The 144,179-nt window shown below is 46.3% G+C and overlaps 1 protein-coding gene across 1 annotated transcript; it reads left to right on the top strand.

Annotated features, from left to right (window-relative positions):
- Positions 1-34,669: 34,669 nt before the first annotated feature.
- On the top strand, positions 34,670-86,671 carry cand1 (cullin-associated and neddylation-dissociated 1). The gene is made up of 23 exons (XM_084199900.1): positions 34,670-34,972; positions 38,343-38,486; positions 44,220-44,374; positions 45,123-45,246; positions 46,851-47,107; positions 49,335-49,440; positions 49,863-50,008; positions 65,401-65,552; positions 65,819-65,959; positions 67,829-67,970; positions 72,590-72,708; positions 72,868-72,965; positions 73,180-73,442; positions 73,630-74,003; positions 74,644-74,799; positions 76,427-76,522; positions 76,997-77,217; positions 77,657-77,832; positions 78,013-78,108; positions 80,459-80,628; positions 82,291-82,455; positions 83,171-83,278; positions 85,566-86,671. The coding sequence occupies exons 1-23, from the start codon at positions 34,905-34,907 to the stop codon at positions 85,788-85,790; spliced, it is 3,702 nt and encodes a 1,233-aa protein (XP_084056026.1). The 5' UTR covers positions 34,670-34,904; the 3' UTR covers positions 85,791-86,671.
- The last annotated feature ends 57,508 nt before the right edge of the window (positions 86,672-144,179 follow it).

Below are 144,179 nucleotides of genomic sequence, written 5' to 3'. Positions count from 1 at the left end.
ATAATGTCAATCATTATCAAACTCTTTCTTGTTTAGAATGACTTTCCCTGAGATGTAATTTGGGGATGGATGGATGGTTGTGTGTTTGGGATGGAACATCAAGAAGCTGGGCCTGAGGGGGATATGTTTACACTATGGAGGGACACTGGGGGGATATGTTTACACTATGAAGGGGCACTGGGGGGATATGTTTACACTATGAAGGGGCACTGGGGGTATATGTTTACACTATGAAGGGACACTGGGGGATATGTTTACACTATGAAGGGGCACTGGGGGGATATGTTTACACTATGAAGGGGCACTGGGGGGATATGTTTACACTATGGAGGGACACTGGGGGGATATGTTTACACTATGAAGGGACACTGGGGGGATATGTTTACACTATGAAGGGGCACTGGGGGGATATGTTTACACTATGAAGGGGCACTGGGGGGATATGTTTACACTATGAAGGGACACTGGGGGATATGTTTACACTATGGAGGGACACTGGGGGGATATGTTTACACTATGAAGGGGCACTGGGGGGATATGTTTACACTATGAAGGGGCACTGGGGGGATATGTTTACACTATGAAGGGGCACTGGGGGGATATGTTTACACTATGAAGGGACACTGGGGGGATATGTTTACAGTATGAAGGGGCACTGGGGGATATGTTTACACTATGAAGGGGCACTGGGGGAATATGTTTACACTATGAAGGGGCACTGGGGGATATGTTTACACTATGAAGGGGCACTGGGGGTATATGTTTACACTATGAAGGGACACTGGGGGATATGTTTACACTATGGAGGGACACTGGGGGTATATGTTTACACTATGAAGGGACACTGGGGGATATGTTTACACTATGAAGGGGCACTGGGGGGATATGTTTACACTATGGAGGGACACTGGGGGGATATGTTTACACTATGAAGGGGCACTGGGGGGATATGTTTACACTATGAAGGGGCACTGGGGGGATATGTTTACACTATGAAGGGGCACTGGGGGGATATGTTTACACTATGAAGGGGCACTGGGGGATATGTTTACACTATGAAGGGGCACTGGGGGATATGTTTACACTATGAAGGGGCACTGGGGGATATGTTTACACTATGATGGGGCACTGGGGGGATATGTTTACACTATGAAGGGGCACTTCAACTGTTATCTGTTGCTCTGAATGACCGATACACTAGGCCTACAATACAAAGAGATATAGTGTGTGTGTGTGTGTGTGTGTGTGTGTGTGTGTGTGTGTGTGTGTGTGTGTGTGTGTGTGTGTGTGTGTGTGTGTGTGTGTGTGTGTGTGTGTGTGTGTCCCAAAATAGACTCCGCCCCCTCTGCTCCAGGTGATTTTTCCTCATGTAGGATTGCGTCCCAAATGGCACCCTATTCACTATATGTACAGTATAGTGCCCATGGGTCCTGGTCTAAAGTAGTGCACTATATAGGGAATAGGGTGCCATTTGGGATGCAGGCTAGATTAACTGAAGGACAAGCAGTCCTGTTTGATTGTGATGACAAGAGAAAAGTTGCTATTGTGAAAAGCTCTTGTATAGCAACATTACCTTTGGCTGATAACCAACACAGTATAGCAACATTATCTTTGGCTGATAACCAACACAGTATAGCAACATTACCTTTGGCTGATAACCAACACAGTATAGCAACATTATCTTTGGCTGATAACCAATACAGCATAATAACATTATCTTTGGCTGATAACCAATACAGTATAGCAACATTAGCTTTGGCTGATAACCAATACAGTATAGCAACATTATCTTTGGCTGATAACCAATACAGTATAGCAACATTACCTTTGGCTGATAACCAATACAGTATAGCAACATTAGCTTTGGCTGATAACCAATACAGTATAGCAACATTATCTTTGGCTGATAACCAATACAGTATAGCAACATTATCTTTGGCTGATAACCAATACAGTATAGCAACATTAGCTTTGGCTGATAACCAATACAGTATAGCAACATTATCTTTGGCTGATAACCAATACAGTATAGCAACATTATCTTTGGCTGATAACCAATACAGTATAGCAACATTATCTTTAGCTGATAACCAATACAGTATAGCAACATTATCTTTGGCTGACAAACAATTAAAATCATTCAAAAAATCTGCCCACCCAAGAAACTAGACCTTATTCTGCCTCCACTCGAAACTAGACCTTATTCTGCCTCCACTAGAAACTAGACCTTATTCTGCCTCCACTAGAAACTAGACCTTATTCTGCCTCCACAAGCATCTGTTTCTGTATGATCTACTTATCATTTAGGATTCACACACATACAAACACGCGCGCACACACACACACACACACACACACACCTCAAATTCCTCTAATGATGTGCGAGAGAAAAAAAACTTGACAAAGAATTTGCCAGCAGGTTAAACGACAGTCAGGCAATAATTGTATTGTGTGATGTAAATAGATTGGAGGGTTGGATCCAGGCCTGTAGGGGTCTTCTCTAGAATGACTTCGGCAGTAACACACTATTCTCCGGGGCAGAACCGGCAACCCTGGGATGCGTCCCAAATGGCCCCCTATCCCCTATGTAGTGCACTACTTTTGACCCACAGACCATTAAAGTTAGTGCACTATATAGGGGATAGGGGGCCATTTGAGATGCGGAACACTGAGGCTGCTGTGTTCTCTCTGATTATAATAAAAATGCGAATTAATTCATGTTGGATAATTAGTGAAATGTGTTTTGCGAATGGGAGTGGGCTGGCCAACAGAGAGTCTCTGGATGCATCCCAAATGGCAGCCTTAGCACACTACCTATACAGACCCTGGTAAAAGAAAAGTAGTGCACTACATAGGGCATAGGGTGCCAATTGGGACATAGTGTGATGAGGTGTGAATGACGGAGTCAGAAGCAGGAGGTAAAACCCAGAAATCCAGAGTTTATTCAGTGTCCAATAACGTAGCTCATATAGCGGCAGAACGAAACTAGCACAAGGGAAAATCAACCTCGGCTGCACACAAGTAAAGAGTAGCTCAACCGAGCTACACTACTCTCACAACGAAACAATCACTCACAAAGGACAAGGGGGCAGAGGGAACACTTATACACAGACTAATGAGGGAATGACTACCAGGTGTGTGTGATTGACAAGACAAGACAAATGGAGTGATGATAAATGGAGCGGTAGTGGCTAGTAAGCCGGTGACGACGAACGCCCGAAACCTGCCCGAGCAAGGAGGAGGGGCAGCTTCGGCTGAATTCGTGACACATAGACACTGATTAGATAGTATTTGTATTCATTAGGGATCCCCATTAGCTGTTGCCAAGGCAGCAGCTACTCTTCCTGGGGTCCAAACACATTAAGGCGCTTACATTACATGTAAAACAAAATATAAAACAGTTTCATCATATAACAATATTACACCACTACCTATCTACAATACAAAATGTATGATACCACCATACAACAATATTACAATGTATGTGTGTGTAGAGTGCGTGTGCTAGCGTGTGTGTGCGTATGCGTGTGTCTGTACATTGTGAGTGTTGTGTCTCTTCACAGTCCCCGCTGTTTTTATCCGCCCTGGGGAATTCCTGATTACGCTGGAGTGGCTTCCATTAAAGAACACACTCTGTGTTCTGTTAGACCGGTAACTCTTTATCCACAATATAGCAAGGGGGTGTAAAGCCATGACACGTATGTTTTTCCAGCAGCAGCAGACTATGATCGATAATGTCAAAAGCAGCACTGAAGTCTAACAAGACAGCTCCCACAATATTGCAAATAGGAGTGGCAATATCGTCCGCTGTTATCCTCATTAATTCGTTTTGGGTAGCCACAATAAGTTGAGTGTATTTTGGCCCCTTCCTCCTGACAGAGCAGGTGTAACTGAGTCAGGTTTGTAGGCCTCCTTGCTCGCACGCGCTTTTTCAGTTCTGCCCACAAATGTTCTATAGGATCGAGGTCAGGGCTTTGTGATGGCCACTCCAACACCTTGACTTTGTTGTCCTTAAGCCATTTTGCCACAACTTTGAAAGTATGCTTGGGGTCATTGGAAGACCCATTTGGAAGACCCATTTGCGACCAAGCTTTAACTTCCTGACTGATGTCTTGAGATGTTGCTTGAATATATCCACATCATTTTCCTTCCTCATGATGCCATCTATTTTGTGAAGTGCACCAGTCCCTCCTGCAGCAAAGCACCCCCACAGCATGATGCTGCCACCCCCGTGCTTCACGGTTCTGATGGTGTTCTTCGGCTTGCAAGCGTCCTCCTTTTTCCTCCAAACATAACGATGGTCATTATGGCCAAACAGTTATATTTTTGTTTCATCAGACCAGAGGACATTTCTCCAAAATGTACGATCTTTGTCCCCATGGCAGTTGCAAACCGTAGTCTGGCTTTTTTATGGCGGTTTTGGAGCAGTGGCTTCTTCCTTGCTGAGCGGCCTTTCAGATTATGTCGATATAGGACTCGTTTTACTGTGGATATAGATACTTTTGTACCCGTTTCCTCCAGCATCTTCACAAGGTCCTTTGCTGTTGTTCTGGGATTGATTTGCACTTTTCGCACCAAAGTATGTTCATCTCTAGGAGACAGAACGCGTCTCCTTCCTGAGCGGTATAACGGCTGCGTGGTCCCATGGTGTTTATACTTGCGTACTATTGTTTGTACAGATGAACGTGGTACCTTCAGACGTTTGGAAATTGCTCCCAAGGATGAACCAGACTTGTGGAGGTCTACACTTTTTTTTCTGAGGTCTTGGCTGATTTCTTTTGATTTTCCCATGATGTCAAGCAAAGAGGCACTGAGTTTGAAGGTAGGCCTTGAAATACATCCACAGGTACACCTCCAATTGACTCAAATGATGTCAATTAGCCTATTACAAGCTTCTAAAGCCATGACATCATTTTCTGGAATTTTCCAAGCTGTTCAAAGGCACAGTCAACTTAGTGTATGTAAACTTCTGACCCACTGGAATTGTGATACAGTGAATTATAAGTGAAATAATCTGTCTGTAAACAATTGTTGGAAAAAATACTTGTGTCATGCACAAAGTAGATTTCTTAAACGACTTGCCAAAACTATAGTTTGTTAACAAGACATTTGTGGAGTGGTTGAAAAACAAGTTTTAATGACTCCAACCTAAGTGTATGTAAACTTCCGACTTCAACTGTATATATATATATACAGTGGGGAGAACAAGTATTTGATACACTGCCGATTTTGCAGGTTTTCCTACTTACAAAGCATGTAGAGGTCTGTAATTTTTATCATAAGGTACACTTCAACTGTGAGAGACGGAATCTAAAACAAAAATCCAGAAAATCACATTGTATGATTTTTAAATAATTAATTTGCATTTTATTGCATGACATAAGTATTTGATCACCTACCAACCAGTAAGAATTCCGGCTCTCACAGACCTGTTAGTTTTTCTTTAAGAAGCCCTCCTGTTCTCCACTCATTACCTGTATTAACTGCACCTGTTTGAACTCGTTACCTGTATAAAAGACACCTGTCCACACACTCAATCAAACAGACTCCAACCTCTCCACAATGGCCAAGACCAGAGAGCTGTGTAAGGACATCAGGGATAAAACTGTAGACCTGCACAAGGCTGGGATGGGCTACAGGACAATAGGCAAGCAGCTTGGTGAGAAGGCAACAACTGTTGGCACAATTATTAGAAAATGGAAGAAGTTAAAGATTCTGGGGTCTGGGGCTCAATGCAATATCTCACCTCGTGGGGCATCAATGATCAAAAGGAAGGTGAGGGATCAGCCCAGAACTACACGGCAGGACCTGGTCAATGACCTGAAGAGAGCTGGGACCACAGTCTCAAAGAAAACCATTAGTAACACACTACGCCATCATGGATTAAAATCCTGCAGCGCACGCAAGGTCCCCCTGCTCAAGCCAGCGCATGTCCTGGCCCGTCTGAAGTTTGCCAATGACCATCTGGATGATCCAGAGGAGGAATGGGAGAAGGTCATGTGGTCTGATGAGACAAAAATAGAGCTTTTTGGTCTAAACTCCACTCGCCATGTTTGGAGGAAGAAGAAGGATGAGTACAACCCCAAGAACACCATCCCAACCGTGAAGCATGGAGGTGGAAACATCATTCTTTTGGGATGCTTTTCTGCAAAGGGGACATGACGACTGCACCATATTGAGGGGAGGATGGATGGGGCCATGTATCGCGAGATCTTGGCCAACAACCTCCTTCCCTCAGTAAGAGCATTGAAGATGGGTCGTGGCTGGGTCTTCCAGCATGACAACGACCTGAAACACACAGCCAGGGCAACTAAGCAGTGGCTCTGTAAGAAGCATCTCAAGGTCCTGGAGTGGCCTAGCCAGTCTCCAGACCTGAACCCAATAGAGGGAGCTGAAAGTCCGTATTGCCCAGCGACAGCCCCGAAACCTGAAGGATCTGGAGAAGGTCTGTATGGAGGAGTGGGCCAAAATCCCTGCTGCAGTGTGTGCAAACCTGGTCAAGACCTACAGGAAACGTATGATCTCTGTAATTGCAAACAAAGGTTTCTGTACCAAATATTAAGTTCTGCTTTTCTGATGTATCAAATACTTATGTCATGCAATAAAATGCAAATTAATTACTTAAAAATCATACAATGTGATTTTCTGGATTTTTGTTTTAGATTCCGTCTCTCACAGTTGAAGTGTACCTATGATAAAAATTACAGACCTCTACATGCTTTTTAAGTAGGAAAACCTGCAAAATCGGCAGTGTATCAAATACTTGTTCTCCCCACTGTATATATATATATATATATATATATATATATATATATATATAGATACACACTCTACTCCTGTTCAATGCTGGAGGTCTTACTGCACTGTACAGTATCTTGTGTGATCTGGGGTAGTAACTCATGGTTAGATGGTTAGACCCAGCTGGCCAATAAATAGATAGTGTGAATACAGTAGATGTGTGAAGGTATAGAAAGAATGTAGAGATATAGGCTACTAGGGGTCAAAGGTCTCTGAGGCTAGAGATATAGGCTACTAGGGGTCAAAGGTCTCTGAGGCTAGAGATATAGGCTACTAGGGGTCAAAGGTCTCTGAGGCTAGAGATATAGGCTACTAGGGGTCAAAGGTCTCTGAGGCTAGAGATATAGGCTACTAGGGGTCAAAGGTCTCTGAGGCTAGAGATATAGTTTACTAGGGGTCAAAGGTCTCTGAGGCTAGAGATATAGGCTACTAGGGGTCAAAGGTCTCTGAGGCTAGAGATATAGGCTACTAGGGGTCAAAGGTCTCTGAGGCTAGAGATATAGGCTACTAGGGGTCAAAGATCTCTGAGGCTAGAGATATAGGCTACTAGGGGTCAAAGGTCTCTGAGGATAGAGATATAGGCTACTAGGGGTCAAATATCTCTGAGGCTAGAGATATAGGCTACTAGGGGTCAAAGGTCTCTGAGGATAGAGATATAGGCTACTAGGGGTCAAAGGTCTCTGAAGCTAGAGATATAGGCCACTAGGGGTCAAAGGTCTCTGAGGCTGGAGGAAAAGGCAGCAGGTGGAACAGTGTTCCAACAGAATGGTTCTGTAAAGCTCTCTGCAGTCAATAACAGGTGCTTGTATGAATGTGAACATTGTTTTGGTTTCATACAGTAACATGTTTGTGACTCATACATAATTCAGTGTTTATATATATAAGGACAGGTCTTGACCTACAACTGCTCTGGCGTCTGCTGCAGTTGTGAAATTACTCACAGACGTAATATGGCATGATAGATTTGTATTAGACAGTACACTACAGAAAAACCTATCTATCCCAGCGCGCACACACACACACACATACATACACAACACACACACACACACACACACACACACACACACACACACACATACATACACAACACACACACACACACACACACACACACACACACACACACACACACACACACACACACACACACACACACACACACACACACACACGTGATGTCCACAGAGCATCTAAAGTGCAGGCTCCGTTTTCAACATAGACAAATTACCTGTGATGATCCATTTAGACAACTACCATGAGGCCAGAGAGATAGATGTGTGTCACAGCCCTTTTTTGGATCTGTAGAGAATGAGGTCACGTCCCAAATGGCACCCTGTTCCCTATATAGTGCACTACATTTGACCAGAGCCTGAGAGTGAGTGATCCTCATAGTCAGTCAACTCTATGGTGCTCTTGCCTCCAAAGCCAACAACATAAAAACATTCAACATACATTAGAAGGGCAGGATATATGGTACAAAATCTCTATATCTCTCTCTCTCTCTCTCTCCCTCTCCACCTCTCCCTCTCAGTCATACAAACAGTACCTTACATAACGACTTCCTGCCCCAATCAGAACCATATTATTTCCAACAAAAAATCAGGCATTACTATGACAATGTCACGGCAATGACAAAACAAGCCCTAATCTGAAATGAGGCCAGGTCTCTCATCAGTCTTTCTCTCTCTCTCCCTCTCTCTCTCTCTCGCTCTCTCTCTCTCTGCCTCTCTCTCTCTCTCTCTCTCTCTCTCTGCCTCTCTCTGCCTCTCTCTCTCTCTCTCTCTCTCTCTCTCTCTCTCCCTGTCCCTGTTTGCTGAGACTGACCATTTGGCCAACAGAAGGAGGCGTGCCACTGGTTCAGTGCTACGGGCACGCTTCTCTATCTCTCCCATCACACACCACTGCCCCTGCAAGGTAACGTAATTGGTCCCTGTGTCCGTCCCAAATGGCACCCTGTTCCCTACATAGTGCACTATTTTTGACCAGAATTCCAGGGGAATAGGGTGCCATTTGGGATGCCATGTGCGTGATTGGCTGAAAATGGCTGAGATGATCCTGGGCGATACTATGGGGTCAAAAATAAAGATCTATCTAGAGCTGGGGATGGGCATCCGGTCCTCTGCTCTCTCTCTCTCTCTCTCTCTCTGTGTAGCTCCCTCTCTGCCTCTCTCTCTCTCTCTCTCTCTCTCTCTCTCTCTCTCTCTCTCTCTCTCTCTCTCTCTCTCTCTCTCTCTCTCTCTCTCTCTCTCTCTCGATCTCTCTCTCTCTCTCTCTCTCTCTGCCTCTCCCTCTCTCTCTCTCTCTCTCTCTCTCTCTCTCTCTCTCTCTCTCTCTCTCTGTCTCTCTCAGTCTCTCACTCTCTGTCTCTCTCTCTCTCTCTCTCTCTCTCTCTCTCTCTGAGTAGCTCACTCTCTGTCTCTCTCTCTCTCTCTCTCTCTCTCTCGCTCTTTCTCTCTCTCTCTCTCTCTCTCTCTCTCTCTCTCTCTCTCTCTCTCTCTCTCACTCTCTCTCTCTCTCTCTCTCTCTCAATTCAATTCAATTTAAGGGCTTTATTGGCATGGGAAATGTGTGTTAACATTGCCAAAGCAAGGGAAGTAGATAGTAAACAAAAGTGAAATAAACAATAAATATTAACAGTAAACATTACACTCAGAAGTTTCAAAAGAATAAAGACATTTCAAATGTCATATTATGTATATATACAGTGTTGTAACAATGTGCAAATAGTTAAAGTACAAATGGGAAAATAAATAAACATAAATATGGGTTGTATTTACAATGGTGTTTGTTCTTCACTGGTTGCCCTTTTCTTGTGGCAACAGGTCACAAATCTTGCAGCTGTGATGGCACACTGTGGTTTTTCACCCAGTAGATAAGGGAGTTTATCAAAATTGGGTTTGTTTTCGAATTCTTTGTGGATCGCTGTAATCTGAGGGAAATATGTGTCTCTAATATGGTCATACATTTGGCAGGAGGTTAGGAAGTGCAGCTCAGTTTCCACCTCATTTTGTGGGCAGTGTGCACATAACCTGTCTTCTCTTGAGAGCCAGGTCTGCCTACGGCGGCCTTTCTCAATAGCAAGGCTATGCTCACTGAGTCTGTACATAGTCAAAGCTTTCCTTAAGTTTGGGTCAGTCACAGTGGTCAGGTATTCTGCCACTGTGTACTCTCTGTTTAGGGCCAAATAGCATTCTAGTTTGCTCTGTTTTTTTGTTTGTTCTTTCCAATGTGTCAAGTAATTCTCTTTTTGTTTTCTCATGATTTGGTTGGGTCTAATTGTGTTGTTGTTGTTGTTGTTGTCCTGGGGCTGTGTGGGGTCTGTTTGTGTTTGTGAACAGAGGCCCAGGACAAGCTTACTTAGGGGACTCTTCTCCAAGTTCATCTCTCTGTAGGTGATGGCTTTGTTATGGAAGGTTTGGGAATCGCTTCCTTTTAAGTGGTTATAGAATTTAACGGCTCTTTTCTGGATTTTGATAATTAGCGGGTATTGGCCTAATTCTGCTCTGCATGCATTATTTGGTGTTTTACGTTGTACACGGAGGATGTTTTTGCAGAATTCTGCATGCAGAGTCTCAATTTGGTGTTTGTCCCATTTTGTGAATTCTTGGTTGGTGAGCGGACCCCAGACCTCAGAACCATAAAGGGCAATGGGTTCTATAACTGATTCAAGTATTTTTAGCCAGATCCTAATTGGTATGTCAAATTTTATGTTCCTTTTGATGGCATAGAAGGCCCTTCTTGCCTTGTCTCTCAGATCGTTCACAGCTTTGTGGAAGTTACCTGTGGCGCTGATGTTTAGGCCGAGGTATGTATAGTTTTTTGTGTGCTCTAGGGCAACGGTGTCTAGATGGAATTTGTATTTGTGGTCCTGGCAACTGGACCTTTTTTGGAACACCATTATTTCTCTGTCTCTCTCTCTCTCTCTCTCTCTCTCTCTCTCTCTCTCTCTCTGCCTCTCCCTCTCTCTCTCTCTCTCTCTCTCTCTCTCTCTCTCTCTCTCTCTCTCTCTCTCTCTCTCTCTCTCTCTCTCTCTCTCTCTCTCTCTCTCTCTCTCTCTCTCTGCCTCTCCCTCTCTCTCTCTCTCTCTCTCTCTCTCTCTCTCTCTCTCTCTCTCTGTCTCTGTCTCTCTCTCTCTCTTGCTCTTTATATGTCTTTGTTTCTCTCTCCCTCTCTCTTTTTCTCAAATATTACACCTTCCCTCCTTACTGACAACTACTGGAGACTTGCTGTGTTGCAGTGATGATTCTGCATTTCCTGTGTTGCAGTGATGATTCTGCATTTCCTGTGTTGCAGTGATGATTCTGCATTTCCTGTGTTGCAGTGATGATTCTGCATTTCCTGTGTTGCAGTGATGATTCTGCATTTCCTGTGTTGCAGTGATGATTCTGCATTTCCTGTGTTGCAGTGATGATTCTGCATTTCCTGTGTTGCAGTGATGATTCTGCATTTCCTGTGTTGCAGTGATGATTCTGCATTTCCTGTGCTGCAGTGATGATTCTGCATTTCCTGTGTTGCAGTGATGATTCTGCATTTCCTGTGCTGCAGTGATGATTCTGCATTTCCTGTGTTGCAGTGATGATTCTGCATTTCCTGTGTTGCAGTGATGATTCTGCATTTCCTGTGTTGCAGTGATGATTCTGCATTTCCTGTGTTGCAGTGATGATTCTGCATTTCCTGTGTTGCAGTGATGATTCTGCATTTCCTGTGTTGCAGTGATGATTCTGCATTTCCTGTGTTGCAGTGATGATTCTGCATTTCCTGTGTTGCAGTGATGATTCTGCATTTCCTGTGTTGCAGTGATGATTCTGCATTTCCTGTGTTGCAGTGATGATTCTGCATTTCCTGTGTTGCAGTGATGATTCTGCATTTCCTGTGTTGCAGTGATGATTCTGCATTTCCTGTGTTGCAGTGATGATTCTGCATTTCCTGTGTTGCAGTGATGATTCTGCATTTCCTGTGTTGCAGTGATGATTCTGCATTTCCTGTGTTGCAGTGATGATTCTGCATTTCCTGTGTTGCAGTGATGATTCTGCATTTCCTGTGTTGCAGTGATGATTCTGCATTTCCTGTGTTGCAGTGATGATTCTGCATTTCCTGTGTTGCAGTGATGATTCTGCATTTCCTGTGTTGCAGTGATGATTCTGCATTTCCTGTGTTGCAGTGATGATTCTGCATTTCCTGTGTTGCAGTGATGATTCTGCATTTACTGTGTTGCAGTGATGATTCTGCATTTCCTGTGTTGCAGTGATGATTCTGCATTTCCTGTGTTGCAGTGATGATTCTGCATTTCCTGTGCTGCAGGTACCCTCAAACTCTTCTGGCTCAACAGTGGATGCTACTGAATTGCTCACATGGTGTTTATCTACTGACCTAATGATTTAATTGGCATTACATATGAGATCATTGGATGATATTGACCTATTAGAAAAAGGTGCCGTGAGGCTGCGTCATGCAACTGTAATGAAAACATTTAAAACAAATGAAGTGCCTTGTGGTCTGTAGTCACAGTCCAAAAAGCTGTGATTGGTCAGGAGTAACCTCAATCTGTTCTAGAGGTTATTCTCCTACATAGGCCTACACTCATTTGAATGTCATCCTCCATTATCAAACGTGATTAGGTTTCATCTATTGGCATTCCCCTTCCTAAAACGTATTAAACTCTATAACGTTACCATCTGGTGCATCCACCTGTCACCCAGACGTATTAACCTCTATAACGTTACCATCTGGTGTATCCACCTGTCACCCAGACGTATTAACCTCTATAACGTTACCATCTGGTGTATACACCTATCACCCAGACGTATTAACCTCTATAACGTTACCATCTGGTGTATCCACCTGTCACCCAGACGTATTAACCTCTATAACGTTACCATCTGGTCTATCCACCTGTCACCCAGACGTATTAACCTCTATAACGTTACCATCTGGTGTATCCACCTGTCACCCAGACGTATTAACCTCTATAACGTTACCATCTGGTGTATCCACCTGTCACCCAGACGTATTAACCTCTATAACGTTACCATCTGGTGTATCCACCTGTCACCAAGACGTATTAACCTCTGTAACGTTACCATCTGGTGTATCCACCTGTCACCCAGACGTATTAACCTCTATAACGTTACCATCGAGTCTATCCACCTGTCACCCAGACGTATTAACCTCTATAACGTTACCATCTGGTGTACCCACCTGTCACCCAGACGTATTAACCTCTATAACGTTACCATCTGGTGTATCCACCTGTCACCCAGACGTATTAACCTCTATAACGTTACCATCTGGTGTATCCACCTGTCACCCAGACGTATTAACCTCTATAACGTTACCATCTGGTGTATCCACCTGTCACCCAGACGTATTAACCTCTATAACGTTACCATCTGGTGTATCCACCTGTCACCCAGACGTATTAACCTCTATAACGTTACCATCTGGTGTATCCACCTGTCACCCAGACGTATTAACCTCTATAACGTTACCATCTGGTGTATCCACCTGTCACCCAGACGTATTAACCTCTATAACGTTACCATCTGGTGTATCCACCTGTCACCCAGACGTATTAACCTCTATAACGTTACCATCTGGTGTATCCACCTGTCACCCAGACGTATTAACCTCTATAACGTTACCATCTGGTGTATCCACCTGTCACCCAGACGTATTAACCTCTATAACGTTACCATCTGGTGTATCCACCTGTCACCCAGACGTATTAACCTCTATAACGTTACCATCTGGTGTATCCACCTGTCACCCAGACGTATTAACCTCTATAACGTTACCATCTGGTGTATCCACCTGTCACCCAGACGTATTAACCTCTATAACGTTACCATCTGGTGTATCCACCTGTCACCCAGACGTATTAACCTCTGTAACGTTACCATCTGGTGTATCCACCTGTCACCCAGACGTATTAACCTCTATAACGTTACCATCTGGTGTATCCACCTGTCACCCAGACGTATTAACCTCTATAACGTTACCATCTGGTGTATCCACCTGTCACCCAGACGTATTAACCTCTATAACGTTACCATCTGGTGTATCCACCTGTCACCCAGACGTATTAACCTCTATAACGTTACCATCTGGTGTATCCACCTGTCACCCAGACGTATTAACCTCTGTAACGTTACCATCTGGTGTATCCACCTGTCACCCAGACGTATTAACCTCTATAACGTTACCATCTGGTGTACCTCCAACTGATCCATTTTATCATTTATCTCACAGCCGTCTGATTCAGAACAGTGATTGTTTTCTTATCACAGGCCTAAAGGGATTGACAGTTTTATGATGAGCATGTAAAACAATTGGCCCTATGAAAACACCACAACAGAGGTTCAGTTATTTAGCATATTAATTTAATGTGATAAATGTCTGCTAGTAGTACATAGAAATACGTGTGACCCCCAACCGCCAATCCTTGTTGCTTTGTTCTGTGCAATCTGCAGCCTCCTAATTTCACTTGGTGACGCATTTCCCCAGACCACAGAACAGCAGTTCACCTGACTACCAATTAATGCTTGTGTTGTTTGCTTAAGATTCTTTCCCAGTAAATATTTAGCTATCCTTCTGATCATGCATGCAGTTTTCTTTTTTTACATAGATTAGTTATTTGAGACGACCATGATAAGCAGTTGTTTAGCTAAATCCCTAGTAGTTTGGTTTCTGCCACTTCCTCAATTTGTACTCCCCTTATACTTAATTGCATCCCATGTTGTGTTGGCCTTTTCATGGTGGAGCAGACCAACATAACCTTGGTTATCTTGGTGTTCAAAACAAGTTTGTTCCAGAAAACCCACTCTCTGATATTTCCCAGATCTACATATAGAGCTTGCTGTATCTGTTGAACCGATTGTCTTGCTGTATAAATTGTAGTATCATCTGCAAATATAGTAGCTTGAGTTTCAGATAAAGCATAAGGAAGCTCGTTGGTATATATTCAGGAAAGAAGTGGCCCAAGGCAGCTGCCCTGCGGTATTCCACAGTTTAAAGCATGAGAGGAAGAAAATGACCCATTGATATACAGTAGGTGGACTGTTTCCTGTCGGTTAGATATGACTGTACCCAATTCAATGCTGCCTCCTTAAACTGATAATGTAATAATTTTGTCAAAATGATTTCATGATCCACTAAATTAAATGCTGCACTGAAATCTAAACAAAGCACACCCACAAACTATAATATCATTATCCATAGCATTGAGCCACTGGTCAGTCATGTCAACCAATGCAGTGGTAGTGGAATGGTTTTTTGCGATAAGCATGCTGATTGGCTGTGATCAGATCATTATTTTCTATATACTCCCATATTTGTCTACTCACAATACCGTCCAATATCTTACTGAGTGAAGGGAGTAGACTGATTGGTCGACTATTGGCAGGAGTGATGGGTTCTTTGCTGTCTTTCAGGATTGGACACAGTTTAGCATGCTTCCACACATTTGGAAATGTCCCCTTTTCCAGTGACCAATTAAATATGTATTTCAATGGAGCTGCAATCTGGGGAGCAGATCCATAAGATCATAACCTGTTGATTTACCATTGGGTAATGACTTCAATAGGTAAAACATTTCCTCTACTGACACCAATGGTAGTCTAAAATAGCATTTTTTTTGCTGAAAAGATTCGGCATGGGTCCTCAGATCCTCAAAAAATTATACAGCTGCACCATCGAGAGCATCCTGACTGGTTGCATCACCGCCTGGTATGGCAACTGCTTGGCCTCCGACCGCAAGGCACTACAGAGGGTAGTGCGTACGGCCCAGTACATCACTGGGGCCAAGCTTCCTGCCATCCTGGACCTCTATACCAGGCGGTGTCAGAGGAAGGTCCTAAAAATTGTCCGAGACTCCAGCCACCCCAGTCATAGACTGTTCTCTCTGCTACCGGAGCGCCAAGTCTAGGTCCAAAAGGCTTCTTAACAGCTTCTACCCCAAGCCATAAGACTCCTGAACAGCTGATCATGGCTACCGGGACTATTTGCATTGTCCCCCCCAATCGCACCCCACACCAACCCCTCTTTTACGCTGCTGCTACTCTCTGTTTATTATCTATGCATAGTCACTTTAACTCTACCCACATGTACATATTACCTCAATTACCTCGACTAATCGATGCCCCCGCACATTGACTCTGTACCGGTACCCCCTGTATATAGCCTCCCTACTGTTATTACCTCCACTAACACATTGACTCTGTACCGGTACCCCCTGTATATAGCCTCCCTACTGTTATTTCCTCCACTAACACATTGACTCTGTACCGGTACCCCCTGTATATAGCCTCCCTACTGTTATTACCTCCACTAACACATTGACTCTGTACCGGTACCCCCTGTATATAGCCTCCCTACTGTTATTTCCTCCACTAACACATTGACTCTGTACCGGTACCCCCTGTATATAGCCTCCCTACTGTTATTACCTCCACTAACACATTGACTCTGTACCGGTACCCCCTGTATATAGCCTCCCTACTGTTATTACCTCCACTAACACATTGACTCTGCACCGGTACCTCCTGTATATAGCCTCCCTACTGTTATTACCTCCACTAACACATTGACTCTGCACCGGTACCCCCTGTATATAGCCTCCCTACTGTTATTACCTCCACTAACACATTGACTCTGTACCGGTACCCCCTGTATATAGCCTCCCTACTGTTATTACCTCCACTAACACATTGGCTCTGTACCAGTACCCCCTGTATATAGCCTCCCTACTGTTATTACATAGACTAACACATTGACTCTGTACCGGTACCCCCTGTATATAGCCTCCCTACTGTTATTACCTCCACTAACACATTGGCTCTGTACCGGTACCCCCTGTATATAGCCTCCCTACTGTTATTACCTCCACTAACACATTGACTCAGTACCGGTACCCCCTGTATATAACCTCCCTATTGCTATTTTATTTTACTGCTGCTCTTTAATTATTTGTTATTTTTTACTTATCTATATTTTACTTAACACTTTCTTTCTTAAAACTGCATTGTTGGTTAAGGGCATGTAAGTAAGCATTTCACTGTAAGGTCTACACCTGTTGTATTCGGCGCATGTGGCAAATAAAATGATTTGATTTGAACCTGAGCGAACATCTCTGGAGAAACCTGAAAATAGCTGTGCAGCAACGCTCCCCATCAAACCTGACAGCGCTTGAGAGTATCTGCAGAGAAGAATGGGAGAATCTCCCCAAATATAGGTGTGTCAAGCTTGTAGCGTCATACCCAAGAAGACTCGACGCTGTAATCGCTGCCAAAGGTGCTTCAACAAAGTACTGAATAAAGGGTCTGAATACTTATGTAAATGTGATATTTCAGCTATTTGATTTTTTATAAATGAGCACCAAAAAAAATCAAACTGTTTTTGTTTTGTCATTATGGGGTATTGTGTGTAGATTGATGAGGGAAATAACAATGTAATCAATTATAGAATAAGGCTGTTACGTAACAAAATGTGGATAAAGTCAAGGGGTCTGAATACTTTCCGAAGGCACTGTATAATGTAGATAGATATAAAGCCCCTTTGAATGAGAGAGAGAGAGAGAGAGAGAGAGAGAGAGAGAGAGAGAGAGAGAGAGAGAGAGAGAGAGAGAGAGAGAGAGAGAGAGAGAGAGAGAGAGAGAGAGAGAGAGAGAGAGAGAGAGAGAGAGAGAGAGAGAGAGTGTTTTATTAAGGCTTGTGAGCTTTTTGTGCAAATCATTCTTAGAAAACTGTGCTTGACCAATGTTATGTACAAATTGATATCAATATCAAATATGGTCGAGATTATCCTACTACATTTCTGTACTCTGTTCATTCATTCTAAATAATCCATATGGTATTCCATATCTGTACTGTGTTCTTTCATTCTAAATAATCCATATGGTATTCCATATCTGTACTGTGTTCATTCATTCTAAATAATCCATATGTTATTCCATATCTGTACTCTGTTCTTTCATTCTAAATAATCCATATGGTATTCCATATCTGTACTGTGTTCTTTCATTCTAAATAATCCATATGGTATTCCATATCTGTACTGTGTTCTTTCATTCTAAATAATCCATATGGTATTCCATATCTGTACTGTGTTCATTCATTCTAAATAATCCATATGTTATTCCATATCTGTACTCTGTTCTTTCATTCTAAATAATCCATATGGTATTCCATATCTGTACTGTGTTCTTTCATTCTAAATAATCCATATGGTATTCCATATCTGTACTGTGTTCTTTCATTCTAAATAATCCATATGGTATTCCATATCTGTACTGTGTTCATTCATTCTAAATAATCCATATGTTATTCCATATCTGTACTCTGTTCTTTCATTCTAAATAATCCATATGGTATTCCATATCTGTACTCTGTTCTTTCATTCTAAATAATCCATATGGTATTCCATATCTGTACTGTGTTGATTCATTCTAAATAATCCATTTGGTATTCCATATCTGTCCTTAATGAAACTGAAATGATAGAGTATCCTCATTGTTTTGCATCTCTTATTGATTTCATTACCTCAGGGAGACCTACCACAGATTCTCATATTCATGTTCTGAAGAGCCATGAACCATTTTTATAGCATTAAGCTACAAACTGCACCGCCAACTGAGTCTAACTGAGTTTTTTTTTTTAAAGTCATTTTAATCATGTTTGACCTCCCGTCTGCCACAGTGTCATTAAACAGAATGCGGTGCATCAAACCGTGCCATATTTGATTTCAGACTCAAATTAGTTAAGATGTTGGAAACCTGTGAGCTAAATTTCAATTGGAGCACAGCTTGGGGAAATGCCGACGAGCAGCGGAGGAGAACCAGGCTACTGTATCAATACAGAAGAGGCAAATGTTGAATATGCATTTTAGAATTGGTAATTGTTTTAACATGCTTTCTGGAGCAGCAAGAGGAACTTCCCATCCCTACCTTCAGGCTATGCTCAAACCCTACACCCCCAGCCCGAGCACTCCGTTCTGCCAACCCGAGTCCTCCGTTCTGCCACCTCTGGTCTCTTGGCCCTCCCACCCCTACGGGAGGGCAGTTCCCGCTCAGCCCAGTCCAAGCTCTTCTCTGTCCTGGCACCCCAATGGTGGAACCAACTTCCCCCTGAAGCTAGGACAGCAGAGTCCCTGCCCATCTTCCGAAAACATCTGAAACCCTACCTCTTCAAAGAGTATCTTAAATAATCCCACAGCACCCCCTCCTCGTGAACTTTCGTGAATTAACACTCGCACTTGACTTCCCCCCCCCCCCCCCCCCCGTTAACAGCTCTGATTTTGCTGATAGCTACTTTATTGAGGAAAATGTACATACTATCACTTTGATATGTGGTTGTCCCACCTAGCTACCTTAAAATGAATGCACTAACTGTAAGTCGCTCTGGATAATAGGATCTGCTAAATGACGAAAATGTAAAACGTAATGATTGATTGGTGATTTACCAGTTTCATTACACTGCTATCAGAAGGGAATTCGAGGACCTTGCCTCAGTTGGTGCTAGCTTGTCCGGCCCGGCTGTTGTGTGAGAGTCCACGTTCCCATGGCAGGATTTTGTCGTAGGCTTTCTTGGAGCTGTTGACAGCATGCAGGGCTCAGGCCGGTGACTCAATGATCCACCTCTACGCAGACGACACCATTTTGTATACACCTGGCCCTTCATTGGACACTGTGTTAACAAACCTCCAAACGAGCTTCAATGCCATACAACACTCCTTCCGTGGCCTCCAACTGCTCTTAAACACAAGTAAAACTAAATGCATGCTCTTCAATCGAACGCTGCTTGCACCCGCCTGCCCGACTAGAATCACTACTCTCGGCGGGTCTGACTTAGAATATGTGGACAACTACAAATACCTAGGTGTCTGGTTAGACCGTAAACTCTCCTTCCAGACTCACATTAAGCATCTCCAATCCAAAGTTAAATCTAGAATCGGCTTCCTGTTTCGCAACAAAGCCTCCTTCACTCATGCTGCTAAACATGCCCTCGTAAAACTGACTATCCTACCGATCCTTGATTTCGGCGATGTCATTTACAAAATAGCCTCCAACACTCTACTCAGCAAATTGGATGTAGTCTATCACAGTGCCATCCGTTTTGTCACCAAAGCCCCATATACTACCCACCATTGTGACCTGTACGCTCTCATTGGCTGGTCCTCACTACATATTCGTCGCCAAACCCACTGGCTCCAGGTCATCTATAAATCACTGCTAGGCAAATCCCTGTCTTATCTTAGCTCATTGGTCACCATAGCAACACCCACCCGTAGTCTGTGCTCCAGCAGGTATATCTCACTGGTCATCCCCAAAGCCAACACCTCCTTTGGCCGCCATTCCTTCCAGTTCTCTGCTGCAAATGACTGGAACGAACTGCAAAAATCTTTGAAGCTGGAGACACTTATCTCCCTCACTAACTTTAAGCATCAGTTGTCAGAGCAGCTTACCGATCACTGCACCTGTACACAGCCCATCTGTAATTAGCCCACCCAACTACCTCATCCCCATACTGTTATTTACATTGTTATTTATTTTGCTCATTTGCACCCCAGTATCTCTATTTGCACATCATCTTCTGCACATCTATCACTCCAGTGTTAATACTAAATTGTAATTATTTTGCACTATGGCCTATTTATTGCCTTACCTCCATAACTTACTACATTTGCACACACTGTATATAGATTTTCTATTGTGTTTTGACTGTACGTTTTGTTTTTGTTTATTCCATATGTAACTCTGTGTTGTTGTTGTTTTTATCACACTGCTTTGCTTTATCTTGGCCAGGTCGCAGTTGTAAATGAGAACTTGTTCTCAACTGGCTTACCTGGTTAAATAAAGGTGAAATAAAAAATAAAACAAAAAGGCCCGGCTCCAGGAGGACAGGAGGGGGGGGCACAACTAATATTTCTTTAGAGCCCTAATAACGCAAGATAGATTGGTCCTACTGCTGTTCAAATGTACAAAAATGTATATGACATTTAGCCGTACACATCAACAACCGTTGTTTTATATAATAACACAAGAAAGAGATGCGCCCCACTACAACATACAAGTGTATCCGAAATGTAGTGGTACCTGCGGTAGGGCTACACATAATTTGCGCCTATCACGCACAGATCATCTGACAGGATGAGCACCACCTACCAACACGCACAGATCATCTGACAGGATGAGCACCACCTACCAACACGCACAGATCAGCTGACAGGATGAGCACCACCTACCAACACGCACAGATCAGCTGACAGGATGAGCACCACCTACCAACAAGCACAGATCAGCTGACAGGATGAGCACCACCTACCAACACGCACAGATCAGCTGACAGGATGAGCACCACCTACCAACACGCACAGATCAGCTGACAGGATGAGCACCACCTACCAACAAGCACAGATCAGCTGACAGGATTTGCACCACCTACCAACACGCACAGATCATCTGACAGGATGAGCACCACCTACCAACACGCACAGATCAGCTGACAGGATGAGCACCACCTACCAACACGCACAGATCAGCTGACAGGATGAGCACCACCTACCAACAAGCACAGATCAGCTGACAGGATGAGCACCACCTACCAACACGCACAGATCATCTGACAGGATGAGCACCACCTACCAACACGCACAGATCATCTGACAGGATGAGCACCACCTACCAACACGCACAGATCAGCTGACAGGATGAGCACCACCTACCAACACGCACAGATCAGCTGACAGGATGAGCACCACCTACCAACACGCACAAATCATCTGACAGGATGAGCACCACCTACCAACACGCACAGATCAGCTGACAGGATGAGCACCACCTACCAACACGCACAGATCATCTGACAGGATGAGCACCACCTACCAACACGCACAGATCAGCTGACAGGATGAGCACCACCTACCAACACGCACAGATCATCTGACAGGATGAGCACCACCTACCAACACGCACAGATCATCTGACAGGATGAGCACCACCTACCAACACGCACAGATCAGCTGACAGGATGAGCACCACCTACCAACACGCACAGATCAGCTGACAGGATGAGCACCACCTACCAACACGCACAGATCAGCTGACAGGATGAGCACCACCTACCAACACGCACAGATCAGCTGACAGGATGAGCACCACTAGGCTATCAGAGATTCTTGCAGGTCTTCATAATTTACACTTCAATAATTACAACTATAGGCTATATTTCTGTCGAATTTGTGACACTTCGCGATGCGCATAACATACAGTAAGCCAAGCCGCCACTTCTCCAGGTGCGCAATAACTCTCCTCTGTGGGAGAGTTTCAGAAAAGCAAACTAAATCAAAACTAAGTGCATTTTCTATATAGCTGATGTGAAATGTCCTACATGACAGTTGACAATTTGAATCTGCCGCAAATAAGATTAGAGCGACACACACACGCGCTATAGCAAGAGAGCAGGGAGGTGGCGAAAAAGTAGGCTGTCATTTTCATAGTATTGACATCACTTTGACAGTAGCCTATCGCACAACGACTGTGTGTAACGCAAATGAACGATACGATAACAGAGTGAACGTTTGCATACTTCTTTTAGTAGGCTACACACGGTATTGGTCCTAAACTACTGCGACATACAACGTGTAGGCCTATCTGAACTGCACACAACAACTGTCATTTTGCCGCAAGAAAACATGCCATGTTGAAGAGAAGCCCCACGAATACTGGTAACCCAAGACGGGCTCATTAAAACAGCACACACCGAAACTATCAGCCTGGTCTCATAGACTAGACGTAACATAGTGTCAAAGTCGCGTCAATTCAAATCTGGTATTAGGAACAAAAGAGGTCAACACGACTTCTAAGATATACTAGTTATTTTAATTAATGCAAAAACCTTCAATGGTAAATATGATGTTTCGTATATACGGGCTCTCTGAAACACCTCGCAGGGCACCCCAGAGAACTAACCCATTGTTCTGGGTTCTTGCTCAAATACTCTGACAGAGGGAGTTTCCCACCTCTCTGCTGACCAATTAGAGTAGACTTGAGCGTGGTTTAGACTTACTCAGTCAATCCGTTGATGCATCTCTGTTACCAGGCATATGTCCATATCATAACAACCTGTCATAGTGAGAAGAGCCAGCTCCCTTAGACACCATTCCTATGTCCAAGGAAGGTTCACAGATCACAAAGAACCAGTATATTCCAGCATCTGGAGACACAAATCCCTATCTCACTTTACCCCCTAAAACAGCTCTTCACATCAATCACAGCTTGCCAGGTGTCACAACCTACATTAGCCCAGTCAAGAATGCATTCTTTCTAAGTTAGCCATCCCATCAATCCAATTATTAGAAAATAGAACCCAACATTCCCCCTTTTGACACCCTCTAGGGTGTCACTCATTAAAATACAATACAAACAAAAATAATCACACTTTTATTAATAGGCAATAATGATACAAAAAAATTTAAACCCTCAGTCCATCTACACCCCACTTGCAAATTGTTACCAGTCATCAAAAAACTTCAAACCATCACATAAGGAAAGACAAACATTCACATGGTTAACTTGATTAATAAAGCATAAAACACAGGATTAATAGAACACAAAACATAAGACTATTAAAACATAAAACACAAACAGAGATATTTTGGCCCCCTTTAGACACCCTCTAGTGTCACTACACCAAGCCTGGTAGGTCATATCCTTAATTCCTTGGTTGGAGTCCAGGATTGGGCCGTATCTCACCATCTGTTGGGAAACCACCTTCTCCATCTCCTTTCTCACCAAACCTCAGACACAGGAAATAAGACAACATCCACAAAGAACAAGTATACCCATAGAAGCTATAACTTCACCCAGAATAGTTACAACAATAGTTTTCCATTTACCAAATATGCTATCAAACCAACCGTTTATGGAGCTATCAATACCAGAGTTCTCAGCTAGTTCGTTCGTCAGCGTAGTTACTCCCCTGAAGCTCTTTTGTCACTGACCCGTCCGGTGCTATATTGTTTGAGGATGAAAATACAGCACATATATCCAAACAGAACACAAACTCCGCCCCGCTCAGCCAAAAGCATATCTAAAGCTATTCTATTCTGCCATGTCATTAAGATAGTTGCCGCTGTCTGCTCAGCTAATCCCTTTATGGCATCACGAGTGTGGTTTATAAATCTTTGCTGGTTATAGTAAATATAATTTATCCAATCTACGTTTTTATTAATTGTTGACCACCAAAAAATACTTGATTCAAACCCAGCTGAGATCTGATTCCTAGCTTTGAAATGTTCTGGAACCCCTCGAGGTACTCCTATCCCATCAAAGGATCCTTTCATCAAAGGATCCCGGGAGGAGGTCCTACTTTATATGTGACAACTCACCAGTCTCTGACACGTTTGATTGTTTACATATGTAGTTGAGTTCACAATCAGTTATCACCACACAACCATCAGATGTCAGCACGGGCCTGGTTTTGGTTCCTAAAATCCTCTGGCTGCAACAAAGAGGAGAGATTAGTCATGGTCTCTTTTAGTTGTGATATTCTCTGTGTAGGAGCAGGAGCTAAGATGCCCTACTCTGTATCCTACCTTACTAGTTCTAGAAAAACAATTAGAATCCCCTGAGACTTCAAACGTAGGCAACCTAGGTCGGAATGACTTTGTTATCGGGGGATACAGATAGTTCAAGTTACTACAAGACTCTTTCACCACATTCCCAGGTGGCTTGCATGGAGGATAAACCTGTTTTTGCGTACTTCAGACTTTCAGACAGTACCTACCCTTCTATGGGTCGCACTGCCATTTCTGGTAATTCCCTACTTTCACAATACTACACCTGTCCCTAAACTGTGTATGGAGATTTACATATCCCCCCCCGCTCGGTATGAGCATGTCACGATCGTCTAATGAAAAGGACCAAGGCGCAGCGTTGCGACTGAACATATTCTATTTATTTAAACGTACACACGAACAAAACAATAAACAACGAATGCGTGACGTCTATGTTACAACACGAACACACACGAACAAAAACCCACAACACTAAGGTGAACACTGACAGTTTAAATATGGCTCCCAATCAGAGATAACGAGCCGACAGCTGACACTCGTTACCACTGATTGGGAGTCACACGACCAAACAAGGAAACACAACCAAATACAACACAACCAATACCAAACACCACCAAATGAACACACCCTGGCTCAAAATACACGGTCCCGGAGCCAGAGCGTGACAGAGCAACCACATAGTCCCAGGATGTACATGGTGACATACATATGGTGATGTCCTCCCCTAAAGTCCCTAGTACTTCCCCTTTCCCTACGTCTAGCTGTCTCCTATGCCTTCGTAGACTGTGCTCAGGTATTATTTTATCAACTTGTGTTAGGTTAACTACTACTTTTGGCTGATCAGAAGGGTTTGAGTGTGTTAGGAATATGGCCCCCACAATCAGACAGCTACCTACCGTCAGGAGACCTGTGAATCCCCACCCTTGCCCTGAGAACATGTCAGACGCCAACCCATTGCTTCACCTTCTACCAAACTCACACAGGGATGATCAGACAGGGTAAGGGAATCTTCGTTAAGGAGCCAACCCCCGAGCCCTAGTGGTGATCGGTTCTTTCTCTTAACTCTGTGTTTGTTCATCAGGTGTAACTGGGTTTACCTTTTTGCAGTGTGTGACATGCACCCAGGTGGATCTAATAGGACTTGATAGGGCCCTTCCCAACAGGCCTGCTTCCAGTTTTTCTTCTTTTAGGGACTGGATCCACACCCAGTCTCCTGGTGAGATAGAGTGGGTCACCTTCTCCTTTAGTTCACCTGTGGGGCACAAAACCTCTGACATACAGGTGTGGTTAATAAACTATCTTCACACATACATGTTGAGCTCTCAATTTCTATTGTTGTTGTTTTTTTTGTGTGTTTTTTTTATTTAATCCTATCATTATTATTTAATCCTATCACTCCCCCTTTTTGACACATGATTTGCCCATGTGTCAATATTACCACCTTTCTAAACCATCCCTTAGGTAATTTATCATCCAATTGCCATGCCTTTCATTTTTGAGATTGTCTTTTGCTTCTTTATTGCTCCTCCCACTTCCTTTGTCTTTTATGGCAGCAAAATTCACCTTTCATCCAGTTCAGAATCAATTAGTACTCCAATCTTCAATCTCTTATCTTGTAAAAACACTCACGTTTAGTTCAAACTCTGTTCTACCCAGGCTCTCCCGGGCTTGACCTGAAGACTAATTGTTGGACATGACAAGTCTATTTTTAGGTCACCTAAGTCTTCTGTCTAGCAACAAAGAATAAAAATCTCTATGTTCATGATTAACCCAGTTATATCTAGTAGCCCACCAAAAAAACCTCATCATCTTTAAATCACGACCAATGTCATATCCCTCTTTACTCTCTACCATTTGGGTAACATCCCTGATGTATGTATGCCTCCTTAGAGTTCCAAATTATTTTACCATGGGCTGCCATTGCCTTCCCATAGATAAGATCACTTAATTTACCCGTATGCAGTACATAATGGAGTACCCAAACTTTACAGCAGTTTATCATTACCAAAAAGCTCATCATTTGTTTTTTTGTTTTAACGGTTTTGGCGCTTCAAGTATAGCAGTTTTCCTGGATGAGTTTAACATTCGCCCCCTCCTGTGTTATAGTGTGTCCTAGGTAAATGACCTCGCTCTGCCAAAGTTGAAGTTTCTTTTTGCTCACTTTGTGTCCCTGTTCTGCCAGGAAGGTTAACAATTGGATTGTATCCCTCTTACATCCCTCCTGAGTGGGATTAGCCAATAGAATATAATCTACATAAACTAACATTTGGCTTCCTTCCCTAGGTTCAAACTTTCCCAAATTCCTAGTTATAGCCTGGACAAAGATTGTAAGACTTTCCGAGGAGCCTTGAGGCATCCTAGCGTAAGTCCATTTCCTTCCCTGAAAAGTAAAGCCAAACCACCCCTGACTATCCGGATGAACTGGGATACTAAAGAAAGCATTAGCTAAATCTATCACTGTAAAATAGGAGTTCTCTGGTTTCAATTGGTTCAGCAATGTATGTGGATCTGGTACACATGGAACTCTGGGAATGATATTTCTATTAACCCCCTGCAAGTCCATGACCATCCTCCAGTCGGCGCTAGGTGCCTCCTTTCTAACAGGAAATACTGGAGAGTTGCATTGTGCCTCATCTCCAGGAATTATCACCCCTCCCTTAAGTAAATGCTGAAATGTAGGTGTTATCCCTTTTATTGCTTCTGGTTTCATAGGATATTGCTTTTGGTATGGTCTATTATCGGATCGAGGAATCACTTGTACTGGAGCTACCCCCTTAATTAGTCCTACATCGGCTGTCCTTGTGACCATAATTTGAACGGAATTGCTGCTAACTCAGCCTCCTGTTCCTGAGTTAAGAAAATCTCTTCCTGTCATCCGTTAAAACTTATCTCCAGGTGGACCCCGGGCAGGGTTTTTGCTCTCCAATTTAACTTTCTTCTATATCTCCCAGTGGAGTGGCCATACTGATCCCCATTTGGTGTATTCTGCCAATCAGTAATGTTTTTCCCCTGTTTTATCCATTTACCTAGTGATAACCATTCCTCTGATTACTGCAGCTTATTCCATTAATTTAGGTTCAAATATCCCCCAACAAACCGTTCCATCCTACAGCATAGTAAACACCACCCATGATCTGTTGAAAATCCCCTAAATTCAACATAACAACCCTTTATAAGCATCATGCTGGGTGTGTTTTTTATTTATTTATTTGAAAAACCCAATTGAAAAATAACAATCAGATATAGTTAGGCTCAACTTAATTTGGTAGCTCCCTCTTATGACCTAAATACTGCCTAACTGAGATGAGCTAATCTCTTTCTCCAAGTTATAATCTAAAGATGGTAGTACACACAAAACATGATACAGATATCCCCAGTCTTAACCCATCAATAATTGTTTGTATCATTCTAATTCCTCATATCTAATTCATTAAACCACTCAAAATTCCTCGAGTATACAATGATTATTTAATTGATTACCCTATCTCTGTTACATGTGATCTCATCTCAAATGATCCATTATCAATTATTTGTTCAACCCTCTAGGAAAATCTGTCTCCCCTTCTATTGTTCCTGTCCCCCCTGTTTTACCAATCCAGGACCCACCACAGGCTGGCGCTATTTCCCCAGCACAACAGCCAATGCATACTTGCATCCTAACCAAAATAAATTATCGTTCTAAAATTGTCCAACTATTTTGTATTTTCCCGCTAACCCATTTCAGTTCGCTATTCAGTTTCTTTAACTGTTCTCTCTGATTAGGCCCTAATTAATAAAACAAATACTTGCTATCGTTTATCAGCATACGCTTAATGACATTCCTACCATCTGAACTATGTCCTGTCTCTTACACCTCCTCCCCCTCTCCTGCTCCTTCCTACATTATGGGGGAGGCGCGGGAAATGTCCCTACAATCTACCTTCTTAGGAAATAATGTCATTCGTACTTGTAACATATTTTCATAGACTTATCTAGAATATTACTAAAGCTATCTTATGCAACTTTTAATACACGTAAAAACTCTCTCTCTCTCTCTACCCATTCCCTATTGAATAAGTGAGTTTTTTCTATTTAACCCCAAAACACGCTACAAATAGTCCATTCAACATTACCAAACCAAATACTCCATCCTACCCATTCAATCAACACATCAGCAGTGGAATTTACACTCATAAATGCAGATTATTACTCCATGCCTTGAAATGATAAATAGATTTCCACTAATAGTATATTACAATGATTTCTCATTTTACCCTCTGACACAAAATGAAGTTCCCTCACTGTACTACGTTAGCTCTACCATGATAATTAGTTCAATTTAACCCTCTATTTGCTTTGTACTATATTATACATTACGTCTAAAACAACATTACTTAGTTTATTCCACCATCATATTATCCAACAACGCCACAATCTTAAACTCATATGGGGCGGCAGGCAGTTTAGTGACCAATAGCGCCGCGCCAACAACCGAGAGGTCGCCGGTTCCAATCCCCGAGCCGACCAGGCGAAAAATCTGCCGATGTGCCCTCGAGCAAGGCACTCAACCCCAATTGCTCCCATAAATCGCTCTGGACAAGAGCGTCTGCCAAATTACCAAAAATGCAAATGTAAACATTCTCTACTTTCTCACCCATGACGCACGTCTGCGTTCGGGTGAGCAAGTTTAGAACATCTCTCGTCAGAAACCCACTTGCACCTCTCAAATAATCACCCCGTGGTGTTCCCAGCCAACTTCCAGTCTTTCATGGCTCCAAAAGCCACACTTTCGCTCTCTCCAGCCCCTCCCCTCGCAACTCTACCTTTTTCTTTTCCAGGGGGAACAGACTTTGTGAGGAGCTATTTCTCGTTTTAATGTTTTCAATATTCTGCCGTTATTCAAAGTACTCCAGTCCATTCATCCAAATCAAATTATTCCCACCTAATTAGTTAAAGTTGGTGCACGTTTATTTCAGCCTTAATTATTTGAAAGCAGTATTCTTACAGTGCCACACATCAAATGGTAAATTATATTATTATTATAAATGGTATATTGAACGAATAAACCCAAGTGTTTTAATTAATTAACCAATGGTTGTTATATCAAATCAAGCGCCACACCATATCACTTCAATTTACTTATTTAAAACCAGTACTATGCTATGTCAAACATCAAATGTTATATTTCAAATATATCAGTTCAAACGTTTTAGTTCAGTCACACTCATTCATCACTTTTGCTTTATGTTCCCAATTGTTTTTAACGGGTTATATGGTTTAAGCAACCACAAACCCAACAGTTATCCCCAAATTATACAGTTTGGACAGCCACAGACGTCTTAATATACAGGTTTATTATTTTTAATAACCCCTATTCACTATTTTATTTCGTCTGTGATCATTCGCGCACTCATGCATACAACAACACCCAGTGTCCCCCTGATCCTCGCCGTATCTAGCCTTCTGATACGTGTCAGTAGCGTAACACTATCTAAAATGTAAGTGCCCGTTATGATCCTAGCCATATCTCAGTGGATATGTGCCACAACGTTACACTTTGATCAATTAATCCCTGTATCTCACAGTTCCACCATTTGTGGTCCAGAGACTTCAGTATCTTCCTTGATCCTAGCCATATCTCTCTGAATATGTGTCAAAGGAACAATACTCAATTAAAATTTTGGCGCTCCTCTGATCCTAGCCATATCTCGATGGATATGTGTCAGTAGCCAACGCCCTTAGCCAATAATTCCCTGTATCTCCGAACCTTAGCCGTATCCTCGCAGTTACGGACCTTGCTGGTAGATGTCAGCATTGTCTCCTGAACCTAGCCGTATCCATAGTTACGGACCTTGCCGGTAGATCAATACTCTCTGGTACCATGGTTTAAACATCACATTTACCAAAGGTTTGCATGTCACAATATTGTGCTTATCTACTCATAATAGTTTCATAATTTAGTTCACTTACATCAGACAGGTGTTTCACAAAATTAATTTGAATAAAGCCAATGTGCAGAAGTTTAGTTATTTAACAATAGGTATCTGCTTACCTTTTTAGAAGCCCGGGCACTTTGTGAAACACACGGTTCGATGAAAGAGGTGACCAAATGGGCCGGACATTTACCCAGCGAAGTCCCTTCTACCAGATCACGTCGGGGTCACCAATTGTCAAAGTCGCGTCAATTCAAATCTGGTATTAGGAACAAAAGAGGTCAACACGACTTCTAAGATATACTAGTTATTTTAATTAATGCAAAAACCTTCAATGGTAAATATGATGTTTCGTATATACGGGCTCTCTGAAACACCTCGCAGGGCACCCCAGAAAACTAACCCATTGTTCTGGGTTCTTGCTCAAATACTCTGACAGAGGGAGTTTCCCACCTCTCTGCTGACCAATTAGAGTAGACTTGAGCGTGGTTTAGACTTACTCAGTCAATCCGTTGATGCATCCCTGTTGCCAGCCTCTTCTGTTACCAGGCATACGTTTATCATAACAACCTGTCATAGTGAAAAGAGCCAGCTCCCTTAGACACCATTCCTATGTCCAAGGAAGGTTCACAGATCACAAAGAACCAGTATATTCCAGCATCTGGAGACACAAATCCCTATCTCACTTTACCCCCTAAAACAGCTCTTCACATCAATCACAGCTTGCCAGGTGTCACAACCTACATTAGCCCAGTCAAGAATGCATTCATTCTAAGTTAGCCATCCCATCAATCCAATTATTAGAAAATAGAACCCAACATTAGTAAATGTAAATCCGGGACAGTGAAATGAGTATGATGTGTTACATATGGTATGGTTACATAAGACAGGAGGTTACTTATGGCAAAAACAAAAGGAGGGTGGTTGGTCAGAGTAAACGTCTACCAACCCAAAGGTTGCATGTTTGAATCTCATCATGGACAACTTTAGCAACTACTTACTACTTTTTCCCTACTTTGCAACTAACCCTTTCCCTCACCTTAACCCTTTTAGTTAAACCTAACCTCAACCCTAACTCCTAACTTTAACCCTAACCTCTAGCCTAACTAACGTTAGCCAGCGTGTTAGCCACCTAAAGCTAACGTTAGCAACAACAAATTGCGCTTTCAACTACATGCTCTTGCAGAGTTCTACTCATGAGTTTCCGTTCGTTTTCTTGGAGTTGGTGTGCTCGTGCCATCCCTTTTTAAATTCAGCATCACATGGCGGCTTTTCAACGCACCCATACATACTGCGGACAAGTTTGACACCGGTGTACAGATCAGTAGCTTCAGACTGCAGTAACTTGTTAGGAAAGTCAAGGAGCACTAGGATTTTGTGAGTCATGTTAGCAGTAAATGTAAAGCTTTCAATAAGCCTGTGCCCTCAAGTCTCACATATGCGTGAGTAGGTTCGATTTCACCGAGCATCTCTGTGATATTGCCACTTGATTTCAAAATGACTGACGCCATGGCGATGTGGCCAGTCCATCTCTGATCAATACGTTTTTTAAGTTTTCCCCCAGTGTACTGTGCATCCACTGTGGGTTTCCTACAGGGAGCTACCCACATTGAAAAAGTCCACTATCGACCTCCTCAGATGACATAGCGTGCACCACAACCAAATGCAGACCTTGAACCAGGCACTACAAAAAGCCTGCTTTCTCCCACTGAAACAAGTTCTATCTGGATAACCATGCCCGGCTTTGCCACCCCGTAGGGCTCTGGGCCAGAGGGAGAGTTTTACTAACTCTGTGGTCGAGGCACAAAGTTTTTAAACCAAGAGGCACAACATTGTGAGACTTCCGGGAATACTTGTGAAGCAGACCAGACTGGGGATTGAGAAGTCAATAACGGAAGTGAAAAATTATTCCTTAGTTGTTCATTTTCTCGAAATTTAAAAGCACAACCTAGATTCAAGACAATGTCTTAAGTAGTTGAACATGTCATTTGAAGAATCTCAAATATAAAAATATATTTTTATTTGTATATACCTTTTTTGGTTACTAGATGATTCCATATGTGTTATTTCATAGTTTTGATGTCTTCACTATTATTTTCCAATGTAGAAAATAGTAAAAAATAAAGAAAAACCCTTGAATGAGTAGGTGTTCTAAAACTTTTGACCGGTAGTGTATATATCGTTATTTAGTGAGTGTGCCCACTCTGGTAGGTTTGGCACTTGCGCTCTAGCCAACAGCTGGCAGATACAGTGCAGGTATAGTCTACATGATGAGATTATTATGGACAAAAGAGCGAGATTATTTATATTTGTTAAAAGGCAGCCAAGCATCGATCGTCATGTCACCAGAATAGGACCCTCAATATTTATTGGAAATGAGCAAAGCTCATCACCATGCACTCATTTTCACCACCCTTTGAAGTTCATCATAATTAATTTAATCTGTAGCCTAATAAACTGCATGGTTTCCCGAGTTGTAGTGGGAGGACAACACAACAAATCATGGCGTGACTCCAAATTAACTTCGATATGATGCTTAGTGTATCAATATTTGCGCATAAAGGCGTTTCTCGCATAATTAATTTTACCAACACAAAAAGGACCCACCTTGTCTAGCATATTTTGTTTTGTTGACATTAGGAAAGTTTACAGACAAATTTGCTGTTTCCATCAGGTCTGTTGTGACATTTTTATCCGACATGTACTTTACTCCCATAAACAGGTTGGATGGAAATCTGGTTAGTGAGTGTCGAACTTGGTAAAAAAAATAAAAAATGTAATGGCTTATTTGCTATGTGAGGTTTATTTGATCAAATAGACGTTTCGAACTTTGTGAAAAAACACTTTATATCGGTGTTGTCACGAGATGGCTACGCATACTCATGACATGAAGCTAGTAGCGTAGCATTTCAGGCGGTTGACGTCAACAACCCTCATCTAATATTCAAATATGTATTAAAATAATGAGATGTATCCACCAATCCAAAGAGAGGAATAGGCGAGAGCTTGAGAGCCCGCCATGCCGCTAATGTGGACAACTCCCATTGTTAGGGCGGAGAGACAAATATTGTCAGTAAATCCATAATCTTTGGTTTAGCTATTTTTTTTTTTTACAGTCTATGAAGTTTAGCTAGTCAACGTCGCCATGACATCGCTTACAACGGTGATCGGGGATTTCTATAGTTCGTTATCAATAAAACGTCACAATACAGTGCAGAGCTTTCGATTTGACTGCCGAGGGGGCAAGGAGACCCACAGCTCCGCTAAAACCCTTGATAATAACAATAATGTATTACATTTGTAAAGCGCTTTTCATTATACAAGAATAAGCGCATAAAAGTTAAAATAGAAAACGTTTAAAAACAAATGTTATATGATGTACTGTTTAATATTTTTTATATGTAATGTAAGTGCCTTAATGTGTTTGGACCCCAGGAAGAGTGCAGAAGCTAATGGGGATCCCTAATAAATACAAATACATCGCGAGACTTCAGGAAACTCTTGCGAAACAGACCAAACAGACCAGGCCGGGGTTTGGGGTTTGATAAGTCAATGAGAGAAGTAACAAATTCTTCATTAGTTGTACATTTTCTCGAAATCTAAAAGCAGAACCTAGATTCGAGCCAAGTTCTTAAGTAGTTACACATGTCATTACTCCAACCTAATGAAAATGACAAACTGACACGTTTGAATTTTTTGTCAAAAAACTACTTTATATCGAAGGAGTGCCTTTGATTTTGACGGTTTGCACATGCGCAGTTCGGCACGAGACGACAGTTAGACCACAATGACGTGTTTCTACGCATGCGCGTAGCTAGCCAACGTCGCCATGACGTCGCCTACGAGTGTGATCGAAGCAGGATGAGCAGTTTTAGCCTATCTTCATACTGTACTGCCACAGCCACACAGTCATCATTATGGCTAAACCTCGCCTATTTCTAAAATGTATCTTCTAAAAATCTGATTTGAAACCTAACCACACACTGCTAATCTTATGCCTAACCCTTAACCTTAAATTAAGACCAAAAAGCATTTTTCACATCCAGGCTCTGTCGTAGCCGGCTGCGACCGGGAGACCCATGGGGCGGCGCACAATTGGCCCAGCGTTGTCCAGGGTAGGGGGGGAATGGTCGGCAGGGATGTAGCTCAGTTGGTAGAGCATGGCGTTTGCAACGCCAGGGTTGTGAGTTCGATTCCCACGGGGGGGGGGCAGTATGAAAAAAAATAAAAAAATAACGTATGTTATCTGTATGTCGCTCTGGATAAGAGCGTCTGCTAAATGACAAAAATGTAAATGTTTTGTTTTCATAGCCTTAGTGACAACCCGGACAAACTCTCAACTTTGACCCCAGTAGCGAAATCGTCTGGTTTTGCAGCTCCTCCTCTCTGCAGAGCAAAGTGAGATCTCCATTCAAACACATCCAAAACTCCGCGGGATGAGACTAAATTCTCCTCTATTCCGCCGCTGATCATCGCTTCGCTCCATCGAAAGGAAAGTGACAGTGGAAACTGAATAGATTTCAATCGCTCAGAGAAAATAAATAGCTAAAATAAGTGGATAAGAATTCCGCCCCGTGATACTGACAAGTGGTTGCTAGCAGGCTACGCCAACAGACTGCAAACATGGCGAGTGCCTCATACCATATCTCTAATCTCTTGGAAAAAATGACATCAAGCGACAAGGATTTCAGGTAAATACAATATTCTAACAATGTATGCATTTAGAAATGACGCTGTGATTCTGAACTTTTACTCAAACCGTTATCGTCCCAAATGAAAACCCTGCAAGTTAGCTAGCTAGGCCTCAAATCAATTGCCATTTGGCTAGTCTGCTAACGTTCGTTAGCTAGCTAGTTAACAATGTTAGCCACTCGCTATAAACACATTCTTGTGAGGAACCCACATGAACGTTTTGACAAATTATATTTCTAATTTGTCAGTTTTGCTAAGTATATAGCTAACTAGTTACATTTAACACTGTCATGTTGCTAGCTAGCTGGCTAACGTTGACTCGCTCCGACAGTCATTACTGTCAACGCTAGCTAGCTAGGCTAGCTAGTAAACTAGCTGTTTTGAGCTCGCTAACTCAACCAGATGGACTACACGAATTAACTAGTTTGTTAACTAAGTAGCTAGGTAGAAAGGCATTGGACCTATCCTAAATATAATCATAGGGTTGAACCTACAATCATTAGTAGTCTACATATGCCATATCAATGATTGCTTAGCTAACGTTAGCTAGCTACAGTACCTCCATAACAGAATCCTGCCTGCATGTTTATGTTGTTGGCTGATCGGGGAGTCAAAATGTAGTTAATTTAGCTAGGTAGTTAGCTGATTTAGCTAGCTTTGAAGCATACCATTACCTCACTGTCAAATGTTTTATATAAACCATAACAAACACACAATCATAACATACTAACTAGAAACAACTTGATTGACTTCCGACCCAAACCATGAATTAGTTTGCAGCCATATCAACTTGACAATGGAGGAACAGTTGTTTTTACAGACAATATGATGTAAGCCAGCATTCTACTCTATATAATTTTGTTAAAGTTGCCATGAGTCATGAATTGACATGTATAACTACATAGTCATAATCTACCACCTGATAAATGTCACAGTTTTTGCACTACAGAGATCATCTTAGATGTGAGCACCTGTGGGAATCCAAAGCTGTGTTCCTGTAGTCTTGTTTTGATGTTTTCCAGTGCAGCCGCACCCACGCCTGTAGTGATGGATAGGTAGACACAAAGTCATTTGTCACTGACATTTGCTCTGAAACTGAAACTATGATAATGAAACATATGGAAAGTAACCAGTCCCCTGACATAGGGAGTGAGTGTGCCCCAATAATATGTCATGTCTCTCCTGCCCAGCTCTGAAACGGTTTACCATAACCATGCGTTAACCTCGTCCCAAGGCTCAATTGCTAGAGCGAGCCGGCTGGTTGGATGAGATTTCCAATGCATGTGTGGGAACTTTCCTTTCTTGTCAACTAGGCTACTTCCCAGATTGTCAATCTTACCAATAACTCTGCAGGTCCCAGACTATTTCTGGTTCATACCAATGACTGATGGTGTTCTGTGGTACCTGGGTGGGACGGTGAGAAATGGTACAGGACTATTTTACAGGGAGCCTTGTTCCACTGTGTGCCCCCATTGCCTTGTAGTTTTGAGGGATTGCCTATACAGCTGCCAAAAGCACGATTTGACACCAGCGCACTGGATTATCCATCATGGTTGACTGACATTTAAATCCACCTCTCGATTCAGAACTCTGAATTGAGTCAGTCAAGAAATAGCTGGTGAGTTTAGGCCTAACCTCTGAGTCTATGAGTTGAGTAGACTATCTGACATTTGTGTCAGAGGTAGGCCTATTTGAGTTCTAACACCACATTATAGAGGGAGTAAAGGGGTGCTCCTTGCTTCCGCACGTTTGCATGATGACATCATTATTAGCAGGGAAATCAATGGCCTTTCACATTTGAGTGGGAGGCCTAATGCCATCCACTCTTAGTCAAGGTTTGCGTAGGTGTGAGACTTGTTGTCCTCGTCTAATTTAGGGCCCTATAAAATCAGGGTGGTGGAGAATGAGGACGGAATCACGGAATCCAGACATTTAAAACGGAATTCAACAATTTAAAAAAAATCCCTAAATGTATTGAATTTAGTAGGAAATGAACTAAATGTATTGAACTTGTTAGAAAATGTGTTAATTTGCATAAGATTATCATAAAACGTGATCAAGATGTATCAGTGATTCGTATTTTCCTTCAGCTCGGGAATGCCCCCGTCTGTGTGTGCATGTTTGTTTACCACTTTGTGTAGCTGTTAGCGATGATGCTAATAATGACAACAGTCTTCTGGTAGATGAAAAGGCTTTCCCAAAAACCTTCTCAATTAAATGTTAACTACAAAGTAGCCTATCTGGCAGAATGATATAATGATTATTTGCATAAATTATTAGCAATCACACGTGTGCTACAAAAACGGCGCTAACCAAACAAGTCTCTTGCTGATGCCACGGAATTAAAGGGTATCTACACCCCAAAAATGAAACTGTATTTTATTTCCCCCAGACCTCAAAAGTGGTTTAAGCATTGTTGTGGACTTAAAACAACACAATTGGATGTTCTTCTTTAAAAAAAAAAAAGTGTGCTTTTGACAGCAAAAACCTGATAAAACAGGGAAAAAACTAAACGGAGAAAACTAAATTTTGGGGAAAATAAAACAGATTTTACAAGGCCCTACTAATGTTTAGCTAGTGCGGTGGTGGTACCGTGGTAGTGAAGTCTGATTCCCACTGTAGAAGATCACCCCCTGGTAGAAAGCGTTTACCCACGCACCAGTTCAGAGAGAGAGAGAAGGAGTGTGCGCCCCAGCCCATTACCTCATGCTGTGGGGCTGCCTCTCAGTGAGAGTGCCATGGACCTCATGCATTATTCATTCTTTTTCACTCCTCTCTTCCTTCTCTCCTCTCTTGTTTAAAATACTTATTGCCTTCCGATTCGTGGGGAAACGTGTAGGAGATTATCAAACAAACCTAGTGTTGAGGAGCATAGTATTTAGGAAAAGGTCTTTCTTGAATCACACCAGGATTTCTTTGATGTCTTAAAGCTGATCTTGTGTGGTTTATACTCTGTGTGTTACATTGGATTTGATGGTGAAAGTCACCCCGACTCTAGGGGATGAGAGCTGGTCTGTCTGGTATCATCTAGTGCTTTACGCTTCAGTCGTTCCTCTCCTCTGAGCTAGTAGCTTGATCTTTGTACTAGTGTTGATTTGCTTTGGCTTCTAATGCCAGAGCACTTGATTTGCAGAGATGAGCCAATGGACCCTAATTCAGGGTAAAAAACGGGGTAAAAAAAAAAAAAGTGCCGTAAGCTATAAAACAACAGAGAAATAGATGTGGGGTCACAGGAAGGCGGAACGCAACGTTCCCTAATGCTGGAAGTGGGAGCCCCTGCTCTAGAATATTCTTTTAGTTGGATGTCTTATGAACATAACCCTGTTAGTCTAACTAGAAGGTGTTCTCTCTCCCTGTGTGTTCCTGTAGATTCATGGCCACCAACGACCTGATGTCGGAGCTGCAGAAAGACTCGATCAAGCTGGACGATGACAGCGAACGCAAGGTGGTCAAGATGATCCTCAAGCTACTGGAAGACAAAAACGGAGAGGTCCAGAATCTGGCCGTCAAATGGTGAGCGATCTCTCCCTCTCTCGCTCTGTGTGTGTGTCAGGGTTTCCGTTAGGAAATGTGATGCCAGACAACGTGACCGGGAAGATTTTAATTTACAGGCTATTATTTGAGAAAGTTACCGGACCCATATGCATTGGCTGCATAACCCATTAGTGCATCCACCCACGGTGCTCAGAATGACAGAAATCACATTTTAGATTATGGTAATGCATCTTAACAGAACATGCAACTCGGGTAATAAAGCAGTCAATAAAACGTAATTTTCAAACATTTGTGACCGACCGGCTCGATTCGGTCTTATGTAGCAACATTTGAAATTGTGTTTATTTTTTTTACATTGGATAAAAGTAGAGACTCAGAGCTAGAAAATGGTATCAATCAATACAGTTGAGGAACAATGGGAAAGTAATTCTGCTTTGAAAGTTGATCAACTTGTAACCTCAGTTTTGAGAAAATGGCCCTTGAATGTTTTGATACACCTACTGGAGAGCTCTTCTTTGTCTACACCCATTCAGCATCGTTCAATCCCTCTTAAGCTTTAGCCCCGCCTATCCCTTTAAGGATTCACATGTGAGGCCATGTACTAAACAACCAAAGATTTCAAGACTAAAGGCTGGTTTATACTACGGGTGTGTTCGTAAATTCAATCTGGAGTGCCAGAGAGTGCTCAGAGTGCGCTCTGGGCGTTCGTAAACTCAGAGCGTTGTCAGATTGTCCGTTCGTAAATTCAGAGCGGTTCGCTCTCGGAGCGTTCAGAGCGGCACACTGGACGCTCTGGCCGAGTAGTAGGGTTGATCTGAACGTTCTGACCTAACAACAGCAGTCAAGCACCCAACCCAACGTTTACTGACACCGGCCTTATTCAACGGCTGTTGAGCATTCGTAAAATGTGTCAGTTATTCTGCACTCTGGCACAAATTCAGACGAGAGTGCTCTGAAATCAGAGTAGATAGCCAGAGCGAATTTACCAGCTACGTCTATCGACCATTGTCGCAGTGACATCATGAACATTCTATTGAAATGGTTACTTTTCATAGTGGAGTCTTTTGTTTAGACATGTAGCTAGCTAAACAATGAACCATAATCCCAACTCGTGACGTTACTACCCTGCATGAATCTGCAGGTAACTAACCAACCAGGTTCAATGTTAGCAAGCTAACATTAGGCTATAACTAGCAATGCAAATGTCTCTGAGATATGAATAATATATAGCTACACAGATAATAAACGTAACGTTAGCTAGTGAACCAGCCAGCCAAAGTTAGTACACTTTAACTAACAGTACACTTTAACTAACAGTACACTTTAACTTGAGATGAAAACGGCTATCTGACAAAATTAGAAACGTGTAATATCTGAAAATGTAGCTAGCTAGACTATCTTACCCGTATACATGGATGGACGCTTCTCCCTCTCTGTCACGGATGCCATGGTTGCCCTTAGTTTGAAGATGTAATCAGGAGACAGGTGTTTTATACAACAGCCTTCTGTGTGTTCTCTTTTCGACTCCGTCTGCATATTTGCAATCAAACGCCAGAATTTTCTCCATCTCCTTAGCTATCATACTCTAATTCCACAGATTTCAAAACTCGGTCCTGCAGAAAGTGGAGAGCAACACTAATGCAGTTTTACTACGTGATATCTTTCAAAAAGCTGCTTTAGAAAGGATTACCTACACATACTGACCAGCTCAGGTTATAGACAGAAGCATGCTACATGGCAGACCAATCCGAACTCATCTCTCGGCATGTCCAGCCCACTCATTATCTCAGCCAATCATGGCTAGCGGGAAGGTTGCTGTCTTTTTCTGTGGCTAAACCAACTAGGCTCGTAATTTTAACAATTCTATTCGTATTTACAGATGGCATACACGTTTGTTAGTTAGGCACATGAAAGTTCACATGTTCCAGAAGGCATTTCTGCCAAAAAAAAAGTTTACATTCAAATGGCTCTCCTGTGAAGTAGTTTCCTGAAACTAGTCACATTTGTCAAAATGCAGTTAGCGGGAAAACACCATTCTAAACAGCGCACCTGATAGCTCTTCCATACGTGACAGAGATTCAAATCTCTGTTAGAAACTTAGAAAGAGGGGGACTGTAAAGATAACAACTAGGGTGGGTTGATAATATGACTAGGATTGTGCCTTTGGCTTCTGGACAATGAAATAAGGTTGATATGAAAACCAATAGAACAGTAGAGAAATGGCATAGCGGTGGGTCCAATAGGGAAGTAAATGGATATACACTACCAGTCAAAAGTTTGGACACACCGACTCATTCAAGGGTTTTTCTTTATTTGTACTATTTTTTACATTGTAGAATAATAGTGATGACATCAAAACTATGAAATAACACATGGAATCATGTAGTAACCAAAGAAGTGTAAAACAAATCAAAATATATTTTATATTTGAGATTCTTCAAATAGCCACCCTTTGCCTTGATGAAAGCTTTGCACAATCTTGGCATTCTCTCAACCAGCTTCATGAGGTAGTCACCTAGAATACATTAAACAGGTGTGCCTTCTTAAAAGTTAATTATGTGGGATTTCTTTCCTTCTTAATGCGTTTGAGCCAATCAGTTGTGTTGTGACAAGATAGGGGGGCTATACAGAAGATAGCCCTATTTGGTAAAAGACCAAGTCCATATTATGGCAGGAACAGCTCAAATAAGCAAAGGGAAACAACAGTCCATCATTACTTTAAGACATGAAGGTCAGTCAATACGGAACATTTCAAGAACTGTGAAAGTTTCTTCAAGCGCAGTCGCAGAAACCATCAAGCGCTATGATGAAACTGGCTCTCATGAGGACCGCCACAGGAATGGAAGACCCAGAGTTACCTCTGCTGCAGAGGATAAGTTCATTAGAGTTACCAGCCTCAGAAATTGCAGCCCAAATAAATGCTTCACAGAGTTCAAGTCACAGACACATATCAACATCAACTGTTCAGAGGAGACTGTGTGAATCAGGCCTTAATGGTCAAATTGCTGCAAGGAAACCACTACTAAAGGACACCAATAAGAAGAGACCTGCTTGAGCCAAGAAACACAAGCAATGGACATTAGACCGGTGGAAATTTGCCCTTTTTTGGTTCCAACAGTTGTGTCTTCGTGAGACGCGGTGTGGGTGAACGGATGATCTCTGCGTGTGTGGTTCCCACCGTGAACCATGGAGGTGGTGTTATGGTGTGGAGGTGCTTTGCTGGTGACACTGTCTGTGATTTATTTAGATTTCAAGGCACACTTAACCAGCATGGCTACCACAGCATTCTACAGCGATACGCCATCCCATCTGGTTTGGGCTTAGTGGGACTATCATTGTTTTTCAACAGGACAATGACCCAACACACCTCCAGGCTGTGTACAGGCTATTTTACCAAGAAGGAGAGTGATGGAGTGCTGCATCAGATGACCTGGCCTCCACAATCACTCGACCTCAACCCAATTGAGATGGTTTAGGATGAGTTGGACCCCAGAGTGAAGGAAAAGCAGCCAACAAGTGCTCAGCATATGTGGGAACTCCTTCAAGACTGTTGGAAAATCATTCCAGGTGAAGCTGGTTGAGAGAATGCCAAGAGTGTGCAAAGCTGTCATCAAGGCAAAGGGTGGCTACTTTGAAGAATCTCAAATATAAAATATATTTTGATTTGTTTAACACTTTTTGGGTTACTACATGATTCCATATGTGTAATTTCATAGTTTTGATGTCTCCACTATTATTCTACAATGTAGAAAATAGTAAAATAAAGAAACCCTTGAATGAGTAGGTGTGTCAACTTTTGACTGGTACTGTATATTGTGTTCCAGTCTGGGTCCGTTGGTCAGTAAGGTGAAGGAGTACCAGGTAGATTGTATTGAGATATATATGTATATATATATACTGCTCAAAAAAATAAAGGGAACACTTAAACAACACAATGTAACTCCAAGTCAATCACACTTCTGTGAAATCAAACTGTCCACTTAGGAAGCAACACTGATTGACAATACATTTCACATGCTGTTGTGCAAATGGAATAGACAACAGGTGGAAATTATAGGCAATTAGCAAGACACCCCCAATAAAGGACTGGTTTTGCAGTTGGTGACCACAGACCACTTCTCAGTTCCTATGCTTCCTGGCTGATGTTTTGGTCACTTTTGAATGCTGGCGGTGCTTTCACTCTAGTGGTAGCATGAGACGGAGTCTACAACCCACACAAGTGGCTCAGGTAGTGCAGCTCATCCAGGATGGCACATCAATGCGAGCTGTGGGAAGAAGGTTTGCTGTGTCTGTCAGCGTAGTGTCCAGAGCATGGAGGCGCTACCAGGAAACAGGCCAGTACATCAGGAGACGTGGAGGAGGCCGTAGGAGGGTAACAACCCAGCAGCAGGACTGCTACCTCCGCCTTTGTGCAAGGAGGAGCAGGAGGAGCACTGCCAGAGCCCTGCAAAATGACCTCCAGCAGGCCACAAATGTGCATGTGTCTGCTCAAACGGTCAGAAACAGACTCCATGAGGGTGGTATGAGGGCCCGACGTCCACAGGTGGGGGTTGTGCTTACAGCCCAACACCGTGCAGGACGTTTGGCATTTGCCAGAGAACACCAAGATTGGCAAATTCGCCACTGGCGCCCTGTGCTCTTCACAGATGAAAGCAGGTTCACACTGAGCACGTGACAGACGTGACAGAGTCTGGAGACGCCGTGGAGAACGTTCTGCTGCCTGCAACATCCTCCAGCATGACCGGTTTGGCGGTGGGTCAGTCATGGTGTGGGGTGGCATTTCTTTGGGGGGGCCGCACAGCCCTCCATGTGCTCGCCAGAGGTAGCCTGACTGCCATTAGGTACCGAGATGAGATCCTCAGACCCCTTGTGAGACCATATGCTGGTGCGGTTGCCCCTGGGTTCCTCCTAATGCTAGACCTCATGTGGCTGGAGTGTGTCAGCAGTTCCTGCAAGAGGAAGGCATTGATACTATGGACTGGCCCTCCCGTTCCCCAGACCTGAATCCAATTGAGCACATCTGGGACATCATGTCTCGCTCCATCCACCAATGCCACGTTGCACCACAGACTGTCCAGGAGTTGGCGGATGCTTTAGTCCAGGTCTGGGAGGAGATCCCTCAGGAGACCATCCGCCACCTCATCAGGAGCATGCCCAGGTGTTGTAGAGAGGTCATACAGGCACGTGGAGGCCACACACACTACTGAGCCTCATTTTGACTTGTTTTAAGGACATTACATCAAAGTTGGATCAGCCTGTAGTGTGGTTTTCCACTTTAATTTTGAGGGTGACTCCAAATCCAGACCTCCATGGGTTGATACATTTGAATTCCATTGATAATTTTTGTGTGATTTTGTTGTCAGCACATTCAACTATGTAAAGAAAAAAGTATTTAATAAGATTATTTCATTCATTCAGATCTAGGATGTGTTATTTTAGTGTTCCCTTTATTTTTTTGAGTAGTGTATGTGTCTCTAATATGGTCAGACATTTGGCAGGAAGTTAGGAAGTGCAGCTCAGTTTCCACCTCATTTTATGGGCAGGTCTCTCTCTCTCTCTGTCTCTGTCTCTGTCTCTGTCTCTCTCTCTCTCTCTCTCTCTCTCTCTCTCTCTCTCTCTCTCTCTCTCTCTCTCTCTCTCTGTCTCTCTCTCTCTCTGTCTCTCTCTCTCTCTCTCTCTCTCTCTCTCTCTCTCTCTCTCTCTCTCTCTGTCTGACTTTTGACTGGTACTGTATATTGTGTTGTGTTCCAGTCTGGGCCCGTTGGTCAGTAAGGTGAAGGAGTACCAGGTAGAGACTATAGTTGACACGCTGTGCACCAACATGCTGGCAGACAAGGAACAGCTCCGAGACATCTCCAGCATCGGACTGAAGACTGTCATAGGAGAACTGCCCCCTGCATCCAGCGGTAAGTACCACCCTGACCCCTGACCTGTACCCCGATGACCGTTCAGTAGACACGGGCCTTCACAAAAGCTGATCTTAGATCAGTTTTCCTTTTTAGATCATAATGAGTAAGATTACGTGGACAGGAGGACCTGATCCTAGGTCAGGACTTCTACTCTGAGAAGTCTGAAAGCTGTCGTTATTGAAGACATATCAGAGCATGATATCAGTTTAAGGGGATGCTGTGTAATGGGCCCAGGTCTATACATGCCCCTTCCAGTGATGGTGTGCTGGTTAAACCAGTTAGGTAATGCCCTATGGACTGATGGGCTATTCACTCCAGCTAGACGTCATCCTCACAACTTGGTTTATCTTCAGCTGTATTCAGGCCTTTCCCAGTCATGTGGAGGGAGAGGCTGGGAGAATAGAGCATCTGTTAACAGCCTTGCTTCCCCATCACTTCCGGCATCAGCCATCTTTGGCTGACAGCAGTACGACTTAGCTAACACTCTCTCTCTCTCTCTCTCTCTCTCTCTCTCTCTCTCTCTCTCTCTCTCTCTCTCTCTCTCTCTCTCTCTGCCCCCCTCTCTCTCTCTCTCTGCCCCTCTCTCTCTCTCTCTCTGCCCCTCTCTCTCTCTCTCTCTCTCTGCCCCTCTCTCTCTCTCTCTCTCTCTCTCTCTCTCTCTCTCTCTCTCTCTCTCTCTCTCTCTCTCTCTCTCTCTCTGCCTGCCTCTCTCTCTCTCTCTCTCTCTCTCTCTCTCTCGCCCTAGGCTCGGCCCTGGCTGCCAGTGTGTGTAAAAAGATCACCGGCCGTCTGACCAGTGCCATCGCCAAGCAGGAGGATGTGTCAGTTCAGCTGGAGGCTCTGGACATCATGGCTGACATGCTCTGCAGGTTGGTGGGTGTGTGTACAACTGTCTGAGCCCTGCACTGGGCTGGACCTCATATAGATGATAGATGGGCCTTTGTCATTGGATTACTTTATCACAGTGAGTTGAATCTCTGAAGGCAGGAATAGGGACTCAACACACAGTACACCACACCATAGTACACCACACCAGAATACACTGCAGTGTAGTGTACTGTGGTGTAGTGTACTGTGGTGTAGTGTGGTGTACTGTGGTCTGGTGTGGTGTATACACTACACTACACCACAGTACACTACACCACAGTACACCACAGTACACTACACCACACCACAGTACACTACACCACAGTACACTACACCACAGTACACTACACCACAGAGTAGGTCTCCCGAGTGGCGCAGTGGTCTAAGGCACTGCATCGCAGTGCTAGCTGTGCCACTAGAGATCCTGGTTCGAATCCAGGCTCTGTCGTAGCCGGCCGCTACCGGGAGACCCATGGGGCGGCGCACAATTGGCCCAGCGTCGTCCAGGGTAGGGGAGGGAATGGCCAGCAGGGATGTAGCTCAGTTGATAGAGCATGGCGTTTGCAACGCCAGGGTTGTGGGTTCGATTCCCACAACTGTAAGTTGCTCTGGATACGAGCGTCTGCTAAATGACGTAAATGTAAATGTATTTCATAATAAAAACTGTAGGCCTAATATAGTTTACTTAATCCAAACCTGTAAAAGGGAATAGTAATTCCCCCCCCCCCCTACCGTCGGCTCACTCCAGTTGTAGCCAGTCACTCCTTTACCTCAGATGCCCGCGGAGACGGACACAATTACACATCTGACTCTGGGTGAGTAGAAGGGCTGCCATCATTGCCAAGATCTCCTAATGTGGTTGTTACCGGCTGTGTTGCATTGTAGGTAACTGTCTGTGGAGTGCTGAGCTGTTGCTATGGCTACTCGCACTCAGAGCGGGAGACGGAGAGAGGAGCAGCTAACGGAGGAAATTATTTCTGATTTCTGCGCGTAAAAATTAGCACGGGACTGGAGTGGTTTTTAACGGGACAGGACAGGAAAGTTCCGGGTTTATATAACTGTTGATGGATCAGGACAATATGAGGAAAATATTTGTCTGGACGAGACGAGACAGGAATTAATTTTCACTCCTGTGTCAACCTCTAGTCTGCTGGTCAACTTCCACCCCTCCATCCTGTCCTGCCTGCTCTTTCAGCTGACCAGCTCCTATGTCGCCTGTCATACCACCTTATGACACTACATAACACTACTTAACATATTGCTAACCTCTCTCTCTCTCTCTCTCTCCTCGAACAGACAGGGTGGCCTCCTGGTGAACTTCCACCCCTCTATCCTGTCCTGCCTGCTCTTTCAGCTGACCAGCTCCTATGTCGCCTGTCATACCACCTTATGACACTACATAACACTACTTAATATAGTGCTAACCTCTCTCTCTCTCTCTCCTCTAACAGACAGGGTGGCCTCCTGGTGAACTTCCACCCCTCTATCCTGTCCTGCCTGCTCTTTCAGCTGACCAGCTCCTATGTCGCCTGTCATACCACCTTATGACACTACATAACACTACTTAATATAGTGCTAACCTCTCTCTCTCTCTCTCCTCTAACAGACAGGGTGGCCTCCTGGTGAACTTTCACCCCTCCATCCTGTCCTGCCTGCTGCCTCAGCTGACCAGCCCCCGCCTGGCGGTCAGGAAGAGGACCATCATCGCTCTGGGTCACCTGGTCATGTCCTGTGGGAACCTGGTCTTTGTGGACCTCGTCGAACACCTGCTGTCAGAGCTGGCCCGCAACGACTCCATGTCCACCACACGCACCTACATACAGTGTATCGCAGCTATCAGCAGACAGGCTGGACACAGAATCGGTGAGTTTCATGGATACAGATAGACATGGGGGGGGTAGTGATGTAGTAGCAATATTGGGAGATGTAGTTTAGCGAATAAATAAAAAGCAGAAAACTGCCGTCTGAGCCACAATTTCAGAATATTTTGACCTTTTTTTATATTTGAAATGTCAAACAATTTGGCCAACATTTTCCGGTTCATGAGCCCTTTTTACAGAAATAGCAAAGAAATATTTTTTTTTGGTATTCTCATGATCACATGATGTGATATTACTGTTGGTGCTAGGAACACAAGCATTTCACTCTGCCCACAATAACGTCTGCTAAATATGTGTATGCGACCAATTAAAATGTGTTTTGATTTGAATTATGCAATGCAGATAAGAGATGTTTTGGGGTATACAGTGCCTTTTTCAGACCCTTTGACTTTTTCCACATTTTGTTACGTTACAGCCTTATTCTAAAATGGATTAAATAAATACAACATCTCAGCAATCTACACACAATACCCCCATAATGACAAAGCGAAAACAGGTTTTTAGACATTTTTGAAAAATGTATTTTAAAAAAAACTGGATACCTTATTTACATAAGTGTTCAGACCCTTAGCTGTGCAGCGACGTTCCCCATCCAACCTGACAGAGCTTGAGAGGATCTGCAGAGAAGAATGGGAGAAACTCCCCCAATAAAGGTGTGCCAAGCGTGTAGCGTCATACCCAAGAAGACTCGAGGCTGTAATCTCTGCCAAAGGTGCTTCAACAAAGTATTGAGTAAAGGGTCTGAATACTTATGTAAGGGTCTGAATACGTATGTACTTATGCAATATTTCAGTTATTTTTAATACATTTGCAAACATTTCTAAATAACCAGTTTTTGCTTTGTCATTATGGGGTATTGTGTGTAGATTGAGGGGAAAAAACAATTTAATCAATTTTAGAATAAGGCTGTAACGTAACAAAATGTGGAAAATGTCAAGGGGTCTGAATATTTTCCGAATGCTCTGGAGATAGTGTCACTTCTCCAGGAGAATAAAATAACTCGCCAGCCATCGTCTTGTGGCCTGCGTTAATTGCAGTCGTTTTTGCAGGACAATTAAATTGAGGTCACCTGGGTAGACGTTGAATCTTGATTATATTTTGGGATGGGCTGAATTGATGTGCATCAGTTGGAGCTGCTCTGTCTCTCCCATCTCCTCTTCTCTCTCTCCCTCTCCCTCCTCTTCTCTCTCCTCTCTCCCATCTCTTCTCCCCCCCCCCTCTCTCTCCCATCTCTCCTCTCTCCCCTCTCTCTCCCATCTCTCCTCTCTCCCCTCTCTCTCCCATCTCTTCTCTATCTCCCATCTCTCCTCTCTCCCCTCTCTCTCCCATCTCTTCTCTCTCTCCCCTCTATCTCCCATCTCTCCTCTCTCCCCTCTCTCTCCCATCTCTTCTCTCTCTCCCCTCTATCTCCCATCTCTCCTCTCTCCTCTCTCTCACCCATCTCTCACTCCTAGGTTTTATTGACAGCCGGACTTCATCCAAGTCCATCTGGGAACACCTTTTAGATTTCAATTAGGCTAGATGTTTGTTTGAGCTATTTTACTTACTCAAGTCCATTGCTCCTGAGGGAGCATTGGCAACATTTTAAGTATTTTATCTTTTTTTTTTGTGAAATACGGTAATTTCCTTCTTTTTTTTAAGAACCCCTTAAGGAAGTAATTGTCTCCTTGACGTTTGAGAGAAGCCATTACTCCTGACAGAGAGTGGTCCGGGACGTGGAGGGAAGTGACGAGACGGGAGAGTCTCCTCTTTCTGTCCTTATTACCTGTCGATCTGTCACTTCCTCCTCTCTCTGGGAGAATATATATATTTAGGTTAGCTTAGGTCCTCTTTTTCTTCCCTCAACCAATCACAGGCTGTGTTTGATGAGCCAAAGACAGCAGTGATTAAGATGTGCAAGATTACTTCAGTGGAGTGCAGCACTCCAAAACTATTTATCTCCCCCCCTCTCTCTTCCCCTGTTTTAATTAAGTTTTCTTGTCATCTTGAAAGAGCTCGCTCTACGATTTCGCTAAAGACACATAAGCTTTTATCTAGATGTAACTTGTAATTTGCTATTCTCAGTGAGTTCTCGGGGGGTTTTGAAGTTGGAAGCTTGCTTCCCTTCATGTGACTTTAGATGAAAGAATATGAAGTTCTTACTAATGGATTGACGGCTAACATTTCAGTTTTGAATGGAATTCTTAATATGTGTGTCCGCGTGTCCTCAGGTGAATATTTGGAGAAGATCATTCCTCTCGTGGTGAAGTTCTGTAACATAGACGATGACGAGCTGAGAGAGTACTGCATCCAGGCCTTCGAGTCCTTCGTCAGGAGGTAAGACAAACCACATCCTATTTAAACGGCTTCAGAGGTAGCAGGGGGGGTATTGTTTCTGTTCAGAGAAACACAGAAAATGAATCCCAGAACTCTCAGTGAACTGGGGGATTTTATTCACGTTCACCCTGTTTGACCTGTGTTGTGATTGGATACGCCAATCTCTTTTCTCTTCTGCGTTTGGCCTCCCGCTGTTTCTGTGATTAGAAACCCTCTCATCTACTCTTATCTTTTATTTGTGCCTTTTTTTATGGATGAAATCAAACAAGTGTTTGGGAGGGAAGGCGGGAGAGGGAGCTAGTGTTGGAAGATTAGTGTGATGCTGTCTGTCCTCCCAGATGACCATGGGGAGTCTTTATTGGTGGAAACTAAACGGAACTCAGCCATGAAGGACTGTTCCATCTCTCTCTCTCTCTCTCCAGGTGTCCAAAGGAGGTGTACCCCCATGTGGGTACTGTCATCAGCATCTGTCTGAAGTATTTGACCTACGACCCCAACTATAACTACGATGACGAGGATGAAGATGAGAATGCCATGGACGCTGACGGAGCAGACGAAGACTATCAAGGTGAACACACACAGACTCACGGTACTGTGAGAGCTCATGGTCATTCGACCTCCATGTTTATTTATTTATCCAGGTTAGTCTCATTTCAGATTAAATCTCTTGAAGATTATCAAGTAGACTTTGGTGGTATACCGTATACCGGGGTGTTTGGAAAGAGTCACAGGATGGTTTTTCAATACCGTCAAAACTATAACTTTTTTAAAATAAATGTGAATATCTGTAGCTCCTTGTTAAGTTCATACCTGCAGTCAACTTGTGCAATACGTTAGGAGATAAAACAGATTGGCGTTCTTCATTTCACCTGTCATATCATTTGACATTATGAACTTTACCGTAGTTCCCCAGAACAGTTGAGCCAGTCACGTGTTTGTTTGGAAACAGCACAACAGGAGAAAGTGAGCTGGAGAGTCCATAGTGTTCTATATCTATCAGTGAGTCCATAGTGTTCTATATCTATCAGTGAGTCCATAGTGTTCTATATCTATCAGTGAGTCCATAGTGTTCTATATCTATCAGTGAGTCCATAGTGTTCTATATCTATCAGTGAGTCCATAGTGTTCTATATCTATCAGTGAGTCTCTGCTGGAGAGTCCATAGTGTTCTATATCTATCAGTGAGTCCATAGTGTTCTATATCTATCAGTGAGTCCATAGTGTTCTATATCTATCAGTGAGTCCATAGTGTTCTATATCTATCAGTGAGTCTCTGCTGGAGAGTCCATAGTGTTCTATATCTATCAGTGAGTCCATAGTGTTCTATATCTATCAGTGAGTCTCTGCTGGAGAGTCCATAGTGTTCTATATCTATCAGTGAGTCCATAGTGTTCTATATCTATCAGTGAGTCTCTGCTGGTGAGTCCATAGTGTTCTATATCTATCAGTGAGTCTCTGCTGGAGAGTCCATAGTGTTCTATATCTATCAGTGAGTCTCTGCTGGAGAGTCCATAGTGTTCTATATCTATCAGTGAGTCTCTGCTGGTGAGTCCATAGTGTTCTATATCTATCAGTGAGTCCATAGTGTTCTATATCTATCAGTGAGTCTCTGCTGGAGAGTCCATAGTGTTCTATATCTATCAGTGAGTCCATAGTGTTCTATATCTATCAGTGAGTCTCTGCTGGAGAGTCCATAGTGTTCTATATCTATCAGTGAGTCTCTGCTGGAGAGTCCATAGTGTTCTATATCTATCAGTGAGTCTCTGCTGGAGAGTCCATAGTGTTCTATATCTATCAGTGAGTCTCTGCTGGTGAGTCCATAGTGTTCTATATCTATCAGTGAGTCTCTGCTGGTGAGTCCATAGTGTTCTATATCTATCAGTGAGTCCATAGTGTTCTATATCTATCAGTGAGTCTCTGCTGGAGAGTCCATAGTGTTCTATATCTATCAGTGAGTCTCTGCTGGTGAGTCCATAGTGTTCTATATCTATCAGTGAGTCTCTGCTGGAGAGTCCATAGTGTTCTATATCTATCAGTGAGTCCATAGTGTTCTATATCTATCAGTGAGTCTCTGCTGGAGAGTCCATAGTGTTCTATATCTATCAGTGAGTCCATAGTGTTCTATATCTATCAGTGAGTCTCTGCTGGTGAGTCCATAGTGTTCTATATCTATCAGTGAGTCTCTGGTAGAGAGTCCATAGTGTTCTATATCTATCAGTGAGTCCATAGTGTTCTATATCTATCAGTGAGTCCATAGTGTTCTATATCTATCAGTGAGTCTCTGGTAGAGAGTCCATAGTGTTCTATATCTATCAGTGAGTCCATAGTGTTCTATATCTATCAGTGAGTCCATAGTGTTCTATATCTATCAGTGAGTCTCTGCTGGAGAGTCCATAGTGTTCTATATCTATCAGTGAGTCCATAGTGTTCTATATCTATCAGTGAGTCCATAGTGTTCTATATCTATCATTGAGTCTCTGCTGGAGAGTCCATAGTGTTCTATATCTATCAGTGAGTCTCTGCTGGTGAGTCCATAGTGTTCTATATCTATCAGTGAGTCTCTGCTGGAGAGTCCATAGTGTTCTATATCTATCAGCGAGTCTCTGCTGGAGAGTCCATAGTGTTCTATATCTATCAGTGAGTCTCTGCTGGAGAGTCCATAGTGTTCTATATCTATCAGTGAGTCCATAGTGTTCTATATCTATCAGTGAGTCCATAGTGTTCTATATCTATCAGTGAGTCTCTGCTGGTGAGTCCATAGTGTTCTATATCTATCAGTGAGTCCATAGTGTTCTATATCTATCAGTGAGTCTCTGCTGGAGAGTCCATAGTGTTCTATATCTATCAGCGAGTCTCTGCTGGTGAGTCCATAGTGTTCTATATCTATCAGTGAGTCTCTGCTGGAGAGTCCATGGTGTTCTATATCTATCAGTGAGTCTCTGCTGGTGAGTCCATAGTGTTCTATATCTATCAGTGAGTCTCTGCTGGAGAGTCCATAGTGTTCTATATCTATCAGTGAGTCCATAGTGTTCTATATCTATCAGTGAGTCTCTGCTGGTTAGTCCATAGTGTTCTATATCTATCAGTGAGTCCATAGTGTTCTATATCTATCAGTGAGTCTCTGCTGGAGAGTCCATAGTGTTCTATATCTATCAGTGAGTCCATAGTGTTCTATATCTATCAGTGAGTCCATAGTGTTCTATATCTATCAGTGAGTCTCTGCTGGTGAGTCCATAGTGTTCTATATCTATCAGTGAGTCTCTGCCAGAGAGTCCATAGTGTTCTATATCTATCAGTGAGTCCATAGTGTTCTATATCTATCAGTGAGTCTCTGCTGGAGAGTCCATAGTGTTCTATATCTATCAGTGAGTCCATAGTGTTCTATATCTATCAGTGAGTCCATAGTGTTCTATATCTATCAGTGAGTCCATAGTGTTCTATATCTATCAGTGAGTCTCTGCTGGAGAGTCCATAGTGTTCTATATCTATCAGTGAGTCTCTGCTGGTGAGTCCATAGTGTTCTATATCTATCAGTGAGTCCATAGTGTTCTATATCTATCAGTGAGTCCATAGTGTTCTATATCTATCAGTGAGTCTCTGCTGGAGAGTCCATAGTGTTCTATATCTATCAGTGAGTCTCTGCTGGAGAGTCCATAGTGTTCTATATCTATCAGTGAGTCTCTGCTGGAGAGTCCATAGTGTTCTATATCTATCAGTGAGTCTCTGCTGGAGAGTCCATAGTGTTCTATATCTATCAGTGAGTCCATAGTGTTCTATATCTATCAGTGAGTCTCTGCTGGAGAGTCCATAGTGTTCTATATCTATCAGTGAGTCTCTGCTGGTGAGTCCATAGTGTTCTATATCTATCAGTGAGTCCATAGTGTTCTATATCTATCAGTGAGTCCATAGTGTTCTATATCTATCAGTGAGTCTCTGCTGGAGAGTCCATAGTGTTCTATATCTATCAGTGAGTCTCTGCTGGTGAGTCCATAGTGTTCTATATCTATCAGTGAGTCCATAGTGTTCTATATCTATCAGTGAGTCCATAGTGTTCTATATCTATCAGTGAGTCTCTGCTGGAGAGTCCATAGTGTTCTATATCTATCAGTGAGTCCATAGTGTTCTATATCTATCAGTGAGTCCATAGTGTTCTATATCTATCAGTGAGTCTCTGCTGGAGAGTCCATAGTGTTCTATATCTATCAGTGAGTCCATAGTGTTCTATATCTATCAGTGAGTCTCTGCTGGAGAGTCCATGGTGTTCTATATCTATCAGTGAGTCTCTGCTGGAGAGTCCATAGTGTTCTATATCTATCAGTGAGTCTCTGCTGGTGAGTCCATAGTGTTCTATATCTATCAGTGAGTCCATAGTGTTCTATATCTATCAGTGAGTCCATAGTGTTCTATATCTATCAGTGAGTCTCTGCTGGTGAGTCCATAGTGTTCTATATCTATCAGTGAGTCTCTGCTGGAGAGTCCATAGTGTTCTATATCTATCAGTGAGTCTCTGCTGGTGAGTCCATAGTGTTCTATATCTATCAGTGAGTCTCTGCTGGAGAGTCCATAGTGTTCTATATCTATCAGTGAGTCTCTGCTGGTGAGTCCATAGTGTTCTATATCTATCAGTGAGTCTCTGCTGGAGAGTCCATAGTGTTCTATATCTATCAGTGAGTCTCTGCTGGTGAGTCCATAGTGTTCTATATCTATCAGTGAGTCCATAGTGTTCTATATCTATCAGTGAGTCTCTGCTGGTGAGTCCATAGTGTTCTATATCTATCAGTGAGTCTCTGCTGGTGAGTCCATAGTTTTCTATATCTATCAGTGAGTCCATAGTGTTCTATATCTATCAGTGAGTCCATAGTGTTCTATATCTATCAGTGAGTCTCTGCTGGAGAGTCCATAGTGTTCTATATCTATCAGCGAGTCTCTGCTGGTGAGTCCATAGTGTTCTATATCTATCAGTGAGTCTCTGCTGGAGAGTCCATAGTGTTCTATATCTATCAGTGAGTCTCTGCTGGAGAGTCCATAGTGTTCTATATCTATCAGTGAGTCTCTGCTGGTTAGTCCATAGTGTTCTATATCTATCAGTGAGTCTCTGCTGGAGAGTCCATAGTGTTCTATATCTATCAGTGAGTCCATAGTGTTCTATATCTATCAGTGAGTCCATAGTGTTCTATATCTATCAGTGAGTCTCTGCTGGTGAGTCCATAGTGTTCTATATCTATCAGTGAGTCTCTGCTGGAGAGTCCATAGTGTTCTATATCTATCAGTGAGTCTCTGCTGGAGAGTCCATAGTGTTCTATATCTATCAGTGAGTCCATAGTGTTCTATATCTATCAGTGAGTCCATAGTGTTCTATATCTATCAGTGAGTCTCTGCTGGAGAGTCCATAGTGTTCTATATCTATCAGTGAGTCCTTAGTGTTCTATATCTATCAGTGAGTCCATAGTGTTCTATATCTATCAGTGAGTCCATAGTGTTCTATATCTATCAGTGAGTCTCTGCCAGAGAGTCCATAGTGTTCTATATCTATCAGTGAGTCTCTGCTGGTGAGTCCATAGTGTTCTATATCTATCAGTGAGTCCATAGCGTTCTATATCTATCAGTGAGTCTCTGATGGTGAGTCCATAGTGTTCTATATCTATCAGTGAGTCTCTGCTGGTGAGTCCATAGTGTTCTATATCTATCAGTGAGTCTCTGCTGGTGAGTCCATAGTGTTCTATATATATCAGTGAGTCTCTGCTGGAGAGTCCATAGTGTTCTATATCTATCAGTGAGTCCATAGTGTTCTATATCTATCAGTGAGTCTCTGCTGGAGAGTCCATAGTGTTCTATATCTATCAGTGAGTCCATAGTGTTCTATATCTATCAGTGAGTCCATAGTGTTCTATATCTATCAGTGAGTCTCTGCTGGAGAGTCCATAGTGTTCTATATCTATCAGTGAGTCCATAGTGTTCTATATCTATCAGTGAGTCCATAGTGTTCTATATCTATCAGTGAGTCCATAGTGTTCTATATCTATCAGTGAGTCCATAGTGTTCTATATCTATCAGTGAGTCTCTGCTGGAGAGTCCATAGTGTTCTATATCTATCAGTGAGTCTCTGCTGGTGAGTCCATAGTGTTCTATATCTATCAGTGAGTCTCTGCTGGTGAGTCCATAGTGTTCTATATCTATCAGTGAGTCCATAGTGTTCTATATCTATCAGTGAGTCCATAGTGTTCTATATCTATCAGTGAGTCTCTGCTGGAGAGTCCATAGTGTTCTATATCTATCAGTGAGTCCATAGTGTTCTATATCTATCAATGAGTCCATAGTGTTCTATATCTATCAGTGAGTCCATAGTGTTCTATATCTATCAGTGAGTCCATAGTGTTCTATATCTATCAGTGAGTCCATAGTGTTCTATATCTATCAGTGAGTCTCTGCTGGAGAGTCCATAGTGTTCTATATCTATCAGTGAGTCTCTGCTGGTGAGTCCATAGTGTTCTATATCTATCAGTGAGTCTCTGCTGGTGAGTCCATAGTGTTCTATATCTATCAGTGAGTCTCTGCTGGTGAGTCCATAGTGTTCTATATCTATCAGTGAGTCTCTGCCAGAGAGTCCATAGTGTTCTATATCTATCAGTGAGTCCATAGTGTTCTATATCTATCAGTGAGTCCATAGTGTTCTATATCTATCAGTGAGTCCATAGCGTTCTATATCTATCAGTGAGTCTCTGATGGTGAGTCCATAGTGTTCTATATCTATCAGTGAGTCTCTGCTGGTGAGTCCATAGTGTTCTATATCTATCAGTGAGTCTCTGCTGGTGAGTCCATAGTGTTCTATATCTATCAGTGAGTCTCTGCTGGTGAGTCCATAGTGTTCTATATCTATCAGTGAGTCTCTGCTGGTGAGTCCATAGTGTTCTATATCTATCAGTGAGTCCATAGTGTTCTATATCTATCAGTGAGTCTCTGCTGGAGAGTCCATAGTGTTCTATATCTATCAGTGAGTCCATAGTGTTCTATATCTATCAGTGAGTCCATAGTGTTCTATATCTATCAGTGAGTCTCTGCTGGAGAGTCCATAGTGTGCTATATCTATCAGTGAGTCCATAGTGTTCTATATCTATCAGTGAGTCCATAGTGTTCTATATCTATCAGTGAGTCTCTGCCAGAGAGTCCATAGTGTTCTATATCTATCAGTGAGTCCATAGTGTTCTATATCTATCAGTGAGTCCATAGTGTTCTATATCTATCAGTGAGTCCATAGTGTTCTATATCTATCAGTGAGTCTCTGATGGTGAGTCCATAGTGTTCTATATCTATCAGTGAGTCTCTGCTGGTGAGTCCATAGTGTTCTATATCTATCAGTGAGTCTCTGCTGGTGAGTCCATAGTGTTCTATATCTATCAGTGAGTCTCTGCTGGTGAGTCCATAGTGTTCTATATCTATCAGTGAGTCCATCGTGTTCTATATCTATCAGTGAGTCTCTGCTGGAGAGTCCATAGTGTTCTATATCTATCAGTGAGTCCATAGTGTTCTATATCTATCAGTGAGTCCATAGTGTTCTATATCTATCAGTGAGTCTCTGCTGGAGAGTCCATAGTGTTCTATATCTATCAGTGAGTCCATAGTGTTCTATATCTATCAGTGAGTCCATAGTGTTCTATATCTATCAGTGAGTCTCTGCCAGAGAGTCCATAGTGTTCTATATCTATCAGTGAGTCCATAGTGTTCTATATCTATCAGTGAGTCCATAGTGTTCTATATCTATCAGTGAGTCCATAGTGTTCTATATCTATCAGTGAGTCTCTGCTGGAGAGTCCATAGTGTTCTATATCTATCAGTGAGTCTCTGCTAGTGAGTCCATAGTGTTCTATATCTATCAGTGAGTCCATAGTGTTCTATATCTATCAGTGAGTCCATAGTGTTCTATATCTATCAGTGAGTCTCTGCTGGAGAGTCCATAGTGTTCTATATCTATCAGTGAGTCTCTGCTGGAGAGTCCATAGTGTTCTATATCTATCAGTGAGTCCATAGTGTTCTATATCTATCAGTGAGTCTCTGCTGGTGAGTCCATAGTGTTCTATATCTATCAGTGAGTCCATAGTGTTCTATATCTATCATTGAGTCCATAGTGTTCTATATCTATCAGTGAGTCTCTGTTGGTGAGTCCATAGTGTTCTATATCTATCAGTGAGTCTCTGCTGGTGAGTCCATAGTGTTCTATATCTATCAGTGAGTCCATAGTGTTCTATATCTATCAGTGAGTCCATAGTGTTCTATATCTATCAGTGAGTCCATAGTGTTCTATATCTATCAGTGAGTCCATAGTGTTCTATATCTATCAGTGAGTCTCTGCTGGTGAGTCCATTGTGTTCTATATCTATCAGTGAGTCTCTGCTGGTGAGTCCATAGTGTTCTATATCTATCAGTGAGTCTCTGCTGGAGAGTCCATAGTGTTCTATATCTATCAGTGAGTCTCTGCTGGAGAGTCCATAGTGTTCTATATCTATCAGCGAGTCTCTGCTGGTGAGTCCATAGTGTTCTATATCTATCAGTGAGTCCATAGTGTTCTATATCTATCAGTGAGTCTCTGCTGGTGAGTCCATAGTGTTCTATATCTATCAGTGAGTCTCTGCTGGAGAGTCCATAGTGTTCTATATCTATCAGTGAGTCCATAGTGTTCTATATCTATCAGTGAGTCTCTGCTGGTGAGTCCATAGTGTTCTATATCTATCAGTGAGTCCATAGTGTTCTATATCTATCAGTGAGTCCATAGTGTTCTATATCTATCAGTGAGTCCATAGTGTTCTATATCTATCAGTGAGTCTCTGCTGGAGAGTCCATAGTGTTCTATATCTATCAGTGAGTCCATAGTGTTCTATATCTATCAGTGAGTCTCTGCTGGAGAGTCCATAGCGTTCTATATCTATCAGTGAGTCTCTGCTGGTGAGTCCATAGTGTTCTATATCTATCAGTGAGTCCATAGTGTTCTATATCTATCAGTGAGTCCATAGTGTTCTATATCTATCAGTGAGTCCATAGTGTTCTATATCTATCAGTGAGTCTCTGCTGGTGAGTCCATAGTGTTCTATATCTATCAGTGAGTCCATAGTGTTCTATATCTATCAGTGAGTCTCTGCTGGTGAGTCCATAGTGTTCTATATCTATCAGTGAGTCCATAGTGTTCTATATCTATCAGTGAGTCTCTGCTGGTGAGTCCATAGTGTTCTATATCTATCAGTGAGTCCATAGTGTTCTATATCTATCAGTGAGTCTCTGCTGGTGAGTCCATAGTGTTCTATATCTATCAGTGAGTCCATAGTGTTCTATATCTATCAGTGAGTCTCTGCTGGTGAGTCCATAGTGTTCTATATCTATCAGTGAGTCTCTGCTGGTGAGTCCATAGTGTTCTATATCTATCAGTGAGTCCATAGTGTTCTATATCTATCAGTGAGTCTCTGCTGGTGAGTCCATAGTGTTCTATATCTATCAGTGAGTCTCTGCTGGAGAGTCCATAGTGTTCTATATCTATCAGTGAGTCCATAGTGTTCTATATCTATCAGTGAGTCTCTGCTGGTGAGTCCATAGTGTTCTATATCTATCAGTGAGTCTCTGCTGGTGAGTCCATAGTGTTCTATATCTATCAGTGAGTCCATAGTGTTCTATATCTATCAGTGAGTCCATAGTGTTCTATATCTATCAGTGAGTCCATAGTGTTCTATATCTATCAGTGAGTCCATAGTGTTCTATATATATCAGTGAGTCTCTGCTGGTGAGTCCATAGTGTTCTATATCTATCAGTGAGTCTCTGCTGGTGAGTCCATAGTGTTCTATATCTATCAGTGAGTCCATAGTGTTCTATATCTATCAGTGAGTCCATAGTGTTCTATATCTATCAGTGAGTCTCTGCTGGAGAGTCCATAGTGTTCTATATCTATCAGAGAGTCTCTGTCGTGCAGCCCACATGAGGTGATGAAGTTACACTTGTATGCAATTCACTACTAAATGTTTGCCGTCATATCTTATTACATTTACATTTTAGTCATTTAGCAGACGCTCTTATCCAGAGCGACTTACAGTTAGTGAATACATATTTTTTTTATACTGGCCCCCCGTGGGAATCGAACCCACAACCCTGGCGTTGCAAACTTATAATGTCTTTCTGTCAGAGAGCTCTGGATGAGGTATCTGAACAGCTGCCATTTTGTCCCTGTGCTTCCTACTAGCGTTTTTTCCCCCCTCTTCCGTTCTTCTCCCATCTGCCCCGTGTACACATGCTGCTCTTCCTTCAGAAAAGCATGCATCACAACTTAGTTCATTTGCTACATTTTTCTCTTTCGCTTGTAAATGTCCACACTCACTGAAAATAACTTTCGGTAGCTATTAGCTGTGCTTGTATAACTTTATGAGCTGGATTTGCCAGTCTTTGCAATTAGTTTATGCTCGTTTTCGCTCGTTAGCATTTAGCTTTGTGATTTCACTATTACTTGTGCTAATTCTGTTAGCATTCTGGTTGTAGAGACCCAATGGGTTTTTCATTTTAGCGCCCCCTTGTGTGCTATGCCGGTAATACCGTAAATCCCAGGATGGCAGAAGAACGGTATGACTGTATGGAAATCTGTATACCGCCCAAGCCTACTATCAAGGTTTTACAACTTTTATTCACATCCCCTCAGGGACAATCAATAGGTATTGCCGCGTCTCTAATAATAACCACCTCCTCTTAAGAAGAGAGACGTATAGGACTCATCTCTTCAGATGAGAGATATAGGACTCATCTCTTCAGGGCTTAGGTTTCTGCTTAGATATCTGCCTCCAGTGTGAGATAAGTTAGGCTAGTTCTATCTATTAAATTGTCTTCCAAATGTGTCTTCCATTTTCAGGAGTTTTTCTGTGCAGAATAAACCCCCAGTTGTAAGTCCCCACTGCAATGTGACTGAGACTGTTAGTCTGTTGTTTGTTGCTATGATTGTGTAAGAGCTCAACCAGAAAGACAATCTGTTGCTTGGCCAACGCATGAGCACTGTGAAATTAAAATATAATAATACTACTAAATATTGAAGACAACCAGCCAGCCTCTCTCTCTCTCCCTCTGACTCCCTCGTGCCTTGTTACCAGACTGAATGTTATTATCTACAGGCTGAATGGAGGCCTGCTATTGGAGAGAGTAACGTTAGCCCCTTTCAGCAGACCTCCAGTCATTTCTTCTACTACAACTGATAGAGATGGCTTTCTGTCCTGGTCATCACAAGCAGGACCAGACAGGCTTTTGTATTGTCAGCTTGTTGAAGCTTTGGCCTGCGTCTCCTGGTGTAACACTGTTTCTCCCAGGCAGGGTGCACTTGATACTGTGTTGCTAGTTCCATTTCTGAGTGGTAAGGAAATAAAATGTAGTCCAGACATGAGGACTTGGACTAGTTGGTCAGCTAATGATCCTGCTACACACTACAGGCTATCCCTCCCCTCCGTTTCCTCCCTCCCCACTGTTCCTCCCTCCCCTCTGTTCCTCCCTCCCCTCTGTTCCTCCCTCCCCTTCGTTCCTCCCTCCCCTCTGTTCCTCCCTCCCCTCTGTTCCTCCCTCCCCTCCGTTCCCTCCCTCTGTTCCTCCCTCCCCTCTGTTCCTCCCTCCCCTCTGTTCCTCCCTCCCCTCCGTTCCCTCCCTCCCCTCTGTTCCTCCCTCCCCTCTGTTCCTCCCTCCCCTCTGTTCCTCCCTCCCCTCTGTTCCTCCCTCCCCTCCGTTCCCTCCCTCCCCTCTGTTCCTCCCTCCCCTCTGTTCCTCCCTCCCCTCTGTTCCTCCCTCCCCTCCGTTCCCTCCCTCCCCTCTGTTCCTCCCTCCCCTCTGTTCCTCCCTCCCCTCCGTTTCCTCCCTCCCCTTCGTTCCTCCCTCCCCTCCGTTCCCTCCCTCCCCTCCGTTCCCTCCCTCCCCTCTGTTCCTCCCTCCCCTCCGTTCCCTCCCTCCCCTCTGTTCCTCCCTCCCCTCCCTCCCCTCTGTTCCTCCCTCCCCTCCGTTCCCTCCCTCCCCTCTGTTCCTCCCTCCCCTCCGTTCCCTCCCCTCTGTTCCTCCCTCCCCTCTGTTCCTCCCTCCCCTCCGTTCCCTCCCTCCCCTTCGTTCCTCCCTCCCCTCCGTTCCCTCCCTCCCCTCCGTTCCCTCCCTCCCCTTCGTTCCTCCCTCCCCTCTGTTCCTCCCTCCCCTCTGTTCCTCCCTCCCCTCCGTTCCCTCCTCCCCTCCGTTCCCTCCCTCCCCTCTGTTCCTCCCCTCTGTTCCTCCCTCCCCTCCGTTCTCTCCCTCCCCTCTGTTCCTCCCTCCCCTCTGTTCTCTCCCTCCCCTCTGTTCTCTCCCTCCCCTCTGTTCCTCCCTCCCCTCTGTTCCCCCCTCCCCTCTGTTCCCCCCTCCCCTCTGTTCCTCCCTCCCCTCTGTTCCTCCCTCCCCTCTGTTCCTCCCTCCCCTCCCTCCCCTCCCTCCCCTCTGTTCCTCCCTCCCTCCGTTCCCTCCCTCCCCTCTGTTCCTCCCCTCTGTTCCCCCCTCCCCTCTGTTCCCCCCTCCCCTCTGTTCCCCCCTCCCCTCTGTTCCTCCCTCCCCTCTGTTCCTCCATCCCCTCTGTTCCTCCCTCCCCTCCGTTCCCTCCCTCCCCTCTGTTCCTCCCTCCCTCCGATCCCTCCCTCCCCTCTGTTCCCTCCCCTCTGTTCCTCCCTCCCCTCTGTTCCTCCCTCCCCTCTGTTCCTCCCTCCCCTCTGTTCCTCCCTCCCCTCTGTTCCTCCCTCCCCTCTGTTCCTCCCTCCCCTCTGTTCCTCCATCCCCTCTGTTCCTCCCTCCCCTCTGTTCCTCCCTCCCCTCCGTTCCCTCCCTCCCCTCTGTTCCTCCCTCCCTCCGATCCCACCCTCCCTCTGTTCCTCCCTCCCCTCTGTTCCTCCATCCCCTCTGTTCCTCCCTCCCTCTGTTCCTCCCTCCCCTCTGTTCCTCCCTCCCCTCTGTTCCTCCCTCCCCTCTGTTCCTCCCTCCCTCTGTTCCTCCCTCCCTCTGTTCCTCCCTCCCTCTGTTCCTCCCTCCCCTCTGTTCCTCCCTCCCCTCTGTTCCTCCCTCCCCTCTGTTCCTCCCTCCCTCCCTCCGATCCCACCCTCCCTCTCCGTTCCCTCCCTCCTCTCTGTGCTATCTCCACTGAGTCACACACTCACTGGTTGTCATTTCTCTCCACCAACCAAAATGTGTGCTCCCAGAATGCTAAAGTACTTCATTTATAAACTGGCTCTTGACACCAAGGAGTGTTTTTTGCAGCCTGGAGTGTTGCTCCTCTCCTCGTATCTCCCGACAGCAGCATGCTTTGCACAGTTTGCCAGTCATCCATAAATCATATTCCTTTAGTAATTCATGGTGCTGACTGACTGACTGTGTGTAGCTAGCTTGTAAACAGGACCAGGGCAGTACAGTGCTGTGACTAGCCTCCTAGTCTGTCAGGACCAGGGCAGTACAGTGCTGTGACTAGCCACCTAGTCTGTCAGGACCAGGGCAGTACAGTGCTGTGACTAGCCTCCTAGTCTGTCAGGACCAGGGCAGTACAGTGCTGTGACTAGCCTCCTAGTCTGTCAGGACCAGGGCAGTACAGTGCTGTGACTAGCCACCTAGTCTGTCAGGACCAGGGCAGTACAGTGCTGTGACTAGCCACCTAGTCTGTCAGGACCAGGGCAGGACAGTGCTGTGACTAGCCTCCTAGTCTGTCAGGACCAGGGCAGTACAGTGCTGTGACTAGCCTCCTAGTCTGTCAGGACCAGGGCAGTACAGTGCTGTGACTAGCCACCTAGTCTGTCAGGACCAGGGCAGTACAGTGCTGTGACTAGCCTCCTAGTCTGTCAGGACCAGGGCAGTACAGTGCTGTGACTAGCCACCTAGTCTGTCAGGACCAGGGCAGTACAGTGCTGTGACTAGCCTCCTAGTCTGTCAGGACCAGGGCAGTACAGTGCTGTGACTAGCCTCCTAGTCTGTCAGGACCAGGGCAGTACAGTGCTGTGACTAGCCTCCTAGTCTGTCAGGACCAGGGCAGTACAGTGCTGTGACTAGCCTCCTAGTCTGTCAGGACCAGGGCAGTACAGTGCTGTGACTATCCTCCTAGTCTGTCAGGACCAGGGCAGTACAGTGCTGTGACTAGCCTCCTAGTCTGTCAGGACCAGGGCAGTACAGTGCTGTGACTAGCCTCCTAGTCTGTCAGGACCAGGGCAGTACAGTGCTGTGACTAGCCTCCTAGTCTGTCAGGACCAGGGCAGTACAGTGCTGTGACTAGCCTCCTAGTCTGTCAGGACCAGGGCAGTACAGTGCTGTGACTAGCCTCCTAGTCTGTCAGGACCAGGGCAGTACAGTGCTGTGACTAGCCTCCTAGTCTGTCAGGACCAGGGCAGTACAGTGCTGTGACTAGCCTCCTAGTCTGTCAGGACCAGGGCAGTACAGACCAGGGCAGTGACTAGCCTCCTAGTCTGTCAGGACCAGGGCAGTACAGTGCTGTGACTATCCTCCTAGTCTGTCAGGACCAGGGCAGTACAGTGCTGTGACTAGCCTCCTAGTCTGTCAGGACCAGGGCAGTACAGTGCTGTGACTAGCCTCCTAGTCTGTCAGGACCAGGGCAGTACAGTGCTGTGACTAGCCTCCTAGTCTGTCAGGACCAGGGCAGTACAGTGCTGTGACTAGCCTCCTAGTCTGTCAGGACCAGGGCAGGACAGTGCTGTGACTAGCCTCCTAGTCTGTCAGGACCAGGGCAGTACAGTGCTGTGACTAGCCTCCTAGTCTGTCAGGACCAGGGCAGTACAGTGCTGTGACTAGCCTCCTAGTCTGTCAGGACCAGGGCAGTACAGTGCTGTGACTAACCACCTAGTCTGTCAGGACCAGGGCAGTACAGTGCTGTGACTAGCCTCCTAGTCTGTCAGGACCAGGGCAGTACAGTGCTGTGACTAGCCTCCTAGTCTGTCAGGACCAGGGCAGTACAGTGCTGTGACTAGCCTCCTAGTCTGTCAGGACCAGGGCAGTACAGTGCTGTGACTAGCCTCCTAGTCCGTCAGGACCAGGGCAGTACAGTGCTGTGACTAGCCTCCTAGTCTGTCAGGACCAGGGCAGTACAGTGCTGTGACTAGCCTCCTAGTCTGTCAGGACCAGGGCAGTACAGTGCTGTGACTAGCCTCCTAGTCTGTCAGGACCAGGGCAGTACAGTGCTGTGACTAGCCTCCTAGTCTGTCAGGACCAGGGCAGGACAGTGCTGTGACTAGCCTCCTAGTCTGTCAGGACCAGGGCAGGACAGTGCTGTGACTAACCTCCTAGTCTGTCAGGACCAGGGCAGTACAGTGCTGTGACTAACCACCTAGTCTGTCAGGACCAGGGCAGGACAGTGCTGTGACCAGCCTCCTAGTCTGTCAGGACCAGGGCAGTACAGTGCTGTGACCAGCCTCCTAGTCTGTCAGGACCAGGGCAGTACAGACCAGGGCAGTGACTAGCCTCCTAGTCTGTCAGGACCAGGGCAGTACAGTGCTGTGACTAGCCTCCTAGTCTGTCAGGACCAGGGCAGTACAGTGCTGTGACTAGCCTCCTAGTCTGTCAGGACCAGGGCAGTACAGTGCTGTGACTAACCTCCTAGTCTGTCTCTCTCTGATGATTGATGAGTGTATCTCTGTCAAACTTCATATGTCAAATCTCATTGGAAGGATTTGAGGTTAGGCAGCGATAGTTTCTTGACCTGCAACAACCATGTGATTACAGTGTTGTTCGTGGTAGTCAGGTGGTCGACCCTAGACTACTAGATGTCACATGCTTATTTCTGTGCTGCTTGTGTAACCTTGTTTGAGATGTTAATGTGGCTAATGTACATATCTGACGTCGTCACGATGCCTAGAGAAGCATTTAACCCTTTTAATATGCTATAATGATAACTGCTACTAGACTGTTAAGTCTCTAACCTCACACTCCCACCACCCTTTGACCTCTGACCTTTACAGGAAGTGATGATGAGTACAGCGACGACGACGACATGAGCTGGAAGGTTCGCCGTGCGGCCGCCAAGTGCCTGGACGCCGTGGTCAGCACACGCCACGAGATGCTGCCAGAGTTCTACCGCACCGTGTCGCCCGCGCTCATCGCTCGCTTCAAGGCACACACGCGCACACACACACACACACACACACACACACACACACACACACTATCCCGTGTTCCTCTAGGTTTCTATCTTCCAAGGAGTTTTACCTAGCCATTGGGCGTCTGTTTGTGTTTGTGGTTTCTCTCTGAGTCTAGGCCGGGTTACTAAAAAGTAAAAGCACTTTGACATCAACAGTTGTAACAAAGGGCTTTATAAAAACATTTTGATTGATTGATTGACTAATGTATTGGCTGATGTATTGACTGATGGATTTGTAGGAGCGGGAGGAGAACGTGAAGGCTGATGTGTTCCATGCCTACCTGTCGCTGCTGAAACAGACACGTCCTGCTCAGAGCTGGCTGTGTGACCCTGATGCCATGGAACAAGGAGAGACCCCGCTCACCATGCTGCAGAACCAGGTAAAACACAGAGAGAGACTCCACTCACCATGCTGCAGAACCAGGTAAAACACAGAGAGAGACTCCACTCACCATGCTGCAGAACCAGGTAAAACACAGAGAGAGAGACTCCACTCACCATGCTGCAGAACCAGGTAAAACACAGAGAGAGACTCCACTCACCATGCTGCAGAACCAGGTAAAACACAGAGAGAGACTCCACTCACCATGCTGCAGAACCAGGTAAAACACAGAGAGAGAGACTCCACTCACCATGCTGCAGAACCAGGTAAAACACAGAGAGAGACTCCACTCACCATGCTGCAGAACCAGGTAAAACACAGAGAGAGAGACTCCACTCACCATGCTGCAGAACCAGGTAAAACACAGAGAGAGACTCCACTCACCATGCTGCAGAACCAGGTAAAACACAGAGAGAGAGACTCCACTCACCATGCTGCAGAACCAGGTAAAACACAGAGAGAGACTCCACTCACCATGCTGCAGAACCAGGTAAAACACAGAGAGAGACTCCACTCACCATGCTGCAGAACCAGGTTAAAACACAGAGAGAGACTCCACTCACCATGCTGCAGAACCAGGTAAAACACAGAGAGAGACTCCACTCACCATGCTGCAGAACCAGGTAAAACAGAGAGAGAGACTCCACTCACCATGCTGCAGAACCAGGTAAAACAGAGAGAGGCACTGCCCAATCTGGCTGGTAGACCATACGTTCTACTAGCCAATGGTGGGTGATGTTCTTTTAGCCAAGGATCCAAAAATCTGTGCTGTGCGATATTTCAGAAGACATGTTTTCGGGCTAGTTTGGCACGTTTCCTACTAGCCTGGTCTAAACAGTACTACCTGGTTACCTGTATTAATGCATCACACCAATGTAATGCTCCTATGTTAATGCTCACACACACACAGAGGGTCGAGAGAGTAGTATTTCTGATAGTTATCCTAGTGGTAGTTCTAGTATGTATTAGTCAGTAGTATTTCTGATATTTATCCTAGTGGTAGTTGTAGTATGTATTAGTCCAGTAGTATTTCTGATAGTTATCCTAGTGGTAGTTCTAGTATGTATTAGGCAGTAGTATTTCTGATATTTATCCTAGTGGTAGTTCTAGTATGTATTAGTCGGTAGTATTTCTGATATTTATCCTAGTGGTAGTTCTAGTATGTATTAGGCAGTAGTATTTCTGATATTTATCCTAGTGGTAGTTCTAGTATGTATTAGGCAGTAGTATTTCTGATATTTCTCCTAGTGGTAGTTCTAGTATGTATTAGTCGGTAGTATTTCTGATATTTATCCTAGTGGTAGTTCTAGTATGTATTAGTTGGTAGTATTTCTGATATTTATCCTAGTGGTAGTTCTAGTATGTATTAGTTGGTAGTATTTCTGATATTTATCCTAGTGGTAGTTGTAGTATGTATTAGTCCGTAGTATTTCTGATATTTATCCTAGTGGTAGTTCTAGTGTGTATTAGTCCGTAGTATTTCTGATATTTATCCTAGTGGTAGTTCTAGTGTGTATTAGTCCGTAGTATTTCTGATATTTATCCTAGTGGTAGTTCTAGTGTGTATTAGTCCGTAGTATGTCTGATATTTATCCTAGTGGTAGTTCTAGTGTGTATTAGTCCGTAGTATGTCTGATATTTCTCCTAGTGGTAGTTCTAGTGTGTATTAGTCCGTAGTATTTCTGATATTTATCCTAGTGGTAGTTCTAGTGTGTATTAGTCCGTAGTATGTCTGATATTTATCCTAGTGGTAGTTCTAGTGTGTATTAGTCCGTAGTATGTCTGATATTTCTCCTAGTGGTAGTTCTAGTATGTATTAGTCCGTAGTATGTCTGATATTTCTCTCTCCCGCCGGGTGCTGCTGCAGGTGCCAATGATCGTTAAGGCCCTGCATAAGCAGATGAAGGAGAAAAGTGTCAAGACTCGCCAGTGCTGCTTCAACATGCTGACAGAGCTGGTCAACGTGCTGCCTGGAGCCCTCACCCAACACATCCCTGTCCTCGTACCAGGTAGGTTACTACCTTACCCTACCCTAACCCTGGAGCCCTCACACAACACATCCCTGTCCTCGTACCAGGTAGGTTACTACCCTAACCCTGGAGCCCTCACACAACACATCCCTGTCCTCGTACCAGGTAGGTTACTACCCTACCCTGGAGCCCTCACACAACACATCCCTGTCCTCGTACCAGGTAGGTTACTACCCTACCCTAACCCTGGAGCCCTCACACAACACATCCCTGTCCTCGTACCAGGTAGGTTACTACCCTACCCTAACCCTGGAGCCCTCACACAACACATCCCTGTCCTCGTACCAGGTAGGTTACTACCCTGCCCTAACCCTGGAGCCCTCACACAACACATCCCTGTCCTCGTACCAGGTAGGTTACTACCCTACCCTGGAGCCCTCACACAACACATCCCTGTCCTCGTACCAGGTAGGTTACTACCCTACCCTAACCCTGGAGCCCTCACACAACACATCCCTGTCCTCGTACCAGGTAGGTTACTACCCTACCCTAACCCTGGAGCCCTCACACAACACATCCCTGTCCTCGTACCAGGTAGGTTACTACCCTAACCCTGGAGCCCTCACACAACACATCCCTGTCCTCGTACCAGGTAGGTTACTACCCTAACCCTGGAGCCCTCACACAACACATCCCTGTCCTCGTACCAGGTAGGTTACTACCCTAACCCTGGAGCCCTCACACAACACATCCCTGTCCTCGTACCAGGTAGGTTACTACCCTACCCTAACCCTGGAGCCCTCACACAACACATCCCTGTCCTCGTACCAGGTAGGTTACTACCCTAACCCTGGAGCCCTCACACAACACATCCCTGTCCTCGTACCAGGTAGGTTACTACCCTACCCTACCCTAACCCTGGAGCCCTCACACAACACATCCCTGTCCTCGTACCAGGTAGGTTACTACCTTACCCTACCCTAACCCTGGAGCCCTCACACAACACATCCCTGTCCTCGTACCAGGTAGGTTACTACCTTACCCTGCCCTAACCCTGGAGCCCTCACACAACACATCCCTGTCCTCGTACCAGGTAGGTTACTACCCTAACCCTGGAGCCCTCACACAACACATCCCTGTCCTCGTACCAGGTAGGTTACTACCCTACCCTAACCCTGGAGCCCTCACACAACACATCCCTGTCCTCGTACCAGGTAGGTTACTACCTTACCCTAACCCTGGAGCCCCCACACAACACATCCCTGTCCTCGTACCAGGTAGGTTACTACCCTACCCTAACCCTGGAGCCCTCACACAACACATCCCTGTCCTCGTACCAGGTAGGTTACTACCCTAACCCTGGAGCCCTCACACAACACATCCCTGTCCTCGTACCAGGTAGGTTACTACCCTACCCTAACCCTGGAGCCCTCACACAACACATCCCTGTCCTCGTACCAGGTAGGTTACTACCTTACCCTGGAGCCCTCACACAACACATCCCTGTCCTCGTACCAGGTAGGTTACTACCTTACCCTAACCCTGGAGCCCTCACACAACACATCCCTGTCCTCGTACCAGGTAGGTTACTACCCTAACCCTGGAGCCCTCACACAGCACAGCCCTGTCCTCGTACCAGGTAGGTTACTACCTTACCCTAACCCTGGAGCCCTCACACAACACATCCCTGTCCTCGTACCAGGTAGGTTACTACCCTAACCCTGCCCTAACCCTGGAGCCCTCACACAACACATCCCTGTCCTCGTACCAGGTAGGTTACTACCCTACCCTAACCCTGGAGCCCTCACACAACACATCCCTGTCCTCGTACCAGGTAGGTTACTACCCTAACCCTGGAGCCCTCACACAGCACAGCCCTGTCCTCGTACCAGGTAGGTTACTACCCTAACCCTGGAGCCCTCACACAACACATCCCTGTCCTCGTACCAGGTAGGTTACTACCCTAACCCTGGAGCCCTCACACAACACATCCCTGTCCTCGTACCAGGTAGGTTACTACCCTACCCTAACCCTGGAGCCCTCACACAACATAACTTGCACTGAGAGGCCAGTTTATTAGGTACACCACCCTGTTCAGAAAAATGGTTAGCTTCTACAGACAGTGGGTCACGTGGCCGTGGCTTGCTATATAAAACAGGCAGACAGGCATCGAGGCATTCAGTTACTGTTTGATTGAACGTTAAAATGGGCAAAACGAGTGACCTGAAAGAATGAGCGTGGTATGATCCTCTGTGTCACACGCACCGGTTCCAGTCTCTCAGAAACCTCCGGCCTCCTGGGCTTTTTACAAACAACAGTGTCTAGGGTTTACCGAGAATGGTGCGACAAACAAAAAACACCCAGTCAGCGACAGTCCTGTGGGTGAAAATAGCTTATAATAATAATATGCCATTTAGCAGACGCTTTTATCCAAAGCGACTTACAGTCATGCGTGCATACATTATTTTATTTTTTTTGTGTATGGGTGGTCCCGGGGATCGAACCCACTACCTTGGCGTTACAAGCGCCGTGCTCTACCAGCTGAGCTACAGAGGACCACAGCTTGTTGATGAGAGGTCAAAGGAGGATGGCAAGAATGGTGCAAGCTAACAGGCGAGCCACAAACAGGAAAACAACGGTGCAGTGCAACAGTGGTGTGCAGAACTGCATCTTGGAACGCACAACTCGTCGGTCCTTGCCACGGATGGGCTATTGCAGAAGACGACCACACCGGGTTCCACTCCTATCAGCTAAAAACAAGAAGAAGCGGCTCCAGTGGGCACGCCATCACCAACACTGGACAATTGAGTAGTAGAAAAACATTGCCTGGACCGACGAATCCCGATTCCTCTTGCGTCATGCTGATGGCAGTCCAGGATTTGGCGTGAGTCCATGGTTCCATCCTGCCTGGTGTCAACGCTACAGGCTGGTGGCAGTGGTGTACTGGTGTGGGGAATGTTTTCCTGTCACACGTTCGGTCCCTTGATACCAATTTGAGCAACGTTTCAGTGCCCCGAAGAATTCCGGCTGTTCTGGAGGCAAAGGGGAGGGGTCTGACCCCCGGTACTAGATGGGTGTACCTCATGTGAACCTGAAATTTGTCCCCAGGACACCACACACACACACACACACACACACACACACACACACACACACACGAAGGAGAGGCTGAAAGCAGCATTGGATCAGCTGCAGAGCTACAATTCCCCTGGAGCAGCCCTTGCTCAAGGGCACAATGGTAGTAGTTGGCACGCCGAGATTCTGATCTCACTCTTGCCAGACTTTTACCCGGGGCCTATCCTGGTCTCTCACCCCCAACATCTCAGTGCTGCTCCCAGGAACGAGGCTCCCGCCCTTGGCACATTCTTCAGCCTCATCCCTCTGGTCTGGAGGTCACTCCGTCTGACGGAGGCTGGCTGACCGACAGACTCAGGCTGATTTCGGTTCTTATGAAATGATGACATTAAATGCCTTTTCATGTCTTAGTGGAATGAGAGTAGTTGAGTTGACAGGAAATATGTTGAAGTAGAACATTTGTATTATTTTACCTAGTCAGCGTGTCACCTTAGAGGAATCGATGGATTGATAGCTTTGCATGTTGTTTATTGCTGTTTGCAGCCATAGGGTCTTCTTTCCCTTTAGAACACTACAAGTGATTTATTACGACTTGTTCGCAGTTAAATGCAACACAACAAAGGCAACAAGAGTAGATTTTATATCTTGTTCTGTCATTTTCTAAATGACCTTGGGAGAGAAACCAGTCATTGTAGTTTCCCCAACATGCTCCTCCGAACTCTATTCTACAGTGCCACTGCTCTGCTTCAGTAACCCACCGCAATGGGATTATACAGGATCAATGTAATATGAAGCTAGCTTCTCCACCAGGGGAGTGGAGGATCTGAAAGGGGCTGATCATCACTATTATCTGCCTGTTGTTGGATTGATTCTTACTGTAAAACCATCCTGTTGTTGTATTGATTCTTATTGTAAAACCTTCCTGTTGTTGAATTGATTCTTACTGTAAACCTTCCTGTTGTTGTATTGAGTCTTACTGTAAACCTTCCTGTTGTATTGATTATTACTGTAAACCTTCCTGTTGTATTGATTCTTACTGTAAACCTTCCTGTTGTATTGAGTCTTACTGTAAACCTTCCTGTTGTTGTATTGAGTCTTACTGTAAACCTTCCTGTTGTATTGATTCTTACTGTAAACCTTCCTGTTGTTGTATTGAGTCTTACTGTAAACCTTCCTGTTGTATTGAGTCTTACTGTAAACTTTCCTGTTGTATTTATTCTTACTGTAAACCTTCCTGTTGTATTGATTCTTACTGTAAACCTTCCTGTTGTATTGAGTCTTACTGTATCCCTTCCTGTTTAGTAAGGAAGCTCTCTGTTTTCCTCATTGTATTTTGTGTTCCCTGAAACATGGGTCAGGTTTCTGACCTCACCTGCACCACTTTCCTCATCAGTTTCCCTTCTTTCCTTTCATATTCTAATGCATTGGGCCGGTTTCCCCAGACACACATCACACCTAGTCCTAGACTAAACAGCACTTTCAATTGAGTTTCTAGTCTAGGACTAGGCTTAATCTGTGTCCGGGAAACCCTCTCTCAATGTGCATATCGACTAAACTAACCTACTCTCCCTCCCTCCCAACAGGAATCATCTTCTCTCTCAACGACAAGTCCAGTTCGTCCAACCTGAAGATCGATGCCCTGTCCTGTCTGTATGTGGTCCTGTGTAACCACCAGCCCCAAGTCTTCCACCCCCATGTTCAGGTCGGATATTAGGACTTTTGAAATAGTCTCAGAACTCTCACTGAGTGGTCCATCCACAAAAAAAAAAGTATTTCTTTATTTGAAAGACGTCTTGTCATTTTGTGAAGTGACACTTGAATAAACTTTTTAATAAACGTTTCTAACCTGTAACCTCCAAAGGCCCTGGTGCCGCCCGTGGTGGCATGTGTGGGAGACCCCTTCTATAAGATCACCTCTGAGGCCCTGCTGGTCACTCAACAGTTGGTCAAGGTGATCAGGTAAGGTTATCTAGTCTATTCTAATACATGCGTATTGATGTGTTCTCTTGTTTTAATAGGATAACTACATGTTTCACCAGAGGTAACTCGAGTTGTGTGTTGCTGTTTTTCATTCTGTCTGTACAGTATTTATTTTCCTTTTTATTCTGATGCAAGCACATGGCCCAGTATGGGGAAAATGAAGCTTTCTCAATGTGAATCTGAATCTTCTCAGACCTCTGGACCAGCCGGAGAGGGACACCTTCGATGCTTCTCCCTACATCACTGACCTCTTCACCTGCACCATCAAACGCCTCAAGGCTGCCGACATCGACCAGGAAGTGAAAGAGAGGGCCATTTCCTGTATGGGTCAGATCATCTGTAACCTAGGAGACAGCCTGGGGGCCGACCTCCCTGGGACGCTGCACATCTTCCTAGAGCGCCTGAAGAATGAGATTACCAGGCTGACTACGGTCAAGGCCCTCACGCTCATCGCAGGTAGGGAGGGGATGATATCGGGAAGTCTTTCAGAATCCATACGTAGGTTTTTCAGAATCTGTTGATGACGGTTGATTTAATGGCTTGATAAGTCGTTTTTTTAAACTAATAAATCAGTTTCCCTGCTCGATAAGAGGTGTGTGTGTATATACTTACTTTTCAAACTTGCTCTCATTCCTAATCACAGGCTCCACGCTGAAGATTGACCTTCGACCTATCCTTGACGAGGCGGTGCCCATCCTGGCGTCGTTCCTGCGTAAGAACCAGCGGGCGCTGAAACTGAGCACCCTGGCCGGCCTCGACATCCTGGTGAAGAACTACAGCGACAGCGTGACCCCGGCCATGATCGACGCGGTGCTGGCCGAGCTGCCTCCGCTGATCAGCGAGAGCGACATGCATGTGTCCCAGATGGCCATCAGCTTCCTGACCACCCTGGCCCGTGTCCACCCTCTCTCCCTTGCTAAGATCGGGGGGTCGACCATCCTCTCAGAGCTCATCTCTCTGGTCAGGTCTCCTCTTCTGCAAGGAGGGGCCCTCGGTGCCATGTTAGAGTTTTTCCAGGTACGAATGGTTACCAGTTACAGTTTGATAAGGGAATGCTATATTAACGCCTAGGACAGCGGATGGGTGAGTTCAATTGACGTACTGTGTTGTAAAAAGTTTGTGAACCGCTTGGAAAATCAGCAAAAAAAACGATCAGGTATTTAGGTCCTACTTTGTCCCTATAGAAGATGCTCTGTAGTTTCCCAAACTATCAACTTCGAATCTAGAAGTGTCACTGCTTAATGTTAATTGTTAATTGTATTTATTAAACACTGACCCTGACCAAGCAGGATTGTTGCACTCAGAAAAGTATATTCTGTTCTTCTATATTCAGGCTCTGGTGGGTACGGGGACACCCTCTCTGGGTTAGGGTTATGTTATATTAAAAGCGGTGTTATTGTGTCTCCTCTCCCAGGCTCTGGTGCGTACGGAGACACCCTCTCTGGGTTAGGGTTATGTTATATTAAAAGCTGTATTATTGTGTCTCCTCTCCCAGGCTCTGGTGGGTACGGGGACATCCTCTCTGGGTTAGGGTTATGTTATATTAAAAGCTGTATTATTGTGTCTCCTCTCCCAGGCTCTGGTGGGTACGGGGACACCCTCTCTGGGTTAGGGTTATGTTATATTAAAAGCGGTGTTATTGTGTCTCCTCTCCCAGGCTCTGGTGGGTACGGAGACATCCTCTCTGGGTTACATGGACCTGCTCCGTATGCTGACCGGTCCAGTCTACGCCCAGAGTGCTGCTCTGACACACAAACAGTCCTACTACTCCATCGCCAAGTGTGTGGCTGCTCTGACCCGCGCCTGTCCTAATGTGGGTTCACTGTTCTCTTGGCTTTTAGACATTCTTCCTGTGTTATGTTCTCCTGGAGGACTTTTAGACATCCTTCCTGTGTTATGTTCTCCTGGAGGACTTTTAGACATCCTTCCTGTGTTATGTTCTCCTGGAGGACTTTTAGACATCCTTCCTGTGTTATGTTCTCCTGGAGGACTTTTAGACATCCTTCCTGTGTTATGTTCTCCTGGAGGACTTTTAGACATCCTTCCTGTGTTATGTTCTCCTGGAGGACTTTTAGACATCCTTCCTGTGTTATGTTCTCCTGGAGGACTTTTAGACATTCTTCCTGTGTTATGTTCTCCTGGAGGACTTTTAGACATCCTTCCTGTGTTATGTTCTCCTGGAGGAGTTTTAGACATCCTTCCTGTGTTATGTTCTCCTGGAGGACTTTTAGACATTCTTCCTGTGTTATGTTCTCCTGGAGGACTTTTAGACATCCTTCCTGTGTTATGTTCTCCTGGAGGACTTTTAGACATCCTTCCTGTGTTATGTTCTCCTGGAGGACTTTTAGACATCCTTCCTGTGTTATGTTCTCCTGGAGGACTTTTAGACATCCTTCCTGTGTTATGTTCTCCTGGAGGACTTTTAGACATCCTTCCTGTGTTATGTTCTCCTGGAGGACTTTTAGACATCCTTCCTGTGTTATGTTCTCCTGGAGGACTTTTAGACATCCTTCCTGTGTTATGTTCTCCTGGAGGACTTTTAGACATCCTTCCTGTGTTATGTTCTCCTGGAGGACTTTTAGACATCCTTCCTGTGTTATGTTCTCCTGGAGGACTTTTAGACATTCTTCCTGTGTTATGTTCTCCTGGAGGACTTTTAGACATCCTTCCTGTGTTATGTTCTCCTGGAGGAGTTTTAGACATCCTTCCTGTGTTATGTTCTCCTGGAGGACTTTTAGACATTCTTCCTGTGTTATGTTCTCCTGGAGGACTTTTAGACATTCTTCCTGTGTTATGTTCTCCTGGAGGACTTTTAGACATCCTTCCTGTGTTATGTTCTCCTGGAGGACTTTTAGACATCCTTCCTGTGTTATGTTCTCCTGGAGGACTTTTAGACATTATTCCTGTGTTATGTTCTCCTGGAGGACTTTTAGACATCCTTCCTGTGTTATGTTCTCCTGGAGGACTTTTAGACATCCTTCCTGTGTTATGTTCTCCTGGAGGACTTTTAGACATCCTTCCTGTGTTATGTTCTCCTGGAGGACTTTTAGACATTATTCCTGTGTTATGTTCTCCTGGAGGACTTTTAGACATCCTTCCTGTGTTATGTTCTCCTGGAGGACTTTTAGACATCCTTCCTGTGTTATGTTCTCCTGGAGGACTTTTAGACATCCTTCCTGTGTTATGTTCTCCTGGAGGACTTTTAGACATTCTTCCTGTGTTATGTTCTCCTGGAGGACTTTTAGACATTCTTCCTGTGTTATGATCTACAGGGGGTATTTCTTCTCAGATTTGTACGGTTTGAATATATCCCTGTTTATTTCTTTGTTTGTTCATTATTTTAACACTGTGTTTTATAATGTTGTATGATCACTAGGAGGTGCCCTAAAGGCTTTTGCAATATTTAATGCACTTTAAATAAAGTTTGATTGTATTTGTAGGAGGGTCCTGCCGTGGTAGGTCAGTTCATCCAGGATGTGAAGAACTCTCGGTCCACAGACTCCATCAGGCTGCTGGCACTGCTGTCACTGGGAGAGGTGGGCCACAGTTTTAAATACAACTATTCAAAAAAAGAATGTGTGTGCATGTCTAAGTGATTTTATAGTTGTGGGAGAAATAGTAGTTTTACTGCTGCTGATAGTGGGACTAATAGTAGTTTTACTGCTGCTGGTAGTAGGACTAATAGTAGTTTTACTGCTGCTGGTAGTAGGACTAATAGTGGTTTTTCTGCTGCTGGTAGTAGGACTAATAGTGGTTTTACTGCTGCTGGTAGTAGGACTAATAGTGTTTTTACTGCTGCTGATAGTAGGACTAATAGTAGTTTTACTGCTGCTGGTAGTATGACTAATAGTGGTTTTGCTGCTGCTGGTAGTAGGACTAATAGTGGTTTTGCTGCTGCTGGTAGTAGGACTAATGGTGGTTTTTAATTGTAGTAGGCTAGTATCAGTAGCTGTAGTGACTAGTATTAGTAGAGTGAAGTGAATCATTAATAATATCTGTCTCTGTGGTAGGTGGGACACCACGTAGACCTGAGCGGCCAACCAGAGCTCAAGACGGTCATCCTGGATGCCTTCTCATCCGCTTCTGAAGAGGTCAAGTCTGCCGCATCGTACGCCCTAGGATCCATCGCCGTGGGCAACCTGCCTGAATACCTGCCCTTCGTCCTGGGGGAGATCTCGGGGCAGCCCAAGAGGCAGTACCTGCTGTTACACTCACTCAAAGAGATCATCAGGTAGGATAGTCCAGCGGTTAGGGAGGTGGAGCTGAAAGGTCGCTGGTTCAAGTCCCAGGTCGGCCGGCTGAACTGGCTAATGGAGGGTTGCTGTTTTAACCCATATTTTACCAGACAGGTCGGTTATGAACGAATTGTTATTCATAATGACAGCCTGGCATGTGGCGAGGGACAAGTGCAGGGCTAAATGAATCCAATCAAAAGCAGCACATTAGAAGTCAAGAAAACACCATCAGATCAAACACATGGCAACCACATTACAGACCATAACAACGACGTGTAAACAGAACACACCACAACATTACAGACCATAACAACGATGTGAGAACAGAACACACCACAACATTACAGACCATAACAACGATGTGTGAACAGATGGTGTGGGGGTGGAAAGGCAGAAGACATTCTAACCAAATAGTATCTGTTCTGTTCTCTCCAGCTCAGCGTCTGTGGCGGGTCTGAAGCCGTACGTAGAGAGTGTCTGGACCCTGCTGTTGAAGCACTGCGAGTGTGCAGAGGAGGGCACCAGGAACGTGGTAGCGGAGTGTCTGGGGAAACTCACCCTCATAGACCCTGAAACCTTGCTGCCCAGGCTCAAAGGATACCTGCTCTCAGGTGGGTAACGGTAACCCAATGTTTCACTATGCTGTTTTCGATTGGCAAGACTTGATTCAAAAAACACAGTTTGTTCATTGCGCGTGATATGAGTCATTCATGTTAAGAAATATGACCTGGGTATTAATTTACGGTGCTATTGCAAGTATGTCATGTGAATATTCATGTTTCCTTCTCCAGGATCATCTTACGCCAGAAGCTCAGTGGTGACAGCAGTGAAGTTCACCATCTCCGACCACCCACAGACAATAGACCCTCTCCTGAAAAACTGCATAGGTGTCTTATCTACACTATCTAAACTATGCATAGCTATCTACTGCTAACCTATCCTCTTTGTGACTGCTGCTATGGTACCTATAGTTATCTATATCTGAATGTCTTTACTGAGACAGACAGACTGGTATGGTATCTCAATCAAATCAATCAATCAAATGTATTTATAAAGGCCTTTTTACATCAGCAGATGGCACAAAATGCATATACAGAAACCCAGCCTAAAACCCCAAACAGCAAGCAATGCAGATGTAGAAGCACGGTGGCTAGGAAAAACTCCCTAGAAAGGCAGAAACCTAGGAAGAATCCTAGAGAGGAACCAGGCTCTGAGGGGTGGCCAGTCCTCTTCTGGCTGTGCCGGGTGGAGATTATAAGAGTACATGGCCATTGAAGGCCAGATTGTTCTTCAAGATGTTCAAACATTCATAGATGACCAGCAGGGTCAAATAATAATCACAGTGGTTGTAGAGGGTGCAACAGGTCAGCACCTCAGGAGTAAATGTCAGTTGGCTTTTAATAGCCGAGCATTTAGAGGTCGAGACAGCAGGTGCGGTAGAGAGAGAGAGTTGAAAACAGCATGTCTGGGACAAGGTAGCACGTCCGGTGAACAGGTCAGGGTTCCATAGCTGCAGGCAGAAGAGTTGAAACTGGAGCAGCAGCATGACCAGGTGGACTGGGGACAGCCAGGAGTCATCAGGCCAGGTAGTCCTGAGGCATGGTCCTAGGGCTCAGGTCCTCCAGGAGGGGAGGGAGAGAGAGAGAATTAGAGGGAGCATACTTCACAATTCACACAAGACACCGGATAAGACAGGAGAATAACACCAGATATAACAGACTGACCCTAGCCCCCCGGCACATAGACTATCGCAGCATAGCTACTGGAGACTGTGATGTGTTTTTACTGAGACAGTTTGAGGAAATATAGACTAGATGTACAGTGCCTTCGGAAAGTATTCAGACCCCTTGACTTTTTCCACATTTTGTTACGTTGGATGGGGAGTGTTGCTGCACAGCTATTGTCAGGTCTCTCCAGAGATGTTCGATCGGGTTAAAGTCTGGGCTCTGGCTGGGCCCCTCAAGGACATTCAGAGACTTGTCCCGAAGCCACTCCTGCGTTGTCTTGGTTGTATGCTTAGGGTCGTTGTCCTGTTGGAAGGTGAACCTTCGCACCAGTCTGAGGTCCTGAGCGCTCTGGAGCAGGTTTTCATCAAGGATCTCTGTACTTTGCTCCGTTCATATTTGCCTTGATCCTGACTAGTCTCCCAGTCCCTGCCGCTGAAAAACATCCCCACAGAATGATGCTGCCACCACCATGCTTCACCGTAGGGATGGTGCCAGGTTTCCTCCAGACTTGACGCTTGACATTCAGGCCAAAGAGTTCAATCTTGGTTTCATCAGACCAGATAATCTTGTTTCTCATGGTTTGAGAGTCTTTAGATGCCTTTTGGCAAACTCCAAGCGAGCTGTCATGTGCCTTTTACTGAGGAGTGGCTTCTGTCTGGCCGCTCTACCATAAAGGCCTGATTGGTGGAGTGCTGCACAGATGGTTGTCCTTCTGGAAGGTTCTCCCATCTCCACAGACGAACTCTAGCGCTCTGTCAGAGTGACCATCAGGTTCTTGGTCACCTCCCTGACCAAGGCCCTTCTCCCCCGATTGTTCAGTTTGGTTGGGCGGCCAGCTCTAGGAAGAGTTGGTGGTTCCAAACTTCTTCCATTTAAGAATGATGGAGGCCACTGTGTTCTTGTGGCCCTTCAATGCTGCAGAAATGTTTTGGTACCCTTCCCCAGATCTGTGCCTCGACACAATCCTGTCTCTGAGCTCTACGGACAATTCCTTCGACCTCATGGCTTGGTTTTTGCTCTGACATGGACTGTCAACTGTGGGACCTTATATAGACAGGTGTGTGCCTTTCCCAATCATGTCCAATCAATTGAATTTACCACAGATGGACTCCAATCAAGTTGTAGAAACATGTCAAGGATGATCAATGGAAACAGGATGCAACTGAGCTCAATTTCGAGTCTCATTGCAAAGGGTCTGAATACTTATGTAAATAAGGTATATCTGTTTTTGTTTTTTAAATACATTTGCAAAAATATCTAAACCTTTTTTCTCTTTGTCATTATGGGGTATTGTGTGTAGATTGCTGAGGATTATTTAATCAATTTTAGAATAAGGCTGTAACGTAACAAAATGTGGAAAAAGTCAAGGGGTTTGAATACTTTCCCAAGATAAAACTAGATATACATATGTTAGACTAGAGGGAGCTCTTCATTTGACTTGTCATGTTGATGCTAAAATCCATGTATTTCTGAAGGGATCATAACGACTGTGCTGTGGGCTGTATTCCAGGTGACTTCTTGAAGACGTTGGAGGACCCAGACCTGAACGTGCGGCGGGTTGCCCTGGTAACCTTTAACTCGGCAGCCCATAATAAGCCCTCTCTCATCAGAGACTTACTGGATACGGTCCTGCCACACCTCTACAACGAGACCAAAGTCCGCAAGGAACTCATCAGAGAGGTACAGGATGAACCAAGCTTCTGTTCATCTCTGTCATTCTTCCTTCACTCTTCCCTTGTTTTCTGTTACCCCCTAGGTTGACATTTGGTGCTTGACTTCCTGTTTCCTGTTTCCTACCCTCTGTCTCTTATCCTTCTTTCATCTTTCATTCACTCACATCTTCCTTTCTTGGTTTTTGAAGGTTTTAAGTTTGATTGACGAAGGATTTACTTGCAATTCTTGTGCTATGTAGTTGTTATACCTACCTTGGTTGAGTTACTTTGGATAAGAGGGTCTTCTAAATGACCTACCTTCATTGAGTTACTTTGGATAAGAGGGTGTTATAAATGACCTACCTTCGTTGAGTTACTTTGGATAAGAGGGCGTTCTAAATGACCTACCTTCGTTGAGTTACTTTGGATAAGAGGGTGTTCTAAATGACCTACCTTCGTTGAGTTACTTTGGATAAGAGGGTGTTCTAAATGACCTACCTTCGTTGAGTTACTTTGGATAAGAGGGTGTTCTAAATGACCTACCTTCGTTGAGTTACTTTGGATAAGAGGGTGTTCTAAATGACCTACCTTCGTTGAGTTACTTTGGATAAGAGGGTGTTCTAAATGACCTACCTTCGTTGAGTTACTTTGGATAAGAGGGTGTTCTAAATGACCTACCTTCGTTGAGTTACTTTGGATAAGAGGGTGTTCTAAATGACCTACCTTCGTTGAGTTACTTTGGATAAGAGGGTGTTCTAAATGACTTACCTTCGTTGAGTTACTTTGGATAAGAGGGTGTTCTAAATGACTTACCTTCGTTGAGTTACTTTGGATAAGAGGGTGTTCTAAATGACTTACCTTCGTTGAGTTACTTTGGATAAGAGGGTGTTCTAAATGACCTACCTTCGTTGAGTTACTTTGGATAAGAGGGTGTTCTAAATGACCTACCTTCGTTGAGTTACTTTGGATAAGAGGGTGTTCTAAATGACCTACCTTCGTTGAGTTACTTTGGATAAGAGGGTGTTCTAAATGACTTACCTTCGTTGAGTTACTTTGGATAAGAGGGTGTTCTAAATGACCTACCTTTGTTGAGTTACTTTGGATAAGAGAGTGTTCTAAATGACCTACCTTCGTTGAGTTACTTTGGATAAGAGAGTGTTCTAAATGACCTACCTTCGTTGAGTTACTTTGGATAAGAGGGTGTTCTAAATGACCTACCTTCGTTGAGTTACTTTGGATAAGAGGGTGTTCTAAATGACCTACCTTCGTTGAGTTACTTTGGATAAGAGGGTGTTCTAAATGACCTACCTTCGTTGAGTTACTTTGGATAAGAGGGTGTTCTAAATGACCTACCTTCGTTGAGTTACTTTGGATAAGAGGGTGTTCTAAATGACCTACCTTCGTTGAGTTACTTTGGATAAGAGGGTGTTCTAAATGACCTACCTTCGTTGAGTTACTTTGGATAAGAGGGTGTTCTAAATGACCTACCTTCGTTGAGTTACTTTGGATAAGAGGGTGTTCTAAATGACCTACCTTCGTTGAGTTACTTTGGATAAGAGGGTGTTCTAAATGACCTACCTTCGTTGAGTTACTTTGGATAAGAGGGTGTTCTAAATGACCTACCTTCGTTGAGTTACTTTGGATAAGAGGGTGTTCTAAATGACCTCAATGTTCTGTCTTCTCCCCCCAGGTTGAGATGGGTCCCTTTAAACACACAGTGGATGATGGTCTGGACATTAGGAAGGCAGCGTTTGAGTGCATGTACACCCTCCTGGACAGCTGTCTAGACAGACTAGACATCTTTGAGTTCCTCAACCACGTAGAAGACGGACTCAAAGACCATTACGACATCAAGGTATCCTATACAGCTTCCTGACAGGCCTGCCTGGAGAGAGAGAGAACAGGAGAGAGAGGTAGTCTGTATGAAAATCAGAGAACAGGAGAGAGAGAGAGGTAGTCTGTATGAAAATCAGAGAGAGAGGTAGTCTGTATGAAAATCAGAGAGAGAGGTAGTCTGTATGAAAATCAGAGAGAGGTAGTCTGTATGAAAATCAGAGAGAGGTAGTCTGTGTGAAAATCAGAGAGAGATGTAGTCTGTATGAAAATCAGAGAGAGAGGTAGTCTGTATGAAAATCAGAGAGAGAGGTAGTCTGTATGAAAATCAGAGAGAGGTAGTCTGTATGAAAATCAGAGAGAGGTAGTCTGTGTGAAAATCAGAGAGAGAGGTAGTCTGTATGAAGATCAGAGAACAGGAGAGAGAGAGAGGTAGTCTGTGTGAAAATCAGAGAGAGATGTAGTCTGTATGAAAATCAGAGAGAGGTAGTCTGTATGAAAATCAGAGAGAGAGGTAGTCTGTATGAAGATCAGAGAACAGGAGAGAGAGAGAGAGGTAGTCTGTATGAAAATCAGAGAACAGGAGAGAGAGAGAGGGGTAGTCTGTAAGATTAAAGGCCAGACTGCATAATGCATCATAGGGCCTGTATTGATGAGGCGTGTATTGGTTTATGTAGCTGGGGCTGGAGGAGAATGGAGATGTTGTATGATGGTGATGTTGTTGTTTATCTGCTCAGATGCTGACGTTCCTGATGCTGGCTAGACTGTCCACTCTGTGTCCCAGTGCTGTGCTACAGAGGCTGGACAGGCTGGTGGAGCCACTACGGGCCACCTGCACCACCAAGGTGAGACTGACCAGAGACACTGTCCCTGACATGGGACCATTCACAGAGACCCAGACACACTGTCACTGACATGGTACCATTCACAGAGACCCAGACACAACACTGTCCCTGACATGGGACCATTCACAGAGACCCAGACACACTGTCACTGACATGGTACCATTCACAGAGACCCAGACACAACACTGTCCCTGACATGGGACCATTCACAGAGACCCAGACACACTGTCCCTGACATGGTACCATTCACAGAGACCCAGACACACTGTCCCTGACATGGTACCATTCACAGAGACCCAGACACAACACTGTCCCTGACATGGTACCATTCACAGAGACCCAGAGACACAGTCCCTGACATGGTACCATTCACAGAGACCCAGACACACTGTCCCTGACATGGTACCATTCACAGACACCCAGACACAACACTGTCCCTGACATGGTACCATTCACAGAGACCCAGAGACACTGTCCCTGACATGGTACCATTCACAGAGACCCAGACACACTGTCCCTGACATGGTACCATTCACAGAGACCCAGACACAACACTGTCCCTGACATGGTACCATTCACAGAGACCCAGATACACTGTCCCTGACATGGTACCATTCACAGAGACCCAGACACACTGTCCCTGACATGGTACCATTCACAGAGACCCAGATACACTGTCCCTGACATGGTACCATTCACAGAGACCCAGACACAACACTGTCCCTGACATGGGACCATTCACAGAGACCCAGACACACTGTCCCTGACATGGTACCATTCACAGAGACCCAGACACACTGTCCCTGACATGGTACCATTCACAGAGACCCAGACACACTGTCCCTGACATGGTACCATTCACAGAGACCCAGACACAACACTGTCCCTGACATGGTACCATTCACAGAGACCCAGACACACTGTCCCTGACATGGTACCATTCACAGAGACCCAGACACACTGTCCCTGACATGGTACCATTCACAGAGACCCAGACACAACACTGTCCCTGACATGGTACCATTCACAGAGACCCAGACACACTGTCCCTGACATGGTACCATTCACAGAGACCCAGACACACTGTCCCTGACATGGTACCATTCACAGAGACCCAGACACAACACTGTCCCTGACATGGGACCATTCACAGAGACCCAGACACACTGTCCCTGACATGGTACCATTCACAGAGACCCAGACACACTGTCCCTGACATGGTACCATTCACAGAGACCCAGACACAACACTGTCCCTGACACGGTACCATTCACAGAGACCCAGACACACTGTCCCTGACATGGTACCATTCACAGAGACCCAGACACACTGTCCCTGACATGGTACCATTCACAGAGACCCAGAGACACTGTCCCTGACATGGTACCATTCACAGAGTCCCAGACACACTGTCCCTGACATGGTACCATTCACAGAGACCCAGACACAACACTGTCCCTGACATGGTACCATTCACAGAGACCCAGACACACTGTCCCTGACATGGTACCATTCACAGAGACCCAGAGACACTGTCCCTGACATGGTACCATTCACAGAGACCCAGACACACTGTCCCTGACATGGTACCATTCACAGAGACCCAGACACACTGTCCCTGACATGGTACCATTCACAGAGACCCAGACACACTGTCCCTGACATGGGACCATTCACAGAGACCCAGACACAACACTGTCCCTGACATGGTACCATTCACAGAGACCCAGACACACTGTCCCTGACATGGTACCATTCACAGAGACCCAGACACAACACTGTCCCTGACATGGTACCATTCACAGAGACCCAGACACACTGTCCCTGACATGGTACCATTCACAGAGACCCAGACACAACACTGTCCCTGACATGGTACCATTCACAGAGACCCAGACACACTGTCCCTGACATGGGACCATTCACAGAGACCCAGACACAACACTGTCCCTGACATGGGACCATTCACAGAGACCCAGACACACTGTCCCTGACATGGTACCATTCACAGAGACCCAGAGACACTGTCCCTGACATGGTACCATTCACATACCCAATAGGTCAATATACTGGTTGCAGACATCCCATGCAGAACGGCTATATTTAATGATCAAAAAAATTAGTGGTATGCTGACTTTCTTTTAAATTTTGTCTCAAGTTTATTTGACCTCTGACTGTCAATGACCTCCTTTTGTTTTCACTGAGTGGCGTGATAAGAGTCCCATCTCTCTCCAACAACCAGCTACAGTTGGTCCATCTATGTCAACCCCTCTCTCTCCCCCACCAGGTGAAGGCCAACTCAGTGAAGCAGGAGTTTGAGAAGCAGGATGAGTTGAAGCGTTCAGCCATGCGGGCGGTTGTCGCCCTCCTCACCATCCCCGAGGCAGAGAAGAGTCCCCTGATGAGTGAGTTCCAGTCCCAGATCTCCTCCAACCCCGAGCTGGCCGCCATCTTTGAAAGCATCCAGAGGGACTCGTCCTCCGCTAACATGGAGTCCATGGACACCAGCTAAACTACGACTCCCACAATGCCCCTCTTCTTCCCGTTCATTCCCAAAACATGATGCCGCAACAACAACAAAATACCCGGGGGACCCTTTTATCAATCGTTCCATGATGCATTGCACTGAATCAGCAACAGTTATAGGAGAAAATACTAATAATTTAAAACATAAAAAAAAAAGGAAAATGTAAAATAAGATAGTCAAAGAAATGTTCTCTTTAAAGCTTTTAAGCTCATCACCACATTTCTCATTTAATTTTTTCTATAAAAAAAAAACAAAATAAATCAGTTTTTGATTTGTTCCTTCGTTCTTTTTTTTTTTTTGGTTGGGGTTTGATAATAATTCCTGAATTCCACAGGTACCTCCATGCAGATTTCAGATGCAGCTGCAGAGTGGCTGTTGTTGCTGGCATGATGACATGAACTGACTGAAATGGAAACGGACTGACTACCCTACAGCTTAACTCTTACGAACGATGGGAGATATTCATACACTGCTCCTAACGTACAGGACACTTGACTAACATGGGATCTACAGGGGGTAAATCAATAAAATGATAGCATATTGAGTTTACGGTTCCCGGACCATCATTTTCTTTTTGGAGTTTTTGTTACCATGTTTCTTACCAGGCCCGATTTAGTTGAAATGAATGGGGTGGTTTTGTTTTTGTACGAATTGAATGTCCATCTCTCTGTTATTATTGGTGTTTTTCTTTGTGTCCTTGTCGGCTGTTGGTTAGAACAAAGCTTGGCTGGTGGGATTCACACAATCCGAAGAAGAGGTGATGTTTAAAACTGTTAAAGAGATATTCTATTATAGAGGTGTGTGTGTGTGAGACATGGTTGGGATAGGGTGTTCTGTTGAGTAAGTGGATAAATATGTTGAATATCTTCGCCCTGTTTTCATTTTTACATGTCTCTGCATCGACTAGTGGGCGTTGTGCCGAGGTATTTTGACCTTTTGACTCCCATTAGCATGTTTTAAAAACAACCAATAAGGGTGTGTCAGCCACACCGAATGAACATGTCTTCTACAAGGCAGCACTTACCTTTTGGTGAATGCCCAGCATTAGGAACAGGCCTCTCTGTAAATGGACAGAAGTTCAGTACATTTGTGAATAAAAGCGTGAACTGATTTTCTCATGGCCTCAGATCCAGGATCATGTATTCCTTGGTATAGAATCTCTCCCCTCAGCCGAGGTATAGAGAGTGTGCATAAACTCATACGAGAAGTTAAAACTGCAAAAAATCCAATGGTTCAAAATCCCCCTTTGGATTGACCAGTGTATCAGAAGCTGATGATGCTGTGTTCCTCTTCCAGTCAGCACGAGTCACAAATAACACCCTAATGCCCAAACGCAGCAAACAAAAAAAGAAGCGTCCTCTCACTGTCAACTGCGTTTATTTTTCAGCAAACTTAACACGTGTAAATAGTTGTGTGAACATAACAAGATTCAACAACTGAGACATAAACTGAACAAGCTCCACAGACATGTGACTAACAGAAATTGAATAATGTGTCCCTGAACAAAGGGGGGGTCAAAAGTAACAGTCAGTATCTGGTGTGGCCACCAGCTGCATTAAGTACTGCAGTGCATCTCCTCCTCATGGACTGCACCAGATTTGCCAGTTCTTGCTGTGAGATGTTACCCCACTCTTCCACCAAGGCACCTGCAAGTTCCCGGACATTTCTGGGGGGAATGGCCCTAGCCCTCACCCTCCGATCCAACAGGTCCCAGACGTGCTCAATGGGATTGAGATCCGGGCTCTTCGCTGGCCATGGCAGAACACTGGCATTCCTGTGTTGCAGGAAATCACACACACAGAACGAGCAGTATGGCTGGTGGCATTGTCATGTCAGGATGAGCCTGCAGGAAGGGTACCACATGAGGGAGGAGGATGTCTTCCCTGTAATGCACAGTGTTGAGATTGCCTGCAATGACAACAAGCTCAGTCCGATGATGCTGTGACACACCGCCCCAGACCATGACGGACGCTCCACCTCCAAATCGATCCCGCTCCAGAGTACAGGCCTCGGTGTAACGCTCATTCCTTCGACGACAAAAGCGAATCTGACCATCACCCCTGGTGAGACAAAACCGCGACTCGTCAGTGAAGAGCACTTTTTGCGTTCCTGGTGTAACTCGGGCAGTTGTTGTTGCCATCCTGTACCTGTCCCGCAGGTGTGATATTCGGATGTACCGATCCTGTGCAGGTGTTGTTGCACGTGGTCTGCCACTGAGAGGACGATCAGCTGTCCTTCCTGTCTCCCTGTAGCGCTGTCTTAGGCGTCTCACAGTACGGACATTGCAATTTATTGCCCTGGCCACATCTGCAGTCCTCATGCCTCCTTGCAGCTTGCCTAAGGCACGTTCACGCAGATGAGCAGGGACCCTGGGCATCTTTCTTTTGGTGTTTTTCAGAGTCAGTAGAAAGGCCTCTTTAGTGTCCTAAGTTTTCATAACTGTGACCTTAATTGCCTACCGTCTGTAAGCTGTTAGTGTCTTAACGACCGTTCCACAGGTGCATGTTCATTAATTGTTTATGGTTCATTGAACAAGCATGGGGAAACAGTGTTTTAAACCCTTTACAATGAAGATCCGTGAAGTTATTTGGATTTTTACAAATTATCTTTGAAAGACAGGGTCCTGAAAAAGGGGACATTTATTTTGTTTTGCTGAGTTTATATAGTGCACTACTTTTGAGGGGAGAAAAAAAAGGTTACCTTCTCTTTGAGGACGCTCTCTTCCTCTCATCTCTTCCAACAAAATGACCATCAGTCTGCTGTCCCCACTGAGAGGCAGTCATTCCTGAAGGAACTGAGAAATGGAAGCCAACAGTATGGAGTCTGAGGTGGCTGCTGTCGATGTGAGCTTCATGTGCACGGCAGAGAAATGTGTAAGAGGATAGCTTATACACTGACTGTATAGGTTCATATGTATAGGTGGATGAAGCTATAGGTTCATATGTGTAGGTGTATAAAGCTCAGTATTTCATGCTCTTGGGAGTTGTTGCGTTAAGCTGTGATGAGGTACGGTGAATAATCCATTTATGGAAAAATGCCCAAATAAAGAGGTCAATTTCTGCCTGAATTAATGTTGTCATTCATGATCCCTCTGGTGCAGGGACGGGCAACTTTGACGGGGGCCACAAAACATCTGAACTTATCACTAGGGGCCTCAGCGGCTCGCGGGTCTGCGCACCCACACCCAGACATGCTGTCGGAGCCGGCCCTAGCCTTTTGGGGGCCCTAAGCAACATTACATTTACATTTTAGTCATTTAGCAGACGCTCTTATCCAGAGCGACTTACAGGAGCAATTAGGGTTAAGTGCCTTGCTCAAGGGCACATCGACAGATATTTCACCTAGTCGGCTCGGGGATTAGAACCAGCGACCTTTCGGTTACTGGCACAACGCTCTTACCCACTAAGCTATCTGCCGCCCCAACATTTTGTTGCAGTTACAAGCGTGTGACCATGCCTGTGTTTACAACTGATTGGTCTTTTGACCAGATCACAGATATTTTTCAGAGCTGATCTAATTGGTCAAAAGACCAATGAGTGAAAAAAATAAAATCATAATTGGTCTGCCAGTGTAAACACATGTCAGTTATGCCATAATGCTACCCTCCAAGTAGCAGACCAGTACCATAATGCTACCCTCCAAGTAGAAGACCAGTACCATAATACTACCCTCCAAGTAGCAGACCAGTACCATAATGCTACCCTCCAAGTAGCAGACCAGTACCATAATGCTACCCTCTAAGTAGTAGACCAGTACCATAATGCTACCCTCCAAGTAGCAGACCAGTACCATAATGCTACCCTCCAAGTAGCAGACCAGTACCATAATGCTACCCTCCGAGTAGCAGACCAGTACCATAATACTACCCTCCAAGTAGCAGACCAGTACCATAATGCTACCCTCCAAGCAGCAGACCAGTACCATAATGCTACCCTCCAAGTAGCAACCAGTACCATAATGCTACCCTCCAAGTATTAAATGACTGCAGTGAGCATCATGACACAACATGGATAATACATTCAGTTGATGCCAGCCCTTTAAACATCACATTCATCACATAGAAAATATATCTCCGCAAAGGTCACTAGCTACTCAACATTAAACGAATGGTCCGTGTCTTTTCGGTTTTATATGTACACGTGCCAAAGATTGCAGGGACACCCCACATCATCAAAAGAGAGGAGGAAAAATACATTTAAATGTTTTATTGTCACATACACCAGATAGGTGCAGTGAAGTCATCCATAGTAGCACAGCAGTGTAATGTGTTGTTCTACAGGGTCAGCCATAGAAGTACATTTTAGTCATTTAGCAGATGCTCTTATCCAGAGCGACTTACAGTTAAATGAGTGCATACATTTTTCATACTGGCCCCCCGTGGGTATTGAACCCACAACCCTGGCATTGCAAACACCATGCTCTACCAACTGAGCTACATCCCTAGTACAGGGCCCCTGGAGCAAATTAGGGTTAAGTGCCTTGCTCAAGGGCATATCGACAGATTTTTACATAGTCTGCTGAAGTATTCAAACCAGCGACCTTTCGGTTACTGGCCCAACGCACTAACCGCTAGGCGACCTGCCGCTTCAGAATCAGAAATTCACTTTGTAGTTCTGTAAAGTTACTCAACGTTTGCCTCACGTGTCCCCATTTGTTTCTGATCAGACGAAAGGAGGTCTAATTTTCCACACTAGCAAGTAAGCTAATTAATTAAGTGAAGGGTCAATTAGAGGGCTGCTAATTAGCTTTGGAAGGTTGAAGGTTAATTTCGAGGAGAGATGGTTAGCTCATTAAGGAGAAGAACTGGAGTGGACATCTTTACCTCAGGTTGTGTCCCCATTCTCCAGAAGTATGCATGTATACACTGGTATACACACGTCAGGGGAAGGGTGGTCAATTGGGACGTGACCTTTGACTCCATTGAGGTCCTTGGACTTGGAGTTACTTCATTCTGCCATTTGCCAGTAGGGAGCAGTGGTCACCAGTAAATATGATAGAACTGAACTGGTATTTCTCTCCAAACAACATTAACTGAACTGGTTTTATTTCTCTCCAAACAACGTTAACTGAACTGGGTTTTTTTCTCTCCAAACAACATTAACTGAACTGGTTTTATTTCTCTCCAAACAACATTAACTGAACTGGGTTTTTTTCTCTCCAAACAACGTTAACTGAACTGTTTTTTTTTCCACACTAGCAATTAAGCTAATTAATTAAGTGAAGGGTCAATTAGAGGGCTGCTAATTAGCTTTGGAAGGTTGAAGGTTAATTTCGAGGAGAGATGGTTAGCTCATTAAGGAGAGGCACTGGAGTGGACATCTTTACCTCAGGTTGTCTCCCCATTCTCCTGAAGTATGCATGTATACACTGGTATACACACGTCAGGGGAAGGGTGGTCAATTGGGACGTGACCTTTGACTCCATTGAGGTCCTTGGACTTGGAGTTACTTCATTCTGCCATTTGCCAGTAGGGAGCAGTGGTCACCAGTAAATATGATAGAACTGAACTGGTATTTCTCTCCAAACAACATTAACTGAACTGGTTTTATTTCTCTCCAAACAACATTAACTGAACTGGTTTTATTTCTCTCCAAACAACATTAACTGAACAGGTTTTATTTCTCTCCAAACAACATTAACTGAACTGGTTTTATTTCTCTCCAAACAACGTTAACTGAACTGGTTTTTTTTCTCTCCAAACAACATTAACTGAACTGGTTTTATTTCTCTCCAAACAACATTAACTGAACTGGTTTTTTTTCTCTCCAAACAACGTTAACTGAACTGGGGTTTTTTCTCTCCAAACAACGTTAACTTATCTCTGAAACTGCAAATAAACCCAAACAATGACAAAGAAAGACTATCAGGTATTTAGGTCCCATTTTATTGGATAGTCCCCTGTAGATGGTCTATATATGCTGGAACTAGCAACAACAACTCTATGCTTTGTGAGTGGGTGTGTTCTGTGTGGATTATGTGAGTGAGCTAATGATTGTAATGTCTGGAATGTGTGTAATGCTGGTGTGGCCTGTTGGGAGAGCTCTCCTCAGGGAGAACACATTAGGAGGTGGTTAGTCTCTCTGGTGTGGCCTGTTGGGAGAGCTCTCCTCAGGGAGAACACATTAGGAGGTGGTTAGTCTCTCTGGTGTGGCCTGTTGGGAGAGCTCTCCTCAGGGAGAACACATTAGGAGGTGGTCAGTCTCTCTGGTGTGGCCTGTTGGGAGAGCTCTCCTCAGGGAGAACACATTAGGAGGTGGTCAGTCTCTCTGGTGTGGCCTGTTGGGAGAGCTCTCCTCAGGGAGAACACATTAGGAGGTGGTTAGTCTCTCTGGTGTGGCCTGTTGGGAGAGCTCTCCTCAGGGAGAACACATTAGGAGGTGGTTAGTCTCTCTGGTGTGGCCTGTTGGGAGAGCTCTCCTCAGGGAGAACACATTAGGAGGTGGTTTGTCCCTCTGTTACCTCCTCTTCTACAGTATCCAGGCTGGTCCTCTGTGTTACCTCCTCTTCTACAGTATCCAGGCTGGTCCTCTCTGTTACCTCCTCTTCTACAGTATCCAGGCTGGTCCTCTCTGTAACCTCCTCTTCTACAGTATCCAGGCTGGTCCTCTCTGTTACCTCCTCTTCTACAGTATCCAGGCTGGTCCTCTCTGTTACCTCCTCTTCTACAGTATCCAGGCTGGTCCTCTCTGTTACCTCCTCTTCTACAGTATCCAGGCTGGTCCTCTCTGTTACCTCCTCTTCTACAGTATCCAGGCTGGTTCTCTCTGTTACCTCCTCTTCTACAGTATCCAGGCTGGTCCTCTCTGTTACCTCCTCTTCTACAGTATCCAGGCTGGTCCTCTCTGTTACCTCCTCTTCTACAGTATCCAGGCTGGTCCTCTCTGTTACCTCCTCTTCTACAGTATCCAGGCTGGTCCTCTCTGTTACCTCCTCTTTTACAGTATCCAGGCTGGTCCTCTCTGTTACCTCCTCTTCTACAGTATCCAGGCTGGTCCTCTCTGTTACCTCCTCTTCTACAGTATCCAGGCTGGTCCTCTCTGTTACCTCCTCTTCTACAGTATCCAGGCTGGTCCTCTCTGTTACCTCCTCTTCTACAGTATCCAGGCTGGTCCTCTGTGTTACCTCCTCTTCTACAGTATCCAGGCTGGTCCTCTGTGTTACCTCCTCTTCTACAGTATCCAGGCTGGTCCTCTGTGTTACCTCCTCTTCTACAGTATCCAGGCTGGTCCTCTGTGTTACCTCCTCTTCTACAGTATCCAGGCTGGTCCTCTGTGTTACCTCCTCTTCTACAGTATCCAGGCTGGTCCTCTCTGTTACCTCCTCTTCTACAGTATCCAGGCTGGTCCTCTGTGTTACCTCCTCTTCTACAGTATCCAGGCTGGTCCTCTCTGTTACCTCCTCTTCTACAGTATCCAGGCTGGTCCTCTGTGTTACCTCCTCTTCTACAGTATCCAGGCTGGTCCTCTGTGTTACCTCCTCTTCTACAGTATCCAGGCTGGTCCTCTGTGTTACCTCCTCTTCTACAGTATCCAGGCTGGTCCTCTACGTCCCTCTCTGTGTCTCTGTGGCTGTGTTGACAGGAATGTTCACAATCCACTGAGCCTCCGCTAAGACAGTGGTTCTCAAACCTCTTCTCGGGGACCCCCAGACCTTTCACAATTATGTTGTAGCTCTGAACTAGCTCAACTGATTCCCCTAGTCAAGGGCTTGGTGATTAGTTGACAAGTTCAATCAGGTGTGCTAGCTCTGGAATAGATCAAATACATGGAACAGCTGGGGGTTCCCTGATGTGCTAAGGGATACAGCTAGAGCTTAATATCTCATCTCAAACACAGGGCTCAACTCACAGATCTCACAAACACAGGGCTCAACTCACAGATCTCTCAAACACAGGGCTCAACTCACAGATCTCTCAAACACAGGGCTCAACTCACAGATCTCTCAAACACAGGGCTCAACTCACAGATCTCTCAAACACAGGGCTCAACTCACAGATCTCTCAAACACAGGGCTCAACTCACAGATCTCTCAAACACAGGGCTCAACTCACAGATCTCTCAAACACAGGGCTCAACTCACATATCTCTCAAACACAGGGCTCAACTCACAGATCTCTCAAACACAGGGCTCAACTCACAGATCTCTCAAACACAGGGCTCAACTCACAGATCTCTCAAACACAGGGCTCAACTCACAGATCTCTCAAACACAGGGCTCAACTCACAGATCTCTCAAACACAGGGCTCAACTCACAGATCTCTCAAACACAGGGCTCAACTCACAGATCTCACAAACACAGGGCTCAACTCACAGATCTCTCAAACACAGGGCTCAACTCACATATCTCTCAAACACAGGGCTCAACTCACAGATCTCTCAAACACAGGGCTCAACTCACAGATCTCTCAAACACAGGGCTCAACTAACAGATCTCTCAAACACAGGGCTCAACTCACAGATCTCTCAAACACAGGGCTCAACTCACAGATCTCTCAAACACAGGGCTCAACTCACAGATCTCTCAAACACAGGGATCAACTCACATATCGCTCAAACACAGGGCTCAACTCACATATCTCTCAAACACAGGGATCAACTCACACATCGCTCAAAGACAGGGCTCAACTCACAGATCTCTCAAACACAGGGCTCAACTCACAGATCTCTCAAAAACAGGGCTCAACTAACAGATCTCTCAAACACAGGGCTCAACTCACACATCGCTCAAAGACAGGGCTCAACTCACAGATATCTCAAACACAGGGCTCAACTCACATATCTCTCAAACAAGGGCTCAACTCACATATCTCTCAAACACAGGGCTCAACTCACATATCTCTCAAGTACAGGGCTCAACTCACATATCTCTCAAACACAGGGCTCAACTCACAGATCTCTCAAACACAAGGCTCAACTCACAGTTATCTCAAACACAGGGCTCAACTCACAGATCTCTCAAACACAGGGCTTAACTCACAGATCTCACAAACACATGGCTCAAATCACATATCTCTCAAACACAGAGCTAAACTCAAAGATCTCTCAAATACAGGGCTTAACTCACAGATCTCACAAACACAGGGCTCAACTCACAGATCTCACAAACACAGGGCTCAACTCAGGTTGGCTTTGGATACCAGTCAGAGAAAAATAAGTCCATAGATCAATGTAATGCCTTGTCTGTTAATCAGTGATAATGGTGTACCTGAAAAGCAGCACATACTGTAAGGGAAAAATATTTTCAAACCTCAAGCTAACATCCTATAAATCTAGATGATCCTAAATCTATTCTGATGCAGTTCCAACCAACTGTGGTAATGTCTTACAGTAACATGTCTAATAGGTCACATTACGTCTCAGTTATATCAGCTTCACCTCACAGTGTTACAGTACTGACTACTCCCTGTATGACTCAGAAACTCACTCATTAATAATTAGAATAGAGAGTCCTTTTGAATGGACTTTAGACCGAGTAGTCCCTGTTCCTTTAGACTGAGTAGTCCCTGTTCCTTTAGACTGAGTAGTCCCTGTTCCTTTAGACTGAGTGGTCCCTGTTCCTTTAGACTGAGTAGTCCCTGTTCCTTTAGACTGAGTAGTCCCTGTTCCTTTAGACTGAGTAGTCCCTGTTCCTTTAGACTGAGTAGTCCCTGTTCCTTTAGACTGAGTAGTCCCTGTTCCTTTAGACGGAGTAGTCCCCGTTCCTTTAGACTGAGTAGTCCCTGTTCCTTTAGACTGAGTAGTCCCTGTTCCTTTAGACTGAGTAGTCCCTGTTCCTTTAGACTGAGTAGTCCCTGTTCCTTTAGACTGAGTAGTCCCTGTTCCTTTAGACTGAGTAGTCCCCGTTCCTTTAGACGGAGTAGTCCCCGTTCCTTTAGACGGAGTAGTCCCCGTTCCTTTAGACTGAGTAGTCCCTGTTCCTTTAGACTGAGTAGTCCCTGTTCCTTTAGACTGAGTAGTCCCTGTTCCTTTAGACTGAGTAGTCCCTGTTCCTTTAGACTGAGTAGTCCCTGTTCCTTTAGACTGAGTAGTCCCTGTTCCTTTAGACTGAGTAGTCCCCGTTCCTTTAGACTGCGTAGTCCCCGTTCCTTTAGACTGAGTAGTCCCCGTTCCTTTAGACTGAGTAATCCCCGTTCCTTTAGACTGAGTAGTCCCCGTTCCTTTAGACTGAGTAGTCCCCGTTCCTTTAGACGGAGTAGTCCCTGTTCCTTTAGACTGAGTAGTCCCTGTTCCTTTCAGACTGAGTAGTCCCTGTTCCTTTAGACTGAGTAGTCCCTGTTCCTTTCAGACTGAGTAGTCCCTGTTCCTTTAGACTGAGTGGTCCCTGTTCCTTTAGACTGAGTGGTCCCTGTTCCTTTAGACTGAGTAGTCCCTGTTCCTTTAGACTGAGTAGTCCCTGTTCCTTTAGACTGAGTAGTCCCTGTTCCTTTAGACTGAGTAGTCCCTGTTCCTTTAGACTGAGTAGTCCCTGTTCCTTTAGACTGAGTAGTCCCTGTTCCTTTAGACTGAGTAGTCCCTGTTCCTTTAGACTGAGTAGTCCCTGTTCCTTTAGACTGAGTAGTCCCCGTTCCTTTAGACTGAGTAGTCCCTGTTCCTTTAGACTGAGTAGTCCCCGTTCCTTTAGACTGAGTAGTCCCCGTTCCTTTAGACTGAGTAGTCCCTGTTCCTTTAGACTGAGTAGTCCCTGTTCCTTTAGACTGAGTAGTCCCTGTTCCTTTAGACTGAGTGGTCCCTGTTCCTTTAGACTGAGTAGTCCCTGTTCCTTTAGACTGAGTAGTCCCTGTTCCTTTAGACTGAGTAGTCCCCGTTCCTTTAGACTGAGTAGTCCCTGTTCCTTTAGACTGAGTAGTCCCTGTTCCTTTAGACTGAGTAGTCCCTGCTTTGTGTGGGGTCTTATTGAAGGAGTATGACCAGCCCATAGCCCTGATATGTTTAGCTTATAGTTTCATAGACAGCTACACTCTTAGAAAAAAATAGGTTCCAAAAGGGTTATTTGGCTGTCCCCATAGAAGAACCCATCATCAGCGGTGGGCTGGCTTAACTGTGACTTTAGAGTTGACATATCCCCCTCGGTGTTAGTTCACGGTGTTCTCTGCAGAGGTAGGAGGGGACACAGGCAGACAGCAGGAGCCCCCTCAACGCTTCACCTCCCACTAACCACCATGCTCAACGCTGACATGACCAGCACTCGGGTAAGACTCACTGCTGAACTTTACACAGTAACTTAACTCAGTATCTTTAAGGTAGATGTAGCTTTATTCTACAGAAATGCTAAGCAAATGTGAGTTTGTTCTTCAACTCAAGAATTGGTCTGGCGTGTGACAAAGCTATCTGATTTTCTCGGAACACTCACAATTATCATGAGGTTGTAGGCAGCATTCCCCAGTTCGTGTGAGGGTAAAGGACCACTTGAAATTACTTGACTGAGAATTGAAGAGGTTGTGTTTTGGGCAGAGAGACAGGAGTGGATCAGATGCAACAAGCTATTTCATGGCAAATGTACACTTAATCAACAATTGACCTTAAAAACACAAACTGGGTTAATTTAAAAGACGTCTCTTGAACCAGTTTTAGTCAGATTACCACCCAAGCAATCATTAAACGTGTTTTCCTCTACCCAGAGCTGGAATTAATGCAACAAAATGCTATTTATATGTAAATAGCTTTCCGCACTAATATAATCTAACCGGTCCTGCTGGCTTGGGTTGAAAGAATGAATCATTACAACAACAACAACAAAAATACTCATTCTGATTAATAAGAATGTTTAGATTAATTCTCAGTTTGGAAACGTAATTTAAAGGTTATAAGCAATTTTCTGTCTCCCGGCTCTTCGACAGTAGATATGAGGACAACAGCAGCACCCTGAGCTGACAAAGAAACACTTAATTGGAAGGAGCAAGAGGCTGGTGAGTGTGTTTACAATATATTGATATAAATTGATGCAAAAAAAGTCTAAAGTTATGAGTTTGTATGTCTCTAAAGAAGCTATCCAATATCAGGATGTTTACAATATACACGTCTCTCGGGAAGTTGTACACATACTGTAGAATATCAGGATTTGGACGTACAGTACCAGTCAAAAGTTTGGACACACCATACTCATTCAAGGGTTTTTCTTTATTTTTTACTATTTTCTACATTGTAGAAATAACACATATGGAATCATGTAGTAAGCAAAAAAGTGTTAAACAAATCAAAATACATTTTAGATTTTACATTCTTCAAAGTAGCCACCCTTTGCCTTTGAAAATAGTAGAAATAAAGAAACCCTTGAATGAGCAGGTGTGTCAACTTTTGACTGGTACTGAACGTTGACGATAAACACGTCTCTGTACAATATCAGGATTGTAGCTCAGCTGGTAGAGCACGGCGCTTGTAACGCCAAGGTAGTGGGTTCGATCCCCGGGATCACCCATACACAAAAAAAATGTATGCACGCATGACTGTAAGTCACTTTGGATAAAAGCGTCTGCTAAATGGCATATTATCATTATGATGCAGACAGTTTCAAGCTGTGAGAAAAATTGTACAATATGTTTAAAAAGTTAGCTTCATAGGTACCAACTATATATATATAACCCTGCTTCCTTGTCCATGTATCTTGTGGACAGGCCCTCTGATCAGTAGCACTTCCTTAAGATGCACCTCCCCAGGATCAAGAAGAGAACCCAGTCACCCCACAGAGAGACCGTCTCCCCTGCCCCCTCCTACTACTCAGAGCCAGTCTACCTGCAGCACCGCAAGGTAAAGTACAGGAACGGCAGCCAGCACGTCGTCTTCACACGGTTGATATTCTCTCTTCAAGAACACTCTGGAGTAAGGGTTTGGGGAAAAGCACAGACTTCTTGAAATGATCAATACACAGCGGTTGATCGTTAGATCCCAAATTGACCCCTGTGTTATACCGTCTATGGCATCCCGTAGATCTGAAAAGATCGGATTGGTGTAAGCGATACGGGCTAGAGGTGGATTTGGGGTTCAGACAGAGAGTCACGTGAATGTAAACCCCTGCGTTTTAATTTTGTTCAGGACGTGACCAGAGATCTGCCCCCGCTGCCTGGCGGGATGAGACGACGAGGCCTGGATGAGGAAGACGAGGAAGAGACGCTGAGCCTACGGAGCATGCCCGGTATGAGAAGCTCCCTGAGTCACGCCTCGAAGGTCAAAAGGTCATGGGGGTTCCCCAAGAGACACGTCGTCCCCGAGCTCAGACTGCCCCCTGTCACTAAGATTCATCCTGACCCCAGGTACTTCCTCGCTTGTTTTCTACTCCTCGTTTTATTGACGTGTTTCTATCAAGAGCACTCCTCGACACGCAACACTTCCTGTCCCTGAGGATAAAATGCTTTGGATTGAAACACATTAGCATATGGAGTCAATATAACACCATGTATATACACTGAGCTTACCAAACATTAGGAACACCTTAATATTGGGTTGCACGCCCTTTTGTCCTCAGAACAGCCTCAATTCGTCGGGGGCGTGGACTCTACAAGGTGTCGAACGCGTTCCACAGGGATGCTGGCCCCATGTTGACTCCAATGCTTCCCACACTTGTGTCAAGTTGCCTGGATGTCCTTTGGGTGGTGGCCCATTCTTGACACACACGGGAAACTGTTGAGTGTGAAAAACCCAGCAGCGTTGCAGTTCTTGACACAAACCGATGCGCCTGGCACCTACTACCATACCCCGTTCAAAGGCACTTAAATATTTTATCTTGCCCATTCACCCTCTGAATGGTACATATACACAATCCATGTCTCAATTGCTTCAAGGCTTAAAAATCCTTATTTTAACCACCTGTCTCCTCCCCTTCATCTACACTGATTGAAGTGGATTTAACAAGTGACATCAGTAAGGGATCATAGCTTTCACCTGGATTGACCTGGTCAGTCTACAGTATGTAATGGTAAGAGCAGGTGTCCTTAATGTTTTGTATACTCAGTGTATGTGTCTTTATGTTTGTCACAGAGGCAATCTGGAATTGAGGGGTACTGGCTACCTGAGATGTTCCGCATTTCCACCCATCATCAAATCTACCAGAACCCATGAGCCTCTGCTCCAGGAGAGACCCCCAGGTGGAGCTGGGTACAGGTTAGATACTTTTCTATAGTCTACATACAGAAATCATCCCTCCCCAGGTATAGTCTACATACAGAAATCATCCCTCCCCAGGTATAGTCTACATACAGAAATCATCCCTCCCCAGGTATAGTCTACATACAGAAATCATCCCTCCCCAGGTATAGTCTACATACAGAAATCATCCCTCCCCAGGTATAGTCTACAAACAGAAATCATCCCTCCCCAGGTATAGTCTACATACAGAAATCATCCCTCTCCTGGTATAGTCTACATACAGAAATCATCCCTCCCCAGGTATAGTTTACATACAGAAATCATCCCTCCCCTGGTATAGTCTACATACAGCAATCATCCCTTCCCTGGTATAGTCTACATACAGAAATCATCCCTCCCCTGGTATAGTCTACATACATAAATCATCCCTCCCCAGGTATAGTCTACATACAGAAATCATCCCTCCCCTGGTATAGTCTACATACAGCAATCATCCCTTCCCTGGTATAGTCTACATACAGCAATCATCCCTCCCCAGGTATAGTCTACATACAGATAACATCCCTCCCCAGGTATAGTCTACATACAGAAATCATCCCTCCCCAGGTATAGTCTACATACAGAAATCATCCCTCCCCAGGTATAGTCTACATACAGAAATCATCCCTCCCCAGGTATAGTCTACATACAGCAATCATCCCTCCCCAGGTATAGTCTACATACAGAAATCATCCCTCCCCTGTATAGTCTACATACAGCAATCATCCCTCCCCTGGTATAGTCTACATACAGCAATCATCCCTCCCCAGGTATAGTCTACATACAGAAATCATCCCTCTCCTGGTATAGTCTACATACAGCAATCACCCCTCCCCTGGTATAGTCTACATACAGAAATCATCCCTCCCCAGGTATAGTCTACAAACAGAAATCATCCCTCCCCAGGTATAGTCTACATACAGCAATCATCCCTCCCCAGGTATAGTCTACATACAGAAATCATCCCTCTCCTGGTATAGTCTACATACAGCAATTGGTTTTTCACAGCTTTAGCTCCTCTAAATATGAGTGTCTTGTTCATTAAATTCATGAAGAAATGAAAAGAGAGGTGAAGAGGAGAAAGAAGTGCCTAGTCAATATCTCCGGCAGCAGACACAGGAGGTCTTATTTTCTGCTTATTAATGATTTAAAGGCTGGTTAGTCTGCTGCCTGAGGCAGGAGGAGAAGGGGGAAGCAGGGTGGAAAGAGGGGAGGCAGGGGGGAGGAGTTGGAGGAAGGGGGGAGAGGGGGAGGCAGTTTGGAGGACGGGGAGGCAGGGGGGAGAGGGGGAGGCAGTTTGGAGGAGGGGGAGGCAGTTGGGAGGAGGGGGAGGCAGGGGGGAGAGGGGGAGGCAGTTGGGAGGAGGGGGAGGAAGGGGGGGAGGAAGTTGGGAGGAGGGGGAGGAAGGGGGGAGAGGGGAGAGGGGGAGGCAGGGGGGAGAGGAGGAGGCAGTTGGGAGGAGGGGGAGGCAGGGGGGAGAGGGAGGCAGGAGGGAGGCGGGAGAGGGAAGGCAGGGGGGAGAGAGGGAGGCAGGGGGAGAGTGGGAGGCAGGGGGAGAGGAGCTGTTGTCTCTGCATCTCTCTGCTTTGCATAATGGTAAGACTGAATTCTCAGTCTCCATTCACATTTTGTCTATCACCTGTTGCTGTAGGCCTGAGAAGCAGGGATATGTTCCCCCTGGACCTCCAGAGAAGGAGGCTGTTGGTCTGAAGAAGCAGGGAGATGTTCCCCCTGGACCTCCAGAGAAGGAGGCTGTTGGTCTGAAGAAGAGTTTTAATAATAAGGAGGACCTCCTCAAAGTACCTGTTGTGACCATGTCCAAGATCATCTCTGATCCACCTCCGCCCAAGACCCAACGCATCACGTTCCACAGCCCCGTGGTGCAGGCCGTGTACCCCATCACCCCTGACAACGACACACAAACCAGGAAGCCAGAGGAAGATAGAAAACCACCGTATCCCAGAGTCCTCTCTTCTACATCCACCTGCGCTATATCTAACACCATCGGTCCTCAGAAAGTATACATATTCGAGCCACACCTTCTGAGAGATAACCCCCCTCCATACTCCTCTGAGTGGACCGATCCAAAGGCTTTAACCCAAGGAAGGACTGAGTGGACTGAACCAAGGGCTCCAACCCAGGGGAGGAGAGAGGTGCTGTTGATCAGACTGGGCATCACTTGGTCCAAGGCTGAGAGCAGCAGCAACCTGAGACAGCCACAGTCCCAGTCCCAGCTCCAGCGTTGCCCCGTCCGTCCCCTGAAACCAGCTCTGAGAAGACTACCCATCCCCAACACAGGGAGGCTGAGGGGCTGGGGGAGACAGGGGACGACGTTGGGGTGTCTGTGGGAGGAGGAGGGGTGTCTCCCACCCCCGGTCCCAGTCCACCCCGTGTTACTGGAGCCCTTCACAGGGTGCGAAGAGCACCTCTGTCGCCAGCTCCTCCACTCCCCTACCCCCCTGGCTCAGCTTCTGGAGAAGGCCTCAGAGGGAGACCGTATAGACAGACAGGCAGACAGACAGGCAGACAGACAGGTAGACAGACAGGCAGACAGACAGGTAGACAGACAGGTAGACAGACAGGCAGACAGACAGGTAGACAGACAGGCAGACAGACAGGTAGACAGACAGGCAGACAGACAGGCAGACAGACAGGTAGACAGAGAGTATAGACAGACAGGCAGACAGACAGGCAGACAGACAGGCAGACAGACAGGTAGATAGACAGGTAGACAGACAGGTAGACAGACAGGTAGACAGACAGGCAGACAGACAGGCAGACAGACAGGCAGACAGACAGGTAGACAGACAGGCAGACAGACAGGTAGACAGACAGGTAGATAGACAGGTAGACAGACAGGTAGACAGACAGGTAGACAGACAGGTAGATAGACAGGTAGACAGACAGGTAGACAGACAGGTAGACAGACAGGCAGACAGACAGGTAGACAGACAGGTAGACAGACAGGTAGACAGACAGGTAGATAGACAGGTAGACAGACAGGTAGACAGACAGACAGGCAGACAGACAGGCAGACAGACAGGCAGACAGAGAGTATAGACAGACAGGTAGACAGACAGGTAGACAGACAGGTAGACAGACAGGTAGACAGACAGGCAGACAGACAGGCAGACAGACAGGCAGACAGAGAGTATAGACAGACAGGTAGACAGACAGGTAGACAGACAGGTAGACAGACAGGTAGATAGACAGGTAGACAGACAGGTAGACAGACAGGTAGACAGACAGGTAGACAGACAGGCAGACAGACAGGTAGACAGACAGGTAGACAGAGAGTATAGACAGACAGGTAGACAGACAGGTAGACAGACAGGCAGACAGACAGGTAGACAGACAGGTAGACAGACAGGTAGACAGAGAGTATAGACAGACAGGTAGACAGACAGGCAGACAGACAGGTAGACTGACAGGTAGACAGACAGGCAGACAGAGAGTATAGACAGACAGGTAGATAGACAGGTAGACAGACAGGTAGACAGACAGGTAGATAGACAGGTAGACAGACAGGCAGACAGACAGGTAGACAGACAGGTAGACAGACAGACAGGTAGACAGACAGGCAGACAGACAGGTAGACAGACAGGTAGATAGACAGGTAGACAGACAGGTAGATAGAGAGTATAGACAGACAGGTAGATAGACAGGCAGACAGACAGGTAGATAGACAGGTAGACAGACAGGTAGACAGACAGGTAGACAGACAGGTAGACAGACAGGTAGACAGACAGGCAGACAGACAGGTAGACAGACAGGTAGACAGACAGGCAGACAGACAGGCAGACAGACAGGTAGACAGACAGGTAGACAGACAGGTAGACAGACAGGTAGACAGACAGGCAGACAGACAGGCAGACAGACAGGTAGACAGACAGGTAGACAGACAGGTAGACAGACAGGTAGACAGACAGGTAGATAGACAGGTAGACAGACAGGTAGACAGACAGGTAGACAGACAGGTAGACAGACAGGCAGACAGACAGGCAGACAGACAGGTAGACAGACAGCCAGACAGACAGGTAGACAGACAGGTAGATAGACAGGTGATCTCCCAGGTTCCTCAGGTGCATACCCTCCAGACCCCCTGCAGTACTCTGCTAGCCCGTACCGTGCAGCTGACTGGATCTCAGGGTCCAGGAGGGGCTCTGCCCAGAATCACCATGACCAGACCAACTCCTTCCCCCAAGCTCCACCACCTTCATTCACGCAATAAGAACAGGCGTAGATAGATAGATAGATAGATAGATAGATAGATAGATAGATAGATAGATAGATAGATAGATAGATAGATAGATAGATAGATAGATAGATAGATAGCAGGTCTGAAGGATATCCTGAGTCCCAGGGGTCCATGGTCTCTATATACAGGCCTGTTCTAACATGGAACCATCTATATACTGTTCTAACAAGGAACCATCTATATACAGGCCTGTTCTAACATGGAACCATCTATATGCAGGCCTGTTCTAACATGGAACCATCTATATACAGGCCTGTTCTAACATGGAACCATCTATATACAGGCCTGTTCTAACATGGAACCATCTATATACAGGCCTGTTCTAACATGGAACCATCTATATACAGGCCTGTTCTAACATGGAACCATCTATATACAGGCCTGTTCTAACATGGAACCATCTATATACAGGCCTGTTCTAACATGGAACCATCTATATACAGGCATGTTCTAACATGGAACCATCTATATACAGGCCTGTTCTAACATGGAACCATCTATATACAGGCCTGTTCTAACATGGAACCATCTATATACAGGCCTGTTCTAACATGGAACCATCTATATACAGGCCTGTTCTAACATGGAACCATCTATATACAGGCCTGTTCTAACATGGAACCATCTATATACAGGCCTGTTCTAACATGGAACCATCTATATACAGGCCTGTTCTAACATGGAACCATCTATATACAGGCCTGTTCTAACATGGAACCATCTATATACAGGCCTGTTCTAACATGGAACCATCTATATACAGGCCTGTTCTAACATGGAACCATCTATATACAGGCCTGTTCTAACATGGAACCATCTATATACAGGCCTGTTCTAACATGGAACCATCTATATACAGGCCTGTTCTAACATGGAACCATCTATATACAGGCCTGTTCTAACATGGAACCATCTATATACAGGCCTGTTCTAACATGGAACCATCTATATACAGGCCTGTTCTAACATGGAACCATCTATATACAGGCCTGTTCTAACATGGAACCATCTATATACAGGCCTGTTCTAACATGGAACCATCTATATACAGGCCTGTTCTAACATGGAACCATCTATATACAGGCCTGTTCTAACATGGAACCATCTATATACAGGCCTGTTCTAACATGGAACCATCTATATACAGGCCTGTTCTAACATGGAACCATCTATATACAGGCCTGTTCTAACATGGAACCATCTATATACAGGCCTGTTCTACACCGAACCGTCAATCTTTAGGGGCGCTGAGACACAGCCCTGGGGGACTCCGCCTTCAGCACTGCTAATAAGGAGGATCATTGTTTTAGCCATACAGGATTGATTCAGCCTGGTCTGCTGAGACAAGCACAATCCCAACATCAATGACTATAGATCAGGCCTCGGGTGCGATCCCAAACGGTACCCTATTTCCTATAGCGTGCACTACTTTTGACCAGAGCCCTATGGGCCCTGTATATGGACAGGGTACCATTTGGGACGCATGCCTAGTCTCTGGTGGTGTCTGGACTGACGATGCTGTGTGTTGTAGTGGTGTGAGAGAGAGTTGTTTGTTAGCTGTGACGAGACTGTAAAGTCTGTCAAATCTACGTCCTGTGTAGCTAGCTGGTACATTCTGTACTCCGTGACAAGTTGGCTTGTGAAGATCACTCTGTCAATGCATGACGTTTTTGTAGTTGTTGTTATCCTGACAAATCCTCTGTTTTGGAGAGCACCGTTTTATTCTGTATGCTGATTGTTATATTACCAAAGTAATATGTATCCCCCCCTTACATTTACATGTGTTGAATTGAGACAACGGTTTCTTAACCAGCATTCACTCAAATGTTTCTTTAAATGGTGTTTTTCTCTATTGAAGAAATAAACATTGACTTCAATGGGCTATAATGGACATCATATTCAGCATAATACACAAATGGTACAATAATTCAGGAGGGAGAGGGGGGAGGGAGAGAGAGAGAGAGGGAGGGAGGGAGGGAGAGAGAGAGAGAGGGGGAGAGAGAGAAGGAGAGAGAGAGAGAGGGGGGGAGAAGGAGGGAGAGAGAGAGAGAGAGAGCGAGAGAGAGAGAGGGGGGGAGGGAGAGAGAGAAGGAGAGAGAGAAGGGGAGAGAGAGAGAGAGAGAGAGAGAGAGAGAGAGAGGGGGGGGGGAGAGAGAAGGAGAGAGAGAGAGAGGGGGGTGGGAGAGAAGGAGAGAGAGGGGGAGGGAGGGAGAGTGAGAGAGAGAGAGAGAGAGAGAAACGGATTGGGTCAGTAACATAATGGCTCCCTCCCTGGTTTAACACTCTGGTGGTCTGGTCAGTCATCTGGTTAGTCATTAGCCAGCAGACTGGTCTCCCGGGGCCTGGGAGAAAGGCCCCCTACTGGGGACACAACATTCTCCACATTCCTGACTGGAACAGGGACAGGGTGTGGGCCCCTGCAACATGTCCTGGGTGGGAGGTGTAGGGAGCAGGGTGCAGAGTGGGCGTGTAGGATGGGCCCCTATAACAGGGCTAGGGTGTGAGGTGTAGGGTGCAGGGTGCAGGTTGGGCCGCTGCCCCTACAACTGGGCTAGAGTTCGGGCCCGCCGATATATAGAATTCAGTCGATTAATTCGAATGTGTGTTTTTTGCGCGATATTCCAAATGCCTGTATCGCAAGAATCAAGGTTTTGTTATTTGTGGTTTTTATGAGCGTTTGTCTGCTTGTTCTCCTATTGTCTTTCTGGTCTCTTTCCCTCCTCTGCGCTGCGTGCGCCGCCCCATTTACACCAGAGATCTGTATATAATGACGAGATGCGCGTCTCCGCCCTAACAATGGGAGTCGTTGTGCCAAAGGCGGAAAGGCAGGCGACAAGCTTAGGTCCAAAATAAGACCATAGAAATGCATTGGCCTTATTTTTGACCGATTTTAGCCAGAGTAAAACCACTTGCTTCGCCTCTTCCTCTATGGTTAACACACACACCAATCCTCTCCCCTGCCTCTCACGCCAACAAAGTTGAGCTATCACATCTTCATCTCTGAATAGAGGTTTCAACTCGCTATTTTGCATTTGAGGTTTGGTCCAACATAGTCGGTCATATGGACACCTAAACACATTGAACCATTATTTGACTGTAATTCGGAGAAGGTAACTTTTCTAACGATACCCTTTTTATGTCTCAACTAGTCAAATTGCGCGCAGAACAGACACTACTAAAACGAGAGTATCAATGAATATTCTTTCTCGAAAATGAACTCAGTTTGTCGCGCTCGGCATTGGGGTGCCACGTACCACTAGCAGCATTTTAGCCAAAGACTTATACTAGCTGTTTTATAAATGTTTTATAAATGTGCCATATGCATAAAACACAATTATATAAGGAATTGGCAACTCATTCTGAGAAATAATGTAGGCCACTCGATTTCAACATCTGAACAAAGTGGACAGGCTAACATGCTTTTCAAACAGTTGGAGACGGACAGAAGGGTGTGTTCATAACAATTCAACTGTTCTACCTTGTTAGCTAACAAATAGATCCAAGTTGGCTAAACTTGAAATGTAAAGATTAGCTGGCTAATCACTAGCACGTGGGCTTGAGAGATTGTTGATGAGATCTGGGTTAATTTCCTATAGCCTAATGCCTGCTACAAGAAGTTAGTCATTATTAGTGAATGTGCATTATGCATGGTTCTGGTTAAATTATAACAAAAAAGTGCATTTTCATAGACAGACTTGAAAGCCAGATCAGTGATTATTGAAAGCAAATATGCAAGTTAATATTATTTTATTTTGATAAAATAATGACATTATTTGTGAGTCTTATGGTTGTGGAAGGCTTATATTTAACCTAGGTATAACTTCACATGCCCTGAATTCATTAGATTATTGCTGACTGTTTTAAATGCAGTGTATTTGACCTTTAACTGTACAACAAAGCTTATTTAGAGAAAACATAAAAGAAATTGAGATATATATTGTGAATCGCCCATAAGTTTGAAAAAATTGAGATATTACTTTTAGGCCATATTGCCCAGCCCTAGCTAGGGTGGGGGGTGTAGGGTGGAGGGTGGACCCCTATAACAGGGCTAGGGTGGGAGGTGTAGGGTGTAGGGTGGACCCCTATAACAGGGCTAGGGTGGGAGGTGTAGGGTGTAGGGTGGACCCCTATAACAGGGCTAGGGTGGGAGGTGTAGGGTGGAGGGTGGACCCCTATAACAGGGCTAGGGTGGGAGGTGTAGGGTGGACCCCTATAACAGGGCTAGGGTGGGAGGTGTAGGGTGGACCCCTATAACAGGGCTAGGGTGGGAGGTGTAGGGTGCAGGGTGGACCCCTATAACAGGGCTAGGGTGGGAGGTGTAGGGTGTAGGGTGGACCCCTATAACAGGGCTAGGGTGGGAGGTGTAGGGTGCAGGGTGGACCCCTATAACAGGGCTAGGGTGGGAGGTGTAGGGTGTAGGGTGGACCCCTATAACAGGGCTAGGGTGGGAGGTGTAGGGTGGACCCCTATAACAGGGCTAGGGTGGGAGGTGTAGGGTGGTCCCCTATAACAGGGCTAGGGTGGGAGGTGTAGGGTGGACCCCTATAACAGGGCTAGGGTGGGAGGTGTAGGGTGGACCCCTATAACAGGGCTAGGGTGGGAGGTGTAGGGTGGACCCCTATAACAGGGCTAGGGTGGGAGGTGTAGGGTGGACCCCTATAACAGGGCTAGGGTGGGAGGTGTAGGGTGGAGGGTGGACCCCTATAACAGGGCTAGGGTGGGAGGTGTAGGGTGTAGGGTGGACCCCTATAACAGGGCTAGGGTGGGAGGTGTAGGGTGGACCCCTATAACAGGGCTAGGGTGGGAGGTGTAGGGTGGAGGGTGGACCCCTATAACAGGGCTAGGGTGGGAGGTGTAGGGTGTAGGGTGGGCCCCTATAACAGGGCTAGGGTGGGAGGTGTAGGGTGTAGGGTGGATCCCTATAACAGGGCTAGGGTGGGAGGTGTAGGGTGTAGGGTGGGCCCCTATAACAGGGCTAGGGTGGGAGGTGTAGGGTGTAGGGTGGACCCCTATAACAGGGCTAGGGTGGGAGGTGTAGGGTGTAGGGTGGATCCCTATAACAGGGCTAGGGTGGGAGGTGTAGGGTGGACCCCTATAACAGGGCTAGGGTGGGAGGTGTAGGGTGGACCCCTATAACAGGGCTAGGGTGGGAGGTGTAGGGTGGACCCCTATAACAGGGCTAGGGTGGGAGGTGCAGGGTGGACCCCTATAACAGGGCTAGGGTGGGAGGTGCAGGGTGGTCCCCTATAACAGGGCTAGGGTGGGAGGTGCAGGGTGGACCCCTATAACAGGGCTAGGGTGGGAGGTGTAGGGTGGTCCCCTATAACAGGGCTAGGGTGGGAGGTGTAGGGTGGACCCCTATAACAGGGCTAGGGTGGGAGGTGTAGGGTGTAGGGTGGACCCCTATAACAGGGCTAGGGTGGGAGGTGTAGGGTGTAGGGTGGATCCCTATAACAGGGCTAGGGTGGGAGGTGTAGGGTGGACCCCTATAACAGGGCTAGGGTGGGAGGTGTAGGGTGTAGGGTGGACCCCTATAACAGGGCTAGGGTGGGAGGTGTAGGGTGTAGGGTGGACCCCTATAACAGGGCTAGGGTGGGAGGTGTAGGGTGTAGGGTGGACCCCTATAACAGGGCTAGGGTGGGAGGTGTAGGGTGGACCCCTATAACAGGGCTAGGGTGGGAGGTGTAGGGTGGACCCCTATAACAGGGCTAGGGTGGGAGGTGTAGGGTGGACCCCTATAACAGGGCTAGGGTGGGAGGTGCAGGGTGGACCCCTATAACAGGGCTAGGGTGGGAGGTGCAGGGTGGTCCCCTATAACAGGGCTAGGGTGGGAGGTGCAGGGTGGACCCCTATAACAGGGCTAGGGTGGGAGGTGTAGGGTGGTCCCCTATAACAGGGCTAGGGTGGGAGGTGTAGGGTGGACCCCTATAACAGGGCTAGGGTGGGAGGTGCAGGGTGGGCCCTATAACAGGGCTAGGGTGGGAGGTGTAGGGTGGACCCCTATAACAGGGCTAGGGTGGGAGGTGTAGGGTGTAGGGTGGACCCCTATAACAGGGCTAGGGTGGGAGGTGTAGGGTGCAGGGTGGACCCCTATAACAGGGCTAGGGTGGGAGGTGCAGGGTGGACCCCTATAACAGGGCTAGGGTGGGAGGTGTAGGGTGCAGGGTGGACCCCTATAACAGGGCTAGGGTGGGAGGTGTAGGGTGTAGGGTGGACCCCTATAACAGGGCTAGGGTGGGAGGTGTAGGGTGGACCCCTATAACAGGGCTAGGGTGGGAGGTGTAGGGTGTAGGGTGGACCCCTATAACAGGGCTAGGATGGGAGGTGTAGGGTGGGACCCTATAACAGGGCTAGGGTGGGAGGTGTAGGGTGCAGAGTGGACCCCTATAACAGGGCTAGGGTGGGAGGTGTAGGGTGGACCCCTATAACAGGGCTAGGGTGGGAGGTGTAGGGTGCAGGGTGGACCCCTATAACAGGGCTAGGGTGGGAGGTGTAGGGTGCAGGGTGGACCCCTATAACAGGGCTAGGGTGGGGGGTGTAGGGTGGACCCCTATAACAGGGCTAGGGTGGGAGGTGTAGGGTGGACCCCTATAACAGGGCTAGGGTGGGAGGTGTAGGGTGGACCCCTATAACAGGACTAGGGTGGGAGGTGTAGGGTGTAGGGTGGACCCCTATAACAGGGCTAGGGTGGGAGGTGTAGGGTGTAGGGTGGACCCCTATAACAGGGCTAGGGTGGGAGGTGTAGGGTGGGCCCCTATAACAGGGCTAGGGTGGGAGGTGTAGGGTGGACCCCTATAACAGGGCTAGGGTGGGAGGTGTAGGGTGTAGGGTGGACCCCTATAACAGGGCTAGGGTGGGAGGTGTAGGGTGGACCCCTATAACAGGGCTAGGGTGGGAGGTGTAGGGTGCAGGGTGGGCCCTATAACAGGGCTAGGGTGGGAGGTGTAGGGTGGACCCCTATAACAGGGCTAGGGTGGGAGGTGTAGGGTGGACCCCTATAACAGGGCTAGGGTGGGAGGTGTAGTGTACAGGGTGGACCCCTATAACAGGGCTAGGGTGGGAGGTGTAGGGTGTAGGGTGGACCCCTATAACAGGGCTAGGGTGGGAGGTGTAGGGTGTAGGGTGGACCCCTATAACAGGGCTAGGGTGGGAGGTGTAGGGTGTAGGGTGGACCCCTATAACAGGGCTAGGGTGGGAGGTGTAGGGTGGACCCCTATAACAGGGCTAGGGTGGGAGGTGTAGGGTGTAGGGTGGACCCCTATAACAGGGCTAGGGTGGGAGGTGTAGGGTGGACCCCTATAACAGGGCTAGGGTGGGAGGTGTAGGGTGCAGGGTGGACCCCTATAACAGGGCTAGGGTGGGAGGTGTAGGGTGCAGGGTGGACCCCTATAACAGGGCTAGGGTGGGAGGTGTAGGGTGGACCCCTATAACAGGGCTAGGGTGGGAGGTGTAGGGTGGTCCCCTATAACAGGGCTAGGGTGGGAGGTGTAGGGTGGACCCCTATAACAGGGCTAGGGTGGGAGGTGTAGGGTGGACCCCTATAACAGGGCTAGGGTGGGAGGTGTAGGGTGGACCCCTATAACAGGGCTAGGGTGGGAGGTGTAGGGTGCAGGGTGGACCCCTATAACAGGGCTAGGGTGGGAGGTGTAGGGTGGACCCCTATAACAGGGCTAGGCTGGGAGGTGTAGGGTGCAGGGTGGACCCCTATAACAGGGCTAGGGTGGGAGGTGTAGGGTGCAGGGTGGACCCCTATAACAGGGCTAGGGTGGGAGGTGTAGGGTGTAGGGTGGACCCCTATAACAGGGCTAGGGTGGGAGGTGTAGGGTGCAGGGTGGACCCCTATAACAGGGCTAGGGTGGGAGGTGTAGGGTGTAGGGTGGACCCCTATAACAGGGCTAGGGTGGGAGGTGTAGGGTGGTCCCCTATAACAGGGCTAGGGTGGGAGGTGTAGGGTGGACCCCTATAACAGGGCTAGGGTGGGAGGTGTAGGGTGCAGGGTGGACCCCTATAACAGGGCTAGGGTGGGAGGTGCAGGGTGGACCCCTATAACAGGGCTAGGGTGGGAGGTGTAGGGTGTAGGGTGGTCCCCTATAACAGGGCTAGGGTGGGAGGTGTAGGGTGGACCCCTATAACAGGGCTAGGGTGGGAGGTGTAGGGTGGACCCCTATAACAGGGCTAGGGTGGGAGGTGTAGGGTGGACCCCTATAACAGGGCTAGGGTGGGAGGTGTAGGGTGTAGGGTGGACCCCTATAACAGGGCTAGGGTGGGAGGTGTAGGGTGCAGGGTGGACCCCTATAACAGGGCTAGGGTGGGAGGTGTAGGGTGGACCCCTATAACAGGGCTAGGGTGGGAGGTGTAGGGTGTAGGGTGGACCCCTATAACAGGGCTAGGGTGGGAGGTGTAGGGTGCAGGGTGGACCCCTATAACAGGGCTAGGGTGGGAGGTGTAGGGTGTAGGGTGGACCCCTATAACAGGGCTAGGGTGGGAGGTGTAGGGTGGACCCCTATAACAGGGCTAGGGTGGGAGGTGTAGGGTGGACCCCTATAACAGGGCTAGGGTGGGAGGTGTAGGGTGCAGGGTGGGCCCTATAACAGGGCTAGGGTGGGAGGTGGAGGGTGGACCCCTATAACAGGGCTAGGGTGGGAGGTGTAGGGTGTAGGGTGGACCCCTATAACAGGGCTAGGGTGGGAGGTGTAGGGTGGACCCCTATAACAGGGCTAGGGTGGGAGGTGTAGGGTGGACCCCTATAACAGGGATAGGGTGGGAGGTGTAGGGTGTAGGGTGGACCCCTATAACAGGGCTAGGGTGGGAGGTGTAGGGTGCAGGGTGGACCCCTATAACAGGGCTAGGGTGGGAGGTGTAGGGTGTAGGGTGGACCCCTATAACAGGGCTAGGGTGGGAGGTGTAGGGTGCAGGGTGGGCCCTATAACAGGGCTAGGGTGGGAGGTGGAGGGTGGACCCCTATAACAGGGCTAGGGTGGGAGGTGTAGGGTGGACCCCTATAACAGGGCTAGGGTGGGAGGTGTAGGGTGGACCCCTATAACAGGGCTAGGGTGGGAGGTGTAGGGTGGACCCCTATAACAGGGCTAGGGTGGGAGGTGTAGGGTGGGCCCCTATAACAGGGCTAGGGTGGGAGGTGTAGGGTGGACCCCTATAACAGGGCTAGGGTGGGAGGTGTAGGGTGTAGGGTGGACCCCTATAACAGGGCTAGGGTGGGAGGTGTAGGGTGGACCCCTATAACAGGGCTAGGGTGGGAGGTGTAGGGTGCAGGGTGGACCCCTATAACAGGGCTAGGGTGGGAGGTGTAGGGTGTAGGGTGGACCCCTATAACAGGGCTAGGGTGGGAGGTGCAGGGTGGTCCCCTATAACAGGGCTAGGGTGGGAGGTGTAGGGTGGACCCCTATAACAGGGCTAGGGTGGGAGGTGTAGGGTGTAGGGTGGTCCCCTATAACAGGGCTAGGGTGGGAGGTGTAGGGTGTAGGGTGGACCCCTATAACAGGGCTAGGGTGGGAGGTGTAGGGTGTAGGGTGGACCCCTATAACAGGGCTAGGGTGGGAGGTGTAGGGTGGACCCCTATAACAGGGCTAGGATGGGAGGTGTAGGGTGGACCCCTATAACAGGGCTAGGGTGGGAGGTGTAGGGTGGACCCCTATAACAGGGCTAGGGTGGGAGGTGTAGGGTGGTCCCCTATAACAGGGCTAGGGTGGGAGGTGTAGGGTGGACCCCTATAACAGGGCTAGGGTGGGAGGTGTAGGGTGCAGGGTGGACCCCTATAACAGGGCTAGGGTGGGAGGTGTAGGGTGTAGGGTGGTCCCCTATAACAGGGCTAGGGTGGGAGGTGTAGGGTGTAGGGTGGGCCCTATAACAGGGCTAGGGTGGGAGGTGTAGGGTGCAGGGTGGACCCCTATAACAGGGCTAGTGTGGGAGGTGTAGGGTGGGCCCCTATAACAGGGCTAGGGTGGGAGGTGTAGGGTGGACCCCTATAACAGGGCTAGGGTGGGAGGTGTAGGGTGTAGGGTGGACCCCTATAACAGGGCTAGGGTGGGAGGTGTAGGGTGTAGGGTGGACCCCTATAACAGGGCTAGGGTGGGAGGTGTAGGGTGGACCCCTATAACAGGGCTAGGGTGGGAGGTGTAGGGTGTAGGGTGGTCCCCTATAACAGGGCTAGGGTGGGAGGTGTAGGGTGGACCCCTATAACAGGGCTAGGGTGGGAGGTGTAGGGTGGACCCCTATAACAGGGCTAGGGTGGGAGGTGTAGGGTGCAGGGTGGACCCCTATAACAGGGCTAGGGTGGGAGGTGTAGGGTGTAGGGTGGACCCCTATAACAGGGCTAGGGTGGGAGGTGTAGGGTGGACCCCTATAACAGGGCTAGGGTGGGAGGTGTAGGGTGGACCCCTATAACAGGGCTAGGGTGGGAGGTGTAGGGTGGACCCCTATAACAGGGCTAGGGTGGGAGGTGTAGGGTGCAGGGTGGACCCCTATAACAGGGCTAGGGTGGGAGGTGTAGGGTGTACCCCTATAACAGGGCTAGGGTGGGAGGTGTAGGGTGCAGGGTGGACCCCTATAACAGGGCTAGGGTGGGAGGTGTAGGGTGGGCCCCTATAACAGGGCTAGGGTGGGAGGTGTAGGGTGGACCCCTATAACAGGGCTAGGGTGGGAGGTGTAGGGTGGACCCCTATAACAGGGCTAGGGTGGGAGGTGTAGGGTGTAGGGTGGACCCCTATAACAGGGCTAGGGTGGGAGGTGTAGGGTGTAGGGTGGACCCCTATAACAGGGCTAGGGTGGGAGGTGTAGGGTGGACCCCTATAACAGGGCTAGGATGGGAGGTGTAGGGTGGACCCCTATAACAGGGCTAGGGTGGGAGGTGTAGGGTGGACCCCTATAACAGGGCTAGGGTGGGAGGTGTAGGGTGGTCCCCTATAACAGGGCTAGGGTGGGAGGTGTAGGGTGGACCCCTATAACAGGGCTAGGGTGGGAGGTGTAGGGTGCAGGGTGGTCCCCTATAACAGGGCTAGGGTGGGAGGTGTAGGGTGTAGGGTGTAGGGTGGGCCCTATAACAGGGCTAGGGTGGGAGGTGTAGGGTGCAGGGTGGACCCCTATAACAGGGCTAGTGTGGGAGGTGTAGGGTGGGCCCCTATAACAGGGCTAGGGTGGGAGGTGTAGGGTGGACCCCTATAACAGGGCTAGGGTGGGAGGTGTAGGGTGTAGGGTGGACCCCTATAACAGGGCTAGGGTGGGAGGTGTAGGGTGTAGGGTGGACCCCTATAACAGGGCTAGGGTGGGAGGTGTAGGGTGGACCCCTATAACAGGGCTAGGGTGGGAGGTGTAGGGTGTAGGGTGGTCCCCTATAACAGGGCTAGGGTGGGAGGTGTAGGGTGGGCCCCTATAACAGGGCTAGGGTGGGAGGTGTAGGGTGCAGGGTGGTCCCCTATAACAGGGCTAGGGTGGGAGGTGTAGGGTGGACCCCTATAACAGGGCTAGGGTGGGAGGTGTAGGGTGCAGGGTGGACCCCTATAACAGGGCTAGGGTGGGAGGTGTAGGGTGGACCCCTATAACAGGGCTAGGGTGGGAGGTGTAGGGTGGACCCCTATAACAGGGCTAGGGTGGGAGGTGTAGGGTGGACCCCTATAACAGGGCTAGGGTGGGAGGTGTAGGGTGCAGGGTGGACCCCTATAACAGGGCTAGGGTGGGAGGTGTAGGGTGCAGGGTGGACCCCTATAACAGGGCTAGGGTGGGAGGTGTAGGGTGGTCCCCTATAACAGGGCTAGGGTGGGAGGTGTAGGGTGTAGGGTGGACCCCTATAACAGGGCTAGGGTGGGAGGTGTAGGGTGTAGGGTGGACCCCTATAACAGGGCTAGGGTGGGAGGTGTAGGGTGGACCCCTATAACAGGGCTAGGGTGGGAGGTGTAGGGTGTAGGGTGGACCCCTATAACAGGGCTAGGGTGGGAGGTGTAGGGTGTAGGGTGGACCCCTATAACAGGGCTAGGGTGGGAGGTGTAGGGTGTAGGGTGGACCCCTATAACAGGGCTAGGGTGGGAGGTGTAGGGTGGTCCCCTATAACAGGGCTAGGGTGGGAGGTGTAGGGTGTAGGGTGGACCCCTATAACAGGGCTAGGGTGGGAGGTGTAGGGTGTAGGGTGGGCCCCTATAACAGGGCTAGGGTGGGAGGTGTAGGGTGGGCCCTATAACAGGGCTAGGGTGGGAGGTGTAGGGTGTAGGGTGGGCCCCTATAACAGGGCTAGGGTGGGAGGTGTAGGGTGTAGGGTGGACCCCTATAACAGGGCTAGGCTGGGAGGTGTAGGGTGGACCCCTATAACAGGGCTAGGGTGGGAGGTGTAGGGTGGGCCCCTATAACAGGGCTAGGGTGGGAGGTGTAGGGTGTAGGGTGGACCCCTATAACAGGGCTAGGGTGGGAGGTGTAGGGTGGACCCCTATAACAGGGCTAGGGTGGGAGGTGTAGGGTGTAGGGTGGACCCCTATAACAGGGCTAGGCTGGGAGGTGTAGGGTGGACCCCTATAACAGGGCTAGGGTGGGAGGTGTAGGGTGGACCCCTATAACAGGGCTAGGGTGGGATGTGTAGGGTGGACCCCTATAACAGGGCTAGGGTGGGAGGTGTAGGGTGGTCCCCTATAACAGGGCTAGGGTGGGAGGTGTAGGGTGGTCCCCTATAACAGGGCTAGGGTGGGAGGTGTAGGGTGGTCCCCTATAACAGGGCTAGGGTGGGAGGTGTAGGGTGCAGGGTGGACCCCTATAACAGGGCTAGGGTGGGAGGTGTAGGGTGCAGGGTGGTCCCCTATAACAGGGCCAGGGTGGGAGGTGTAGGGTGGACCCCTATAACAGGGCTAGGGTGTGAGGTGTAGGGTGGACCCCTATAACAGGGCTAGGGTGGGAGGTGTAGGGTGGACCCCTATAACAGGGCTAGGGTGGGAGGTGTAGGGTGTAGGGTGGGCCCTATAACAGGGCTAGGGTGGGAGGTGTAGGGTGGACCCCTATAACAGGGCTAGGGTGGGAGGTGTAGGGTGGGCCCCTATAACAGGGCTAGGGTGGGAGGTGTAGGGTGGACCCCTATAACAGGGCTAGGGTGGGAGGTGTAGGGTGCAGGGTGGTCCCCTATAACAGGGCTAGGGTGGGAGGTGTAGGGTGCAGGGTGGACCCCTATAACAGGGCTAGGGTGGGAGGTGTAGGGTGCAGGGTGGACCCCTATAACAGGGCTAGGGTGGGAGGTGTAGGGTGGTCCCCTATAACAGGGCTAGGGTGGGAGGTGTAGGGTGCAGGGTGGACCCCTATAACAGGGCTAGGGTGGGAGGTGTAGGGTGCAGGGTGGTCCCCTATAACAGGGCTAGGGTGGGAGGTGTAGGGTGCAGGGTGGACCCCTATAACAGGGCTAGGGTGGGAGGTGTAGGGTGCAGGGTGGTCCCCTATAACAGGGCTAGGGTGGGAGGTGTAGGGTGGTCCCCTATAACAGGGCTAGGGTGGGAGGTGTAGGGTGCAGGGTGGTCCCCTATAACAGGGCTAGGGTGGGAGGTGTAGGGTGCAGGGTGGTCCCCTATAACAGGGCTAGGGTGGGAGGTGTAGGGTGGACCCCTATAACAGGGCTAGGGTGGGAGGTGTAGGGTGGACCCCTATAACAGGGCTAGGGTGGGAGGTGTAGGGTGGACCCCTATAACAGGGCTAGGGTGGGAGGTGTAGGGTGGTCCCCTATAACAGGGCTAGGGTGGGAGGTGTAGGGTGCAGGGTGGGCCCTATAACAGGGCTAGGGTGGGAGGTGTAGGGTGGACCCCTATAACAGGGCTAGGGTGGGAGGTGTAGGGTGGACCCCTATAACAGGGCTAGGGTGGGAGGTGTAGGGTGTAGGGTGGACCCCTATAACAGGGCTAGGGTGGGAGGTGTAGGGTGGACCCCTATAACAGGGCTAGGGTGGGAGGTGTAGGGTGGTCCCCTATAACAGGGCTAGGGTGGGAGGTGTAGGGTGTAGGGTGGACCCCTATAACAGGGCTAGGGTGGGAGGTGTAGGGTGCAGGGTGGTCCCCTATAACAGGGCTAGGGTGGGAGGTGTAGGGTGCAGGGTGGACCCCTATAACAGGGCTAGGGTGGGAGGTGTAGGGTGTAGGGTGGACCCCTATAACAGGGCTAGGGTGGGAGGTGTAGGGTGGACCCCTATAACAGGGCTAGGGTGGGAGGTGTAGGGTGCAGGGTGGGCCCTATAACAGGGCTAGGGTGGGAGGTGTAGGGTGAGCCATATGAGCCCTGGTCAAAGTGGTGCACTATATAGGGAATAGGGTGGGAGGTGTAGGGAGCAGGTGTAAATTAGTGCACTATATAGGGAATAGGGTTCCTTTTGATACGTAGCCATGGTCTAATAGTGGTTAACTGGGATGAATCCATTTCAAAGGTCCCTAACTATAACTATGGCTACAGTGGGGGGTGGAAACACCAGCGGCACATCATGAGATTCAACTGAACACCACTAGAGGGCGTTACTGGACTACTGTGAACTGGGATATCTGCTAGACCACGCTCTTATCTGTAAACCAGGCCCAACACACCTCTAATGTACCTGAACCAACCGCTATGTGTGTGTGTGCGCGTGCGCGTGTGTGTGATTGCGTCTGTGCTTGCATCTGTGTTTGTGACTGTGCATCCTTGAGCGAGAGAGAGGGACAGAGAGAGAGAGAGAGAGGGCAAGGGCGAGGGAGAGAGAGAGAGAGAGACATAGACAGAGAGAGAGAGAGAGAGAGAGAGAAAATGGGACAAACACCAAATTGAGACTCTGCATGCAGAATTCTGCAAAAACATCCTCCGTGTACAACGTAAAACACCAAATAATGCATGCAGAGCAGAATTAGGCCAATACCCGCTAATTATCAAAATCCAGAAAAGAGCCGTTAAATTCTATAACCACTTAAAAGGAAGCGATTCCCAAACCTTCCATAACAAAGCCATCACCTACAGAGAGATGAACTTGGAGAAGAGTCCCCTAAGTAAGCTTGTCCTGGGGCTCTGTTCACAAACACAAACAGACCCCACACAGCCCCAGGACAACAACAACAACAACACAACTAGACCCAACCAAATCATGAGAAAACAAAAAGAGAATTACTTGACACATTGGAAAGAACAAACAAAAAAACAGAGCAAACTAGAATGCTATTTGGCCCTAAACAGAGAGTACACAGTGGCAGAATACTTGACCACTGTGACTGACCCAAACTTAAGGAAAGCTTTGACTATGTACAGACTCAGTGAGCATAGCCTTGCTATTGAGAAAGGCCGCCGTAGGCAGACCTGGCTCTCAAGAGAAGACAGGCTATGTGCACACTGCCCACAAAATGAGGTGGAAACTGAGCTGCACTTCCTAACCTCCTGCCAAATGTATGACCATATTAGAGACACATATTTCCCTCAGATTACAGCGTTCCACAAAGAATTCGAAAACAAACCCAATTTTGATAAACTCCCTTATCTACTGGGTGAAAAACCACAGTGTGCCATCACAGCTGCAAGATGTGTGACCTGTTGCCACAAGAAAAGGGCAACCAGTGAAGAACAAACACCATTGTAAATACAACCCATATTTATGTTTATTTATTTTCCCATTTGTACTTTAACTATTTGCACATTGTTACAACACTGTATATATACATAATATGACATTTGAAATGTCTTTATTCTTTTGAAACTTCTGAGTGTAATGTTTACTGTTAATATTTATTGTTTATTTCACTTTTGTTTACTATCTACTTCACTTGCTTTGGCAATGTTAACACACGTTTCCCATGCCAATAAAGCCCTTAAATTGAAATTGAATTGAATTGAATTGAGAGAGAGAGAGAGAGAGAGAGAAAGAGCTCAAAGACATTGCTCCTGCATTTTTAACAAAAAATATAGATTTAGAGTTAGATAAAGTAGGATTTTTTGGCAGGGACATATACAGGATGCTACCCTCCACAACATAACCTTTATTCCAAACCAAAACTCCAAACCTACAACCTGATTTTGGACGGAATTACCTGGAAAGCTTTCTACTACCAAGGATTACTATTCTCAAACTATACAGCAAATGCTCTGGAAAACAAACAGAAACCTGAAAACACCATCCAACCTGGAACTGAGTGAGTAATGTTTAGTATGAAGCTATTTTTCACTTTCAAAAACCAAGAAGAAAAATTCATTACAATGATATATTTTATATTATAAGGACTGAATTCTAAGGCTACCAAGCTTAAGCTTGCTACAAAGAGATACAATTTCAATTAGCACTGACGTGTGAAGTGAGAGGTGTCAAAGCCCTTGAGCCCAACAATGGCAGGAGAGTCGTACAGTCTACCCCAACTAGAGGCCTTAGAAGAGGCCTTAGAAGCACCCCCCCACTGTTCAGAGGTCATTAAAATACAGTACCCTCTGAATGTAAAAAACGACAAGACACGAAAAGAGTACAAATTGAAACTTCTTTTGGGGAAGCACGAGACACTTTTTGCTGATTTGTATAAAAATGGGAACATAAGCAACCTTATCTTCCACACAGACCATCCCCTGGCATGGCACAGTGCTATACTAGCACACTACCCCTCTGTTAAGAGGGGGGGTGTTAGCGACGGGTGGAAACTCAGGATACTGGACAACGAGGACTCTGAGTCGTCTAATATTAATCTCTATAAATCTGGAACCGTTTTGGTTCAAGGCAACACCAAACAGTTCCAGCTGGACTTTCACCTAATCAAAGAAATAGCTCAGCAGGAGAAGCTGTCCCTTGAGAAAGATACCCCTACCCCGAGCGGGTCAGACCAGACCTCTTCATTAAATAACCCCACAGAGCAACCCCAAGCAGAAACTCAACTTCCCAGCACAGAGTACTACTCCCTCATTGAAATGAAGGATAAATTCACCCAGCTGGAGGTAAGGCAGGTGGAGCTGGAACAGCAGGTGAACACACTCCAGTCAGCACAGACCCAGACAACAGTCCAGCACAACAACACCCCCTTAACTAGACCTGGAGAGCTGCAGGTGGAGAGAGACATGTCTGCACTCTGGACTGTGGTGAGACAACATCAACAGGAGAAAGAGCAGGAGCAGGAGAAGAACAGAGCACTAGAGGAGAGGATCAGAGTGCTGGAGGAGAAGGTGAGAACGATGACGGGTGACATTGAACAACCCATTAGAGAACAGCCCACTTCAGATCCTGGCCAAAGTCTCGACACCGCAGCAGAACAGTACACCCTAGACCCTGACCATAGCCTCGACATCACACCCAGACAAACAAATGAAGAACCCCAAGCCCTGGGGACCCCAACCCCTCTGAGCAACCCCCCAGTCAGACACCCTGATAGCCCTCATGACGACCCCCCCACACCCACTGAGGACATACACAAGCCACAGATTGTACTCCTTATGGACTCAAACGGGAAATACATACAAGAAAATAAACTTTTTCCAAAACACACAGTGTCTAAACTCTGGTGTCCAAATACCCAGCGCGCCCTAGACCTTCTGTCTAAGGACCGACTAGGATCACCCAGCCACATAATAATACACACAGGCACAAACGACCTGAGAACACAGCAGGAAAGGGTGGCCACATCACTCAAGGGCGTGATAGAAAAAGCTTCTTCTACTTTCCCCAACGCACAAGTGGTTATCTCAACCCTGTTACCACGAAAAGACTTCCACCCTGCTACCATACAGCGGGTAAACGCAAGTATTTCCCGTGACTGTGCATCAAAACCAAATGTCTTCCTGGCCCACCACTCCACCCTGGACGTGAACAGCCTTTACGACCAGGTCCACCTATACAAGGCAGCAGTGCCCACCTTCGCCCGGACCCTAAAGGATATCGCCCTCAACCGCAGACCCAACACCTCACACAGGAGCAACAGATCAACAGACACCCCGCCCAGACCAGCGAGACACTCTCCCAGACCTGCGGGACCCCCCCCAGGACCTACACATAGAGGACCCCCGCAGAGAGGACCTACATCCAGACCACAGCACCATCAACCACATCTACACCCCCACCCCAACCAATTAACTCCCCCCCAAGTCAACCATGCCCACACCCCATTTAGGCCCCCTCAGATCAGACCTATGCCCCTCCTACCCACCCCAAGCCCCCCACTCCCACAAAGAGGGCCTCAACATGAAAGTCACACATACGCCCAGGCCGTGAGCAGGCAAACAGGCCCAACACCCACTCTTACACTAGCCCAAGCCAATGGCATGTACCAGATGCTCAGCAGGCTCTGCTCACAATTACTGGCCTGAGGCCAAACCACACAACCAACAACATTAGACACTTTATGGAACACAAAGCCTTCACTATTTCATCCTGGAATATCCAAGGCCTGAGGTCATCTGCCTTTGGCCTAAAGAGCAGGAATCTGGACTTCACCAAAGAAATCGGAAATACAGACATTGTCATCCTACAAGAAACATGGTATAGAGGAGACGGAACCACTGGTTGCCCTCTAGGTTACAGAGAGCTGGTAGTCCCATCCACCAAACTACCAGGTGTGAAACAGGGAAGGGACTCAGGGGGTATGCTAATTTGGTATAGAGCAGACCTAACTCACTCTATTAAATTAATCAAAACAGGAACATTTTACATTTGGTTAGAAATTCAAAAGGAAATTATCTCAACTGAGAAAAATGTCCTCCTGTGTGCTACCTATATCCCCCCACTAGAATCCCCATACTTTAATGAAGACAGTTTCTCCATCCTGGAGGGGGAAATCAATAATTTCCAGACCCAGGGACATGTACTAGTCTGTGGCGACCTAAATGCCAGAACTGGACAAGAACCTGACACCCTCAGCACACAGGGGGACAAACACCTACCTGGAGGTGACAGCATTCCCTCCCCCATATGCCCCCCTAGGCACAACTACGACAACATAACCAACAAAAATGGGTCACGACTCCTGCAGCTCTGTCGCACACTGGGTATGTACATAGTCAATGGTAGGCTTCGAGGGGACTCCTATGGTAGGTACACCTATAGCTCATCTCTTGGCAGTAGTACTGTAGACTACTTTATCACTGACCTCAACCCAGAGTCTCTCAGAGCGTTCACAGTCAGCCCACTGACACCCCTATCAGACCACAGCAAAATCACAGTCTACTTGAACAGAGCAATACTCAATCATGAGGCATCAAAGCCAAAAGAACTGAATAATATTAAGAAATGCTATAGATGGAAGGAAAGTAGTGTTGAAACCTACCAAAAAACAATTAGGAAACAACAAATTCAATCCATTCTAGACAACTTCCTGGACAAAACGTTCCACTGTAATAGTGAAGGTGTAAACTTGGCAGTAGAAAACCTAAACAGTATATTTGACCTCTCAGCTTCCCTATCAAATCTAAAAATCTCTAACAGGAAACCAAAGAAAAGTAATAACAGTGATAAATGGTTTGATGAAGAATGCAAAAACCTAAGAAAGAAATTGAGAAACCTATCCAACCAAAAACATAGAGACCCAGAAAACCTGAGCCTACGCCTTCACTATGGTGAATCACTAAAACAATACAGAAATACACTACGGAAAAAGAAGGAACAGCATGTCAGAAATCAGCTCAATGTAATTGAAGAATCCATAGACTCTAACCACTTCTGGGAAAATTGGAAAACACTAAACAAACAACAACACGAAGAGCTATCTATCCAAAACGGAGATGTATGGGTAAACCACTTCTCCAATCTTTTTGGCCCTATAACAGAGAACAAACAGCAAAAAAATATACATGATCAAATGCAAATCTTTGAATCAACTATTAAAGACTACCAGAACCCACTGGATTCTCCAATTACATTGAATGAACTACAGGATAAAATACAAACCCTCCAACCCAAAAAGTCCTGTGGTGTTGATGGTATCCTCAATGAAATGATAAAATATACAGACCACAAATTTCAATTAGCTATACTTAAACTCTTTAACATCATCCTTAGCTCTGGCATCTTCCCCAACATCTGGAACCAAGGACTGATCACCCCAATCCACAAAAGTGGAGACAAATTTGACCCCAATAACTACCGTGGGATATGCGTCAACAGCAACCTTGGGAAAATCCTCTGCATTATCATTAACAGCAGACTAGATCATTTCCTCAGTGAAAACAATGTACTGAGCAAATGTCAAATTGGCTTTTTACCAAATTACCGTACGACAGACCACGTATTCACCCTGCACACCCTAATTGACAAACAAACAAACCAAAACAAAGGCAAAGTCTTCTCATGCTTTGTTGATTTCAAAAAAGCTTTTGACTCAATTTGGCATGAGGGTCTGCTATACAAATTGATGGAAAGTGGGGTTGGGGGAAAAACATACGACATTATAAAATCCATGTACACAAACAAGTGTGCGGTTAAAATTGGCAAAAAACACACACATTTCTTTCCACAGGGCCGTGGGGTGAGACAGGGATGCAGTTTAAGCCCCACCCTCTTCAACATATATATCAACGAATTGGCGAGGGCACTAGAACAGTCTGCAGCACCCGGCCTCACCCTACTAGAATCTGAAGTCAAATGTCTTCTGTTTGCTGACGATCTGGTGCTTCTGTCACCAACCAAGGAGGGCCTACAGCAGCACCTAGATCTTCTGCACAGATTCTGTCAGACCTGGGCCCTGACAGTAAATCTCAGTAAGACAAAAATAATGGTGTTCCAAAAAAGGTCCAGTTGCCAGGACCACAAATACAAATTCCATCTAGACACCGTTGCCCTAGAGCACACAAAAAACTATACATACCTCGGCCTAAACATCAGCGCCACAGGTAACTTCCACAAAGCTGTGAACGATCTGAGAGACAAGGCAAGAAGGGCCTTCTATGCCATCAAAAGGAACATAAAATTTGACATACCAATTAGGATCTGGCTAAAAATACTTGAATCAGTTATAGAACCCATTGCCCTTTATGGTTCTGAGGTCTGGGGTCCGCTCACCAACCAAGAATTCACAAAATGGGACAAACACCAAATTGAGACTCTGCATGCAGAATTCTGCAAAAACATCCTCCGTGTACAACGTAAAACACCAAATAATGCATGCAGAGCAGAATTAGGCCAATACCCGCTAATTATCAAAATCCAGAAAAGAGCCGTTAAATTCTATAACCACTTAAAAGGAAGCGATTCCCAAACCTTCCATAACAAAGCCATCACCTACAGAGAGATGAACTTGGAGAAGAGTCCCCTAAGTAAGCTTGTCCTGGGGCTCTGTTCACAAACACAAACAGACCCCACACAGCCCCAGGACAACAACAACAACAACACAACTAGACCCAACCAAATCATGAGAAAACAAAAAGAGAATTACTTGACACATTGGAAAGAACAAACAAAAAAACAGAGCAAACTAGAATGCTATTTGGCCCTAAACAGAGAGTACACAGTGGCAGAATACTTGACCACTGTGACTGACCCAAACTTAAGGAAAGCTTTGACTATGTACAGACTCAGTGAGCATAGCCTTGCTATTGAGAAAGGCCGCCGTAGGCAGACCTGGCTCTCAAGAGAAGACAGGCTATGTGCACACTGCCCACAAAATGAGGTGGAAACTGAGCTGCACTTCCTAACCTCCTGCCAAATGTATGACCATATTAGAGACACATATTTCCCTCAGATTACAGCGATCCACAAAGAATTCGAAAACAAACCCAATTTTGATAAACTCCCTTATCTACTGGGTGAAAAACCACAGTGTGCCATCACAGCTGCAAGATTTGTGACCTGTTGCCACAAGAAAAGGGCAACAAGTGAAGAACAAACACCATTGTAAATACAACCCATATTTATGTTTATTTATTTTCCCATTTGTACTTTAACTATTTGCACATTGTTACAACACTGTATATATACATAATATGACATTTGAAATGTCTTTATTCTTTTGAAACTTCTGAGTGTAATGTTTACTGTTAATATTTATTGTTTATTTCACTTTTGTTTACTATCTACTTCACTTGCTTTGGCAATGTTAACACAGTTTCCCATGCCAATAAAGCCCTTAAATTGAATTGAAATTGAATTGAGAGGGAGGGAGAGAGAGGGCAAAGGAGGGAGAGAGAGAGAGCGCGACAGAGAGAGGGAGAGAGAGAGAGGGACAGAGACATAGAGAGAGAGAGGGCGAGAGAGAGAGACAAAGAGAGGAGAGACAGAGAGGGACAGAGACATAGAGAGAGAGAGGGCAAAGGAGGGAGAGAGCGACAGAGAGAGAGAGAGGGAGAGAGAGAGAGGGACAGAGACATAGAGAGGGCGAGAGAGAGAGACAAAGAGACATAGAGAGAGAGGGAGGGAGAGAGAGGGCAAGAGAGAGAGAGAGAGAGAGAGAGAGAGAGAGAGAGAGAGAGAGAGAGAGAGAGAGAGAGAGAGAGAGAGAGAGAGAGAGAGAGAGAGAGAGAGAGAGAGAGAGAGAGAGAGAGAGAGAGAGAGAGAGAGAGAGAGAGAGAGAGAGACTGTGTGTGTATGTTCCCAGTACTGCAAGCTTAGTTCCCCAGGCTAAACAATAGGAGATGATATTGAAGGCCCCGCAGGAGACACAGTGGGGTTGGTCTATGAGGCAGGAAATGAAGGGGAAAATATGGACAGGTGGGAAGATGGGAGAGGATTGAGGGGTAGAGGGATCAACGATTGCCTCAGCTTCAGAATGAGAATTTGGTGTGGGGCTCTCTGTCTGTTGAAGGCAGCACATGCAGTAAATAATTGACAACCACCAGTGTACTAGTGTAATGCTATTCATAGCCCTGGAATTCTGTTCATTACCATCAATCTATTCCTGCTCTAAATGGTTTCACACTGATATCAGTGGGCGTGTGTGTGTGTGTGTGTTCGCGTGTTCGTGTGTCAGCAGCACATCACTACAGGAAACACCACGACAGGCAGCCGTCGCGCTATCTGACGTAAGACAATGAGGCGCTTCAGGCACGTCTTGAAGTAGTTTTCACTACAGCAGGGATTTTGGCCCACTCCTCCATACAGACCTTCTCCAGATCCTTCAGGTTTCGGGGCTGTCGCTGGGCAATACGGACTTTCAGCTCCCTCCAAAGATTTTCTATTGGGTTCAGGTCTGGAGACTGGCTAGGCCACTCCAGGACCTTGAGATGCTTCTTACGGAGCCACTCCTTAGTTGCCCAGGCTTTGTGTTTCGGGTCGTTGTCATGCTGGAAGACCCAGCCACGACCCATCTTCAATGCTCTTACTGAGGGAAGGAGGTTGTTGGCCAAGATCTCGCGATACATGGCCCCATCCATCCTCCCCTCAATACGGTGCAGTCGTCCTGTCCCCTTTGCAGAAAAGCATCCCCAAAGAATGATGTTTCCACCTCCATGCTTCACGGTTGGGATGGTGTTCTTGGGGTTGTACTCATCCTTCTTCTTCCTCCAAACACGGCGAGTGGAGTTTAGACCAAAAAGCTATATTTTTGTCTGATCAGACCACATGACCTTCTCTCATTCCTCCTCTGGATCATCCAGATGGTCATTGGCAAACTTCAGACGGGCCTGGACATGCGCTGGCTTGAGCAGGGGGACCTTGCGTGCGCTGCAGGATTTAAATCCATGACGGCGTAGTGTGTTACTAATGGTTTTCTTTGAGACTGTGGTCCCAGCTCTCTTCAGGTCATTGACCAGGTCCTGCCGTGTAGTTCTGGGCTGATCCCTCACCTTCCTCATGATCATTGATGCCCCACGAGATGAGATCTTGCATGGAGCCCCAGACTGAGGGTGATTGACCGTCATCTTGAACTTCTTCCATTTTCTAATAATTGTGCCAACAGTTGTTGCCTTCTCACCAAGCTGCTTGCCTATTGTCCTGTAGCCCATCCCAGCCTTGTGCAGGTCTACAATTTTATCCCTGATGTCCTTACACAGCTCTCTGGTCTTGGCCAATGTGGAGAGGTTGGAGTCTATTTGATTGAGTGTGTGGACAGGTGTCTTTTATACAGGTAACGAGTTCAAACAGGTGCAGTTAATACAGGTAATGGGTGGAGAACAGGAGGGCTTCTTAAAGAAAAACTAACAGGTCTGTGAGAGCCGGAATTCGTACTGTTCGGTAGGTGATCAAACACTTATGTCATGCAATAAAATGCAAATTAATTACTTAAAAATCATACAATGTGATTTTCTGGATTTTTGTTTTAGATTCCGTCTCTCACAGTTGAAGTGTACCTATGATAAAAATTACAGACCTCTACATGCTTTGTAAGTAGGAAAACCTGCAAAATCGGCAGTGTATAAAATACTTGTTCTCCTCACTGTATAAACATAGCTAACCAAACAACAGTCTATTGCTATAGGTGCATGGTGCGCACTTGAATTAAAAGGTAACTACACAAAATAATTACATTCTTAGATTTTTCCCAGATCTCAAAAGTGGTCTCCTGATGTGGTTTAAGCATTGTTGTGGACTTAGAACATCCGATTTTGTTGTTTTTCTATTACAAAAGTGTGATTTGAGATCGAAATCCCCCAGAGGTCAAGGAGTCTGAGACAGAGGTCAAGGAGTCTGAGACAGAGGTCAAGGAGTCTGAGACAGAGGTCAAGCCAACCTCTGACAGAGAGGTAGATGCCGATCCCAACGGGGAGACAATGAGCTCAGAGAGGAAGCCACAGTGAATGGCAGACGTCCATTGTTCAGGAGGCCGTTCAAAGACTGGTTCAACAGGCCAAAGCAAGACGCCAAGTCAAAGAGAAGTGATGATGAGAGCAATAGTGACAAAGAGAAGTCTGATAGGAAAGAAAGGAAGGTGAATAAATTAGTCGGATAGCAACGAACAGACTAACAGAACACAAAGACAGACTAACAGAACACAAAGAACAGACTAACAGAACACAAAGAACAGACTAACAGAACACAAAGAACAGACTAACAGAACACAAAGAACAGACTAACAGAACACAAAGAACAGACTAACAGAACACAAAGAACAGACAAACAGAAGACAACAAATGGAATATAAGTGCCTGAGTGAATCCAAAACCAAGCCAAGCCCAGACCTATAGCCACGAAGAGACTACCTACTGGATGCAACAACAAATAGACAATAGAGTTTGTCTTGGGTTTCCAGCTCTGGTTGATCTCAGATGGAATGATATTTACTGATGTTGAATTGTGTTATCAACAGATGTAGGTTCTGCATGGACAGCTCCATCTGTGCCACTGACTTAGTCTGGCTTTAATTCCAGTTAGTCTACTAATAAAGCCAGACTAAGTCAGTGGCAAAGATGGAATTATCCAAGCAGAACATACTGTACATCTCCTTCAAAAGTAGATTTTTTTTACTAAACAAAGATACAAACAACATGATAATGACAGTGACAAGACAACCATAAAAACAACACGATAATGACAGTGACAAGACAACCATAAAAACAACACGATAATGACAGTCACAAGACAACCATAAAAACAACACGATAATGACAGTGACAAGACAACCATAAAAACAACACGATAATGACAGTGACAAGACAACCATAAAAACAACACGATAATGACAGTCACAAGACAACCATAAAAACAACACGATAATGACAGTCACAAGACAACCATAAAAACAACACGATAATGACAGTGACAAGACAACCATAAAAACTACACGATAATGACAGTCACAAGACAACCATAAAAACAACACGATAATGACAGTCACAAGACAACCATAAAAACAACACGATAATGACAGTGACAAGACAACCATAAAAACTACACGATAATGACAGTGACAAGACAACCATAAAAACTACACGATAATGACAGTCACAAGACAACCATAAAAACAACATGATAATGATAATGACAGTGACAAGACCACCATAAAAACAGAGGATGATTGACATGACAATACTCAACCAGACAGACACACAACAACATTTTGGACAAGACAGTTATCAGTAATCCCATGGCGTAGCCTAATGCAATAAAACATTAGGTCAAATATTGTTTACTTACATTCCATGGCATATGGAGCATTTTGCCCTTATAGTAACATATATTAATTTGAATTCATATTGTTCAATCAAATGTCGATATTTGGTTGTGTTGATAACCAAAAACAATTCAATATCACTTTTGAAATAGAGTAAATGTCACGGTTTCGGCCGAGGCTGCCTCTCTCCCTTGTTCGGGCAGGCTTCGGCGTTCGTCGTCTCCGGAATTCTAGCTGCCACCGATTGATGTTTCATGTTCGTTTGCTTTTGTCTGTTTGTTTCTACACCTGTTTCTGTTTTTGTAGTAATTAGTGTCCTATAAGTTTCTCGTTGTGTTTGTCTTGTGTTGTGTGTGATTGTTACCGTCAGTCTGTGTATTGCTCGGTTGAGCGTTATTTTCTCCACTGTTTGCTGGAGCGTTCGTTGCACTTGTGTGTGCACTTATTTCATCCTGACGCACCTGTTTGTGCGCATTGTCTTTTCGCCTTCGTGCGTATTTTGCTGTCAGGCTTATTTTGTCCTGTTGCCTGTGTTTAGGCAGGAATACAGCTTTTTGGAATTCAGTCTGCTTCCTGCGTTTGATTCCTACACCACACCTACAACACGACCTGACAGAATCACACACCTTACAGTATGGAATCAGCAGGAGCCGAAGCAGCACATTCAAGACTGGAAACCCAGGTTCGGGAACAGCAAGAGCAGCTCCTGCAGATGGGGGCCGCCCTGCAGGAGGTGATGACCACCCTCCGAGGCTGGGGTCCGCCTCCACCGCCAGCCGCCCTGCCAGCACCATCGGCCAGCCCACCCAGTCCAGCGCCGGAACCTCGCGGAGTCCGACTATCTCTCCCGAGGTCCTACGACGGGACCGCAGCTGGGTGTCAGGGATTCCTGCTCCAGGTAGAGCTGTACCTGGCCACAGTACATCCGGCACCTTCAGGGCATGAGAGCGTGTCCGCCCTGATCTCCTGCCTGGCCGGTAAAGCGTTGGAGTGGGCCAACGCGGAGTGGAGGAAGATCGACGCCACGACTATTACATACACCGAGTTCTCCCGCCGCTTTAGGGCGGTGTTCGACCATCCCCCGGAGGGGAAAGCGGCGGGGGAGCGTCTGGTCTTCCTCAGGCAGGGGAGGAGGAGTGCCCAGGAATTCGCACTCGAATTCCGTACTCTAGCGGCAGATGCAGGGTGGAATGAGCGGGCCCTCATCGATCTATACCGATGTAGCCTCAGAGAGGACGTCCGTCGGGAGCTGGCCTGTCGGGACACCAGTCTCACTTTCGACCAGCTGGTCGACATGTCAATCAGGTTAGATAACCTATTGGCTACCCGCGGACGTCCTGAGGGGGGTCCGTCCATTCCATCCTCCAGCGCATCCGAGCCGTGTCCTATGGAGCTCGGGGGCGCTGGCGCTAGAGATAGGAGGAGTCGGCAGACTAGGGGGTCCATCCACTGCACCAACTGTGGTCGGGGAGGACACACCGCGGCTAGGTGCTGGGGATGGCCTCCTAGGGGAGATGACGACAGGTCCCGCACTGGGGATTCCTTCCAGGTGAGTAGGCGCCCCACTCACCCAGAGCTCTCTGTTGCCCATTTCTGTATGCCTGTATGTTTTCCACAGGTAGCACCTCATGCCCAGCATAAGGCGCTGGTAGATTCAGGCGCAGCTGGGAATTTTATTGATAAAAAGTTTTGTTTAGCGTTAGGGATTCCCCTCATTCCTGTTGATGTTCCTTTTCCCGTTCACGCCCTAGATAGTCGTCCGTTGGGTACGGGCTTGATCAGGGAGGTCACGGCGCCACTTAGGATGTGTGCGCAGGGGGATCATCAGGAGATGATTCAGCTGTTCCTGATTGACTCTCCTGCGTATCCGGTGGTGCTGGGCATGCCCTGGTTGAGTACCCATAACCCAGTGATTTCGTGGCAGGAGAGGGCTCTGATGGAGTGGTCTGCTCAGTGTGTGGGTAGATGTTTGGGCGTTTCCGTAGGGGCTACCTCGGTGGAGAGTCCAAACCAGGTGCCCGCATTGCACATTCCACCTGAGTATGGGGATTTGGCTATCGCGTTTAGTAAGGCGAGGGCGACGCGGTTGCCACCCCATAGGCAGGGGGATTGTGCGATAAACCTTCAGGCAGGAGCTGCGCTCCCACGGAGTCATGTGTATCCTCTGTCTCAGGAGGAGAAGAAAGCTATGGAGATTTACATAGACGAATCGCTGAGACAAGGATACATACGGCCGTCCACTTCCCCCGCGTCCTCGAGTTTCTTTTTCGTGAAGAAGAAGGATGGTGGTTTGCGTCCGTGCATCGATTACCGTGGTCTCAATCAGATTACGGTGAAGTATAGTTATCCACTCCCGCTGATTGCGACCATGACTGAGTCGTTGCATGGGGCGCGTTTCTTCACGAAATTAGATCTCAGGAGCGCGTACAACTTGGTGCGCATCAAGAAGGATGATGAATGGAAAACAGCCTTTAGTACCACCTCGGGCCATTACGAGTATCTAGTCATGCCATACGGGTTGATGAATGCTCCGTCGGTTTTCCAATCATTTGTGGATGAGATCTTCAGGGACATGCAGGGACAGGGAGTCGTTGTGTACATAGATGACATTCTCGTGTACTCACCTACCCGTGTCGAGCATGTGGCCCTGGTGCGCAGAGTGTTGCGGAGGCTGGTGGAGCACGACCTGTATGTGAAGGCAGAGAAGTGTCTGTTTTTCCAGGAGTCTATCTCCTTTTTGGGGTATCAGTTGTCAGCGTCAGGGGTGAAGATGGAGGTAGACCGAGCGTCGGCCGTGCGTAATTGGCAAACACCAACCACTGTGAAAGAGGTGCAGCAGTTTTTGGGGTTTGCGAATTACTACCGGAGGTTTATCCGGGGTTTTGGGCAAGTGGCAGCTCCCATCACGTCTCTCTTGAAGGGGGGTCCGGTGCGTCTGCAGTGGTCAGTCGAGGCGGACAGGGCGTTTGGGAGGCTGAAGGACCTGTTTACCTCGGCTCCGGTGCTGGCGCATCCGGATCCCTCTTTACCATTTCAGGTAGAGGTGGACGCGTCTGAGGCCGGTATTGGCGCCGTGCTTTCACAACGGTCAGGCGCGCCACCTAAACTCCGCCCCTGTGCCTTCTATTCCAAGAAGCTCAGCCCGGCGGAGCGAAATTATGACATAGGGGACAGGGAGCTGTTAGCTGTGGTACAGGCCCTTAAGGTGTGGAGGCACTGGCTTGAGGGGGCTCAACACCCTTTCCTCATTTTGACGGACCACCGTAACCTGGAGTACATCCGGGCAGCGAGGAGGCTGAACCCTCGGCAGGCTAGATGGAGTATGTTTTTGACCCGTTTCTCTTTTAAGATCACCTACATCCCTGGGTCACAAAACGGGAAGGCAGATGCGCTGTCTCGGCTGTATGACGGGGAGGAGAGGTTCGTGGAGCCCACTCCCATACTGCCGGAGTCGTGTCTAGTGGCACCGGTGGTGTGGGAGCTCGATTCTGAGCTCGAGCGGGCATTACGCACCGACCCTAGTCCACCACAATGCCCGGAGGGTCGGAAGTATGTTCCGCTCGAGTGTCGGGATCGATTGATCTATTGGGCTCACACGTCACCCTCCTCTGGACACCCGGGTATCGGCCGGACAGTGCACTGTCTTAGTGCCAAATATTGGTGGCCCACGTTGGCCAGGGATGTGAGGGTTTATGTTTCCTCCTGCTCGGTGTGCGCCCAGTGTAAGGCGCCTAGACATCTGCCTAGGGGTAAGTTACTGCCCCTGCCCGTTCCACAACGACCATGGTCCCACCTCTCGGTGGATTTTATAACTGACCTTCCCCTCTCTCAAGGGAATACTACCATCCTGGTCGTTGTGGACCGGTTCTCTAAGGCCTGTCGTTTGCTCCCCATGCCGGGTCTTCCTACTGCCCTGCAGACCGCCGAAGCTATATTCACCCATGTGTTCCGGCACTACGGGGTGCCCGAGGACATTGTGGCTGACCGAGGTCCCCAATTCACCTCCAGAGTCTGGAGAGCTTTTATGGAGCGGTTGGGGGTCTCGGTGAGCCTCACCTCGGGTTACCACCCGGAGAGTAATGGGCAGGTGGAACGCGTTAACCAGGATGTGGGTAGGTTTCTCAGAACGTACTGCCGGGATCGGCCGGAGGAGTGGGCGAGATATGGGCCCTGGGCCGAGATGGCACAGAACTCTCTCCGCCACTCCTCCACCCAACTAACCCCTTTTCAGTGTGTGTTGGGGTACCAGCCGGTTCTGGCACCATGGCATGAGAGCCAGATCGAGGCCCCCGCTGTGGATGAGTGGGTGCGGCGCTCGGAGGAGACGTGGGACGCTGCACACGTCCATCTGCAGCGTGCCATACGTCGACAGAAGACGAGCGCCGACCTACACCGCAGTGAGGGGCCAGTGTACGCACCTGGAGATCGAGTCTGGCTCTCTGCCAGAAACCTGCCCCTCCGCCTGCCCTGTCGGAAGCTGGGTCGGCGGTTTGTAGGGCCATTTAAAGTCCTGAGAAGGTTGAACGAGGTATGTTATAGATTACAGTTACCAGTTGAGTATAAGTGTATTAACCCCTCGTTCCATGTGTCCCTTCTCAGGCCGGTGGTAGCAGGCCCACTCCAAGAACATGAGATCTTGGAGACCCCCCCGCCCCCGTTGGACATCGAGGGGGTACCGGCGTACACCGTGAGATCCATCTTGGATTCTAGACGTCGGAGAGGGGGTCTTCAGTATCTAGTGGAGTGGGAGGGGTACGGTCCGGAGGAGCGGTGCTGGGTGCCGAGGAGAGACATCTTGGACCCGTCGCTCCTGACGGAATTCCATCGGGGGTATCCGACGCGCCCTGCGCCGCGGCCTCCGGGTCGTCCCCAAGGCCGGAGTCGGCGCGCGTCTGGAGCCGCGCGTCAAGGGGGGGGTACTGTCACGGTTTCGGCCGAGGCTGCCTCTCTCCCTTGTTCGGGCAGGCTTCGGCGTTCGTCGTCTCCGGAATTCTAGCTGCCACCGATTGATGTTTCATGTTCGTTTGCTTTTGTCTGTTTGTTTCTACACCTGTTTCTGTTTTGTAGTAATTAGTGTCCTATAAGTTTCTCGTTGTGTTTGTCTTGTGTTGTGTGTGATTGTTACCGTCAGTCTGTGTATTGCTCGGTTGAGCGTTATTTTCTCCACTGTTTGCTGGAGCGTTCGTTGCACTTGTGTGTGCACTTATTTCATCCTGACGCACCTGTTTGTGCGCATTGTCTTTTCGCCTTCGTGCGTATTTTGCTGTCAGGCTTATTTTGTCCTGTTGCCTGTGTTTAGGCAGGAATACAGCTTTTTGGAATTCAGTCTGCTTCCTGCGTTTGATTCCTACACCACACCTACAACACGACCTGACAGTAAATAGTGTATTAACCTGTCTCCAGCTCAACCAGAAATTAAAGACTGGGATTAAGCCAGTGGCTCAGATGGAACTATCCAAACAGTTGATACAGCTCCTTTAAATGTCGATATTTGGTTGTATTGACAACCAAACACAATTCAATATTACTACAAAGGGAAGCACAGCCGCGAGCTGCCAAGGCAAGCAACACTGAAGCATGCATGAGAGCACCTGCTGTTCCGGATGACTGTGTGATCACGCTCTCCGTGGCCGATGTGAGTGAGACCTTTTTAAACAGGTCAACATTCACTAGGCCGCAGGGCCAGACGGATTACCAGGACGTGTACTCCGAGCATGCGCTGACCAACTGGCAAGTGTCTTCACTGACATTTTCAACCTGTCCCTGGCCGAGTCTGTAATACCAACATGTTTCAAGCAGACCACCATAGTCCCCGTGCCCAAGAACACTAAGGTAACCTGCCTAACCCGTAGCACTCACATCTGTAGCCATGAAGTGCTTTGAAAGGCTGGTCATGGCTCACATCAACACCATTATCCCAGAAACCCTAGACCCACTCCAATTTGCATACCGCCCCAACAGATCCACAGATGATGCAATCTCTATTGCGCTCCACACTGCCCTTTCCCACCTGGACAAAAGGAACACCTACATGGTAATGCCATTACAGTTTTTTCCAACTGCTTAGACACGTTTTCAAAACTATGTCGCCTTTTTTCAAAACTCTACACACAATTCCCATAACTGCACACACAAAATGCAAAATGCCTCACATCTCCTTCAAAATGTAACACTTCATTCAAAATGCCATAAACACGTCAGAACGAAGCATTTGCATCAAATGGCAAACACTACTTTCATAATAGTAAATTTTTGGATATACCATGTAAACACTGTTGTTCTAAATCTAAAGCTCTTTGGTCTTTCATAGGCTTATATCTACATTTCAATACAATGTTCTACAGTGAAAGTAATCTGCTGAGAAGGGTAACAAGTACACTGTAAACACCAATGCAATGTAGAAACAGAAAATATTTATTAAGCCAAACATTACTGTTGTATACAGTAGCATACAACAAAACCATAAACATATGTAAACCAAAAGTATATTCTTTAGAATACAGTAAAGAACACAATTGTGTGTGGGGGGTCCCGGGGGTGCAGTCCAGGAAATGGTGGGGGGGGGGCAGTCACCAGTGCTAAGCTACGCTTCATCTCTTCTCCGGGCTGGGTCTGGCCACAATACTTCGTCCACATCACAAGATACGTTTTCTCTTGCCAAACATCGAGGGAAGTATCTCGTAGCATGACGTATCCAACCTTGGACAGAGGCAACCTCTATGTCACCACATGCGTCCTCCATTGCCTGGAGAAGCGGCATGCGGGCATAGGGTTGGCGATCATACACTTTCCAGCGCCAGGCTGAGAAGAATTCCTCTATGGGATTTAGAAAAGGTGAATATGGGGGTAGGTACAAAACTACAAATTGTGGATGGGTGGCAAACCAGTTTTGGACCAGAACAGCCCGGTGAAAACTAACATTGTCCCATATAACCATAAATCTAGCAGGCTCCTGATCTGGATCAGGGACAAGCATTGTGTAAATTGCATCCAGAAAAGTGAGCATATGACCGGTGTTGTACGGACCCAGTGTGGCATTGTGATGGAGGACCCCGTTTTGAGTGATGGCAGCACACATAGTTATATTACCCCCCACGCTGTCCAGGGACATTGGTAATTGCCCTCTGTCCTATTACATTTCTTCCGCGGCGCCTGGTTTTGGTGAGGTTGAAGCCAACCTCATCCACATAAATAAATTCATGGCGAATTACATGGGCATCCATCTCCAATACTCTCTGTAACAGACAGAAGGATATACAGATGAGTAAATATGGTATGTCTGAAGTACTGGAAGTAGTGTTGCATACATACCTCTACAAAGTCATGTCGCAGATTCTTGACTCTGTCAGAGTTTCTCTCAAATGGCACCTTGTGAAGTTGTTTCATCGTCACTTGGTGCCGTTGGAGGATGCGTTGTATGGTCGACAGGCTTACAGCATTGATGTTGTTAAATATGGTGTCATTATTCAAGAGATGCTCTCTTATCTCTCAAATCCTAATTGCATTGTTGGCCAAAACCATATTTATAATTGCAGTCTCTTGTACATCTGTAAACAAGCGTCCTCGTCCTCCATGATGTCTTTGCCTTTCCACTCTGTACAGAATTCAAACACAGTATGTGTTCAGCATAGGAACTGTAAACAATGTACACAAAAATGTAGTACAGCATGATAACCAACCTCATTCATTCAATGCAGTGCAGTAAATGGATGGCTTAGAGTTACAAATGTTTATGCAATACTATGCAGTCATACGTATTTTACAGTACATTACTGTAATGCTAAAATAGTCATTAGATAGTTGCATACCTGTTCTCATTTCTGAAGGTTCGAATTATGGACGCCACTGTAAATCGACTCAAGTTGGGCTGGACTCTCAGTCCAGCCTCTCTCATGGTCAAACCGTGGTTGATCACATGATCAACTAGTGTTACCCTAATCTCATCAGAGATGGCTCTCCTTCCTTCTCTTCTTTGCCGTCGTCCTCTTCTTCCTCTTCCTCTTCCTCTTCCTCTACCTCCTACTCCTCCTCTTCCAACTCTTCGTCTTTGAATTTGTCCTCGTTGTTGTCCCCTGCCTCTCCCTCCTACTCCTCTTGCTCTCTGTCCATTGTTGGCATCCATTGTTCAAAACAGTCCTATACTACAGTAAAGCAATTAGTGTTTGAACATGTGAGGAGAGTGTGTTTGACCTGGTGAATAAGTGTAGCATTTTGATTGGTTGTGTTTGGAAAAGGAAAGCAAGTCACTTCCTGTTAGATTTTTGTGTTTTAGGTAGAGAATTGTGTGTAGTGTTCTGAAAAAAGTGTTTTATGCAAATGACAACTGAGTCAAAGGCTGAGAAATAGCTTATGGTTTTGGAGATTTTGTGTGTAGTTTTGCACTTTGAGTGAGAGGTTTCAAAAATCAGGTGACATGAAAAGATTTTGTGTGTAAGCAGTTGGAAAAAACTGTAATTGACTAGAGCTCAGCATTCAACACCATAGTGCCCTCAAAGCTCATCACTAAGCTAAGGACCCTGGGACTAAACACCTCCCTCTGCAACTGGATCCTGGACTTCCTGAAGAAGAGGACCGAGCACGCCCCCATTCTCATCGACGGGGCTGTAGTGGAACAGGTTGAGATCTTCAAGTTCCTTGGTGTCCACATCACCAACAAACTATCATGGTCCAAACACACCAAGACAGTCGTAAAGAGGGCACGACAACGCCTATTCCCCCTCAGGAGACTGAAAAGATTTGACATGGGTCCTCAGATCCTCAAAAAGTTATATAGCTGCACCATCGATAGCATCCTGACTGGTTGCATCACTGCCTGGTATGGCAACTGCTCGGCCCAGTACATCACTGGGGCCAAGCTTCCTGCCATCCAGGACCTCTATACCAGGCGGTGTCAGAGGAAGGCCCTACAAATTGTCAAAGACTCCAGCCACCCTAGTCATAGACTGTTCTCTCTGCTACCGCACGGCAAGCGGTACCGGAGCGCCAAGTCTAGGTCCAAAAGGCTTCTCAACAGCTTCTACCCCCAAGCCATAAGACTCCTGAACAGCTAATCAAATGGCTACCCGGACTATTTGCATTTCACTGTAAGGTCTACACCTTGTTGTATTCGGCGCAAGTGACAAATACAATTTGATTTGATTTGAATATTACTTTTTTAATACAGTAAATAGCATAAAGTTAGAGCTATCTTACAAACTAATGTAACGTTCAACCTTTAAAATAAGTAACTCATCCATGGCATCATTTGGAGGATACTGTAACTACCTGAAGACATTTCTTCTTCTGTCATCTTCTAAAGTGTGCATGTTCCAGAGAGGTCATAGGTCGTCGCAGGTCACAGGTCGTCGCAGGTCACAGGTCGTCGCAGGTCTTTGGTCTCAACTGCTGTAATAATAATCTGTCAGAATCTCGAATGGCATTGATCACTTGCACCGTGTACTTTTAACGTCATCTCAACTGCAATCCCTGTCATTTGGTTGTGCTATTAGATGAAGCACAGTGATAACATTAACATTAAGCTGTTGGTATAAATAAAACGAAATATCTGACATTGTCTTCCCATTTGAACTTTGCTGCACTTTTAGATGGTTGAAAGCATAGTGATAACACATTGGAAATTCAACTAACTTTTGGCTGTCTTTTTGATTGGGTGAATATAGGATGTCATCTCATTTATCAACTTCTAAATCAAATATTATCCACGCTGAAATGACGTGGTGTGGCCCAGTGGGTATTTAATTTGGTTGTTTAATAGAAGACTCTTTCATTGATCCTTAAAGCTCTAAAGCGTGCTTTCATTTGACAATGTGTGAAAGAGGGGAGACCTTGAGGGAGGCTGCATCCAGGGTTGGAGGGGAAGCTCTTGAGGGAGGCTGCATCCAGGGGTGGAGGGGAGATCTTGAGGGAGGCTGCATCCAGGGGTGGAGGGGAAGATCTTGAGGGAGGCTGCATCCAGGGGTGGAGGGGAGACCTTGAGGGAGGCTGCATCCAGGGGTGGAGGGGAAGACCTTGAGGGAGGCTGCATCCAGGGGTGGAGGGAAGATCTTGAGGGAGGCTGCATCCAGGGGTGGAGGGAAGATCTTGAGGGAGGCTGCATCCAGGGGTGGAGGGGAAGATCTTGAGGGAGGCTGCATCCAGGGGTGGAGGAGAGATCTTGAGGGAGGCTGCTTCCAGGGGTGGAGGGGAAGATCTTGAGGGAGGCTGCATCCAGGAGTGGAGGGGAAGACCTTGAGGGAGCTTGCAGAAACAAACTTTCAAACGAAAGGAATCCTCTTGGCAGGGAAAAAACACATTTGGATAAATAATATGATTTAGAGTTAAAACCTTTGTTGTTGTTGTAATTAATTCTTTACAGTCATGTTTTTAAAAATCATATTCTTAATAAATTGTAGAAACTACACTTTATGACACTACCATGAAGCATTATGACCATCATAATCATCCACAGTGTGAGCCAGTTAGGCCCATCACGTAAATCGGTCCCCAAGAGGGTGCGTTGTCCTGCTCCTGAAACCTGCTCCTGCGTTCATCCCAGTCATCAGCATCAGGAGCATATGGGGTCGGGGCGTGACTGACATCAATGTGTGCGCAATTACAATGATAATTCAATATGGTCCATTTCAGAAAATGTTATATAACATAAACAATACTGTTGACAAGTAGGCTATGGTGTAATGGAATGTTTTGCCTTGTGTGGTAGGGGTTTCTGGGGGTTTTGACACTCTTATGTAGGTGTCATAACCAGCCATAAAATAACACAATAAATGTCACAACAGGTCTAAATATATGTGCCATGATAGTATTGTGACCATATTTTACGACAGGTTATGACAAGTTACGTCAGCTGTTATGACGTTATGACATGGTTATGTCCGTGTCATAACGTGCTATGATGCTAGGTGTCCTCTGTAGCTCAGCTGGTAGAGCACGGCGCTTGTAACGCCTGGGTAGTGGGTTCGATCCCCGGGACCACCCATATACGTAAGAATGTATGCACACATGACTGTAAGTCGCTTTGGATAAAAGCGTCTGCTAAATGACTTATTATTATTATATAAATAAAGTGTTACCAATAACTTGTATGTGTGTAAAGAAACGTGCCAAAGCGGGTCCCTCGAATGACCAACCAACATTCAACATTTTCCTCCTTCTACTTTCAGCTTCACTTAGCAAATATTTTCTTTCCATCTCCTAAATGATGTTCAGTGAAGGATTTGAGCCCTTCTAATGCTAGAACGAAGTGGACTAAAGGCCTCCAATGGATAACATCCTCTACTACAACTACCAAGAGTGAGGGAGTTGAAACCAACACAAGAGTGAGGGAGTTGAAACCAACACAAGAGTGAGGGAGTTGAAACCAACACAAGAGTGAGGGAGTTGAAACCAACACAAGAGTGAGGGAGTTGAAACCAAGACAAGAGTGAGGGAGTTGTAACCAACACAAGAGTGAGGGAATTGAAACCAACACAAGAGTGAGGGAGTTGAAACCAACACAAGAGTGAGGGAGTTGAAACCAACACAAGAGTGAGGGAGTTGAAACCAACACAAGAGTGAGGGAGTTGAAACCAACACAAGAGTGAGGGAGTTGAAACCAACACAAGAGTGAGGGAGTTGAAACCAACACAAGAGTGAGGGAGTTGAAACCAACACAAGAGTGAGGGAGTTGAAACCAACACAAGAGTGAGGGAGTTGAAACCAACACAAGAGTGAGGGAGTTGAAACCAAGACAAGAGTGAGGGAGTTGTAACCAACACAAGAGTGAGGGAATTGAAACCAACACAAGAGTGAGGGAGTTGAAACCAACACAAGAGTGAGGGAGTTGAAACCAACACAAGAGTGAGGGAGTTGAAACCAACACAAGAGTGAGGGAGTTGAAACCAACACAAGAGTGAGGGAGTTGAAACCAACACAAGAGTGAGGGAGTTGAAACCAACACAAGAGTGAGGTAATTGAAACCAACACAAGAGTGAGGGAGTTGAAACCAACACAAGAGTGAGGGAATTGTAACCAACACAAGAGTGAGGGAGTTGAAACCAACACAAGAGTGAGGGAGTTGAAACCAACACAAGAGTGAGGGAGTTGAAACCAACACAAGAGTGAGGGAGTTGAAACCAACACAAGAGTGAGGGAGTTGAAAACAACACAAGAGTGAGGGAGTTGAAACCAACACAAGAGTGAGGGAGTTGAAACCAACACAAGAGTGAGGGAGTTGAAACCAACACAAGAGTGAGGGAGTTGAAACCAACACAAGAGTGAGGGAGTTGAAACCAACAGATGGCGTTTTTCTGCCTGTTGTTCACTAGGGTTTTATTTGTAACGTGTCCTACTTTGACAAAATAAGAGATACATCAAATGCTCAAATACCTTTTAATTTCCAGTAGCTTTCGTATCCCCTCGTGATTAAATGTGAATGTTTGTAGTTATGTTTATTGTTCCATTCCAGACAAGTTATCCATCTGGAAACACGGTAGCCCTTACATGGAAACAATGCATGAAAACAAACCACATTGATGGGTCTCACGTTACTCTAGAGGTCATGTGATCAGTCAGATGAGGAAAATGAAAAGAGACTATTTATAACTCTTGGTGCGGGTTTCGGTTTTCTCTCCATTTCAAGACTGGTTTCGAGATTACTTTTGGACGCATAGGTGTTGTGATTAGGTGTGGCACACACCGATTGAAAGGTCCTTGTGATTGCAGTCATGTGGTCGTGAGATACCCGTGAGAGTGGTTTGACCTTATTGTGTGTCTAAAGTTTGATCTAAAGCCCAACCTTCTTGTCAACTTATTGAACATTATACAACGGGTGGGTCTAATCCTGAATGCTGATTGTTTAAACCCCTTTGTTATATCATCACATGGCAGTTTTTAAATCGTTTTCCCCAGGGGCCTGAATCGCGTGGTGTAACAAAACATCGGGTGGAGCTTTGTTACATTGATGGAGTCCTTCGAAACGTTTCTGAGAGCTTTATTTCCTTACTTTCGATAAAATAAAATAAAAAGGTAAGAACGAGACTCGGTCACGTCACTCCCAAGGGGCGAGGTCACCAGGAGTATATCTACTGTGCAATTCATCTTCTCGTCACAATCGAGGAAAGACCAGCAAGACAGAGGCAACATGAAGATGCAGATGTTGGTGTTGTTGGCCGTAGCAGCCTTGGTTCCCAGTCTGTCCGAGGGACGGATATTCTCCAAATGTGAGCTGAAGAGCTTATTGGAGGAGGCGGCCCTCAAATTCAACCTGACTGCGAAAGCCAAAGTGAAGAACCTGACAAGCAAGGATTTTGTGGCTAAAAGTAAGTTACATTACATAACCCAATGCTTTGAAAAAAAATCTGAAGGAATGCTTAAATACTGTGGACTGGTTTCCCGGAACACAGATGAAGCCTAGTCCCGGACTAAGAAACTCTTTAAATCGAGATTCTCAATTGAAATGGCTTTTTATTATGACCAGGCTAAATCTGTGTCTGGGAAATCGGCCCTAGGAGTCTGATTGTAAAGTAACGCTACATGTTTGTTGCCTCTTCCAGTCGTCTGCCACGTGGAGAAGGCCACAGGGTTCAACAGCAGTTTTGTGACTGCTTGGAGGGATGACGACGGCCCTGATGTCCTCCCAACCCGCCCTGCTAAAGTGAATGACCGCCATCGCCCCAAGCCCCCTCATAGGAGGGGGAAGAGACACGCCGGGGATGATGTCCACCCTAACCACCCTAACCACACTGCTAACAATGACAACCATCCTACCCATCCTACCCACCCTAACCACCCTAACCATCCTACCCACCCTAACCACCCTACCCCTCCTACCCATCCTACCCTTCCTAGACGCCCTGAGCAGCCTCCTAAGAGGGGTAAGAGACACGCTGGGAATCACTTCACCTCAGGAGAAGACTCCAGCGAAGAAGAGACCATGGGATCCCTCTACGGCTTGTTCCAGCTGAGCGATCGTGTGATTTGTTCCTCGGGCTCCACTCCATCTCTGAACCTTTGCCAGATGAACTGCAGTGGTGAGTTCAATGTGTCAATGTGCTCAAAATGCTGAAGCCTATGACAAAACCTATGTATCTAAGTGGT

The sequence above is a fragment of the Coregonus lavaretus genome (assembly GCF_964263955.1).
Source record: "Coregonus lavaretus genome assembly, contig: HAP1_SCAFFOLD_828, whole genome shotgun sequence".
In the NCBI taxonomy this organism is placed as follows: domain Eukaryota; kingdom Metazoa; phylum Chordata; class Actinopteri; order Salmoniformes; family Salmonidae; genus Coregonus; species Coregonus lavaretus.
Note: the sequence above shows the minus strand (reverse complement) of the source record. Positions and strands in the feature narration are given on the sequence as shown.

Excerpts from the sequence above, each read along its gene's own strand:
- cand1 (XM_084199900.1), top strand. The coding sequence starts at position 34,905 with ATGGCGAGTGCCTCATACCATATCTCTAATCTCTTGGAAAAAATGACA. Across the intron at positions 65,960-67,828 it reads TCACCATGCTGCAGAACCAG|GTGCCAATGATCGTTAAGGC; the intron begins GTAAAACACAGA and ends GTGCTGCTGCAG. Across the intron at positions 76,523-76,996 it reads CACTGCTGTCACTGGGAGAG|GTGGGACACCACGTAGACCT; the intron begins GTGGGCCACAGT and ends TCTCTGTGGTAG.